The sequence below is a fragment of the Alexandromys fortis genome, unplaced genomic scaffold (genome assembly GCF_014885135.2).
Source record: "Alexandromys fortis isolate MF-2015 unplaced genomic scaffold, M_Fortis_MF-2015_v1.1 scaffold_10, whole genome shotgun sequence".
NCBI lineage: Eukaryota > Metazoa > Chordata > Mammalia > Rodentia > Cricetidae > Alexandromys > Alexandromys fortis.
The window spans coordinates 14,065,222-14,209,400 of record NW_026067895.1 but is presented as its reverse complement, the minus strand read 5'-3'; the positions used below and the strand labels follow the sequence as shown (position 1 = coordinate 14,209,400).

The 144,179-nt window shown below is 40.0% G+C and overlaps 3 protein-coding genes across 11 annotated transcripts; 2 read left to right on the top strand and 1 right to left on the bottom strand.

Moving 5' to 3' along the window:
• Positions 1-35,190: 35,190 nt before the first annotated feature.
• On the top strand, positions 35,191-40,047 carry Ranbp6 (RAN binding protein 6). The gene has a single exon (XM_050157401.1). The coding sequence runs from the start codon at positions 35,548-35,550 to the stop codon at positions 38,863-38,865; it is 3,318 nt and encodes a 1,105-aa protein (XP_050013358.1). The 5' UTR covers positions 35,191-35,547; the 3' UTR covers positions 38,866-40,047.
• Positions 35,557-115,679, top strand: Brd10 (bromodomain containing 10). Of its 9 annotated transcripts, none has more exons than XM_050157389.1 (10): positions 43,067-43,180; positions 59,613-59,709; positions 64,265-64,465; positions 70,630-70,653; positions 76,453-77,870; positions 87,139-87,218; positions 95,472-95,561; positions 106,177-106,292; positions 109,104-109,291; positions 110,496-115,679. In XM_050157389.1, exons 2-10 carry the CDS (start codon positions 59,681-59,683, stop codon positions 114,116-114,118), a joined length of 5,769 nt encoding a protein of 1,922 aa, XP_050013346.1. In that variant the 5' UTR covers positions 43,067-43,180; positions 59,613-59,680; the 3' UTR covers positions 114,119-115,679. The 9 variants fall into 9 exon arrangements, with proteins under 9 accessions (XP_050013353.1, XP_050013331.1, XP_050013316.1 ...); XM_050157383.1 differs by having other exon boundaries at positions 59,579-59,709; XM_050157396.1 differs by lacking the exons at positions 43,067-43,180; positions 59,613-59,709 and adding an exon at positions 35,557-35,689.
• A 1,670-nt stretch (positions 115,680-117,349) lies between these two features.
• Positions 117,350-129,175, bottom strand: Mlana (melan-A). Its single transcript, XM_050160065.1, has 5 exons — positions 129,074-129,175; positions 127,018-127,108; positions 122,349-122,445; positions 119,468-119,575; positions 117,350-117,743 (listed from the first exon to the last, which is right to left on the bottom strand). The coding sequence occupies exons 2-5, from the start codon at positions 127,086-127,088 to the stop codon at positions 117,675-117,677; spliced, it is 345 nt and encodes a 114-aa protein (XP_050016022.1). The 5' UTR covers positions 127,089-127,108; positions 129,074-129,175; the 3' UTR covers positions 117,350-117,674.
• Positions 129,176-144,179: the final 15,004 nt, after the last annotated feature.

Here is a 144,179-nt window from a genome sequence, read left to right as displayed (position 1 = left end):
CTTAATCACTCACTGAGTAAGAGAAGTGAATTTTAGTGGCCGTGGTTTTGTGTGTGGCGTTTGGTTAACTTTTTGGTGTCACTGGTCCCTTCCTGCTCTTCCTAACTTCTTATTTCTTTATGGTCTCTTGTAACTGTAACTACCTCCAAGAAAAATTTTCCAATTTTCCATCTAGTTATTTGATTTTCTAACATCAAGCCAGACACTGAACTGTAAGCACCATGACTTCAGGTCCCCCCACTGATTCGTTCACCATGTTCTCCAAAACCAGCACAGAAAAGGTGTTGTGTGATATGAGTTGAACAAGTAAAGAATTAAGGGCGTGATTTCACTTTGCCAGGAGGTAGTGGGCATATTGCAACACGAGTCAACATCGTGTCTCCTCGAGCCATGGTTCTGCCATGCTGGCTGTGATACTTGAGTGAACTCTTTGGGCCTCTGTCTCTTCATCCACAAAGGAGAAAAGCAAAGGCTGTCTCATAGACGTGGCTCCAAAAATGAATGACTGCATCAATAATGGAGACTTTATAATTCATTTCCATATCAAGGCAGACATTCATTGCTCTTGTGTTTGTGTCTGCCACAGATTCCCCTCTCTGTCTGTCTCCTGAGTTGTGTTTCCCTCCACCAAGAACATCAACATTATGAACCAGGATAAAATATCACATCGTCTCTGTTGAGCCTGTTGTTAGGGAGGGGGCAGATAGGCATAGAAGTTCACCTTCTGGATGCAGGGCTTAGCCCCGGATGAGCACCCGTGGATGACGGCCCCTGAAGCAGACAGAGCTGGTGGACGAGAGCGTTTGCATCTCTCCATCTTCAGCAGTCTCAGCGGGACTTCCCCATTTTCAGCAGTCACAGTGGCGAGATGATACTGAGCTCCAGCAGTCTGGGAGGTATTTTCAGTCTATCAGGGGTATTGTTCTGGAAGAAGTGTGAGAGGGGATTTTAGACACTTAAAGAAAGGATTGTTTGCAAAGAATGTGAATAATGGAAGGTGTGCAAGAAAGGGAAACAGTACTTCAAGCCAAAAGGGATTTGTTCATTTTAACATTACAACTCAAATAATACAAGGGCAGGAAAGAACATGTATTTGAGTTCTCCTGGAAAGTTGCGTAACTTTGATCTTGAACATTAGCTTTGGCTAGGAATGCAGGATCAAAGACAATTAGAGTAGGCTGGGAACCCGTGGGGGGGGGGGCGAGGTATGTGGAACAGATTCCAGAGAAGATACGAGTGGCCAGACAGCCCCTCGAGATGTTTTTATCAGAACGTCTGGCTTCTGTGCTTTGCTTGGCTACCTGACGTGTGTGTCACCTGGGGTACACATCTTCACCAATGCTCACTTTCCTGAATGGATAATGGAGATAAAAATGGTACTCACCCGAAAGACCCACTAAATAGTGCCCATAGTTCTCATCATGACCACACTTCATAGGAAGCTTTCAACAAGTACTAGTCAGTAGTTAGATTAAACTGTAAAGCCCATGCAAATGAAAGAATATCAAATCCTTACTTTTGTCCTTCAATATTTGTATTTCAACTGGGAATTTTTACAAAAAGTGAAATAATTAAATTAAGAGATATTCATTGCTGAGCTTCTTTTCTTGCTGAGTTTGAGAGATGATAATCTTCTCCTTCTTGGGCTACAGAGAGTTTGTTTAGCATGTGCAAGGCTTTGGGTTCAACTTCCAGCACTACAAAAAGAAAACCAGAAAGATATTTTTGATGAAATCTTGGAGGTTACTTAATAGCATCACGAGAGAAAGTAAAAAGCAATTCCAAGCCAGCCAGCACAGCTCCAGACAGTTTATCTCTGTGTGAAATGCATATGTCTTGAAGCCACGGTTGTCTTCTTGGAGCCACTGGCATCTTGGCAAGGTGGGGAGAAAACACTGAGCCACGTTTCTCAGTTACTTATTGCACTGGGGGAATTTTTGCTAGTCTTGAATGAGGAGTTGGGAAACTAAGGGAAAGAAAACTATCAACCCTTCAACACATCTCGTCTTTTGAGCGTAGAATCGTTTTCATCGAAGGAGTTTTGTGTTGAATTCTTGTATCTCAGTCTTCTTCTTTGTGAGTTATGCAGTGCTGGTCCTGGGACTGCCCAAACGCCAGCTACACCTGCCAGGCTGGAGGAGGAAGAAAGATGTGAGTTGACCTGTGCCTCTGAGCAGGCTTCTGTCAGATCTCCACGTGAGTTCCTTCCACACTAGCAGCGGATTCCAATCGGCAGTCTTTCCAGAATTTACACAGCCAGTTTCATCATGCTTCTAACCTCAGGCATAATAAAGAGCCAGGATCTCTTCTTACGGGCTTTGGGCTCTGGCCCACAGGACTCCTTATTCCAACCCAGAGGCAACAGCTCAAGCTAAACCACAACCCTATAGCTCCTCTCTTTCCCAGGACTGGAGACTGAAGCTTGTACCTGCACATTCTAGATATGTGCTCTAGCACTGAGCCGTATTCCCTGCCCAGTTGACACATCCCTGTTGTGAAGCCTTGAGTTCGACCTCTCCCAAGCCCCTTCTTTAGTTGTCTAAGTCCTAATTTTTCAGCCGCTTCCTTCCACAGTGGTAGGTCTTCTGGCAGTAAATACCCACATGATAGCTCTGTGTTCTTTTGTTTTTTCATCCTCCAGCTTCCTAGTTATTGGCCTTGCATAAAAATCTTTGTTAAGTAATTGGTGCTTAGTCTGCAGTCACCCAGCCCTAGTAGAGGTAAGACTTCTCTAGTGGTTTGGCTGCTTTGCTTTTCTGCTTTTCAGGTTGAATGCCCCCGCCAGCCCCAATCCCCCCCCCCCCAAAAAAAAATCTTGTCATGGAAGATGCAATGTGACCCAACAGGTCATGCTGTATCCCCCTGGTCCGTACATCTCAGCTTGCAAGTGTTCATTGCAAAGAGTCATTGGTCGGCTTCGAGGCCCCTGGTCTCCACTACACGCTCGATGCTGGGCCCCTACTAGGACTCTTCCTTGATTTCCCACTGATGCTCTGTGTTGTGGAGATCCTGCAGCTTCGGGTCTGTGGGTTCCTTCATGTGCTCCAGCAGACCATAGATGGGGTGGATGTTGGGGCAGGAGGCCACAACCCTGGGCCTGGGTCTGGGCAGCTGTAGAGTTGGTCCAGCAGATGGGAAAGGGGGACGTTCTCCCATGACTGCTATTTCAGGACAGGCTAACACACACCTGTGCTACCTGTATTGGCTCTAATGTGCTGCCTTGGTGAGGTGCAGGACCTGCTCTCCAGAGTGTTGCAGCTTGTAGGGGTCAGGGGTGGCTTTCCCACTCTTGTGACCACTGGGCCGTTTTTCCTACCTGCCTCCAGCATTAATGAGTGGAAGAAGGGACACTTCTCCCTTGCCCCTGTCGCCACAAGGCAGATGGGTAACGGGGACAGCTGTCCCACGCTCATGATTTTGGAGCTGGCTCACCCGCACCTGCCCTGACAGGGTTGACTCTAGTGTGCCCTTCTGGCGACTTGCAGAACCCACTCTCCTGAGTATTACAGATGGGGGGGGGGGTCAGGGATAACACTCCCACTCTTCTGACCATTGGCCAGTTCTGCCTCAGGCATTGATGGACAGGAGGAGGGGGCAACTCTCCACTGCTCATACTGTCATAAGGCAGATGGGTGATGGGGACAGCTCTGGGAAGTGTATTTTAAGTTGAACAACATGACCATCGGTTTGGTGGGGTTTAGAGGGGTATGCATGCACTTGAGGGTCAGTTGACTCCAGAAAATTTTCTCTGACCCCACATTTTCACTCCACTGTCCACATCACAGGACATTTCTCTGCTACTTCAATGGAGCAGAGAACTCCACACCAATCATGATCATAGAGGGAATCAGTAGGCAAGGGCTGGGGTCAGGAACCAATTTCTGTGAAGTATTTCTCCATCCCTGGTCCTGTCTCTTGTACACCTCCCAACAGCCCGGTGTTGCTGTTATCCATATGTCTGTTTCACAGGTGAGTACCACCAGGGCTCAATCTTTTCTGAGAGTATCCTCAAAGTCGGATTCCAGTTCAGCTCCCTGGGATTCAAATCCCCTCCTTCCTTTAGAAAGCGCTAGGGGGAACTTGGCAGGGTAAACGTGTTTGCTATTTAAGCCTAACAACCTGAGTTTCAACCAGGGAACCAATGTGAACCATCAGATGTGGTGGTGGTGGCATCTGTCACATGGACTCGGATAGCAAGACCAGTGATAGAATAAAGTCACTCAGATGCTCTGGAGCCAGCTAGCCTGGAGTAAACCGTATGGCAGAAATAAGGGACACCCTGCCCAACAAGAGGAAAGGCAAGGATTGAGGATTGGTTCCCGAAAGGGAGCCTCTGACTTCACATGTATGTGATGGCATGCACATGTGTGCAGACAGACAGACAGACAGACAGACAGACACACACACACACACACACACAAAACCTCTCAATTCTAGGAACAAAATGTAGTAATACTGCTGTAAACAGGTATTACTTGTTGACCATGTCAATAGCAATCCAATTGTTTTATCCATTCACCTAGTCCTGCTTTCCTCGTGCCCTTTATAAAAAGTTCACTGCCTTCTATCAGGAGGCAGCTTTCAGAGCATACATCTCTGGGAACTTCAGAGCAACCAAATACCTACATGGCACAACTTTCTAATATTTCTCCAGTGATGTTTGGCATACAAGGAACCTTCAGCAAAGACACTCTGCCCAGAAAAATTAATATGGATCCAGACATAAATACTGATGGAGATAAAGATGTTGCAGACATTGTGAAGAAAAATGTGGAAGAATCTGAGAAGAAGCCAACACTGGAACTATGGTGATGTAAACAGAGAGAGATGGAAATAGCCGGGAGAGGTGAGCAAGCCCCTGTCAGTCTCCGCCCCCACAGCGCTGCCTGGTAGAAGAAAAAATACCATTTCTTAATCTTTGCTCCATTTCTCATCTGGATCGTGCCTGTGTCAGAGATTTTTCAGTAAGTGTGTTTTTTCTGAATAATTCTGCATGACTGTGGGTGGGACAGATTTGAGAGAAAGGGGAATCAATGAATGCAACGCTCGATAATTCCTAGGACAGTTCCCAGAAGCGATTACTTGTTGCCAATGTTATTCCTTTCAAACGTTATTTCTCTTTGGGGGAACTAGCCTGAAACAATCCTTTTGCATATGTGTGTTTGTGACATATACATGTGTGAGCATGTGTGTGCAAGTCTGCTTGCCTGCAAGGGTGCAGATGAAGACCAGAGGTGAACATCAGAGTCTTCTTCAGTCGCTTGTTCACCTTGTGTTTTTGAAATGAGGTTTCTCATTGAACCTGAAGATCATTGTCTCAGCTAGCCTGGCTGGCCAGCGGTCTCCAAGGACCATCCATTTTCACCCTCCAGCCCAAAACATGGCCAAAACATGGCTGTTACAGAGGCAGGTGACCACAAACAGCTTTTGTGCCAGTGGTGGCGATCCAAAGTCAGCTCCTCGTGTGATGTGGAATTCCCCTCTGTATACTGTGATTATCATTAATGAATAAAGAAAACTGTCTTGAGACCGTGATAGGGAAGAACTTAGGTAGACGGGGAAAGCTAAACTGAATGCTGAGAGAAATAAGGGCAGAATAAGAGAGAAGCCATGTAGCCCCGCTGGAGATAGACACAGGAACTTTTCCCAGTAAGCCACAGCCTCATGGCAATACACAAATTAATAGAAATGTGTTAGGTTAATATGTAAGAGTTAGCCAATAATAAGCTAGAGCTAATGGGCCAAGCAATGGTTTAATTAATACAGTTTCTGTGTGATTATTTTGGGGCTGGGAAGCCAGGGACCAACAAGCAGCCTTCCTTACATCAGAAAACTAAACTGAATGCTTGGAGAAGGAAAGCAGAGTGAGGGGAAGCCTTGGAGCCACAGCCAGAAACAGACATACTGAAATCTTGCTGGTAGGCCACAAGCCTCATGATAAAATATAAAATAATGGAGATGGGTTAATTCTAGATGTAAGAGCTATCTAGCAATACACTTAAGTAATTGGCCAAGCAGTTTCTGTGTGGTTAATTCCAGAGGCTGGGAGGCTGGGAAACGAACAAGTGGAGGGCCGCCAGGAGCACACTAGCGGCTTCCTATTACACTCATGCAGCAAGTGTGTTAACCACCAGGCGATCTCCACAGCCTAAGATTTTTTAAATCAGCTAGATTTGCCTCTAACACTGTTTCTTACCATTGCTCTGCTTCCTTTCCAGGGAGCCCTTGCTATGTGCAACCATCACCCACACTACCCCACCCTACTTCTATCTCCTACTATGTTGACTTGGACTTTGCCTTCTGCCCTTACTCAGGCTTTTGCCCTACTAAGTAACAGACTAAGCATATAATGTGCCCATGATGTCATCAAGAAGGTGCTGAGATATGGGGTTGGCTAAAAGCTCACCACCAAGTTATGAGAACTTACAATGTTTTCTGCTCCTTTTTTGTCACATTCATCACTTTGATGGGTGATGAACAGCAGTAGTATTATGACATAAGTGACTTTAAGTGCCTGAAGAAATGTCTGCATCCCCAGAGATTCAAAATTCATCCCAAAGGGAAAATCCCACCAATAGGTGGGTACTTCAGTAAACAGCAGGGAGAGAGAGAAAGAGAGAGATTGAAAACTACACACAAGGATATAAAATGGAAATTAATGTACCCTCAAATTGTTGTATTGAAGAACTTCAGAGACCTCACAACCAAACTGCAGTATCTGTGGGTTTGGAGTCAACCTAATGATTTTAAAAAGATACTTACACTATATTTAGAAAGCACTGAGCATTAGGATCAAATATTTGAAAATAAGGAAATAAGTTAGGCTCAGAGATAAATATTCTTGATCTCATTTATATGTGGAATCTTAAAAAGTTGTTCCTGTTGGAGTAGAGAATAGGATGGTGGCTATCAAAGATCAGTGGAGGGTGGGGCTAAGAAGAGGACATACTGGCCAGTGGGTACAATAACACAGTCAGAAAGAATCAATGCTGGTGTTCCAGAGCAAAACACAAATATTACATTTTTATATGTACTGTATTTCAGTTATTTTTTTAACAAGAGTCTTATGTCAAATGGTTGTCTTGTCTAATAGGGCACATATCAACATTTGAAAATCTTAAGGACTTTCCTTCTTTTTTCACATTTCAAACACTCAAAAGACGCAGACAGCTAGTGGTTCTACCAGAGAACGGATCTATAGAAAACTTCCATTTTTGCAAAGTTCTATTAGACAATGCAAGGATTCACACAGAAGTAGCCGCTGGTGATTTTGTAGGTTGAGATTTGCTTGAAAATAGACCAATGGAGATAGAAGTAGAGGAGGTAAGGATTTAGATAAAAAACAAGGTTGATCCTGAAGGGCTAATCTTTGAACCTCAGTACTGAGAAAGAAAGGATTATATAATCCTTTCTACTAACCATATACTTACATTTTTCCAGAAGAGAAAATTAAAGCATCTTTAAAACTCCTTGCCCCAATCATCCAAGGTGTGGGGTATACCTTCCTATGAACTGTTTTCTTTGCAATCCTTACAAAAACAATAAAATGGTCCACATGTGTTTGCGACAACATTTCACATATTATCGATACTTTAGCATGTATGGTATTTGGTACTTTGTGGTTGTTAAATAAAATATCTCAGAAAACTTTTATCGAGCATATGCATTCATTCTTTCTAAAGGCTACTCAGTTTTTACATGGCTTAATGCAGTCATATGCGGGTCAACGTAGAGAATGGATTGGGGAGGATCCTGAAATGTAAGAGGAAAAGATCTGAAGTTACCTCCCTGAAAGGAAATGATTCTGACAGAGTAATTCAGTGCTATTGAGAAGAGCGTGCACCCACAAGCCTGTGGTTGATTACGTTTTGACAAAGCGATCAAGAACACACAATGAGAAAAGGATAATCTTTTCAATAGGCGGTGTTTGGGAAATAGAATATTCACATGCAGAAGAATGAAAACAGACCCTTCTCTCACTTTTTATGCAGGAATCGGCTAAAAAATAAAAGCTTAAATATAAGACCCCCAAATTAAGACTACCAGAAGAAAATGTATGGGAAAGACTCTGTGAAGTATGGAAGAGATTTATTAACACTGTAAGCAACTATAGGCTAAGAGGATTGCATAAAATGAAAAGGTTTCTGATGACAAGGAAAGAATTAATGAACATACAGATTTGGAGAGGATATTTATAAATATGCATACCTGAAATACGCAAAGAACTCAACAGCAAGACAAAGGTCCTAAATGAACATTTTGTAAGGCAAGACATACCAATGGATGACAGATAAATGAAAAACACTTAACTTCTCTAAACACCATGAGCATGCAAATTTAAACCGCAATGACTATCATTGTATACCTGTTATACCGGTTGTGATCTTTAAAAAAAGATTAAAGATAATGTGGGAAAGGATGTAGAAAGGAGAATCCATACACTGTTGCTGATTACATAAGGCCATACCTTCCTTTTGGGAAATGTGAGATCTCCTAAAAACACTAGATGTGGAATCAGTACATGATTGAGCTATCTTGCTGTTTGGTGAACCCCCAAAGTAAGTGGAGAAGAAAAAGTCTCCAGACTCGGATAGTCACGGCAAGATTATTCAAAACTCCAGACTCAAAAATTCATAGCACAATTATGCAGAGTAGCTATGATACGGAAGGACCCCAAATACTCATTGATGGATGAATGGATGTTTTAAAAAGACATGCCTTCAATGTGGAATGGAATGCTATCATCTTTAAGCAAATAAAAAAAATAAATAGGACATTCTGTCATTTGTGGCAATGTGGGCAAACCTAGATGATGTTCTATTGAACTAAGTTAGGCACACAGAGAAATACTACATGATCTCGTTTATATGAGAAATCTTAAAAAGGTGCACTCATGTGTTTAGTAGAGCATAGGATGGGGGTTACCAATGGCCAGAGGAGGGAGGAACTGGATAAAGAACACATTGACAGTGGGTACAAAGTTGCCTAGACAGGAAAAATTAATGCTGGTCACAGAGCAAAGCATTGTGACTACAGTTAATAATGTAATATTTTAAAATAACTAAAAAGTATATTTAAGTGTTTTCACAGGGAAATAATAAATGTTTGTGGTGATGGACTGGCCAGTTAGCCTGACTTGGCCATTCTATAATGTGCACATATAACAAAATATTGCATTTTAATCTCATAAATATATACAACTATGTCAATTAAAAATAAGTTCAACAAATTAAACGTGTGTGGTGTGGGGGATGAATGCGAGAGGCTGACTTTCTGGAGTTGGTTCTCTTCTGGTACATTCACATAGACTCCAGGGTTGAACTCTGGTCATCAGACTTACAGATCAAGCATTTTTACCCACTGAACCATCTTACTGGCCTAGAAGACAACTTTGGAGTTAAAAAAAACAAAACAAAACAAAACAAAACAAAAAGCAGGATTACATTACCAGCTACAGTGCATGAACTCTGCTGACTCTGCTCCTTCAGTATAAAGAATTAGAGGCAACAGGAGGAGCACCTGTGTCTTTTCAGTTTGGATAAATTGCAACGCGGGTCATAATGTGGCTAGAGGAAATAAACAGTTGGTTACATGCATCTAAAGAGAGGCAGGGACTCTGAAGCGGAGACACTGGCGATACATTTTGTGATGGAAACAAAAAGAATGAATTAAGTGACCTCTGGCTCTTCCGTACCTCGTTCCCACCTCCATCTCTGCGTCTATATAGAGTGGCGCTGTTCCCACGCCAAGTCCATGATGTACTGCTGTGTGGCACGCCCAGGGCTTACACAAGCATCCTTTGTGAACACAGAGAGCGGCGTGATTTGTGCACCAGAAAGACTGCGTGGTGGAAGAGGGAAAGTCGGGTTCTAATTGTTATTCTAATCAGCTCCATCAAAAATAATGAAGGCCTAACCTAATTGGTGCAATGGGCATAAAAATGAGAGAACAGACTTAGGCAATGCTTATGCTAATTAATTACTCTTCCAAGATTCGCGGCATGTAGGCCCTCTCAGATTATCCCAAGTGACAGATTGTAAAGAGGAATGAGGAAATTAAAAAAAAATGAAACAATATTTACAGTAGAGAAATGGTTCATTGTCAGGATGTTACACATACATCCTGTTATTTCAATTTACTCATGTTTCTGGCTACACTTGGCTTCAATCCCCCATGACTTTTACTTTTAAATCGCTCCCCTCTCCCATTTCTGTTTTCTTTAGCATTTGGATGCCTCTCAATCTGTCTTACATTTTAACTCCCTAAGAGGAAATACACGGGGTTGAATAAGCCATTAGCAAATATAGGATGGCCTTGTTAAAGAGGAAGCTTTTCTACTCCTTTGTAGTTTTCTTCTGAATCAGATTCCAATCCTTCTTTATCTTAGTTTGTGTAGTATGAGCAAAAATATCATCTGTTAAAGTTCAAAATAAAATTGAGTTTGCTTCCACTGTTGCCAGGGGAAACTGGTAGGTGTCTATCTCCTGGAAAGTTTCCAAAATGATGGATTTCTCACAATTTCTTCCTTGGTCTTGAAGTCTAAAAAAAACGAGCTTTTAAAAACTTGCCATGATTGAATATATCACTCAAGATGAACCACAAATAAAGATCCACAGAGTCTAATATAGGAATCAGAGTGCCATTTATCAATTTGCAATGAGGAACTTTAAGTTATAAGGACATAAATAATTGGTTTGCAACTTCCACATTCTCTCCACTAGAAAGACTCATCTGCTACAAGAAGAAATATGCAGTCAACAATCCAAAAATTGAACTAAAAAAAGTAGAAGGCTCATGGTACCAAGGAATCCATTGCAAGAGAAAAGTAAAAATGACCAAGATTGACAGTGAAGGGCAATTCCAGGATGAGAGTGCACAAAGCCTACAGAGAACCAGGTACATACAGCGTGTGAAACATGAGTTACCCATGCATGCAGCAGATGAGTGTGTTCACTCCAGCCCGAGGTATGTAGCTCTGGTAGAACTTGTCACTAATTAATGAACGAATGGAACAGACTATCTAGCAATGAAAACATAGTTGAGTAGAGCTACAAGAGAAAGAACTTTTAAGACATTAAATGTGATTAAGGCATTATGGAAATGTATGGTGCATACTTTTAAAATATCATTGAGTCTCCTACAAAACTAACAACTGGTTGCCAGGTGGTGGTAGTTCGCACCTTTAATCCCAGCACTTGGGAGGCAGAGGCTGGTGTATCTCTGTGAGTTAGAAGCCAGCTTGGTCTGTAGAACTAGTTTTGGGACAGCCAAGGCTACATGAAGAAACCTTATCTCAAAAAAAAAAACAAAAAACAAACAAACAACAACAAAACAAGCAAACAACTAGGCCTGGAAAGACAGCTCAAGTCTGGCAACCTGAGTTCAATCCTTGGGTCCCACACAGTGGAAGGAGAAAACGGACTCCTAAAAGTTGTCTTGAACATACACATACAACATGGCATGCACATGCCTTCTCTCTCACACACACACAACTGCAGCTATATAGTACATCAAAAGACATCATTTACAGCACAATTCTAAAACACAAGTAGTTACGAAACTCCCAGAAGAAAATGCAGGAGAAAAATTCTGCAGTCTTTAGCGTACACAAAGATTTTTTTAGGATATAAAAATCATGAATCACAAAAGAAAAGTTGATGATTTGAATATCACCAAAATTAAAATAATCACACTTCAAAAGACATTACTATTGTTCTGAAGAGACAAGACTGGCACAGTGGCAGACACCTATAATCCCAACACTCCAGAAGCTAAGGCAGGAAGGTCGAAAGCTTGAAAACAGTCTCAGTACACGGTGAGACCTTGTTTCAAAAATGAATAAATAAACAAGCAACCTAAAACTGGGTAGTATATTCATGGATTTTATATAACTAAAAAGGGACTTATATATTAAATAAAGAACACTTAAAATTCAGTAAAAAGAGAAAAACTTGATTTTAATTTTTTTTTAAAGATTTATTTGTTTAATATGTGTACAGTGTTCTGCCTGCAAGTATGCCTGCAGGCCAGAAGAAGGCACCAGATCGGCTAAGAGTCAGATAAGAGTAAGTAGATCTACAGAGTTTATCTAGGTTTTCCCTCAGTAATAAGAATGCCAAGCGTTGGTGAAAGCATAGGTCAGCTGCTTTCTTATGCTCTGGCCAACAGGGAAGAGAAAAATTATTATGGTACACAATCGATTAAAGCAATCTATTAAGGGTTTACCATATACCTACCTTAGGACTCATCTGCTCCACCCCTAGATATTAACCCAAGAGAAATGTAAACATGTGTTTGCACAATGACTTATGCAGAAAAAATTCAAAATGGTTTTCTTTAATAGCCATCCCAAACTTAAAATGATATAAATGTCCACCAAAAATGAAATATACCGATTCAAAAAAGTTTACTGAGCAAATAAAAAGGAGCAAACTGCTAAGCCAGGCTTAGCCACGTGTTTTAGCTTTCAAAGAACAGCGTTACAATGTTGTAAGGAGAGCGGGCTGCTTGTTGTCCTATTGCCCAGCTATCTTCTGTATTTGTGTTGCTTTCATTGGTTAATAAAGAAACAGCCTTGGCCTAGTTGATAGGATGGAACTCAGATAGGCGGGGAAGACAGAACAGAATTCTGGGAGGAAGAAAGCAGAGACAGGCAGACGCCATGGCTCTCCTGCCCGAGACGGACGCGGGTTAGACTCAAGCCGCAGTAAGCCACAGTCAAGTGGTGGTACACATTAATGGAGATGGATTCATCAGGATGTGAAAGTTAGCCAATAGGAGGTTAGAGCTAATGGCCAGGCAGTGATTTAATTAATACAATTTCTGTGTGATTATTTCGGGGGTTAAGCTAGCCGGGCAGCAGGATGCAGCCCGCTCCTCCACAACATTACAATCCTTCTCTATGCCTTCCCTTGTAGGGGAGGTTAAACTAGAAAAGAGTAAAATTTCTAATTATTTTTTTCCTTTAGGTAAAGGGTCACATGATTATTAAGCTGAGAGAGGCAAGAAACTCTTCCTGTTGTGAATCTAAGACATATAGTTGTGTGGGTAAAGACTGAGTTGGGTTTGTGTGCACTGCTTTTAGAGCAGATGTGGAAACTATTGAAATGTCTGCTAGGCTGTTGGGTTTTTATCTATAGATGAAGGGAGAATTTGGCCAGTGCAGAGAAGTCGGACCAAGATGGTAACCCTAGAGTATTACCATTCAAGAGGAAGGGAAGATGAGAAAAATAATCACAAAGATCTATGGGAAGCTAGAAGGATGGCTAATGTAAGTCAACAAAGCCAAGAGTTCCAACCCAGAGGCTGTCAAGACAGAGTGTACATGCTGGGAACCACGATGAAGGAAGCACTCTGGGACGGAAAGAATCCATTGGATTTGGCAGTTAGGTGGGTTCGAAAGACTTGATTGCTGTGCCGGAGCCTGCAGATCCAGATGTGTGAAGACATCAATTCCTACAGGGAAGTAAGGAGTCCTACTCAACGATCCCATTTCCTTATTGCCTAGTCTAGTGACATTTTTGGGACAGGAATGCTTTGCTTGGGACTAAATTGCTACCCATACTTGACTTCTAGAAGCTCAGCTATCAATCCGCTCTTCCTGGTGTTCCTCATGATGAAGGATGAAGAAAGTCTATGCTTCCCTGTTCAGAATAGCACACAGGTGAGATGATGCTGGGATATCAGCTTAGGGACCACACTCATCCTTAACTCCTAACTGACGGCACAACACAAGAACTAAAAGTCGAAATGAAGAAACCTTGCTGTTAACCCAACACACCCCCAAACTAGTGTGAGCCTACATGTTTTTTTTTCTTTTTTAGGAATAGTGTATCTTTTAAAAAATTTTCACATTTGTTTGTTTGTTTACTTATTGATTCTATGTGCATACATCAGAGAACAACTTGTACAGGTTGGTTCTCTCTATGCACTGTGCATGCACCAGAATCAACTCAGGTTGTTAAAATTGGCAGCAGGTGCTGACATCCTCTGAGCCATTTCACTAGCCCTAAATATTCTTCCAATTAACAACCACCAATTCCTGAGGCAACATTTCCTGGGACATCTTTTGAAAAGTGTCTCTAGACAGTTCTCAGCATCCACATGGCAGTTCACACTTGCCTCTAACTCCAGTTCCAGGGGCTCTGATGCCCTTGCCCTCCTCCGGCCTCCTCAGGCATTGCATGCATGTGTTGTACATACATACACGCAAGCAAAAAACACTCATAACATAGGAAATAAATTTCTTTAAAATTCTGCACCTCATTGAGGGATGAGGAGTATGTTAGTATCGGGACTGAGTAATGAGTATCTGAGCTGAATTCAAAATCAGACCGAGTAGACTGGGGGAAGGAGAAAGAAATAATGAAGAAAGGAGAAGAGGAAGCTGTGGAGTTGAAGCCAGAGCAATTCTGTATAATGGAGATCTTAGATGGGAAGTCCTGAAGAATGTTTCTGGGAAGAAGAAAGAAATGGTCAAATGGCACATGACTTTGTGTAAGTTGAAGCGTCGCATGGGGGCGGGGTCAAAGGAACTATTGTGTCTGTGGGGTTAATTAGGTCGAGTCAGTTCATGGAGTGATTTTGTGACAATGAGGCATTCTGGCTTGAAAAATGCTTCATCCTTTCTCAAATTCATGTTGAAATTTGGTCCTCGGTGTAACAATGCAGAGAGAATATCGTGGCATGGAGCCTCTGCCCTCTGGAATGAATGGACACAGCTATTGCAGGAAGAGATTATCTGCTCTAAGGATGAGTAATTCGAAATGAAGGTATGCTGGTTAGTTAGTCTTTGTCAACGTGACATGAGCCAGGATCATCTGAGAAGAGAGAACGTCAATGGAGAAAATGCTTCCATCAGATTGGCCTGTTGGTAAGACTGTGATTCATTTTCTTGATTGATAGATGTGGGATGGCCCAGTCCACTGTGGGTGGTGGCATCCTTGGTCAAGTGGTTCTTGATTTTATATGTATTATATATTTTATATAAATTATATATATTATTATCTATATTTATATACTATATAAATATAAATTCAAATATATGTTATATATTTATATAATATACAAGTATTTACATGATTTTATATATATGAAATTACTTAATATATAGATATTGAGCAAGCCAGTAATCAGTGTTCCTCCATGGTCTCTGCTTGAGTTCCTGCCTCCAGGCTCCTGCTTTGAGTTCCTACCCTGACTTCCCAGAGTGATGGAGTGACCTGGAAGTTGTTAAATGAAGCAAATACTTTCCTGCCCTTTGTTGTTTTGGGCCACAGCATTTATCACAGTAATAGAAGGCAAAGCAGGACACAAGGTCACCTCCTGTCCTGTGCATATTGTTTCTCACACCCAATTGCCCTTCTAATTTCCTCCGCTGCAGCTCTGGATCAAAAAATTCATAAATTAAGTGAACATATTCTCACTATACATTATGCAGTCTCCATTAACCCAGTATAGCAAAGAAAGCCGAGGTAGACCTAAGAAACCATCATTCTGATTATTATGGGATTGTTGCAGAGGGGAAGTTATAATGGCAAGAGTCAACCTACTAAGAATAAAACTCCAATATCGAAATGTGTCTGGAGATAGTTAAATAAGCAATGGAAAGCATGAGGGAGGGCCGGAGATGCCAGCGTGGGTAAAAGTACTTGCAGCACAAGCCTGACAGCCTGAGTTTGAATCCCTGGAACCCATGTGAAAACTGACATATTTCCTCTGACCTCTACATGTATGTTACAGCATGTGTTCATCCTCATTCAGCAACAGGTACAAACACATACACAAAAATAAGTGAGTATTCAAGAAAGGTAAGAGGAGGGAGAGGAGGAGAGGGAAGAGAATGAGAGAGGGAGGGAGAGAGAGAGAGAGAGAGAGAGAGAGAGAGAGAGAACAAACTGAGCCGCCTTTGGTGTTCTATTCGGGAACTCCTGACCATATTTGTTCCAGTGGGTCATTAATATCACTGACATTTGTTTGATACCTACTGGACAAGATGACCCTTCAGAGATATAAAGGAAATGACCACTTCCTGATGAAGTCCTGAGTGAGCTGGTAGGACCTTAACAATAGACACAATGATTATAGGCCTGGGTCTATTTTAATAAATTGGGAGAATACTCAAGATAGTATGAAAGCAATATGCGCAAGTCAAAGACACACCATTGCTAGGAAAAATCTTAAAGAGTGAAATCCAGCATCTTTCCAAAGTCTGCAGCTGAGTTAATGGCCACAGTAATAAGAAAGCAGGAAGCAGAAGACACAAGGAACAGACAGCAGGGTGGTTTAGGGCTGAATCTCTGAATGCCATGTTAAGTTGGTGCTATGTGTGATCCCATTTCTATGCTCAGCATGGTTCCTGGGGCTTGGGACGAGCCTGGTGGAATTGTTCCAGCCAGCAGAAGAAAAGGAGGGCAAAGGTGAAAGGATGGAGACTTGGGCTTGGGCGTTTCTCTAAGGACCTTGTACCAAAGAGTCTGTCACCTCAAAAGGATGGAAGAAACAAAGGCACAACTAAGTCGTCCATTAGATTAGCACATCCTAGTGATCTAAGAAGAATACATTTCCTTATGTTAGTCAGTGTCATACTGAAAATTTCTTTTAGGAATGTCTTGACTCTGTCATGTAGGAACAGAAGAAACAACTGGTGCTGTGCTCCAGGGTTAAGCCACAGGCAAAAAGTAAATGAGTCTCTGCATAGAATCAAGTCCATTTTAGACTTTGTTTTGGCTTTTTAAAACTGCACCATTTTTTTAAAATTGTTTTTTACTGAAGCAAAAGCAAACTTTCACTTGAAAATAAAAAAGTCAGTTGAGAAACGAACTGTGGTTCTAACCAATTCTAGAGAAAGTCTTTGTGGAGGCATCAGGTGTCTTAGAAGACCACGTGTGGCTTCTTAGTCCCTACGAACTCAGAGTCCAAACCGCCAGTGAGCTGTAATAAAGTTACCCGTTCAAACTTGGATCCTATCATCCAAATTTGAATGTTTATCATCATCTCTGCTGGCAAGACCCTGTTGCCATGCGCTTTGAGTCTTCTAGCTTTCCTACCTAAGTGTCTGCCAAAAGAATATCTCTAAAGGCAGAATGACGACTATCCTGCCCATAAAAACTGAGCGTGTGCCAAAAGACTTTAACGTTTTGCCAAGGGACTAATAACTTTTTTTATATCCTTTTCTGAGGAGAACTCGGAGATACATATGTGTACCTGGAGAGACAATGGGAATGCTGGGAATAATTGAAAACTGCAGCAAAACTGGATGAGAGTAGGTACACAGATCGTCCCCCAACGAGATGGAACTCACTTGCCCAGTTTCAATTAGACTCACGAGTTGCTATTCGTTCTCTAAGTTTATAGACCATTAGAGGCGCAAGCCTCATAGAATCCGATAACCTGGAAGGGGTTGTGCTAAGACTACTAGATCCTACAGTCTTTCCCAAGTTTTCCCTCCCTGACCCACCGTTGTGTGCTACTCTATTCTAAGGCCATATCTTTGACATTGTTTTCCCAGAATAGAGCCTTCTAGGAATTAACCCTTCCATGAGCAAGGCTGCCCCAGTTTGCCAGATTTTCTGCAAGATTGCCATTCTATTGATTTTTGTTTTCCGTTCTCCTCTCTTTGTGTGTGTTATGACATGGTTTCCTCAGGCAGCACCAGTTAGTCTTGAACTCTCTATGTACTTCCTCCCTCAGCCTCCAGACTACTAGGGTTGCAAATGCTTACCACCATAGCCAGCATGATTTTTTTTTTCTAAAGTATTCTCCCCTGATCTTTCTAGTTACAATATGAATGACTGCAATAGTCCATGGCCTTGTAGTGCAGCATTTTCTGGATGGGAGGTCTGTTAAAGAGGAAACTGTAGTAGGCCGTGGAATTGCATTGACAACCAGTCTATTAGAAATAAGTAGCCATGCAGTTCAGGAAGAGAGGAAGAACTGGGTCTGGGTGGAGTAAGTGGGGATTAGAGGCTATTAAATAGGGCTAGCTACTTAAGAAATAAAGACGTGGTCGAGCGAGGAATAATGCTCTGGGAAAATGGGTATCGTATGACAGAGTAGCCTGACCCACTATGAAAAGATGAAGGACTGCCGAGGGCTCTGGAGAGGATGCAGCCGTCCTTAGTCATGGCATTCTGTGTTCTTTCCTTTGTCCAGAGTCCAAACTAAACACAGAAGGTATGCGCTGTGACACTCAGAGCTGCTATAGAACAAAAAGTCTTTATAATGCATTTCATGGCCTGTCGGCTTCAGGAATTCAGAAAAGAAATAGGACTGGTATCAAATTCTAGCCTTGTTTCCTTTAATGCCTTCAGCTTTCAGTTAAAGTATCTGCCCCAGAATGGATTTCCTCCTCACTGTTCTTACTACAGATAAACATATACATATTCTCAGGAACCTTGGGGCCAGTGCAGAGGCCCAAGGCCCACCTATATCTTGCCTCCAGGGTCTGGAGGACCACAGAAGACCTGCAGTCAAGTCAAAACACCAAGCAACAGGACTTGTTGTTATCCAGTCAAAAGTCACCATTTGGCTCTCAGGTTATAAACAGAGGGAAAGACACTCATTTTAAAATAAAGCTTTTCTCCCAAGTATATTACCTAGAAGAAATTAAGTTCACTGGAGAGAAAATATAGAGTAGAAAGGAGGGAAAAAAACATCTAAAGTCCTACCAATCATAAAGTTTGGTACTTGTGACAAGTAGTTCTTGGCTGGGGAGATCATGCAAGTGTGTGAAAATACTTCCCAAACAAGCATGATGACCCGAGTTTAAATTCCCAGAACCTCCCTATGCCAAAAAAAAAAAACAAAAAAAACTAGACATAGACATATAGCCTGAGTGTTTGCATCACAGTGCTCCTGCAGGGAGATGGAAGGCAGAAACTGGAGAGAACACACACACGACACACATACATACACATACACATATATACACACATACATACACACACATACACAAATACATACACCCATATACACACATACCCATGAATACACACATGCACCCAATGGTTCTGATCTGACTATGTGAGTGTGTGTGTGTGTGTGTGTGTGTGTGTGCTGGTTTTCATTAAGCATTTTATTAAAACTCACAAAGCTGAGACTGCAATGTGTTCAGTTGGTAGAGTACTTTCAAACAATGAACAAAGTCCCCAGTTCCCTTCCAAGCAATACACAAATAGGCCTTGGTCACACATGCCTGTGTAATCCCAGAACTTGGGAGCTGGAGACAGGAGGATCAAAAGGTAAAAATCATAAATAAATAAAGGTAAAAGCCATCTTCTCTCAGATATAGAGGAGAGAGAGAGAGAGAGAGAGAGAGAGAGAGAGAGAGAGAGAGAAACTTTTTACTTAAAAATTTTCCTAAAACTGGTATTTACATGAATAAGTATTAGTCTGGACCCATACATAACTCATACAACACTCACAAAATTCTTTCTTTGTGGATCATAGTTATAATAAAAGCTATGAAGCCATACCATGAAATCCAAATGCATAAGCTTAAACTATGAAGAAAGTAGAAAAATATTTTTACAGTCGAAGCAAAGTATTTTTAAAACAAAACAAAAAAAAGCCACTACCCATAAAGAAAAACAGATTAGACCCAGTAAGCCTTAGATATCCTGTTCTCTGAGAAAAGCTCTTTTTAAAACTGAAAGAAAGAAAAGCGAGTGGGAGACATAACATTTTCCCACAGTGAAGTATCATGGGTACCCACATTTCTCGAGCTGTGTGGCAGTTTTGAAGCTGGTCCTGCTACGGTAATGAGCTGGTGCTGGGGGAAAAGGAAAACACACTTCTCTGTATAAACACCGCGTCCCAAGTGGAAAATGCAACGTCTAAAAGAAAACTATTTAAAATTAGCGCCCCCAAAATAAAGAGAGAACTAGCAGAATTGGAAGAAAATACTTACAATTCAAAAATCAAAGGACTTGTGTATGAAATGTGTGGGTGATTCCCTAAAATAGTGGTCCTCAACCGTCCTTATGCGGAGACCCTTTAATGCAGCTCCTCATGTTGTAATGACCCCCCCAACCATAAAATTATTCTACTGCTACTTCTTGACTGTAATTTGCTACTGTTATGAATCATAATGTACATATCTGATATGCAACCCCAAAGGGGTCATGACCCACAGGTTGAGCACCACTGCCCTATGAGCTGTAATGTGAAAAGGATAATCTAGTTTCATTACTTGAATTCATTTCAAGGCATGGTCAGGTAATTGCAGAGCAGGGGGGATAGAGGCCGGGCAAATGAGCTACTACTTATCACTCTCCAAGGCACAGGGACATTAAAAGTATTTTAAGTCTTAAAAAATATTTTTCTGTCCTGTGTGTAACCCTTGGCTGTGGAAAGGGAAGCCTGTTACTCTTTGGGGGGGGGTGGATTATGAAGTTACTTCATATTTTGTAGTTAGCCCTGGCCAGTCAGGGAATCTTATCCCTTGGTGTCTGAACAAAGGTGATAAAACTGAGGTTAGGAATTCGTGCAAAGAGTTAATTACTGTTTCTGGCACCGTGATTACTTTGTATTATTTACCTTGGCTCAACAGATCACACTGCTGGGTACGCATCCTTGTAAATAAGATAGTATTTTTCTGGTAAGAGTTTATCTTAAAATCCATTAGCAGGACACCTAGTCTGATCTAAGGTTATTTCAAAATTTTGTATCGCCAGTTTATAGGATAGGGCTATCTTAGCAGTTGGGGAAATAACAGCTGTTTTCTTAAGCTGTGCTCCAAGACAGTTCTTGATGGAAATTTATGACTCCCAACTCGGGCAGGATCTCTGTGTATTTATCTTATTCATCAAAACTCTGCATAGGCTAACATTATTAATAACAATTGGACAATACAGCCAAGGAAAGCCATCTTATTGACACTCCATGGATAAAAATGCCCAGTAGATAGGGAATTAATTCATAAAAAACACACACAAAATATACAAGCTAAGGGGAAATTCCCCACAGCCACCAGGAAAAGAATTCAATCCGGCACATGTGTATAGCTACAGGCAGAAGCAACAGATATGCAGAGTCCACATATCTCGTAGGCTTTACAAAACTAGGTCCTTTCTCTATCAGAAATTATTGTCTGGTGGGTTGACACCTTGAGTATCAATTGTTATGTCATAGTTTTATGTCAATATGGCTTCCAGTAGGCTAAGAGATCTCCACAGGGAGACCCTGTCTCAAAACAAAACAAAATGTGGGAAAACCACAAGACAAACACGATCTGCTTTCAGAGTAGTGGTTTCTGGCTGGAGGGGACAGCGTCTCTCACAGGAGGACACTGATGATATCATACAGCACCTAGGGCTGTCACAGTGCAAGTAATGAGAAATGATTCTGACATGTTAGAAACCAGGGGTGCTGCCGAAAACAAACATCCTGACGTGCTCAGGGATAACCCCCACCACACACAGCTGTCCCCCAAAAGGCACTCTGTCTAATATCAGCTCGCTGACATTGAGAAACCCTGATTTAGAGGGATAATTGACAAATTAGGCAATGATAGAGGGAAAGGTATTGAATTCGGGCCATTTATTGAATCCTAACAGAGCTTAATTCTCTTATTAGGATTTTTCACTGAAAGTTTTCATAAAGAGTTATCACCTATAATTATGAAAAAGTGAAAGTTCTAAGCCTATAAGAGCAAAACTTACAATGATGAACCTACCCTTGCAATTACCTTTTAAAACTCTAGCTTCTGGTTTATTTTCCCATGCCCTGTGTATTGGTTAGTCTTGCCAACAGAATCTAGAATCATCTGGAGAAGGATCTCTGGGCATGCCTGCGCTGAATTACTTTAATTATGTGAGTGGGGGTGAGAAGATCCACTAATGTGGATGGGATTTTAGACTGTGTGACAGGGAAAGTGAGCTGAGTATAGGCATCCATCACTCTCCGCTTCCTAGTCCTGAGCAGATGTGATGAGGCCCAGGCTCCCCTACCTTGATGGATCACACTTTGGTACTGTGAACTAGAATGGCTCCTTCTTCCTCTATGTGGGTTTTGTCAGACTTATTTTATCACAGACAAAGGAAGAGGAAGTAGACAGACCAAGACGTGAGCTGTTGCTGTGATAAATCTGACTATGTGGTTCTGAGGCCATTGGCACTGTTTCGTAGCTGAAACGTGGAAGAGTTTGAGATCTGGGCTGAGAAAATACAGAATGTGGGAAGTCTTCACCATTCTCAGTTTGTTGGCTGCAGACACAATAGGACCAACTTAGAGCTGCTGGTGCCTTAATTTCCTTGCCTTTGTGAAGCTGTGAGCTAAAGCAAATCCTTTCTTCCTTAAGTCCCTTCCTTCGGGGTATTTCATTACAGCCAGAGGAAAAGAAACCTAGGCAGAAATAGAGATGGCATTGGGACGGTTGGTGTTAACTGCCAGCTTGACAGAATCTAGAATTGCCTGGGAACATCTGAGGGTGATTATCTTGATTATGTAGAGGTGGAAAGACTTACCGCTGAGGATTCTGAGCTGTGTGAGACGGAGAAAGCAAGGTGAGCACCAACCTTCATCACTGTTTCCTCACCACGGACTCGGGACCTCGACCTCCGGAGGTCATGACTTCCCCATCGCAAACTGTGAACCCAAATATTCCTTCCTCGGGTTGTTTTTGGTCGGAGTTTTATTTATTTATTTATTGGTTTAGTTTTGTTTTTTTTTTTTTTTTTCTTTTTCAATTCCTTGGGTTGTTTTTGGTTGGAGTATTTTTTGGTTTAGTTTTGTTTTTTTTTTTTTTTTTCCAAGACAGAATTTCTTGGTGTAATAGCTGTCCTGGAACTCACTTTGTAGACCAAGCTTGCCTTGAACAGAGGTTCCCCTGCCTCTACCTCCCAAGCGCTGGGACTGGATTACAGGCATGCACCACCACTGGCTGGCTGGGCCAGAGTTCCTTATCACAGCAACAGGAAGAGAAAAGAAGACATCCTGGCTCCACACACTTCTCAAAAGTGATTAGAGTGTTGGTCTTGGATGCTTACAAGTGCTGTAGTTTCTTGAGCATGTAAATCTCTGTTCACAAACACGTCACTGGCAAATGTGCACGATGTCCTTTCTGAAGCAGTTCGGGAAAGGGAGAATTCAGAAAAATATTTCCAGGAGGTCAAATCCTGGCAGTATTGCCTATTTTAAAAATCAGTCTCTGTTGACGCCAGTCCCTCTGGACTGGACGTCTGGCAGGAGATGGTCGTTGTTACTGTAAAAGTTAAAAACATTTCCAGAAGTTGCTGGTGGAGGGAGGTTGGGTCAGATCCCTGATATCTGGACTTGACCATAAATGACAATTCTAAGGGTCCAGACTTTATGTTAGGAGCATCAGTAAAACTTTTAATCTTATACACACCTGCCTTTAAATGTTACTTTAGACATTTCTGTCTTAAAAACCAAACATCACAAACTAGGGAACAAAAAAGGAAAACTATCATAGTATCACTGAACTTGGTTGTAAAGTTAAGGTATAGTCTATGGGTGCCCTGAAATGTCACTTTGCTGTGATGTGATTGGATGATGGCATTCAGTTACAACTCCATTTTCCCCTCATTAAAGAAAAACTTAGTGTAAAACATTATGGTCAAATTTAAAGGTATAGCTTTAAAGCAGAAATCAGAGTGTTAGCCAGTGGAAATTCCAGAGTATATTAATACATATATGTAAGGATTTGGCTGATAGGAACCTTGAATGATAGCATTCGCCTTTCAGGACCATATTGTTAGGGAACTTAGCAACCAACAACAGAATTGACAACGGTTTAAGGAAGGGAAAGAGGAGGAGGACAAAGGGGAGGAGGAGGTAGTAAGGGGATGCATTAAAGGCCACCTAGTTGGTCACAGACTCTCTTGGCGGACTAGAAAGCAAAGGAATGCACAGGCTCACTGTGGGTGGAAGCTAGCTTTCCTGGGTTCATCCCTGCCACTACCCTAAGTGCCAGAGGTATTCAGGCACCTATGATGCTTAGGACACAGGGCCAGAAGCGTATTTTCTTCCTGAGTCACGCCATCCCTGCTGGCTCTAGCCCCTCTTCACTCTGCACTGGAAGAAATTGAAATCTGCTGGGAATCCATGTAGACTGGCAACCACCAACAATAATTTCTTAAATGAAATAGAAACGTGTTCCTGCTCGATCAAAGTCCACATCAGAGATGCGGAGGCAGCATGATACCCAGTGGAATGGAAGCAAGGAGAATCTTTTGACCTTGCTCAATTCTGCAGCTTTCACCTACAGGACAAATAGATGGCATGCTTATGTTCTCTCTGAAATTGTCCCATGAGACAAGGGAGTCCACAAGGGAAATCTCAGGCTCCCTGTGTAACTTCAAGCATTTGCTGAGCCTGAAATGGTTTGAGCCATCTTGGCCCCATGATAGTCCAGTGATAACCAGCCTTTTCCTGACCTTCTCTTTGAACTTGTGCTTAGAAGGATAGCATCCCTAGCTATCCACTCATTCTCCTCTAGCCAAATACCACTTTCCCACACTTGCTCCCTGTCCCAGCTTTGTGCTGGTACTTAAACTCCTCATAGTCTTTCAGGGATATGCCATAATTTTCAATCTTTGGTACCTAACAGTCAAGGTCATCTCAGGAGGGATGAGCAGACTCTTACTGTGCAGAGGGCTGCCCCCAGTTGATGTGAGAGCGCCTTCTAGAGCCCAAATGGGGTATGAGGCAAAGCCCTCTCTAGTCACTGCCCCTCAGTCTTTCTTCATTGCAATCCTTAGTGGCCAGGACAGGACACTCACGCTTCTGGCTTCCTGCAAATTGTGTCATCTTCATCCTAAACTCTTTATGTCTTTGCAGAGCCTTAATGTTAAACAGAATGTGGAAGAGAAAATATTCAGTTTTCCAGTAAGATAACTGACTACATTACTAATAGGATTATGAATAATTTTGGGTTTAAAAGAATTACAAACTGTTTTTTTGTTTGTTTGTTTGTTTTTCGAGATGGGTTTCTCTGTAGCTTTGGAGCCTATCCTGGAACTTGCTTTGTAGACCAGGCTGGCCTTGAATTCACATAGATCCTCCTGTCTCTGCCTCCCAAGAGCGGAAATAAAGGTGTGTGCTACCACCGCCTGGCTACATTTTTTCTTCTAATTAAGAGACTAAAGTGCTGTGCTTGTGTAGTAGATTAAATTGTGATTGGTACTTGACCTTGTAAAATTAAAAATAGAAATTCCTCACTTATCTTATTCGGAAAAATCTTTTAAAATGGGGATTTTTTAGGAGCACTGGCTGCTCTTTCGGGGGACCCAAGTTTGATAGTTGCTCACAGCTCTCTATAACTCCAGTTCGAGGGGATCTAATAACACTACAGATGCTTCAAGCACATGGTGTACACCAATACCTATAAATTTTTTTAATTAAAAAAGGGAAAACAAAGATTTTCTGAATGCTAAGGAAGATCAGTTGAAAGGTTTTTTTTTTTTACCCCCTTGTAGCGAGAGCATGAGTGGAAACATTCATATATTTTAAAGTAATTTTATTAGTGCTTCAAAAATATTAAATTCCATGGATATATATCTAAAACAATCTGGGAAAATCTCTTCTCAGCAGACATAAAACAGATTCCTTAAAGCAAGTGTCTTTAAGCGAACCATCGTTAGTAAGAATGAACTAGCTAGGTCTTCTCTGTCCCCCACTCCTTCGTGTCTAAAGAAGCTATAATTCTTTGTCTTCCCCAACTCCAGATCCTCTACTGACGCTGTGACTCATCTCCTTACCCCAGACTAAAGGACAGGACAACTGAAAGGTCACTAAAACGCTGCCTTTCCAGGGTTGAAAAATTGGTTTTCTCAATGAAAAAAAAAAGTTAATCAACTGAGGCTTGAGCGGCATGACTCAGTAGTACACATCCATTCAGGTTATTCATTTCCTGTGACCCACAGCTTCCTCTGTGTCGAACTCACCCTTTCCTTCCTACTAATTCTGCGGTTTGGTGTGTGTTCTCACCCAATCCGCTTTGAAAGTCACAAGTTCAGAAGTTCAGCCCTTTGACGCTGTAATCTTAAATATACATTGATTTTATTCCGAATGAAAATTTCATACATATACACGAACCTTCTATTTATTTATCACCCTGATTTGGCAAGAGTCACTCAGAATTCTTCCTTCATCTGTCCACTTCCCTACCACCACCTATTCCCCAATTTTTTTTTTTTTTTGAGGAAAAAAATGTTATTTGCAATCGGGCGTTGCTTTTGTCACTATAACCGGCTGTGTTGTGCGGGTTCCTCTGTTTTATATACAAGACTATAACATCTTGGTTAGTGAACTTGCATTTTATTTGCTAGAAATTTATAGCTTTCAATTACGATTTAGGAATATTGTACCTTTCTGGGGCCGATTTTCTTGGATTGTTCCTTAAAGGACTATGAAGCCCGGCCCCCTTGCCATTGGCTCCCTCTTCCTGACTCTTGAAGCAAGGGTGCCACCTACTGGCAAGATTTAAAATGCTGTCCCACAGTCATGGTGATTTGAGAAAGGCGCCCATAGACTCGGATGTTTAAATGATTCAAAAGGCCAGGCCATTTCCAGTCAGCTCTTTCTGCCACCTACTTGTGGATCAAAGCACAAACTCTTGGCTATTGATCCAGCCTGTAAGCTGCAATCTCATGGACTCATCCTCTGAAACTGTAAATCTCCAATAAGCTCTTTCTTCTCTAAGTTGCTTCGCTCCGGGTGGTTTGTTATAACGATAGAAAGGTAACTAAGACGTTGATTGAACTTAAAATTCGTTACCGTATTGTTCCAGGTTGCTTTCTGTTATTGTGACAAATACCATGAAAAAGTGACTTGGAGAAGAAAGCGTTTATCTCATCTTACAGTTTTACCTAGGGACGCTAAGGCAGAGGGACTCCGGGCAGGAACCTGGAAGCAGGAACTGAAGCAAAGACCACAATCCAAAGCGGCTTACAAGCTTGCTTCGCCTGATGTGCTCAAGCTTCCTTCTTATACCACCCAGGCCCCCTGCCCAGGGATGTTACACTCATAGCGGGGGTGGTCCCTCCTCCACCAATTAGCAAATGAGAAGATGTCACGCAGATGAGCCCACAGACCAATCCAATAGAAGCATCTCCTCAGTTGTGACTCCCTCTTCTCACGCGTGTCAGCCTGGTTCCTGATACTGACTATGACATGTGCCAAGAAACTGCGGCACACTGGATTTTTTGACTCTTTCTCAGATTAGTTTTAACGTGTGTGTGTGTGTGTGTGTGTGTGTGTGTGTGTGTGTGTGTGTAGAGGGGGGAGTGAGGGAGGTCGGTCACAAAGGAAACAAATTGTACGAGAACACTGTTGCAGCCAAGAGTCTATTGTTTCCAGTTAAGACGCCACGACAAACTGAAAAGCTGTGATTATGGTTCCTGTAGAAACAACTCCTCTCTCTTATTGTGTGATTCAAGAATCATTATTCCAGAAAGGCTTCAGGAATTACATTGTACCTTGTCCTCATCGTCGTAAACATTTATATGTTGTAAAGATTTTAAAAAGGGTTATTGAACACATAAAGGAAGTTTCTAGGCAATAAAAACTATTTACTTGGGCCCAGCAAGACAGTTCAGTAGGTAAAGGTATTTGTTGCCAAAACTCATAACCTGAGTTCCATCCCCAGGACCTACGTGGTAAGCGGAGAGAACTGATATCCTTCAGTTGTTTCTACACACACACACACACACACACACACTAATGAATATAATTTAAAATTTTTAAATTGGTTCTTTGGAGGAAAATATTGGGCTGTGTGTCTAAGTTCTATAAATTTTAGAAATTTTGATGCTTTTGTCTAGGAGAAAAAGTAGGCTTCAGCTGAGAAGGCTGCTCTGTAGTGTTCCCGCTTCCTCTGAATGGTTTTTGCGAGGCCTACAAAGCAGGGTAGAGTACAAATAAACGCTATTCTTCAACTCCTCTCAGTAGATCTGCTACTGAGCTTTCTGATTTGTGCTTCTTATCCCACTAGAGGGCACTGTGAGCCCTGGTCAGACTGTGGGGCAGGACAGCCCGCCCTCTGGAATGAGACCCAAGATAGAGGCCTTGAGCCCCTTCTCATAAATAACCTTCAAGGAAAGGGTGCACAAAAGACCTCAGGAAGTGGAGAAGAGAAAACCGGAGGCGGCAACGTTGTACAATGTTTTCTATATTCTTATCCTCTCTCATTTAGATGCCACAAGTCCTAAGGAAGTAGGTTTTATTATTCCTCATTTGAAATAAACATACATTTTATTGTTCCTTGTTTAAAATAACAAAGAGGCATCTACTTTACAGATCTTCCTGAGCTCCCTGAAGACCAGCAGTTGTCAAGGTAGTTAATCTGCCAGCCTGAGACCCTGAGAAATTAAAAGGGGCAATGTCTGCCTGCTGACCCATGGTGACCGTGTGACATCTGAGATAATTGGAGATGAGGCTTTATTACCCGTCACTCCAACATAATACATCTCATCTGCAGAGCTGTTTAAAGTTACTGAGAGCCAGGTGGGGTCATGAGCAGGGAACTCTTGTCTGGTCTGAGGTATTTTCCCACAATCCATCGCTTGTCCATTTTAGTGTTCCACAAACACTTCTCAGAACACCTCACATGCACCAAGTACTCAGTGTGCTTTTTTTTTTTTGCTTTTTTGTTTTGTTTTGTTTTTTTGTTTTGATTTTTTGGAGACAGGGTCTTGCTGTAGCTTTGGAGCCTGTCCTGGAAATTAGCTCTTGTAGACCAGGCTGACCTCGAACTCACAGAGATCCTTCTGTCTCTGCCTCCAGAGTGCTGGGATTAAAGGTGTGCACCGCCACCACCAGGCTGCTCAATGGGCTTTTAACTTTTTAAGAAATTAAATATTTGTACACACATTCCATAAAATGCACTTTTCTCCCAATCAAAAGACTATATGATGCTACATACCAGAGTTACAAACAGACAAAATTCCCTAACTTTGTGAAGCTTGTAGTCTAGAGAAGAAAAATAATGAATGTGATATTAATGTGTTATATATTATTATATTATATAATATATAATATATATTATATATTAATATGTTAATATATATGCACATTACACTAAAAGGTACATGCTACATGCTAAGGACCTCCACAAGTCAGAGACAGCAGGCAAGCCACTCCTTGCATGAGGTATACACATACATATTAAGGTTTGAGAAGTTCTGATAATAACAGAACAATGATCCATGTAATTATGTGGTGTGGAATAAAGAACAGAAGGAACTGTCAAAAGCAAACCAGCTTTTTGGTAAGCAGGGGAAGATTCCACATCAGTTTCCGTGGTGGCCGGAAAAGCCTGACACTAACAGGTACAGAATCACAGACCATCCTAAGCTTTGCGGCTTTTGTTTTGTCTTGTTTGTTTTTATTTTTTGAGACAGGGTTTCTCTGTAGAGCCCCAGCTGTCCAGGAACTCACTCTGTAGACCAGGCTGACCTTGAACTCACAGAGGTTCACTAGTCTCTGCCTCCCACGTACTGGGATTAAAGGTGTGTGCCATTACCCAGCAGCATCCTAAATTTTTTTTGAAGGTTGTTCCTTGGTTTATATTTTAAGGCAGAGTTCTCACTAAGTCAGCAATGCTGGCTGGCCTGGAACTTGTGGAGCCCAGGCTGGCCCGGAACTCACAAAGATCTCTTGTATCTGACTTCTAGGTACTATGCTTAAAGGCATGTAGCTCCATACTTAGCCCCAAGATTTTTAGCCTTATACTTTAGATATGAGTATGTATTTGTTTGTATGTGAATGCTTACAGGTATTAGTGTATCACTAGAAGAAACCTTGTTTTTTTTTCCAAAATGCTTATAATACTGCCTATTTTGTTGCTATAGCAAAAATAAGCCCTAGACCACAAAGGATATATCAGAAAGATTACATTCACATTTAACCAAATTAAGCCTGCTTCTATTCCAAAAGTTTGTGGATTACTTTTTAAAACAGAATAAAATGTAAAGCTCCCTGTGCCTCATATTCCTCAGTCACTATTAAGCTCTGCTTCCTGCACCAAACACCTGGGCCCTTACTTCATTTCTTCTAAGCCTTGGCTCTGGTTCCAGCCATGGCTACAGACATTAAAGGTCCCTTCGAGGGTCACTCTCTTAGAAACTGGTGCCTCATCTCAGGCATACGTCTGAGGTTCAGATACCTCCCATTCAACTAAGCTTTTTGTGTTGTTTTGTTTCAAAGTCCCAGGGGCCTTATCAAGTAAAAAAGCAAGTCGAGAACTCTCTCTGGGCTTTGGCCACAAGAGCCACGGCTACAAAAACCACCACTAAGATACTCATTACTCAGGATCAAGAGGCCCCTTTGGAAGCAGGTGGTTGTCACACGGCCTCATTTTGTACATACTGATAATTGCCAGGGCTAGGAGCTTTGCAATTAGCAACCAGTCTCCCCTTTCCAGCATGAGTCCTGTGAGAGAACCCAGCTCCGAAAAGTTCCCATCCTTACAGAGCCTCCCTCATCTCCGCGAACCTGGCAGAAATAGCCGCTCTGTCATCTGTTTCTTAACTCTTTCCCTGAAAGGGTAGCCAGCATCCTCCCTGTTCCTTCTTCTCTACACCACGACACAGTCTCCTTGACGAGCTAAAGCGTCTACAAAGCAGAGAAAACTATCTTCAGCAAAGGGCAGTTTTTAAGGTAGAAAAAAAGGCTGTTCTAGGAAGTCTCTGACCACATACCATTGCAATATATGAAGTTACCTAGAGTTCTGAGATTAATAGTACAACGTTCAGCCCACTGAGACTGTGGCCAGACAGTGTTAGATTGCTGGATTTAATGATGCCCACTGAGGAGACACATAAGAGGAGCAAGAGTCCTTGTGCCCTTGGATTTCCTCCTGGACATGTGACCAGTGTCACAACCAAAGTAAAGATGGGTGGCCTAGAGCAGAGACTTTCGCACTTTGTGGTAACCCACCTTCTTGATGGTTTTATTGATTTACTTGAAAAATGCCTTTATTTCTGACTTTCTTTGTTCTGCTACTATGAAACTATTGCAGTATTAGATCATGGAATTTGGAGTAACCTAAATCTGTATTCCCAAGTTATGTTCACTCACACTGGGTTGCTAAATAAAAAACTATCCCTTCTTTCCTCAGATATGATCTCTCTCTCTCTCTCTCTCTCTCTCTCTCTCTCTCTCTCTGTGTGTGTGTGTGTGTGTGTGTGAGTGCATGAGCGCGGGCGCACACACACTCGTGTGCACTTAGCACTACAAGAGGCTGCAGCCTCCAGAAAGAAGGGCCATTGCTGAGGCAACCCAGAGAAAAACAGAGAGAACAAGACGGAAACAATCCCTTTCCTGACCCTGCCTCTTTTTAAATCATCCAGTCTCTCGAATCCAACAAAGACCCAGCTCTGAATGGAGACACTTGTTTCCGAAGCCTTAGCATCAGAGAACTGATTATATAAGTGTAGATGGAGAGCTTAAGTCAACTGGCAAATGGCATTTCCGGTTTAAACAATGATTTCCAGTGGCTTCAGCCTAAACTGTCCACTTTAGAATTCCCAGGGTACATCTGTCTCGTCTACTGGTTTAGCACCTGTTGGTTACCGCTCTTTTGATGCACTGCTTTGGTCAGTGCTGTGGCAGAGCAATTCTCTGACTGAGACATCCTTCTTGCAGTTATTAGGTGGAGTCTGTACAGAGAAACATTCCCTGCCAACTATTTGGTTGATTTGAATTACAGTTCATGCAGGAAAAGACGGGAGAAACTTGGTTATTGCTCTTAGCCAACTTCCAGAGTTGCCGACTTAGGAATAAAAGATGATCAATGTCTTAGTAACTATTGGTACTAGAAATCTGTAACATTTGTTCATATTTTTGATCTGATGTAGGCCATTATTCTCTTTTTATATTAAGGTTGGCTCATTTTAGGCTATTTAAGTGTCATGGCATTTTCAAGGCATTTTGTTTTGGTTTATTTTCTATAATTTTTTTTAGCTGTTCTGGATTTTTCTTGAAAAAAATATCATGCATGATCAACTTAATTCTGTCCCTTTCATTTGACTCTAAATCTCTCAGTTCTTCGGTGAAATTAGCAACTTATCTTGAACTTTCCCTGACTTGGGAAGATGCTAATAAACATCCTAATTGTCTGGTGTTGGGCTACTCTGGAAAAATGATCTTGAGATGCCCTCTCCATCGCTACAACAAAGCTACAGTTAATTAAAGAACTTAAAATTGTTTGATTCTAACCAAATTGGAGTTTATGTGCACTTCTTATATGGGGGAAAGGGAGAGACAATAGCAATAAAAAGTAACTATAGGATAATTATTTATTTTAAAATGCAAGCTAAGATTTTAATCATCTTGCATTGATTACCTTAAAATGGGTTTAATTTTGCTCCTACTGTTGAAATTACAGCAGTCATGTTAGCATGTGGAGAGCAATAAGAGAGAAAAATGTGGACCCCAAGATTCACTTTCCAGGGAAAGGAATTTTTCCTCCCAAATAGTTAGAACTGCTTTGATTTACATAAACACTGCTTTTTATTCTTTTAGAAATAGATAAACTGGCAGATAACAGCACCTCAAACCAAATGACCAGGGCAACTCTTGGGATGATGTTTTAGTCTCCTCCTCGGATACTGTGTGCTATTAATACCTCTCCAGTCCTTGCCTTCTTTCCGGCCATCAAAATTCAGCTACTGAAAAAATTTAGACTTTCTGGTTAACTGAACTGGGTGATTGATCAACATAATGTTTCTATTCTTTATGCATCCTCTTTCCTGTTCTTGCCAAAGAAATCATTCTAAAATTTGATTTATAGCACTTGATTAAAATCTTGCCACCATCATGGAAAGAACCCACATTTCTTAGCATGGTATATGATACCCGTCATCATCTGGCCTCAACTTATCTCCCATCTTCTTCCTCCTTACTGTCCCAGGCCCCTCAGGCCCCACACCTAATGCCCTGACTCTGGAACATTGGCAGAGAGCTCTCACGGTTTGCTTCACGGCCTCTGCGTTTCAGCAAGCTGCTCTCTCTCTCTCTCTCTCTCTCTCTCTCTCTCTCTCTCTCTCTCTCTCTCTCTTCAAATGGTTAGGGCCCACTCATTCTTCAAAAGCCAGTTCAGAGATCACCTCCATCTGAGATTCCCGTCACCCACTCTGGAAACTGACTAAGAGAAATAATCAAGTTTTCTCCAGCCTTTCCCTGCACAAATTTGTGATTCACATTGACCAAACAATTGTTGTTCTGGACAGACAGACTCGCAGTTGATCTTCTCTATACCCCAGTGTGTTAGGTGGCTTCTTAATGCCACGGGCAGAATTGTTATCACACTAATTCCTTGAGTGTGTGACATTTACTATCTCCCATAAGCATCTTCACGAAGTTGATCTTTGTGTGCGTGGTGTATGTGTGTGCTCATGTAGGTTTGTGCACATTTGTGCAAGTGGAGGTCAGAGGCCAACTTCTGGCGTCTTCCTAAATGTCCTGATCTTATTGAGAAAGGGCCTCTGACTGAACTTTGAGCTCATCAACTTGTCCAGGCTGACCACTGAGCTCTAGAGATTCTGTCTGTCTCTTCCCGCTTCCACCCAGGGCTGGGTTATATATGCGCAGGGGGTACCCAGCTTTCCCATGAGCACTGGGATCCAAACCCAGGTACTCATCATGTTTATATAGCAGGAACGTTATCGACCGAGCCACGTCCCTAGCTCCTCTCGTATTTATAGCTCCAGTGAATAGTTTCTGGTGGAATAAATGCATGACTGAACAGCAGTTCATCCATCCTCTCCAGTTGTACTACGCTATATACACTCCCAGCGTAACATAACCGAGCTCCCTGATGCTCCGCGTCCGCACCAGCCTTGGCATTGTCAGCCCTTTACATTCCGAGCACAGAGGTGGCTCTGTCATTGTAGCTTGCTGTAGCTTTAAAAAAGCCCTTAGTATGCTAATGGCTGGAGCTGTAAGGAAAACGTTTCTTCCTCATTCATTAACATTTCCTAAAACTGCAGATGCAGAGGTTTTTGCAGCCAAGCTTTTCCAGGTGCAGTAAGAAAACCAGGAGATGTGGCACAAGATGATGAACTATAGGTAAGACCTTAGAATCAGAACAAAAACCGATCTGATCCATAATTCTCAAATTTGGGGATTTATGTGAAAACTCACTGTGCATATTCAAATTACACATGCTGGGATTACGCTAGGGTAGCTGTTTGGAAGCTGGTCCTAATATCTGCATTTTAAAATAAACATCCTAAGTGATCTTGACATGGTCCACAGAATGAGAAATACTATTCAGAGAATAGTTTCATATTACAAATTAATTTAGGAGACCACCTATTTGGTCTGTCATCTGGTTAATGTGAAAACTCTCTCTTCTCCAACCTGTGGGCATAGGCAGCAGAATTTCACAAAACTGAAATTCAGACTGCTTGGCCAAGGTTAAGACAAAAAACAATGAATGAAGGTCTCTGATGGTGCTGCAAAAGCAAGTTCAATTAAGGAGAAGTTCCGTAGTGAAAAAGAACAGGCAGACTTTAGACTCGGCCGTTATCTTAGGCTAGGTCCTTCCTCTCCCCAGCTCTCAGCTTCTCACCTAAAAGCAGTACTATCTGGCCCTATCAGCCTTACAGAATCACACAAGGCTTACAGTGAGTGCGACAACGGCGGACAGGACGATCTGACCACAGACAGTTACACTTTATAATTATGGTTTCAAACGATACATCTGTCTAAATTAAAGATATATAGCCTCGGGAATTTGTTCTTAGGATAACCTCTGCAGCGTCCTATTCAAGAGTAATTAGGATTCTAATCACAGAACGCGGTCATAGTACAGCTTAGAAACACGTGTAAGGAGCATCTTGAGTAACAAAGATACAAAATTAATTTAGATAGAAGACCGGAATTGAAGAAGCTTATTATTACTCCAGATAATTTTCCCCGAACTTATTTAGTAGCTTTTCCTAATCTCTATTTATAATCCACAGGCCAAGGGATTCTGGTGTACACCCGAATTTGAGAACCACCGGTCTTTTTCGTTGGATGTGATAGTGGGAAGGAAATCGTTATTCTTTAATTGAGCTTATTGTGCAAACAACTCTATTATGGTATTATTTATATACCCTAGTCACCAATTCAAATTGTAGAACTCAGTAGTTCTTAATATAACAGTATGGCACTGGGGAAGCATCATCACTATCAATTACAGAGCATTTTCATCAACCCGCAAAAAGAAATCCCCGGACAGCGGAGAGCAGTTATACTCCATAGCAAGCGCTAATTAAAGTCCGTATAGACGAGCTTATTTGAGATTTTTTATAAAAGGGCATCATACAGTGTGTAGACTTTCGGGGCGAATTTCTCTCCTTCTATCTCCTTCCCGCCTCTGCAGGCGAACAGAGATCGGGAAACACAAGGACGAAACCCCCAACACGAAGGCTGCTCCCACAGAACTGTAAATCCCCATCCCTGCCTTCCAGGGTTACCCCTGCGTCCGCCTGGGGAGCTCGCCCCGCCCATCCCCGCCGTCGCCTCATTGACGTCACCGCTCCAGCCGCAGACTGCCTGCCTCCTTCCCCGTCGCGGTAGCTTTGACAGGGCGCGATGGCGGCGGCCGGGGCTGCAGGGTTGCCGGCGACCGTGTCGGAAAAGCAGGAGTTTTACCAGCTTCTGAAGAACCTGATCAACCCCAGCTGTATGGTGCGGAGGCAAGCCGAGGAAGTCTATGAGAATATCCCAGGTCTGGGTAAGACTACATTCCTCTTAGACGCCGTCCGTAATAGAAGAGCAGGTTATGAGGTGAGACAAATGGCTGCCGCACTGCTACGACGGCTTTTGTCCTCTGGGTTTGAGGAGGTCTATCCAAATCTGCCTTCTGAAGTGCAGAGGGATGTCAAGATTGAGCTGATACTGGCCGTTAAGTTAGAAACACATGCTAGCATGAGGAAAAAGCTTTGTGATATTTTTGCGGTGCTGGCCAGGAATTTGATAGATGAGGATGGCACTAACCATTGGCCAGAAGGTCTGAAATTCCTCATTGATTCGATTCACTCTAAAAATGTGGTTCTGTGGGAAGTTGCGCTTCACGTTTTCTGGCACTTTCCCGGGATTTTTGGGAACCAGGATCGTCACGATTTGGATATCATCAAGAGGTTGCTGGACCAGTGTATTCAAGATCAAGAGCATCCAGCAATCAGGACATTATCTGCTAGAGCTGCTGCTGCCTTTGTCCTTGCCAATGAAAACAATATTGCGCTTTTCAAAGACTTCGCAGACCTGCTTCCTGGCATCTTACAGGCTGTGAATGATTCCTGCTACCAGGATGATGACTCGGTGCTAGAGTCCCTTGTTGAGATTGCGGACACAGTGCCTAAGTATTTGGGTCCCTATTTAGAAGATACTCTGCAGTTGAGCCTGAAGTTATGCGGAGACTCTAGGCTTAGTAACCTGCAACGCCAGCTGGCTCTGGAAGTAATAGTGACCTTATCCGAGACGGCAACGCCGATGTTGAAAAAGCATACGAATATTATTGGACAGGCTGTGCCTCATATATTAGCGATGATGGTTGATCTGCAAGACGATGAGGACTGGGTAAATGCTGATGAGATGGAAGAAGATGATTTTGACAGCAATGCCGTTGCTGCCGAGAGTGCACTAGACAGACTGGCTTGTGGACTTGGTGGAAAAGTTGTTTTGCCCATGACCAAGGAGCATATCATGCAGATGCTTCAGAGCCCTGACTGGAAATGTCGCCATGCTGGATTAATGGCCTTATCGGCCATCGGAGAAGGTTGCCATCAGCAAATGGAACCAATTCTAGATGAAACCGTTAACTCCGTTTTGCTTTTTCTTCAGGATCCTCATCCAAGGGTGAGGGCTGCTGCCTGCACCACACTTGGACAGATGGCCACCGATTTTGCACCTAGCTTCCAAAAGAAATTCCATGAACTAGTGATTCCAGCTTTGCTGCGAACCATGGAAAATCAAGGTAATCAGCGCGTGCAGTCTCATGCAGCTTCTGCTCTTGTTATTTTTATTGAAGACTGCCCCAAGTCATTGCTAGTTCTGTATTTGGAAAATATGGTAAAAAGTCTCCATTCCATCTTGGTAATTAAACTGCAAGAGCTGATTCGGAACGGAACTAAGTTGGCCTTAGAACAGCTTGTGACAACCATTGCCTCAGTTGCAGATGCAATAGAAGAAAGCTTCGTGCCGTATTATGATTTATTTATGCCCTCCCTCACACACGTTGTTGAGCTCGCGGTTCAGAAGGAACTCAAGCTTCTCCGAGGAAAAACTATTGAGTGCATCAGCCATGTGGGTCTTGCCGTGGGGAAGGAAAAATTCCTGCAGGACGCATCGGATGTGATGCAGTTACTGCTGAAGACACAGTCAGACTTAAATGCTACGGAAGACGACGACCCTCAGACCTCCTACATGGTGTCAGCCTGGGCTCGAATGTGTAAAATTCTTGGGAAAGACTTTGAGCAGTATCTTCCCCTGGTGATCGAGCCCCTTATTAAGACTGCCTCGGCTAAACCTGATGTCGCTCTCCTGGATACCCAAGATGTGGAGAACATGAGTGATGATGACGGCTGGCAGTTTGTAAATCTTGGGGACCAGCAAAGCTTCGGAATTAAGACCTCAGGACTCGAGGCAAAAGCAACTGCTTGCCAGATGTTGGTTTACTATGCTAAGGAGTTAAGAGAAGGGTTTGTGGAATATACGGAACAGGTTGTGAAGCTGATGGTTCCTTTGCTGAAGTTTTATTTTCATGACAATGTTCGGGTGGCGGCAGCAGAAGCCATGCCCTTCCTCCTGGAATGTGCAAGGATCCGGGGCTCGGAGTACCTTTCTCAGATGTGGCAGTTGATTTGTGACCCCTTAATCAAGGCCATTGGAACTGAACCTGACACAGATGTACTCTCAGAAATAATGAACTCTTTTGCAAAGTCCATCGAGGTGATGGGAGACGGTTGTCTTAATGATGAACACTTGGAGGAGCTGGGAGGCATTTTGAAGGCAAAGCTCGAGGGGCACTTTAAGAACCAGGAGTTGCGGCAGGTGAAAAGGCAGGAAGAGAATTACGACCAGCAGGTCGAGATGTCGCTTCAGGATGAGGACGAGTGTGACGTGTATATCCTGACCAAAGTGTCGGATATCCTGCACTCACTTTTTAGCACTTACAGGGAGAAGATTCTGCCGTGGTTTGAGCAGCTCCTTCCGTTGATTGTGAATCTCATTTGTTCAAGTCGGCCGTGGCCAGACAGACAGTGGGGACTGTGCATATTCGATGACATCATCGAGCACTGCAGCCCAACCTCGTTCAAATACGTGGAGTATTTTCGGTGGCCAATGCTGCTCAATATGCGAGATACCAACCCCGAAGTCAGGCAAGCTGCCGCCTATGGATTGGGTGTGATGGCACAGTTCGGTGGAGACGATTATCGTTCTTTATGTTCAGAAGCTGTTCCGCTGTTGGTAAAGGTCATTAAGTGTGCAAATTCCAAAACCAAAAAAAATGTCATTGCCACCGAGAACTGTATCTCGGCAATAGGGAAGATTATGAAGTTCAAGCCCAACTGTGTAAACGTAGACGAGGTTCTCCCACACTGGCTGTCATGGCTTCCGCTGCATGAAGATAAAGAGGAAGCTATTCAGACTTTGAATTTTCTTTGTGACCTGATTGAAAGTAACCACCCGGTTGTGGTTGGTCCCAATAATTCCAATCTTCCCAAAATCATCAGTATAATTGCAGAAGGGAAAATTAATGAGACTATTAGCCATGAAGACCCCTGTGCCAAACGCCTAGCTAACGTTGTTCGGCAGATACAGACTTGTGAAGAATTATGGCTGCAATGTATATCCCATCTCGATGAAGACCAGCAGGAAGCTTTACAAGAACTGCTCAATTCTGCTTGAAGCACTTTACTGTCACTTGAGTATCAGCTATCATACAAGTAACTACAAAGTGTTGTGAGTGAGCCGTGACACGAGAGATACCACTTCTCTCTGCTAAGCAGTTCATACTTCCGTGTCTCCCCAGGATAGTGTTAAGGTCTTCTGTTTATTTTGCATGTGGCATCTCTTAAAGGAACTGTGCTTGTAACTCGTGCTTCCGGTTGTCTTAAACTTATTTGTCAGGTCCCCTGTTTAGTGTGAAATGTATAACTCATTGCCGTTTGTCTGAACTGTTGCTGCTGGGTAAATGGTATACGCGGTGCCAAGATGTCTGTGACATCTTGTAAAGTGCTCACGAAGGAAGGGAAACTTCCGGGGTGAGCATCTGTGGAGTTGAGGGTAGGGTACGTTGGCAGACTCACTCTTCCTTGGTAATACTTCTGTTCGTTATGGTAATGGAAGGTTGCTAGAACGGGAAGAGTTTCAAGGTACTGCAGTGGATGTAGGAGTTTTTTTTTCTATAATATAAATGAACTTTTCATATAGAGCTCTTATAAAGTGGTTGGAGCATGACTAAATTCCAGTTCGCAAGGTGTTCAGCTGAGAGTTACAAGAACCAAATTGGTTTTAAAAATTTGTCAACTGAAACATCCATGGGTGTGGAGGAGGTGCTGGTGCAGTTCATCCTGGAAGCATGTGACAGGCCATGACAGAGCTTAATCAACAACCAATAGTCAGTGTTTGTGGGTGTCAGTTATTGTTACATGTTTAGCAGAGTATTGCTTTGTGTTTGTATGTATTATCCCCCTACCCTCACACCAAACAAGGAACCCTTCCTGTCAGGATGGGGCTTAAATAGATTTCTGTTTTGAAGCAGTTCCTGACAGATTCTACAGAAACAGTGAAACAAACTTAATTTTATCTTTAAACATTAAAAAGAAAAGAGCTTTAAGATTAGTCATGTATCAGTATATTGCTCTATAAAACAACTCTATGAATTTGGTTATATGAATTGAAATGTCTTATTGCTGAAGGTGTTTTGTAGAGTAGAAAAAAAGTTTCTACTTAGCAAAACTTCATTCAAAACTTACAAGCAAGAATGTCTATTGTGACTTCCCTGAGCCTGTTGTGAGTGCTGTGTGTGTAACAGAGCAAATATGTCAGACCTAGTAAGTGTTCAATAAATTGTCAGTGTTACTACCATTGGTTGTTTTTCTGCTGTGTTCTTTATACTTCAGAATTTGCTTTACACAAAATCTCTCCCCTACTAGGTCTACCTAGACTACTGTGGACAGGAATATAAAGCATATATATATATGTATATATATATTTAAGATTTTTAGATAGTTCAGAATTTGATATTTGATATGGTTACAAGTGTATTTAAAATAAGAAAAAAAACTACGTTGATGTTGAATAGTTTTCTCTGGGTGGTGGGATTAAATGGCAACTTCTCCTCTTGTCTATTATTTACCTACAAACAATGCGTTTTCATCAACTGTTTTGTAGCCTTCAAGGACCTGGTTTACTATCATCTTTACCCCTTCATGAACTGGAGTTAAGGTTCCTTCTCCTCATCTATAACCCTTTCTCATCAATGTGTGGTTTGCAGTTCATACAGTCTTGTGAAACTCTGGCAAATGATTTGTAATTGGGTACTTGCAGTTTTGAAGTAAGGGAGTTTTTAAATTTGAATCTTGACAAACTATTTCCCCAAGTGTTTGTTTCCCCATCTGCAAGATAAGAATAATGCGTAGCTTATGTGATTGTTGTAAGAATCAAAGGCGATAATGAATTTAAGTGCTGAGCTACGCAGGGGTCAATAAATAGAAGCTGTTGTGTGAAAATTTTCAGATAGATCTCGTGGCTAAAAGGGAGTGGGCCTTTGCTTGAGTTTGGTAGGCTTTAGATTCTTCAGTTTTGTCAAAGGAAGCCCAACCAGACATATCTGCCAGTTCATGAGCTGTGGCTGACAGATATGAAATCACAAATACCAGATGGGTGCATGCATGTGTGTAAGTCTGTGCATGTGTCTGTACTCCAAGAATTCATGTTCCTTTTTCACTATTTTTACCTACAACTATTATTTAACTTGTTGAGTCCCCCGCCCACACAAAAAAGGTTTTAAGGCATTGCATCTTACCAGTCCTTTTGTTTATACAGAAGTAAACAATCTTGAAGGTGAGACTGTCTCAGTTACAAATTTCATGTTCAAACTGCATTTCTGTAATTTTGGTTTGATATATCATTTCAAGTTTCAAGCAAGTAAGTGAATATTATGTGCTTTAGAAAACAGTGATATCTGTTTTATATCTAATATCTCAGTTCCCCCTTACTTTATGCAGTATGTTAACTCTTGTGAATGAGTCCACTTTTTAGTCATTTATGAATAAGAATATGTAGCGAGTTGTTAAAGCTACACCAATGACAAGCTGTACAGCTTAGTTTGAGTAGAAATATTTGGAGACATTTGAGCGAGATTGCATTCCCATAATTGTTAGCTAAACTTAAGAATCCAGGTGTTTTCCGTTTTTGAAATTTCAACAGAAATTTCAAACAGGATTTGGTTTACAAATATGTTTTTAAAAGTGTTAACTGGGAGCTGGAGTTTCGAGAACTAAAGTTCTACAATCCTCCACTCTTCTTTTGCGCAGTGCTTAAACTTTCCTTTCTGATTTTTCCTAACTGCTAGTTTTATGTAGAGACCTGCAAGTCACAGGGAGGAGGGGTGCAAAGATAGACTTTTACAACGGAGAGGATTTACTTTTGTGCGTTCTCGTTATTCATTTGTCCTTAATAAAGGTCAACTAGTTAACTGTTTTGAAAAAACTTATATTAAAACTTTTAGGACCAGAAAGGGTCTCACGAAAGTAATTTCTAGGCTTTTGGTCACTTTCCTAAGAGCGTGCGCCCGCGCAGGCGCTCTGCTTCACCCTCCGCCCCACCCCTCGCCCAAGTCCGCATATTGATGACATCATCGGCCCGCCTCCACACTCGGCCTCCGGGCCGACGGAGGAGCCAAGACCTGGCTTCGGCGTCGCAGAAAGGGGGCGGGGCCACCTCGTGCCACTACGCGTGCGCGCCGGGAATGGCGACGGCGCTTCTTTCTTTGCCGCTCTCCCCAGCTTTCCCCGGCCGGGGGGGCTGAGTGCCCTCCCCCTTTCCTCTCCGCCCCTCCCCTCGCCCCCCCACCCGCCCAGCGGGGCTTCTAACTGACAGTTGTCGCCGGCCCGGTCAGTGCGCCGCCTCCTCCTGCCCAGGTCCCCCGCAGGTAGACAGGGTCGGGAGGGGGTGTGAGGGAGAAGGAGGAGCCGGAGCCGCGGCGGCCCGGTGCTGCGGCCCGCTCGGGAAGGAGTAGCGCCCTCTTCCTCCTCGCCCCCTCCCAGCGCCCCGTCGGCCCGGGAGGGGGTGGGGCGCCGAGGCCCCGGCGGCCCGGCCGGTGAGCGGGCGGGCGGAGGGTGAAGCCGGCGCGGGCCTCGCGCCGCCGCCGCGGGGAGGGGAGAGGAGGGCACCTAGGCTCTCCTCTCCCCCCCTCCCCCGCGCGCCATGTAACCCCGCCCCGCGGGCGCGAGCCTGAGACCCCCGCGCGCGCGGGTCCCGGCCGGCGACTGGAAAGCAAGGCCCGATGCGGCAGGGGCTGCGCGGCGGCGCCTCGGCTCCCTGAGGAGGCGGCCGGCGCTCACGCGTCTCCCGGCGCCTCGAGCGGTCGTTCCTCACCGCCCAGCCTGGGCCTGCCGGGCGATATGAGCGAACAGGGGACGCCGGGGGAGATGGAGCGGGACGCGGAGGAGGAGCGGCCGCCACCGACGACCCGGGAAGGGAACGAGAAGGAGGAGGTGGTGGTGGCAGCGGCGGCCCGGTCCTCGGAGCTGGTCCGCAGGAGGAGTGCCTCCTCGTTGGACGACGACGACGACGAGGAGGAGGAGGTGGCGGTGGTCGCGGGCGGTGGCTGCAGGGAACAGGACCTGACCTACGAGCTGCAGCAGGGCTACCGCATCCTGGGCGAGTTCCTGCAGGAGAAGCACCGCGGCCTCACCGCCCCTTTCCTGCAGCCCTTGGGGGGCGTTGCCGCCGGGGAAGAAGAGGTGGCCGAAGGGCGGCGCGCCGGGGGCCGGGGCGGTCGCGTCGTCCCGCCGCAGCCGGGCCAGGGCATGTGTCTGTTGAAGATGGAGGAGAAGTTCTCCAGCGGCCAGTACAGGGGCATCACCGAGTTTGTGGCGGACTTCAGGTTGATGCTGGAGACGTGCTACCGTCTGCACGGAGTCGACCACTGGATCTCCAAACAGGGCCAGAAGCTGGAGATGTTGCTGGAGCAGAAGTTGGCCCTTCTCTCTCGGTAAGCGAGCCGGGTCCCCAGTGGGACTGACAGACAGACACAAACACACCCGCACACGTGTCCGAGGAGGGGCTGGGCCAGGGCCTGGGGGGCGGCGCTGATAGGTGCTGAGTTGGTGCTGGCACCTCGGGAGGAGGAGCAGCGCTGGGCGCGGAACCGGAGGGGTATGAGGGGCATGGCTCGAAGGGCGAGTGCTTCCACGGAGAAGCCCAGAACTCCCGAGGACATTAGAGAGGTTCCAGAAGTTAAGAGTCGCACGAGTAGGCAGAAGGGAAAGCCTTTTGTAGGATGGAAGTTGAACCCGCAACTTGTAGACATTTTTAGCATGGCGTCTAAAACAGCATGTAGGGCGAAAAACCTTTAGAAAGCAATCTTGGCTCGTGTAGAAAGATGATCGCTTAAAATTTTTATCTTCTACCAGTTTCAGCCATTGGAAATTTAGTGTTATTAGGTGTGTGTTTCATCTGAGGAAGTTAAATTTTTGCAGTGACACGACATGAATGCATCAACACAACATCTTTCATAGGTGTAGACTTGTACCGTGTGTGTGTGTCTGTCTGTCTTTTCTTCCAGTGCTAGATACAACAAAGGGTTTCAAACATACCAGACAAGCAATCTACCACGGAATTAAGTATAGAGCCTTAGAAATTTTTTATTCTACTAGGAATTATAGGTAGTTCAAATTGTACCGTCGTTTTGATATACATCACCTATATCCTCTTCTTCCCCCTTTTAGGAAGATAAAATAAGTTAACATAGGACACTAAAATTGAACAATCTCTATATACTGGACGTGAGCTCTGTTAATTAAAAATTTTCAGTAATAGAAACGTCTTTAAATATTAGTATTAATAAAGGTGGAATAATATATTGCCAAGATTTTTTACTTTCTGTGTGTGAGAGAGTGTGTATATGCGCTTGCGTGTGTGGGAGCATGATCAGGAAGTGGAAGCTAGGAGCAAATGTCTGGTGTGTGCTGCTACTCTCCACCTTTTTCCCGTGTGGCGTGGCTCCTCCCTAAATGTGAGACTTGCATTTTCTTAGGGATTGGAAGCCAGCAATACCCAGCTAGCCTCCTGTCTTCATCTCCTGTGGAGCTGGGCTTATGGGCTTGTTCTGTGGTAATGGGATCTGAATGAATCGAATGGATCGTCTTGATTGGGTGTCAAGGGTTGGTTAACTACTGAACCATCTATCTCTCTAGTCCTCAGAATAGGAGTTTGGCTATTTATTAGCTGAATGAACTTGACTGATTTGACTTTTTTGGCCTATTTCCTTGCCTGTAAAATGGGAACAGTATCATCTCATCTACTTCAAAAAATTGCTATGAGAACTAAATGGTTCTTTTAAAAACAAAGTCAATACCGTTGGATATGTAACTCAATGTATTGATCACAGTGGTGCAGTAAAATGAATATTATCTCAAATCTGGACCTGGGCATTGCATATATGTAAAATAATCTGTTCTTCATTTGTCTTTGGCTGCTCATATACTAATTTCAAATCTGTTGCTGACTAATTTCATTAAAAGAGTAATATAGTGAGTGCTTAAGTCACTAGAAGGCAAATTCCCTTTAAACAAACTAAAGATGTTTTTGCATTCTTCAATAAAATAGAATTATTTGGTACTAGGTTAACTATTTGCAAATAGCTATAGATTATTTTTAATATGTTTATTTGGTGATGGATATTTCTTACTGTGTTTGTAGCTTACCTTTACAGGGCATTGTGGTGTGGCGGAGATGGTACATACAAAAAGCCAGTTGTTCACATGTCATCATTTTATAAAGAAAGCTTTTTAAAAGATTTTATTTTTAAGTGTGTATGTGTGGGTGTGTATGCGCGCGTGTGCCCACATGTAGTGGGGTGCTAATGTGCATGTGAATGCAGCTGCCCTTAGAGACCAGAAGAGTTTGTCAGACCCTCTGGAGCTCAAGTTACAGGTGTTTTGAGAGCCGAGTCATTGGAAGTGAGTGCTAGGAATCCAACTCTGATCCTCTGGGAGAGCAGTGAATTCTCTTAACCATCTGAGCCATCTCCCTGGTCCCACATGTCATTATTTTTAAATAGCTAAATATACTCAAAACTGATGTCACAGGATTTTAAACACAGAAGGAACCTTAGCATTCTTGCTGTCCATCTAGTTTACAGATGGAGAAACAGTCATGTAGAATGAGATAAAATAGCTACATAGAAGTTCTAGAAAGTAACATAGATATAACTAGACTGTAGATATTTTCAAAGTTACTGTGCATAAGAAATCTTTTCCTTTAAAAGGACAAGTTACTTTCTTTTTCATAAAAATTTACAAATATCATTATGCCTAGTGACTTATGCTCAGAAACAATCCCATGTGATCAATAGTGTCTACACTTAGAAGTTAAACTTACAATGTTGTAAAGTTAATAAAAATATGTAGCTCTAGGCCGGGCGGTGGTGGCGCATGCCTTTAATCCCAGCACTCGGGAGGCAGAGGCAGACGGATCTCTGGGAGTTTGAGACCAGACTGGTCTACAAGAGCTAGTTCCAGGACAGGCTCCAAAATCACAGAGAAACCCTGTCTCAAAAAAAAAAAAAATGTAGCTCTGATTTTTTAGGCCAAAAGAAATAAAAGTTGCATTTTAGTAGTAAAAGTAATTTGATAGTCTCAAGTAGATAGTTTTGAGTCTCTCATGTTTTTGTACCAGTATACATATATTTAATGTATGCAAACATTTTGAAAGTGGTAGACTATATTTGTTGATACAAAAAAATTCTTATATATTAGCTTAAAATATGAGTCATAACTGAGTAAGTGTTTTGAGTGGGCAGAACTTGATGAAAGCTACAGCTGCTGGAATATAAGTTAGATAAATAGATGTACTGGGGCAGTGTTCTACAGACTTCTTGTGTGTTTCAGGAAATAGATGACTTTGTAACTGTCTTAAAGTGATGTGTGCTATGTTTGTAATTAAGCCAGCGTCACAGATTGTTTTCATTTGTCTTCTGATGTGTATTTCTTAGACACCTAGTTAACTATTGTTTTTAAATGGTAAAGATTACTTTAAAGGTGCTGCATATATGAAGCTGACAAGAAGGCTCAGTGGGTAAAGGCAGCTGCTGCCAAGCCTGAGAACATGAATTTAATCCCCGGAACTCGTGGTAGAGGGAGAGAATAGATTCCTGAAAGTTGTCCTCTTTCACTTGTGGGGACACACACACACCCTCCAAAAATAAATGTAAAAAAATAGAAACCTTGTTTTTTTTTTTTTTTGAGCTGCTACACATACTGTTGAGCTTTCCATTAAGCATTCGATGAGGTATAATAGGTAAAGAGGATGCCACATTATCATTAGAGGACAGCTTAGTGGTACTGGTGCTAGGAACATGTATAACAAAACTCAGTTTCTTCATCCATACAGCAAAAATGTTCGACTAGCTTAGTTGGTACAAATACTTCTTTTTTTTTTTTAAAGATTTATTTATTTATTTATTATGTATTCAACATTCTGTCTCCATGTATGCCTTCATGCCAGAAGAGGGCGCCAGATCTCATTACAGATGGCTGTGCGCCACCCATGTGGTTGCTGGGAATTGAACTCAGGACCTCTGGAAGAGTAGTCAGTGCTCTTAACCACTGAGCCATCTCTCCAGCCCCTACAAATATTTCTTTAGTGGAGTTAGGCATTGTCCTTGAAATGAAAACATCAAAGCAGAGAGTGGCTTTGCTCACTTTTAACCCAGCACCAAGAGGCAGACAGGTGGATCTCTGTGAGTTTGAAGCCAGACTAGTCTACAAAGCAAGTTCCATAACAGTCAGGGCTACACTGAAAAATCTTGTATTAAAAAAACCAACCGGGGGGGGGGGGGAGAAATGAAAATATTAGTTCTTTGCCTCCAAGTGGTATGGAAACATTTAAAATAATACTTGTATAATGGATATACAGAACAGAAATCTAAAGGAAATTGACTTAAAGCTAAGGGAGAGTAGGATGGCAAGTGAGGAGGGAAAGAGGAGAGGAGAGAGTAGTTTAAAGCTGCTAGAATCACTTGAACTGATTCTTAAAGGAGCTGAATTGTGCTCTTGGATTTTTCAGGAGTTATATGGGGACATTCCAGTACACTACAGTGAATGCAAGGCGTGAAACAAATTTCTAGAAAGCACAAATTATTCTGTATGCTTTAGTAGGGGTCTAAATCATATCTATGCTGCAGGAAGCTATGTAGAATCTAGGATGGGAAGAAAATATTAGAACCTAAGTAGACTCTTGTTTTGGCTTGTATCTTTGTGGCATTTATAGTAGTGCTAAATATAGAAACCTATAAACAACATTTGTATATGTTATTGAATTGTTTCTTTCAGAACTAGGATTGAGGCTTAGGTCTTGTTCTTTCAATTTCCAAAACCTAACTAAATGCTTGCATACATTCTGAATTGAGCTACAGATGTGTATATTTTTCCCCTAAAGTGACACCATATTTTTGAAAGACACAACATAATTTTTTAAGTAATTAATTTTAAAACTGTAATTTATACCACTTGTCTTCGTTCCTGTTGCTGTGTTAAAACATCGTGACCAATAGCAACTTGGGGAGAAAAGGTTTTATTTCATCTTACAGTTCCATAGTACACTCTGTCACTGAGGGAAGTCAGGACAGGGACTCAAACAAGGCAGGAACTGAAGGAGAAGGCAGAGAGGAGTGCTGCATACCGACTTGCTCTCCATACCTTGCTCAGCCAGCCTTTTTATACCTTTTTATACCTTCTGCTCAGGTGTCACTGCCCACAGTGAGCTGGTTTCTCTCACATCAATCATCAGGCCAGGTTAGTGGGGGAATTTTCTAAACTCATGTTCCCATTTCTGAAATGATACTAGCTTATGTCAAGTTGACAGTTAGGCAGGATTCTTTCTAGCCCTTTGGACTTTCTTCTCTTTAGACAATGTGTGTATTTAGAAGGAATATCATTTATCATTTAAGGCAACCGAGAAACACTAGTTAGCATTACAAATAGGGATTAAGCTCAGTGTGGTAATGCACACCTTCAATCCCAGAATTCAAGAGTTAGAGGATGGCCTGCTTTTATATATGTCTGTCTGTCTATTTATATTGAGATCTATCGACCGATCTGTCTATCTATCTATCTATCTGCCTGCCTGCCTGCCTGCCTGCCTGCCTATCTACCTATCTACCTACCTACCTACCTACCTACCTACCTACCTACCTACCTACCTACCTACCTACCTACCTATCTATCTATCTATCTATCTATCTATCTATCTATCTATCTATCTATATTGAGATCCCTGTAGGCCAACTGGAGCTACATAGTGAGACCTTGTCTTACAAAAATAAAAACCAGAAATGGAGTAAAGTTATGTAAGTGGAAAGGAATAGAATAGATTGTAATAGGAAATTATGTATACAAGATTTAGGAAAATAGACTGAGAGCTGCTTCAGCACTTAAGAGCACTTGCTGATCTTCCAGAGGGCCTTATTTCACATCCCAGCATGTATGTCAAGAGACTCATAGGTGATCTAGACAGGTACACACAACCACACGCACTCTCACACACAAAATCTTTTAAAAGAAAGATTTAGAAAAATGACAAATTTTAAGATTCTCTCAAAATTGATCAATGGAGGTATTTTTGAAGCTTTTAAGAATATTTGCATGGGCCTGAAAAGATGGTTCAGTGGTTAAGAGGACTGACTGTTCTTCCAGAGGACCCAGGTTCAATTCCTAGCACCCACATGGCAGCTTAAAAGTGTCTGTAATTCCAGTTCCATGGCGTCAACATGCTCACACAGACAAAACACCAGTGTACATAAAGTTAAAAATAAGTAAATCACTTTTTAAAAGAAGAAAAGAAAAGCCGGGCTGTGGTGGCGCGCCTTTAATCTCAGGAGGCAGAGGCAGGCTGATCTTTGTGAGTTCAAGGCCAGCCTGGGCTACAAGAGCTAGTTCCAGGACAGGCTCCAAAGCTACAGAGAAACCCTGTCTCAAAAAACAAAACAAAAAAAAAAAAAAAAAAGAAGAAGAAGAAGAAGAAGAAAATAAAAAGAATATTTTCACATATAGTCCAAGAATAGCTTTTTCTAGTTTTAAAAGGTTGATGTTTTAAAATATCCATCATTGATAACACTAATGAAGGTGAATTAAGATTTTTTTGCATTTGGACATTTCAGATATTTTGATGAAAATAATCAAATGATTATTAAAATGATACATATATGCGTTAAAATATCTCTTAAAACTGGTTCTCAACCTTCCTAATGCTTTAGTTCAGTTTTAATTTTGTGGTGACTCCCAACTATAAAATTATTTTTACGGGTACTTCATAACAGTAATTTCTCTACTGTTATGAATCCTAATGTTATTATTATATGTGTTTTCCAGTGGTCTGTGAAAGGGTCATTCGACATCCCCCAAGGGGTCGAGACCCACAGGTAGAGAAATGCTGTCTTAAAATAGAGCTGAAGGTTGGTTTAGAAATTTCTTTTTAATTGGCAAAAGTTTTCCTTGGAAACAGAAATATAAAAGAATCATTATAGTGGACAAAAGCCTCAAAATTTTAAAAATCAAGATGTCTAAGTGCAAGTAGTAATTTAATCAAAGTGAATTCTGTAGACTGATTTTAATACTGTCCTAAGTCAAATTTGAGGTTTGGTTGTTTTGACTAAGGTTGAAATTTAGAAATTGGTTGAAAATTTCGACGAGGCTTGTTTTGAGTAGTCCCATCAAGTTCTGTCATTCTCTTTTATGAAAAAGTAAAAGGTTTATAGGAGCTCAAGAGAACCCAAAGTATAGAACTCCTTTTTATATATATTTAAACATTGGAGACTTTTGCCTTTTAGTGATAGAATCTGGACTTTCCTCTTGTTCAGAACTATAGAATAGTAAGAGTTTGATATTGCATGTAATTCTATTATAATTGCCATTTGTTTTAGAACAGTTTTATTCAGAAAAGGCCCCGAAAATGTTTAAATGTGGGATGAAAATAGAATTCAGTAAGACATTTATTGATCACTTCTTTTGTTCTAGGATTTGATATCACTCCCTCTTTTCAAAAGATTTAAAAACACATGCCCAGGTGTGGTAAAAGGTAAAGCCTACTCTGTGATTATAAAATATCATTGACAGAACACTTAGATGGCAATAATGCTATATGCACAGCCCTCATGCAGTTGGCACGTCGCTCACTTTGTTTTTTTTCTCAAGGGTCCAAAAGGCTTAAGACAATTACAGGAGGACTCCCCTCCTGGAAGAGAGTCTGTCTAAACCTTCTCTACTTCAACTTGAGAAAAGCAATTTCTTGATGGAGGTTGATTGGTAAATCTTGGCCTTAGTTTGTAAATAAAGTACTCTCTATGTTGTGTTCCACGGGTGCATACTTTAGGATTACTGTGGTCAGCTATGTTCTAGAGTGTTAGAGGTATGTAGAGGTAGTATAACTGGTATGGGGCAGGGGTGAAGTTTAAAATATCTTTCTATATTTTATTCAAGACATTGTAGTTTTGAGCTAGATGAAATTTATTTCATTTAAGTATTTGAACAGTACTAGATGATGCATAAAATCCTCTAGATATATTGTTGAGCTTTGTCTTGTTCCTTCAAGGAGATACGTGAAGAAATCACGTAGATCTGGAGATAGGAAAGTACAGTATTGGACAAGGATACCAAACCAAAGCTTCATATGAGAATTGATTTTCTTTATCAGTCTTTTGGGAGAGAAAAAATTGTGGAAGATTGTGATTTAAATGAATATACCATATATTAAAAACTGGACAGCTTGATAGGAGGCTGCTAGTGAGTCTAGAAAGAGTATATTATAGTACCAATAAAAGGTGGTATTTTCAGTACTGTAAACTTTATTGTCTAGAGTTTCTGTTTCACTTGAAAATATTATAGATCTCATAGATCTCATATAATAACATTGCCTTGGTAGAGCAATGTTTCTTTACTTTCTAGCCTATTAGTATGTTTGTTTAAATTCTTTTTTTGTTTAAAATTCTTATTAAATTACCTAATGTTTGTTTGTTTTGCTTTAGTTGGGAAAGACTAATAAATGTCAGTGGTAGGTAATATTATCTACCCAAACCTTTGGTTGTATCATCTTTCACCTAAGAATTGTAAAAGTTCTAGAATTATTCATGCTTAGGTCTCAGGATATTGGGTATTATTACTTTGAAACAAGAAAAATCAGCAAAATAATAATTGTGGTTATTGCCAAGTAAGAAAGTTACTAGATTTATCTACCCACCCTCTTTCTTTTTCTTTCCATAGTCTCCTAAATGTCCTAAACTGACCTTGAATTCATTGTGTAGTCTCACAACACACCCAGTTTATGTAGTGCTGGGGTTTGTGTATGTTAGGCAGGCACTATGCCAACTGAACTACATACTTAGCTCCTCTTAAAAACTTAAAAACATGTATTTATAATTTTAACTCAACTATATAGGTAAAACGTAGTGTTGAATGTGAATAATCAGGGCAGTGATATATGTATGTATTTATGACTACATAGTAGAACTGTGGATATTTAATCTGTCTTTTTTCTCTTAATTTTTCTGCAAAGGCAAGTATTACAGTTTTTTTTAATTTTACTCAAAATAAAGTTTTCTAGATGTTTTAAAATTTTAGAATAGCTAGTAGGGCTAGAAAGAGGGCTCATCTGTTAAAGGCTAGGCTCATAACCAAAAATAGAATAGCTAGTACTAAGGTAGAATCCGTATTTTACTGTCTAAAGCTTTTGGGCCCAGACATCCAAAAGCATTTTCATATAGAATGTCTGCTGGATACTATGGGCCTGTAGGCCAAAGATGGATGCCCCAATGGTACAGAGGAACTTTGGGTGACTGTACAGACAGCGAGATGTCTCTGTCATTTCTAGAGTTTTGGATTTCTTGTTTACATAGGTAATATTATATCCTTCTGGAATCTTTGATAAACTTAAAGAATGGTTAGTCATAGTTATAGTTTTCCTTGGTTATGATAAAAGATAAAGTAGATATAAATATTGTAACTGTAATTCTTACTTGATAACTGTTTTGTTATATGTAATCTTACTATGTTAAAGCCTTTTTTGTTTAAACAGAAAAAGGGGAAATGATGTGGGAGTGATTTCTTATTAATAAAGAAACTGCCTAGGCCCATTTGGCATGACTCAGACTCTGCTTTTGCAGAGGATTCCAGTTCAGTTCCCAGCATCCACATCAGGTGACTCAAAACCGTCTGGAACTCTAGTTCTGGGGGATCCAGTACCACTGTCTGGCATCTTAGAGCACTGACACACATATGGTACACATGAATACATGCAGGCACTTACACACATAAAACAAAATCTTGAAAAAAGATAGTTATTGATTTCATGAGCTATTTTACAATTGGAAAAATTGGGGCACTAAAAGATTAGTTTGCCCAAACTAATTAGTGGCAGAACCTGGATATGACTGCAGGTGGTTTGGATTAAAAGCCAGCATTTAACCACTGGTCTGTATTGCCAAAAAATGTAGGGATTGAGAAAAAAAAGTCTTTTCTACTGAGACAGACTGGGAAGGAAAAGATTATAAGGAATGTCAAGGAACATAGGCCAGTTAGAGACCTAGGGCTGTAGGATTGGCAGTAGTTGCGATATTACTTAAAAAATAACATAGGCAAGGTGTGGTGGCACATGCTTTTAATGCTAGCACTTCAGAGGCCAAGGGAAAGATCTCTGAGTTCGAGAGTAGCCTTCTGCTCTCTACATAGTGAGTTTTGGGCTAGCTAGAGTTACACAGTGAGACCATGTTTCAAAAAGCCAAGCCAACAGCTAAACATATAAAATAACTATTAAGGAAATCTAAAGAAAGTGATTGAAATATGTCTAATGTGTGTTGAATAATTGGCAATCCAGTGATTAATGTTTGCGTTATTGTTTATTAATTTAAGAAGTAGCATGTGTATCTGCTAGCAAAAGCTAAATGGTATAAGAAGAAAGTAAAGTTTTTCTATGACGTCTCCCTGACTAGGGAGTTAAGTGCTTATTGTATAAGCTAAGAACGTCAGCACCCACATAAAAACTGGGTGTGACAATGTATTCCTGTAATCCTAGTATTGGGAAGCAGATATGGGAGGGTGCTGGGGAGCTCAACAGACCAACCAGTCTAGCCAGTTAGTGAGCTCCAGGTTCAGTGAGAGATCCTGTTTTAGAAAATAAAGAGGAGACAATTGTGAAATAGACCAGATGTCAGCTTCTGCCCTCCACAGCCCTAGACATAGGCATGGCACTTGCACAGATATGTGTAGTGCCCACACATGCACTCTTAAATAAGTAAATAAATAGTATCTTCCTTTACCAGTTATAGGGTCTCTTCCTGATTTGAGACCACAATTGTTTCCTGTATCTGATTGATATCTAATAACTGTTTCAGACATGTTCAAACCTGTATTTGTGGCTTGTTTTGTTATAGTAGTGGTTATAGTTTTACTGTTGATAAACTTGTGTAGCTGTGGCCAAAAAACCTTTGTTTTTCAAGTTTCTTTCCAGTTCATTTCTCTTATTAAAAAATACCAATTCTGAGTTTGTGTATTTCTAATGTTGCCACTTAAGTTTAGGCCATTACCATTTTTTACCTGTAGTTTTCTAATTTCAGCTTTTTCCTTTGAGATCATTTTCTGCCATCAGCCATTTAAAAATATACATTAAGAGAAATCAATAAGAACTTTTACAGATAAATGCTTCATTGGCATTTTGAGTATATTAAAGAATTTACTCTGTTCTTCCTACATAGCTGCCAGACCGCCAACACACTAACCCTCTCCACTTTCCATTATTCATTTGGTGTTTGGGGGAGTGTGCTCTGGTTCTAGAGTAGCGGTCAGGTGACAAGCTGGGTTCTTTCTCTCCTTCCATCACATGAGCTCTGGGGATCAAACTTGGTCATTAGGCTTGACAGCAAGCACTTTACATGCTGAGCACCTCATCATCCCTAAACCATGACCTTTGTACTTAGTCTTTATTTTGAACACATACTCCTAAGTTGTTTTTTTTTTTACTATTTTGATTTGTTTTTTTTATTTTTAAGTTTTTTTTTTTTAAGTTTTTTATTCTTCTCTCATACAGTTACATCCCAACTACAATTCTTACTTCCTTCACTCCTTTGGCTGTGGTCTCTTGGAGGTCCAACTGTTTCTTTATATCCAAGAGCTTTTCTTTCTTTTTTTTTTTCTTTTTTAAATTTATTTATTTATTAAAGATTTCTGCCTCCTCCCCACCACTGCCTCCCATTTCCCTCCCCCCTATCAAGTCCCCCTCCCCCGATCAAGTCCCCCTCCTCATCAGCCCAAAGATCAATCAGGGTTCCCTGACCTGTGGGAAGTCTGAGGACTACCCACCTCAATCCAGGTCTAGTAAGGTGAGCATCCAAACTGCCTAGGCTCCCACAAAGCCAGTACGTGCAATAGGATCAAAACCCATTGCCATTGTTCTTGAGTTCTCAGTAGTCCTCATTGTCCGCCATGTTCAGCAAGTCCGGTTTTATCCCATGCTTTTTCAGACCCGGGCCAGCTGGCCTTGGTGAGTTCCCGATAGAACATCCCATTGTCTCAGTGTGTGGGTGCACCCCTCGGGTCCTGAGTTCCTTGCTCGTGCTCTCTCTCCTCCTGATTTGGACCTTGAGATTTCAGTCTGGTGCTCCAATGTGGGTCTCTGTCTCTGTCTCCTTTCATCGCCTGATGAAGGTTAATATTCAGGAGAAATATTCAGGATTTTCTTTGGGTTCACCTTCTTATTTAGCTTCTCTAGGATTGTAAATTATAGGCTCAATGTCCTTTATTTATGGCTAGAAACCAAATATGAGTGAGTACATCCCATGTTCCTCTTTTTGGGTCTGGCTTACCTCACTCAGGATAGTGTTTTCTATTTCCATCCATTTGTATGCAAACTTCAAGAAGTCCTTGTTATTTTACTGCTGAGTAGTACTCTAATATATATATATTCCATACTTTCTTCATCCATTCTTCCATTGAAGGGCATCTAGGTTGTTTCCAGGTTCTGGCTATTACAAATAATGCTGCTATGAACATAGTTGATCATATTCTTTTGTTTTTTGATTTGGCCTCTCTTGGGTATATTCCCAAGAGTGGTATTGCTGGGTCCAGGGGTAGGTTGATCCCGAATTTCCTGAGAAACCGCCACCCTGCTTTCCAGAGTGGTTGCACAAGTTTGCATTCCCACCAGCAATGGATGAGTGTACCCCTTTCTCCACAACCTCTCCAGCGAAGGCTATCCTTGGTGTTTTTGATTTTCGCCATTCTGACAGGTGTAAGATGGTATCTTAAAGTTGTCTTGATTTGCATTTCCCTGATCGCTAAGGAAGTTAAGCATGACCTTAAGTGTCTTTTGGCCATTTGAACTTCTTCTGTTCAGCTCAGTGCCCCATTTTTTAATTGTGTTGATTAGCCTTTTACGGTCTAGTTTCTTGAGTTCTTTATATATTTTGGAGATCAGACCTTGATTTGTTTTTTTTTGCATGTTTGGCTCCCCTGTTGCTTCCTCAGAGAAATTATTCTTGACTGAACCAAGAGTATATAACTTAGAAATTGTGTATATGTTTGCTTACTTTGATTTTATATATCTTTGCTATAGTAGTTGTACCAGTACTTAGCCACACTACCTATAAGCATTTTACTAATGTTGAATAAAAGCATAAATAAAATGAAATAAATTAATGAATATGTCTAGGATTTATTAGTCAAGAAATGAAGTTGAATTCCAGCAGTTTTGTTATTCTCGTGTGTAGCCAGTTGTTGCAACATTACTTTTCTTCACTAATTTGAAATATTATCTTTATGATAACATCTGTAGTGTATTTTTAACTCTCCGCTCTGTTGCTGATCTTTATTTGTTGATATATTTATTTTTTGTGACTTTAAATTTATTTGTGTGTGTGTGTGTGAAAGAGAGAGAGAGAGAGAGAGAGAATATACATACATGTGTACATGTGCACTCTGCTCTGCTCACATGTGTATGGAGGCCAGAGAACAACTTGAGTGTCATCCTGGAACACTGCCCACCTCTTTTGAGACAGGCTTAGACTAGCTGACTAACAAGCCCCAGGGGATCCTCCTGTCTTCACAGTATTGGGATTACAGGTATATATTGTCCCACCCAGATTTTCTTACCTGGGTTTTCATGATTGAACTTAGGCCCTCCTGTTTGTAAAGCAAGTGCTTTTTACTAATTGAGCCACTTCTTCAGTCCCTAAATCCTTTACTTTCTTGTAAAATGGGTCTTCTGCCAACACAAGTTGATTGGTTTTTTTTCTCCCTGAAGTTGCTTTTGTTCTGTTTTTCCATAGCAAGTGTATCTTTTTAGTAACTCAATGGATTCAGCTTTGTAAAACCTCCTGTTTTGGTTCATTGGCATAAGATACATATGAGAAAACTGTACAGATTACTGGTTTGTACAGAATAGAAATGATACTGTTCACACTTGTGAAATGAAAGAGGAAACGAACAGTTGAGGTGTTGGGTATTTTCTGTAGATATCACAATATTCAGTTGTCAGATCCTCTTAATTTCAATTTTGTTTTTAACTTGGCTAGGTTCCTTTCTTTGTTAGGACTTGTTACTTTGTTACATGTTGTCAAAGGCAAAACTTGGTAGGTTTTCCTCTGTGTCTTTGTGTAATTATCTAAATCTGAAAGTTTCCCAAATTTGTAGTGTTTCTAAGCCATGTTGCTGCTTGGTATATATAGAGAAGAGCCAGGGCCAGGATGATAAGGTATCTATCTACTTGCCTCAAGTATCTTTGAGATAGCACCAACATATTTGGGCAATGAGTTACTAACTCACTCAGTAATGAGCTTATTTATGTTCTGCCTACACTGAGATCTCCTGAATTTTTCTGTGTGGCAAGAAATAGCCCTAAGTAGTAGTAATATGTTTGGGAGAGCAGCCCTAGCTAACTAAAAACCAACTTGTCAAGGTTGGTAAGGCATTTTTCAAACACATTTTTTTTTATAAAAGTAGAGAACTTCTTTTTAACCAACAAATCTTAAATTGAAGTAAAGAAAATCAAGACATAGATTTAATCTAAGAAAAATGTGTGGTTTGAAAAACTTACAGTAGTCCATCTTCAGTTTAGAATAGTATGTTTATTTATCTGCTGCTGTTTCAGAAAATGTCTTAAGACTTAGAAATGTTTAGCTTCAAGGGTCTTTGCATTTAGTTCCTACTCAGGTTGTCTTGACTTTTACTAATGATTGATGCCTTCTTTCTCAATCTTTGGCTTTTACTTTGTTCTGTCTCAGTCCTATTTGGAAAATTAAGAGTTTAGATTATTTAACAGTTAAACTTTTGGTCTCTTTTTTGCATTTTAAAATTATTCCTTAACCCCTCTTTGCAGTGTTCTTTTGCTATTTTTTTCTTGTATTTGTAGGTAATTCTTGTTGTTATGCCTTTAGAGTTTATATTTCTGTGTTTAGTCCTCTAGATACATTATTTATTTTCCATGGCATTCCTTACCATAAGATTCTTAGATCAGTATTTTAAGACCTCCTTCCCGCCGGGCAGTGGTGGCGCATGCCTTTAATCCCAGCACTCGGAGGCAGAGGCAGGCGGATCTCTGGGAGTTCTAGGCCAGCCTGGTCTACAAGAGCTAGTGCCAGGACAGGCTCCAAAACCACAGAGAAACCCTGTCTTGAAAAACTAAAAAAAAAAAAAAAAAAAAAAAAAAAAAAAAAAAAAAACTTCCTTCCCTTTTAAAAAAATAGTTTATTTCTGTTTACAGAACTTTTCTAGTTAGTTATACAACTGCTACCTCAAAACTGTTAACTATTTCTCATCCAAATCTCATTGTTTTCCTTTTGAACTTTCATATTTTTTTTAGGTTTTTGTTGGTGTTGTCACCATTGTTTCAACCTGAATATAATTATCATCTTTGACATTTATGCCTTTAATTCCATATATATAAATTGTCAATATGTTCATTGTTAAATCTTTATTGTTTAGTAGACATCTGAATGCATTTGAATTGTATGGATGGATAGTCCCTCTACTTTTCTATCCCCAAAGGTGTTAATTGTGTTAAGTTACAGTTAATGGTCTTGAGAAAAGAGCACCTAGATGATGGAGAGCTTGAATAAGGTAAACACTGAAAACTAGTCCTTGAGTTTCATAGCAAGAACATTGGGAAGAATGGTTCAGTGGAGTATGCAGGTAGTTGCCATGTTATAATAGAGTGAGGTGTGAACACAAGGACTTTTTGTGTTTAGGTTTGGATATTTTCAAGGGGACTGGCTGTTTTTAATCAGACTTGGACATGATTTTATGCTAAAGGAGCACACAGAAGAATTCATGAAATACAGATACTAAAAACCTGTGCAGCAATTGGTTTTGGATCAGAGATATTTTCACTGAAACATTAAGACATGCCTAACTTCAGATAGCCTTGGTTTTTCAAAAGCAGAAAATAATGAATATCTTACTTAAGAACTACCTTACTAAGTTGTAGTGGGCAATAGGATGGGTCTTTTACATATGATAGTGTTCAAAGTGTATTTTATGGAGAACAACAGAGATGATCTTAGTACAGATTGAACTCAGCTGTTAGTAGCTGGAAGAAAAGCTGTAAGGTTTTATCAGCAGTAGTGCTTTAGTAGTAGAAGTATGAGCAGAGGGACTTTAAGCTAAGAGTTAAGAGAAGCTAGAATGCAAGGACAATAAGAAAAGTTGTTAATACATTTTGAGTTCCACCTTCTTTTCATGACTAGTGAAAAGAAGCTGAATTATGTTTGAGCAAATGAAAGTCAAGACAAGATACTACTCTGGTGAGCTGAGAATTTTTCAAGGGGAGTAGGAATAATGATTGAGGCAACAGAAGGGAAAGAACAAATAAGTAATAGTTTGTGATTAGTGCTTTCTTTTTTTTTTCCTTTCTTTTTTTCTGAAAAAAAAAAAAAACCTTGGATATTAAGTAGCTTAAAGATGAAAGCAGTAGTCCCTAAACTTGGGTGTTTTATTTTTTAATTTTTAGGGAAAAAAATAAGTGTGTATACTATAGTATGTTTATACTTATTTATAAATTGCATTTAAGAATTTCTAAACAATAATAATACAAAAATTTTACGAGAGCATTCTGATTTGTTTGTCAAGGTTGGTTTAATATTTGACTGTTGAGATATTTGAAAAACTTCTTTGCTAGGTTTATTTGGATACTGGATTTTGATGATTGGTGCAGCTAAGAACTCATAAAGATACTCATATTTAGAGTACACTGCCAGCCACAATGACTACATTGTTTATCTCTCAAATGTGCCTAAGTTTTTGTTGAAGTCCTAGTAAATTCTGTCTTTTCTAATTTCATTCAGTTGTTCTTGAAACTAATACTCAGGTTGTGCTGTGCTGTTAGTCATCGTATGCTTTTCCAAATGCAGTCTCCACCCTTGTGTACTCTGCTCTGTGCCCCAGGAGGCTGATTTCTAAGGACTGCATCAGCTGGTCTGCCTTGTCCCCTGACTTCTGATTGGGTTCAGCCAATGGAAGGCACTGACAGGAGGACCAAGAGGTAGGAGTATTTACTTTAACATCTTCCTCTTTCCTGACCCTCAGGTTGTCAGTAACTATGCTCAGTCATTGTGTGATTCTCTTCTTTAGTTATAGCTCTCTTGGTCTGGTAACTATTCCCCATTCCCTTCACTTCCTCTTTTAGGCTTACAGTTGGAATAACTCCTTGTGGTTGATCCAAGAACACGTCATCATTTCTTCCTATCTTCTCTTAGCCTTGCCTGCCATTTGTAAATAGTCCCTGCATCGATTATCACTCAGTCTTTTACATGGCCTTTCTTGCTAGGACCTTGGGGCTTATAGGGTTGTAGTTGAATTTTAATGTTTTTTTTTTAATGAACTGAGTTAACAAAGTGAAAGTTTTCACTTAGAATATTAAATAAATTAGGTAATTTTATTTCTAGATTATAACTGTAGATTTTGTGTGTGTGTGTGTGTGTGTGTATGTATGTGTGTGTTGAGGATTGAACCCATGGCTTTGTGCATGCTAAATATGTTATCTACTTTTGAGCTCTACTTCCATACAAATAGTTGTACTATTAATGACATTCACATTGCTTTTAATAGTAACAACCCAAAAACCCTGACATGATAATGGAAACATTCCTAAATACCTATTTTTAGTAGGCGGCAGTATCTGTTTGTATTGATTTTAAGTAAATATCAAGTATATTTTAGATTAGTTTTAACTATTGATTATTTAACATTAAATTGCTTCTTGTTGATACTTGTTTCAGTAATTGTAAGTAGAATTTAGCCTCTGAACACTGAAATTCAGGATGTATTAGCATAGAAATTTTATGCCTTAAAGGAAAAAAAAATAGTAGAAATGATAACACAAACTCACCTATAATTATTGCTAAGGTTTTGTGTATAGTTGGCCTATATTATCTTCAAACTACTGACATTGATTTCATCAATAATTTTCCTCATAGGAAGAAAAGAACTTGGTTTCTTGTTGGTTTTATTTGTTTGTTTTTTAAGGGAAGGCTTACTTTAGTGTGTTTATATAGTCCTTGATTGTGTGACAATTCCTGTTTGAAAATGAGGTGAGATTTTATATTACTTTATGGTATTTTATTCTCTTATGAATAAAAACCAAATAACACGTTTAATCAGGATTCTTACTATAGACAAATACATCGATTGGAGTTTTAAATATATTTGTAATTGAAAAATGTGAAACAACTTGGCTAATAGCCTTTCGAAGATATTTAAACATGTATTCACACAAATATATACACCTATTTACTATAGTTTACGGTCAGAAAGTACAGTTAATAAGGGTTGGCCTATCAAATGGGCCTAGGCAGTTTCTTTATTAGTAAGAAATCACTCCCACATCACTTATATTTCTGGCTCTTTCCTTCTGGTTGGGAAATAGATAATTATTTTTTTAAATTGAAAAATTTTTCATACAATATATTTTGATCATATTCATCCCCTTCCAGATATTCCCCACCTCCTACAAACCCAATTTTATGTTCTTTTTCCTCCCTTCCTCTTTAAAAAACAAAATCAAGAAACAGGTATATACATACATAAAACACATATAAAAATAGAAACCAAATTATTCAAGCAAAAGACCATAATACAAAAAAGTGCCCAAACAAAGCAAAATGAGACAAAAAGTCTTCAGAAAAAAATACTGTTGAATCTGTTTTGTGTTGTCCAGCCTACCTTGAAGTGCTAGCAGATATCAATTGCAGATAGCTTCTTGATTGGGGATCGGAGCCCATTTTTCTCTCAGTGCTGGGACCCTGTCTGAATTGAGCCCATATGGGCTTTGTGTGTGCTTCCATAGTCTCTGAGTTTTTGTACTTTTCAGTCTTGTTGTGTCTGGAAGACACTGTTTCCTTGGAGTTATCCATCACCTCTGGCTCTTACAGTCTTTTCACCTCCATTTTGCATAGACCCTGAGCTTTTTTGGGAGATCGGGTGGGGGGAGGGTAGACAATTATGAAATAAATGCTAATTAGCACAGTGTGGTGATAAGTAAAATAAAGACAAAGAAATCAATATAAGGGCATAGAGTGCTAGGGAAGTTGTTATTAAACATTACAACCAGAGAAAACCCTCTCAGACTTGGTGCCTTTGAAACTTGGTTCAAATGATAGACCTACATGTGAATATCTGTAGAATAGTATGTTTATGGAAGAAGAATGGTGCACAAAGACTCTAGGGAAATAGATGTGTTGGTATGGCTCCAGAATAGATGGAAAACTGACTAGAATGCAAAGAGATGCCTTAAGGAGGTAAAGACCATATCACACCAGGTCTTAGAGGTTAAAAGAATATCAGATGTCTTCTAAGTATGACTGAAAGATTTTAGAGGAGACAGCAAGGTAATGGCATACTCCAACTAGCTTTTGAAAGTATTGCACAGATTTGTGTATTGATAGAGCAGAATGAAAGGAAAAAACGTTGTCATGAAGAATTTGTAGTAATCTAGGTTAAGAGTTTGGACTCATGTATACACAAGCACACATACTTCTAGCTGCCGTTTATATTTGTGATGTTTGTAGGTTAAGTATTTTATTTAAAAACTTTTTTGCACAACATATAATGATGTCTTTTTTATTGAGTGCATATACACGTACCTGGTCTTTTTAGATGAATGGTACATTAACTAATGTAATCTGGCCCTTGGGGATGGCTCAGCAGGTAAAGGTACTTGCTACCAAGGTTAATAACCAGAGTTCCTTCTTTGGAACTCCCCTGGTGGAAGGAAGGAACCAATTTTCTGAAGTTGTCCTCTGACCTCTACATATACCTGCCTGTGTACACAGACAATAAATAAATAAATGTAAAATTTTGTTTAGAGGCAGAAAGAATATACTGACACTTGAAAGCAGTCTCCTAATCACTACAGACATAGTGACATGTTGCCCCCCCCAGTACACAATAAAAGTAAAATTTTAATTAAAAAATTAATTTTTACAAAAGGGTAACAGTAGCCTAAAATAGCACAGCAAATGATGAACCAAATTCCTCACTGTTACAAAACTAATGTTCTTAACCTATGAGGAGCTAAATCAGTTAGTGCCATCTCTTTGTAACAGAGCAGAACAGTAGTTTAGTAGGCTCTAATCATGGGACCCAGATGCCAGTGAAGGTAAGAGTGGTAAGTTACCCTCATTTATAATGGTAAACTGCTGTGGACACAATGCAAGAAGGGAGGGAATGGTGTATCTTACAGTGTTTTAAAGGTTGTATTTCAGTTAACTTTTTGACTCTTTTTAGGAAAATGGAAATATAGCCATAGCCAATATTTAATTTATATAAATTCTTTTTTTTGTGTGTGTGTGTAGTTTGTTTAAACAGAGGGAATGTAGATTTATTAAGAAAAAGTAAGAAAAGAACATTTCAAGAGTGGGAGGGGCTCCAAGGGAGAAAAATCTTCATATAAATTATTATGTAGTATTTTGAGTGATTACCTTTAGAACTGACTTAAATTCGCCATTGTAGAAATAACATATGAAATTTTCAGAGGATTTGGCATATTTTACAAAGGTCAAAATATGTTTTCTCTGATTTTTTTTTTTACAATTACCGTTTATATAATAGATACAGACCTAGAAATCAGTAGTTAAGACTACTATTAAAACTTTGTAAGGTCAGTGTAATGTTTCCTTTTCTACTTTAAATACGTTTTTATTGACTTTTTTGCAGTACTGTAGGTCACTAATTATGTCTTATGCTTGCTACCTCTGAGCTACATCCCTAAGTCTGTTATAATAGATGTTTTTAATCATTTCAAATTCATTAAAGTGATTAGTGCACAATTAAGTGAACCTGCTGGGATACTGTTTTTAAGTATTAGACCAGGATCTCAGTGAATTAATAAAAATATCATGAAGGACACATACACTGAGAATGAAGAGGAATTCTAGAATAATAAATTCTGAATCTGTTCAGTCAGAAGGCAGATTACATTGTTTATTCTCTTTGTATTAATATTTTCTCTTTCATTAATATTGATAAGTAATTAATGTTACAGAGTTAGATCACTTGGTAAAAACACATTTAAGCAAACCTTTACTTTATCTGTTCAGAGTTTGTTATTACGAGGCGGCTGTTTTCCTTGGGCCTTATAATTTCTTTCTCTTGGGGCTCAATGTAATATAATTGCCAAATATTGTAATGCTGTCCTTGTTTATAATTTCCCCAAAGTATTTATGTATCAAAATCTTCTTTCCCAAAATGTTTTCATATCATTGTACATTTTCTCATACATCAATAAACAGTGTACCTATTGCAAACAAAAACTTTCTATTGATTTTTTTAATAGAATTAGTGTTGTTAGTCCTTAACTTGAATGCTTCATGCTTATGGGTTTTTTTTTTTTTTTAATGTAGAGGAGAGATTCTCAATGAATTTTATATGAAAGAAGTTAGACTCTTATGTGGAACAGATAAAACTCTGGAACATGGCAAAGAAAGTTTTAACTAAGTGTTTTGTAGTAGTCAACAAAAGAAATTCTACTTAAGGTACTGGTGAAAGGGTGTTGATTATCCAGAAGATTTGACATGTGAATTGACTTATTCTTCTCCAAGGCACTTGAGAGAAAAGACAACGATAGCAGTTACATCTAGAGGCTATTATGGATTGGAGGAGGAGAAGGGAACTGCATGTACTTCAACAAGGCGCCGGTCAACACCTCGAAGTTTGGCAGGTTTGACAAGTGGAGTTTTTGAGTCTATAATGGTTCAAGTTTTGAGACAGGAAGAACAGCTGAGAGCAAAAGAAGAAAAAAGGTAAATGTTAAAATGTTAAATGTAGAGATTTCCAAGAATAGCTGCATTTATATGCCAGTATCACATTTTTGGTCCCATTCTAGTAGTAGTCCATATTTAGTAGATTTAGTAGTAATGCACTATCAACAAAGTATGGATTGTTAATGGATCACAGTGAAATTTTTTTAAGTGTAGCTTTAAATTTTAAAACAAATTTTTTTGACAATATACAAAAATAATTTTTATAAAAGATTTTCAAGTTTTCTAGAAATAGTCTCAGGGAACTTCAGATTATAGTAATTTCTTTATGCACTTGTATTTTTAGAATAGAATCACATGCCATTAAATTATTACCAACTGCAGAAATAGTGATGTTCAAGATGATATAGGGGCTGGAAGCACTTGCTGCTTCCACAGAAGATCCAGGTTCAATTCCCAGTACCCACATGGTGGCTTACAACTGTCTAACTCTAGTTCCGGGGAATTCAATGCCTTCTTCTGGCCAGGCATGCACATGGTAAACAGACAGACACACCTGGGGTCAAAAAAACCCACACACATAAAATAAAAATTAAATTTAGATAAAAAAAAATGACATAAATACACCTCTGCCATTTCTTTCAGTAATATTATTACCTTCTTGGATAACTGTTTGATTTATATTCTTCAGAAAAGAGTCTTGTACTCAATTTATGGTACCTTTTTGTGCCAATGAACATAGAGTGATGGCCTTATATAACATTTTATATGTAACAAAAGGAAAGTAGAACCCCCAAGAGGTAAGTGAAACTCAAGTTTCTGTAATTTGCTAGTGATTTTACACCAAATCAAATCTCAGACTATGCAAGGAACGTTTGCTGATATAATTAAGATTTCCTAATGCTAGTTGAAGGCAACTTAAAACATCTTGTTGCTCTTATATTAATAAATGTAACTTGCTTTGATAATTGTAGGGCTAAAACTCAGTCATGATGCTTTCAGCAATCATACTTTTTATAGCTTTTATAGCAGTGATTAATTTGGGAAACAACTATGAAACACATTTTTCCCCTTGTTCAGTGCCTCAGTTTTTCTGCTGTAGGAAATGGGAATTTTGGAAAGAATTAAAATTAAACTGATAATAGTACATAATTTATTAGAATGGGAGGAACCAAAAAATTGAAAGGCTGATGGAAGAAAATGCCTCCATTACTGCATCTCCATTACTAGTTATCACAAATAGAGAGATTGTTCAGGGAAGAGCTAGCAGAACTTATCCCTTGCTTGATAAAAGTAGAGCAAGGAAAGAATAAAAAAATGGAGCTCAGCTGGGTGAGTTGGCCCTTACCTTTAATTCCAGTACTCAGGAGGTGAGGCGGGTGGCCCTCTGTGAGTTTGAAGCCCATTGCAGGCAGTAGTAATGACACTGTTAGGATAAGGAAGAGAACTTTGGGTGTAGTGTTTATTTATTGAGGCTGAATTAGCTCTCAACATGTGAAGTCAGCTTTGTATCATGAGTCACAGAGGAAGTAGTTTGCCCAAAGTCACCCCATGCTACTAGGCAGTACACCACCCTGTGATGTTTAAAATGGCTGAAATAGTAAAGAAAGTGTAAGCTTGAAAATTTGAGCTAAAAGGGAAGGAACAGTAGTGAACTTGTCTAAAAATAAAGGGATTGAAATGATGATAAATGTTGAAGCATCCAAGTGTGATTGTATAGTGGGAAACTAGAATAGTCCCAAATCATCTTCTTTTTTCAGGCTTACATGTATTGATGTTACCCTAAATGGCCCAGGCACCACCACACCCAACTCCTATATATTTTCTTACTTAATTGCAAGAATTCTTTATATATTCAAGATATAAGTCCTTTACCAGGTAAATATGACTTGCAGATGCTTCTTCCAAAATGTGTCCTGCTGGACAGCAGTAGCACACAGATTTAATCCTGGCACTCAGGAGACAGAGGAGGTTGGAACTCTTGAGTTTGAGGCCAGCCTAGTCTACAAAGTGAGTTCCAGAACTATTACACAAAAACGTTGTCTTGAAAAACAGAACAACAAAAACCTGTGTCCTGCCTTTCTGTTTTCAGTGTCTTTCAAGAAGAAATTTTTACCTTTGACATTCAGTCGATTGGTTGTTTCTTTTGGGTTTTTTTGTTTGGTTGTTTTTTTTGTTGTTGTTGTTTTTTTTTTGTTTGTTTGTTTTTTTTATGATTTTCGAGACAGGGTTTCTCCGTAGCTTTTGGTTCCTGTCCTGGAACTAGCTCTTGTAGACCAGGCTGGCCTCAAACTCACAGAGATCCGCCTGCCTCTGCCTCCTGAGTGCTGGGATTAAAGGCATGTACCACTGCTGCCCAGCTTTTTGCATGTAATTTTAGAATGCTGTAAATTTCTTTACAAAAAAAAAAAATAGGTCCAGGGGACTTTTTATTAATATTGCATGGATATTACTGATTAATTTCTTGGTAATTGTTTTACACAGAATTAATTTCTCTTAGAAATATTTTGTATTATGAATCATTTTAACTTGTAATTATGTAGTTTGTCAGATTGCACTTCATCTATTGCAAAATGTTACTACATACTTGTAAGTTTGGGGGATTTTTGTTTGCTGGTTTTTTTCTGAGACCGGGTTTCATTTTGTAACCTTCACTGCCCTAGAACTAACTCTGTAGAACAGACTGGCCTGGAACTCACTCTGCCTGCCTCTGCCTCTTGAGTTCTGGGATTGAAGGCATGCGCCATCACTGCCCAGCTTACTTCTAATTTTTTTAATTATACAGTCAACTCGTTATTTTAAAAATTAGCTGGGCATGGTGCTGCACACCTTTAATCTCAACAATTGGAAGATCAGGAGTTGGCTACATAGGGAATTTGAGGGTCAAATAATGATCTTTATCAGATTCTGTCTCATAATTTGGGCTAGAGAGAAGACTTAGTGGTTAAAGTGCTTGCTGGGCAAGCATGTGGACCTGTGTTTGATCTCTAGCACCTACACAAACAGATGTGTGTGGTCCCACACATCCAGTGCTGGAAGGCAGAGATAGGGATCACATCCAAGACTGTGCCACCCATCCAGTCTAACCAGTTGGTGAGCTCCAAGCTCAATGGGAAACTCTGCTTCAAAAGTAAGTTGGAAAACTGTAGAGAAAAACACAAGGCGTCAACCTGTAGCCTCGCCATGTCCACCTTACACACACACTTATGCACACACACATGCACAGACATTTTTTAATTAAAAAAATAAAGGAAAATTGTAACATACCAGCAAACTGTATGGACTTAAGTAATAGTGTACATTGTCAGCTGATTGGGTTGATAACAGAAAAAACACAAGATAAATCATGTGTTTAGGTAGAATATTGGTTCCTCACTAGCATTTCATGTTTTTACTCAGTAGAAGACTCTTTTTCCACAAAGTAAGATAAAGTGCCTGGTGGGATGGCACGTGCCGTTGGTTTCAGCACTTAGAAAGATCTTAGTGAGTCCCAGCCCACTCTAGTCCACAGAGAGAGTTAAGGACAGGAGGGCTGCATATGGTACTCTAGATCAGACACCAAGCAACCAAACCAAAACAAGGAGGAGCACTGTAGAAGAAAACAGTCAGCATTGGCTTCTTGCCTCCACAATGCCACAGGCATATCCCATATACACACCTAAGATAAAAGTACGTTGTACATATTAACTGTTCAGTTTGGATTTTGAGTATTTTATTGAACACTCTTGCATAAATGTTCATCAAGAATCTTGCCCTGTAGTTTTCTTTTTGTTGTGCTTTTATTAGTTTTGGTATCAGAGTAGGACTAGCGTTGTAAAAATGAATTTGGAAGCATTTCTTCCCTGCTGTTTTATAGAATAGTTTTAGAGAGTAGTTACTGATACTCAGGAGGGAGTTAGGAAAAGATTGTTTTGAAAGTATGACATCTCTTATTGAAGAGTTTAACTCAAGCTAAGGAGAGAACCAGAAGAATAAAATCAATTCTTTCTGATCAATTCCCAGAGGTCTCCATGAGGAGTAAAGTTTCCTGTTGATAATCTGTACTGCAAAGGGTGGGGTAAATGCAGAGGGAAACAAGATATTTGGTGTAGGAGGAGAAGCCACTTGTTCATCCCAGCTACCCAGAACCAAAATAACCACACAGAAACTGTAATATTTAAAACACTGCTTGGCCCATTAGCTCTAGCTTCTTATAGGCTAACTCATATTACTTTAACCCATTTCTATTAATCTGTATATTGCCACGTGGCAGTGGCTTATCGGCAAAGTTTTGGCATGTCTGGCTCTGGCGGCTCCATGGCGGCTTTCTCACTGCCTTCCTTCTCCCATCATTCAGTTCCGTCTTCTCCACCTACCTAAGTTCTGCCCTATCAACAGGCCAAGGTAGTTTTCTTTATTCATTAATGGTAATCACAGCACACAGAGGGATTCCTATATCAATTTGGTATAGTATCTTTAAATTGTTTGTATTTAGAATGAATTATGAATGTATGGGCTTACTTCTTAAGACTTGACATTACTGCAGGGCCCCCTTTTGGTGAGTGATGTTATCTTCTATGCACTTGTTCAGGTGAGAAATCTGAGGATCATCCTGGAAATGTTCCTATTTCTTACATACATGTCAAATACTCCCTCAGATTTCAACAGTTTATTTCCCAAATATCTTTTACATCTATATGTGTCTCTTGTTTCTGATTTCATCTAGTTCTTTTATCTCTCATTTAGACTAATGAGATTGTTTCTTAATTGCTCTAACAGTATCTATGCTCTACTCATTCTAGTGTGTTTTGCACATTAAAATTATATTGCCGGCTGCAGATCAGATGAGCTATCTTTAAGTAAATGCTGACAGGACGGTGGGAAGTTTGAGCTAACTGGTACAGAGAGGGCCTTTTGGTTTAGGAAACATCAACGCTATTAGTCAGAGACTTAGAAAATTGAATTAGATCTAGTTAATTTATAATTGCTAAAACAATCTTGGCACTATTGCTACCACTTCATTTTATTTCTGTTGGTGACTTTAAACCATTTAAGGAAGGAATATATTTTGTAGACCTATTTATTAAGCAAAGAAAGTATGTAACACTTTCAAAAAAATAAAATTTATTAAAAGGACATTGTTTGAATTTTTATTATGTTTGTGTGCTCATTCACTTTAGTTTCTTTGTCTTAGGGGATAAGTGTTGAGATCTCAGGCATGCACCATTTTACTCAACATAGAATATGACATCAGATAGCAGTTTTTGATACCTTAACTGTATTAAAAATATCCTCACAGTTGCTTTTTATAAGTAGTTTCTATGTTTTTGTAAAATAGAAATCCTGACTTTATAATCCATTTCAAATTCTTTAACAAATAGCAGTGTAATTATAGTCACTCTGCATTTTTAATAGCTTTCCAGACTTTCATTAATTTCCAATGCAAATCTATCTATCTATCTATCTATCTATCTATCTATCTATCTATCTATCTAATTTATTATGTATACAATATTCTGTCTGTATGCCTGAAGGCCAGAAGAGGGCGCTAGACCTCTTTTCAGATGGTTGTGAGCCACCATGTGGTTGCTGGGAATTAAACTCAGGACCTTTGTAAGAGCAGGCAATGCTCTTAACCACTAAGCCATCTCTCCAGCCCCTCCAATGCAAATCTTGACATTCCAGGACAAATGTTCAAAATTTCATATTCTCATACCCACTCATATCCAAGGTGAGAGCATGTGATCAGATACATATTCTTACATGAAAATGTATAGACACAACATGAAACAGCAGTATGAGGTAGGAGACTTTATATCTTGGCAAAAGTGGTAGTAGAGAGTTTCTGATTATTGTAGGTTTTTATTTTCAGAAGTGTAAAATACTACTGAAGTCTTAATTCTCCTGGAAAAGTACATAGATATAGTTTAGGTTACTTTATGGCTTTTAAATTTGTGTCTCAGACCCTACACAGGGCTTCTATAAATTCCCTGCTAACCTTTAAATTCCTTTTTGGTTTTAACTGTGAGACTCTGTTGTTAACAGATAAATTTAAAACCTCTCTAATAAGTTTGATATGAGTGGTTAATATTCCTAAAATATAATCTATATTACTCATTTTAAAATGCAAATGCTTTAGCTTTCCTTTGTCATGCCATTAGTTTGCTTACATTGTAGTGTTTTTTTAAAAGGATAATTTTTAATTGAAGCTTCTTTGTTTTTTCTAGATTGCAAACTCTTGATAAGAAGAGGTCTGTATTTTTTTTCTTCATTTATAATAAGCATTCACTAAAAGTTTATAAAACTAGTAGGGGTGTTTTCAGATGTGATTTTTTTTTGTAAAATCATTCATTAGCAATGCTTTTTCTAAGTTATATATGATAGATAAAATAACACTAATTAGAATTTCTGTTCATATTTCATACAGTAGCAGATAAATATTCTCCAGGCCTATAATGAACAACAACAAAAGAAGCTTATCTAGAAAAAAGAAATAAGGGCCAGTTTTTTGTTCATTTGATTTTTAATGAGTGATTGTAGGTTTTATGATTAGTCTTTTACTGTTTCTCCAAACAGAAGGTTTAGTATCTTGAGTTAACATTTTAAAACTATAAAATGCTTTCTTTTATTTATTTTTATTTATAAGTGCTCCGCCTGCATGTATGCCTGCATGCCAGAAGAGGGTATAAGATCTCATTCCAGATGGTTATGAGTTACCATGTGGTTGCTGGGAATTGAATTGAATAACTTTGGGAAAACAACCAGCACACTTAACCACTAAGTCCTTCTTTCTTTTACTTTACTACTGTGCCTTTAAACAAATTTTTGGAGAGCTGGTTTAAAAGTCTGTCTTTATCAGCAAAATGTGGTTAGGTTCAACCTGCTTGTCTTGTTTTGTTTTATTTTCCTTTGAGACAGATCTCACTATGTACCTTTGACTGGCCTGTTAACTTACTATGTAGATCATGCTGGTCTTTACCTCACAGAATACACCTGAAGAGATGGTTCCAGTGGTGTCTTGTAGACAACCAAGGTTCAATTTTCAGCACCTACTGTCTTCTGCATGCATTAGGCACACATGTGGTGCATATACATACATGCAGACAAAAGACTCATACATACAAGATAAATTTTAATTTTGTAAATTGCATACATTATCTTTAGAGCTCTGGATACTAAGCCCATCCCATTCCCTATTCACCACGTTGTTGAGAATCAGTTGAAAGACTCTACATTCTTGTTTCCACAGGATTAGAGTAAGCCTGGGTAGTGAGTGGTATTCACCTGTCATTCTTTAATCTAGTGTTTAATGTTTCTTCATAGGAGTTGAGCATATTGGATTTAAATTTAAAAGTTTTAATGTTCCAGAATCTGATGCTTTTAAGCGCTGATAACACCACAAATGGAAAATTCCATACCTGATGAAATTTACACTCAAATTTATAAAGTTTATATGGGTTGCACTCAGTGCACAGGTTCATTAAAATGCTGCATATCCATAAAACCACCTTCAGTCAGTATGTATATGATATATATGGAACATAAATTAGGTTTTCTTTGGGGGGGAGGGAGTTTCCAGACAGGGTTTCTCTGTAGCTTTGGTTCCTGTCCTGGAACTAGCTCTTGTAGACCAAGCTGGCCTCGAACTCCCAGAGATCCGCCTGCCTCTGCCTCCCGAGTGCTGGGATTAAAGGCATGCGCCACCACCGCCCGGCAGAACATAAATTAGTTTTATGTTTAAATTTGGATTCATCTTTAAGATGCTTCATTTTATATGTGTGTATGTAGAAACTATGTAATCCAGAACATTTTCTTCCCAGCATATCAGATAGAGGTACTCAGCCTGTGAATTCATTCTCTGAGAAAAAAAAAAAGTATTACATATTTTGATTTTTTTTTTTTTTTTTGGATTTTTCGAGACAGGGTTTCTCCGTAGTTTTTGGTTCCTGTCCTGGAACTAGCTCTTGTAGACCAGGCTGGCCTCGAACTCCCAGAGATCCGCCTGCCTCTGCTTCCTAAGTGCTGGGATTAAAGGCGTGCGCCACCACCGCCCGGCATATTTTGATTTTTTTAAATTATGTTTTTCATTTATATTTTATGTGTATGAATTTTTGCTTGCATGTATGTATGTACACCATATATGTGCCAGGTGTCTGTGGAGGCCAGAAGAGGGTGTCTGACTCCTTGGAACTGCAGTTAAAGACAGTTATGAATTGCCCTAAGGGTTCTGGGAACTGAACCTGGGTTATCTGCAAGATCAGCAAATGCTCTTAATTGCCAAGCCATTTCTCCAGCCAAAATGTGTTTGAAATGTGTGTGGGAGTGGGGTGGGGGGACATGCATTCCCCAATATGTATGTGTAAGTCGGAGAACAACTTTACATACTGAGCCATGTCCTAGGCTCTTACATTTTGATTTTAAAAATAGAAATCTTTCATAGACTTAATTAAATTTAGTTTGTATATACATTTACATAAAGATGATCTGTAGGCTTAGTATCAGTGATTTTTCTAATTACTAAGTGATTTTACAGTAAGTTCATAGTTAAAGGTTATAATGAAAAAGTTGATCAAAAACAGGGACATAATGAGTAAACCACCTTTTTTGATGTTTAATATTCTAACAGATACAGGATCTTGCAACAGAATTTTAAGTTCTTATTTAAATTTTATGGAAAATGACTCATAACCTTTTATATAGTTAGTAGAACTTTGAAGAAGAAATTCTTATCTTAGTTTATAAGTCTATAGGGACTCCATTTATTGGTAAAATAAATAGAATCTATAATTCAAATTAGATAAACAGGATCTTCAAACAATCTGATTCATCTTTAGTTTTTAAAATTTTGATTTAAGATTTTTTTTGTTTGCTTTGTTTCTTTGTTTGTTTTTCAAGACAGGGTTTCTCTGTGTATTCCTGGCTACCCTGAAACTCATTCTGTAGATTAGACTGGCCTCAAACTCACAGAGATCTCTTGCCTCTGCTCCCAAATGCTGGGTACAAAGGACCATGTACTGCCCAGCTAAGATTTTTTTTTCAGTTTGTAGACTATATGGTTTACAAGCCTATATAGTACTGTTAATGCTTGTAATAAAAGAGAACATTCTCATTACACTTCATCTTCAAGTCCCAGATTCAGAATCACCCACTTTATTGCTTAGCTATTTCTTATAATTATTTTCACATTTCCAATGGTTATATCACTGTTGACTTTTACAGTGTATAGCATTATATATTGTTAGCCTGTGTGGAAAAGATTTAGTTATATTGAAACTATTTCCACAGGTAGAAAAGTTATGTGTTCTACTTCTGTCTTGGTTTTGACTTCTGCTTCATATTTTGTTTTGTTTGGGGGTTTTTGTTTTGTTTTTGTATTTTTTTGAGATAGGGTCTCACTGTGCAACCCTGACTGTTCTGGGACTCAGTAGGTAGATCAGACTGACCTTGAACTCAGAGAGATTCACCTGACTTTGCCTCCTTTGTGCCATCAGTTTTAGATTGTTTTGACTGATTTTTAAAAATATATTTATTAATTTTTTGAGAATTTCATGTAATGTAATTTGATTATATTTAACCCCCATTCTTCTCTCTCTAACTGCTCAGTTTTAACCTCTATTACCTTCTCCCTCATGTATGTATAGTTGGCCTTTTTATGACTGTGCAGTCCATTGCCACATATTTGCTCCATTTTGACTAGTTTTGAGTTCCTGTGTTTACCATCATCCACTGTATATCTCTAATGAGATCTGATAGCTGTACTAATCTGTGTGCAGAGAGAGATGGGTTTATATAGTCTCCATTTAGCAAAATAATTGTAGGTTCATTCCTGGGGTCTGTGAGCTTCCTAACCATGGGTCCTTGACCAAATTGGCATTACCAGGTATGGTAGGTAGGGTTTCTCTTACTGTGAAAAGACACCATGATCATGACAACTCCTATAAAGGAAAACATTTCCTTGGGGTTGGCTTGCAGTTTCAGAGGTTTATACCTTCATGACAGGACATGGCAGCATGTAGGCAGCCATGGTGCTAGAGAAGGAGCTGAGAGTTCTACATCTTGATCTGCAGGAAGCAGAAGCAACTGTGTTTCACACTGAGTATAGTTTGAACAAAGGAGACCTCAAAGCCCATCTCCACAGTGACATACTTCCTCCTGTAAGGCCAATCCTAATAGTGTCACTACCTTTATGGGCTGTTTTCTTTCAACCCACCACACCAGGCATTCATTTTCTCCTGTGAAGCAGACTTTAAAAAACCCAACCGGAAAGTGGTTAGTTATCCCCATAACATTTGTACCACTTACTGCACCTGTAAGCATAGCTTACCATAATGGTTATTATTATAGCTCTCAGGGTTCTCAGCTGGCTGAGACTGTTGACTTTTTTACCCAGGAGCCAAGCAGTCAACATAATACCTTCCAGTACTATGAAAGCCAGCAGGGAAGACGCTTGCTTTATTTTTTTTTTTCAGATGCATTAATTATGTATAGTGTTATTTCTGCAGGCCTGAAGAGGGCACCAGATCTCATTACAGATGGTTGTGAGTCACCATGTTGTTGTTGGAAATAGAACTCAGGTCCTCTGGAAGAACAACGGGCAGTGCTTTTAACCCCTGTGCCATCTCTCCAGCCTGGGAAGAAGCTTTCTCTTCTTTCACCATGTCCTGTGACCTATATATGTGGTGTCTTCAGCAATAGGGTCTTTCCATTATATCCTAAATTTATTACTCTTACATATGGTTTCCAGTTCTGCTCATATTGATAATAACAAAAATTATTTTCTTTAATGGATGAGTAATATGCCATTGTTTATATGTTTCTGCATTTTCCTTATCCATTTATCTGTAGTGGGTATCTTGGCTCATTTTATATATTGGCTAGTAATATAATTTCTTTTTTGTGTTTGTGGTGTGTGTACATGTGTCTGAGGCATGTGTTCATGTATGTGCAGTTGCATATGAGTGTAGAGACCTGAGCTCAGCATCAGATGTCTTCCTCTATCACTATTTTTTTCAGACAGGGTCTCTCTCTAAACCTGTAGCTCACTACTTGCCACAACAGTCTAATCAGTGAGCTTCTGGGGTCCACCTGTCTTTATCACTTTATTACCCCACACACACACACACACAAGTACTGGGCTCCCACTTGCGCACCACTGTGCCCAGCTTTTCATGGGTGCTGGGATTTGAACTCATAACCTCATGTTTATGCATTAGGTACTTTACCAGTGGAGCTATCTGTCCCCTATGATTTCTTTATAGTTCTGGTTTTTTTTTTATCTAATAAATCTCCTTGTAACACTGACAAGAACATAATGTTTTGCTTAAATTATTATTATTATTAATTATTATTTACTATTGTAATCTATTCTTTTTTTCTGAGTCAGTGTTTCTCATATTCCAGATTGGTCTCATAGTCTTATTATAGCTAAGAATGGCCCTGAGCACTTAGTTTTTATGAAGTAATTGGGATCAAACCCAGAGCTTCTTACATGTTAGACAGTTTATTCCATCTTTCTTTTTTTAAAGATTTTTTTAAATTTATTATGTATCCAATACAGTGTGCTGCCTCCATGTATGACTGCATGCCAGAAGAGGGCACCAAATATCATTGTAGATGGTTGTTAGTCACCATGTGGTTGCTGGGAATTGAACTCAGGACCTCTGGAAGAACAGTCAGTGTCCTTAACCTCTGAGCCATCTCTCCAGCCCCCATGTTAGACATTTTATAGTTTTTAAATGAAGTCAACATGTAGAAATAACTATAGTCAAAATTCACTGTGTTTTATTACCTAAAGTAGATATACATAAGTTAAAGTGTTTCACCCTGGAGATGGTGTTAGTGAAAAGTCTCCATCCGTAAAACTGAGGATACAGAGGAATATGTATTTCCTTATGGGGATTGAGTTACAACTTACTTTTAATGGGGCACTTAGTAGTGATGTGAAAAATGAAAGCAGTTGTCTCATTACAGAAGATAAATTATCACTTTAAATTTCAGTGTTTTAAGCTACTGTCTTTAAGTAATAGTAGTATAATTTAAATTTTGTTTAGGCTTCGGGAGCAAGAAAAAAAAGAAGCAGAAGAAGCTTGCCAAAAGGAAATAGAAGAATGGGAAAGAAAACTCCTTGCTCAAGCAGCTCCAGCCTGTATGGAGAACATGTGGGAAATTCCAGCCATTGGGCATTTCCTTTGTTTAGCCCAACAGATTCTAAACTTGCCAGAAATTGTCTTTTATGAACTGGAACGCTGTCTTCTGATGCCTCAGTGTAATGCATTTCTGTCCAAAATAATGACTTCTTTACTAAGTCCTCCCCACCGCAGACCGACCTTACATCGAAGACCTACTTTGCCTTACAGGACTTGGGAAGCAGTGCTGAGGCAGAAAGTACAGCAGTGGTATACTGCTGTAGGACAGACTGAAAATCCTGATAACTGCGCTGAAAAACTTGGCCTTTGTCCTCAGTTTTTTAAAGTTCTTGGAGAAGTAAATCCATTGGAAGAAAAACCTTTTCACGAGCTACCTTTCTACCAGAAAGTGTGGTTACTTAAAGGACTCTGTGACTTTGTGTATGAGACACAGAAGGAAGTTCAGGATGCAGTGCTTGGGCAGCCCATTCATGAGTGTAGGGAGGTCATCCTTGGCTACGACTATCTGGAGAATGCTTATGTGCACTTTCCACAGTTCTGTGGTGCAGATGTACGGATTTATAAACAAAGACCCTTTCAGGCCCCAGAATTTCCAGTTCCACCCATTAAAGTAAAAAGAGTACCTCGAATTAAACTGGAGAAATTGAAGTGTGACTACATTAGTACAAGGAATGGAGAACATAGATGTAATAGAGAAAGTCTGCCCTCGGCCTTCAAGAAAGAGCAGGAAATTGATTTTGATCCAGCCTGTCGTCCTACTAAAATGAACTTTGATAATTATGACGTTTCTGTTGAGATGGAAGTAAAACCCAACTGTGACGTTAAAGTCCACAAGCCCTGTGAAATTGAAAAAACTGATAGTTGTAAAGAAAATTTGGAGAAGCCCGGAAGTCCAGGAGAAGTTACTGGCTTTGGAGAGCCACTCAGTCCAGGTGAAATAAGGTTTATAGAAAATCAGGGAAAATATGGTGAAGCTTCCAGAATAAAGACAGAACCCAGTCCCTTAAAAGAAAATGCTCTGAAATCTTGCCAAATTCATATAAATGGAAGTCACATTGATCATCAGGACGTAAACTGCCACAAAGTTGTAAGAGATATATTGTTAGAGCAATCATTGGAGAGCCACAAAAAACTCAAACTAACTAAAATGAGGGCAAAAAAGAAGAAAAAGAAAAAAAAGAAATTGAAAGATGTTTTGAATGAAAATTTGCAAAGAAAGCGTGAAGGTCTTCATTCTCTTGCCTTCAAGTCTTACAAACCTGAGATCCAAAATAAGTTATTGATCATTAAAAAGAAAGGCAAACACAAGAAGCACAAGTCTGGTAAGCTGACCTAATGGGCAAGACTTACATTTAAGTGTCTTTACATTTTTCTTTTTGATTTATGTATCATGAACTCTGATTGATAGAATGAAATGCATGTGTGTATGTAGGGGTCAAGTTTTATTTCACATGATTTAAAAAAACCCAGGGCAGAAAAGATTTATACATACTGACAAAAAATAACTAGTATAATACATTTGAATGAATTTTCAATTACATATTTGAATATTATATTCTTATATTTTCCCCTGTAATGATGTGTCTCATCACTTATCTTAAGTGATTTTTTTTTCTTCCAAGCTAAGGACAGCACAGGTATAGCAGCTCATCTCTTTATCTAGAGAAGTAGGTGTTTAGTCCGAACTCACTCTCCATGGTACATGTTTTTAGTACTTGTTTTCAGTATGTATTTTCATATCTAAAAAACTGAACCTAGCAATTATGTCAACTAATAAAACACCAGATATAAAGCATATACTTATAAAAGGGTTTGTAAGTAGGCAGTGGTGACTCACACCTTTAATCCTAGCACTATGGAGGTAGAGGCAGGCAGGTCCCTGTGATTCTCAGAGCTGTTAGGCAGAGAAACTCAAAAAGAATTTTTAAGTGTGTTTTTTGCCCAATTTAAATACCCTATATGCTTGTCAGCAGCCTATTTGAACAACAAAAGTTCTGTGCTGGTTCATTGCCCCCCCCCTTTTTTTTTCCTTTTTCCTTTTCTTTTTCATTTTTCTTTCTTTCTTTTTTTTTTTTTTTTTTTTTTTTTTTTTTTTTTTTTTTTTTTTTTTTTCTTATTTTTTTTCTCATTTACCACAGAATAGGTGAGACAAAAAACATGGTCAGTTTCATTAGCCTTTATAAAAAATTGCTTGATAGAACTAAAAAATAAGAATTGCTTACTAAAATGAGTTGTGGTTCCAGTCATCACTGTGGGTTCCATTTTTATGTCTTCCAACAGCAGCATAATTAATGAAATTGGCAGAAATTTGCTACTGAGTTGTCAAATGAGGGAGTGAGTTTTTAGTTGCTTAAATCATTAAGTAGGGCCAGAGAGATGATTGAGCAGGTAAAAGCTCTTGCCACCAAGCCTGATGACCTGAGTTCTAGCTAGTACACACATGTACACATGGTGTGTGTGGGGGGCGGGGGTTAGATAACACACAATGAATATGTTTTTAAAGTAGAAGTGTAATGTTTCCTACCAAAACCAGGCCTAGCTTCTTTGACTAAAGCTTCCAAAGTGATCCATATTGACCTAATGTTTTTTTTTAAATATTTTTAAAGTTTCTTTAATTTATTTAACTTTATGTGCATTGGTACAAAGGTGTTGGACCCCCTGGAGCTGGAGTTACAGACAGTTGTGAAGTGCCATGTGGGTGCTGGGAATTGAACCTGGGTCTTCTGGGAGAGTGGCCAGAGCTCTTAACCTCTAAGCTGTCTCTCCAGCCCCTTGACCTAACTTTTTAAAGTAACTTTCAGAAATAAAATCATTAAGTAGGGCCAGAGAGATGATTGAGCAGGCCCTACTTATGAATGAAAATTGACAAAGACCGTGTGATGGTCTTCATTCTCTTGCTTTCAGGTATCACAAACCTTAGATGTAATGATATTGCATCAGATGCTATAAGGTAAAATCTTGGTTTCAGGCCACTTGTTCTATAAATTTTTATTAGGTGTTGAGCGAGCAGGATCTTTTAAAAGTTGAGTTTCCATCATGTTTGAGTCCACTACTTCCTTTTTATATTTTTTAGAAATTGAGCTCTGTAGTCATAGTTTGACAAGGTTTCCTCTTACTACGTCTTAGTATAAGTTCATGGAGCATTCTGGGAAACTCTTACCACATTTGTCTTGAAATTTGGGGAAATCTTCAGATATTAAAGGAATATTATGATATATCTAGTACTTACTAAATAGCATTGCTAGTAAAGCTTGTGGGTGGCTATATATAACAGTTCAGTGCTGAATTTGTTAAGCATATAAATTTTTTTTAAATTTTTAGTTTTCAGAGCCTTTTCAACTTAAAATTTTAGATAAATGATTTGGGGCCCATGTATTAAGAATTCTGGAAGACTTCAAAAAAACTTTGTTTTGATTAATATAGTATTCTCTTTAAGTTTACTTTAAAACAACTTTTCAAGCAATGGTTAGCTCATGTGCTTAATAGAGCATACTCTGGGATAAGTGATGTCATCCATGACTGATTTATGAACTTACACTAGAGTGGACTAAATTCCTCATGTAGTTATCTAGTCCACAATGTGTACAGACTTTAAATTTTTAGGTATTTCTGAATTTTAGTTAATAGTGATGGGAGATGATATTTTTAAATAGAAGGTACAAAGGTAAATCAATTTGAATGATTTGATAATTGTAGTGCACTGTGATCTAATTTTGTAACTTTTAAGCATTTTGTTTGCCTTTTAGACTTGGGTTTTATTTCTGTTTTATAGATTGTAGTTTCATTTTTTTAGTCATTTATGCCTTTTACCTTGTCATTTAAGGTGAGCTAGTGAGATTAACCAAGAATAGACTAAAAATAATTTTTTATTTGCATTTTTTTAATTTGTTGATTTTTTTTAATTTTATTTTACATTCCAATCACAGTTTTCCTTCTCCCCCCCCCCCCCGCAATCCCCCCTCTAGCTCATCTCCCATCTACTCCTCCCAATGGATAAGGACTCACATAGGAAGTCAACAAAGTCTGGCACATTAAGTTGGAGCAAGACCGGGTCCCTCCCCCACTGCATTAAGGCTGAGCATGGTATCCCACCATAGGGAATGGGCTCCATTGAGCCAGCTCATGCACCAGGGATAGATCCTGGTCCTACTGCCAGGGGCCCTTCAGATAGTCCAAGCTTCACCACTGTCTCCCACATACTGAGGGCCTAGTTCGGTCCCATGGAGGCTCCACAGCTGTCAGTCTAGAGTTCATGATTTTCTCTGAGCTTAATTTAGCTATCTGTAGATTTCTCCATCATGAGCGTCACCTCCCTTGCTCATATATTTCTTCCTCCTGCTCTTTGACTGGACACCTGGAGCTCTTGATCTTTGCATCTCATTCCATCAGTCATTGGATGAAGGCTTTGTTATGATAGTTGGGGTATTCATCAATCTGATTACAGGGGAAAGCCAGTTTGGGTATTTTATTATTTTCTGAGAATTTAAATTTAATACATGATTATGTATGAAATGTGTACATCATTTCCACTCTACACTTTCTCAGCTACAGCTCTTCACTAATCCCTAAGAAACTATGGTCATCAAGATGGCCCAGTTGAGTAAAGAAAGGTTCTTGCTGCCAGGCTTGATGTTCTGAGGTCATTCCTGGGACCCCTAGGGTAGAAAGAAAGAAGCAATGTTGTCCTTTGACCTAACACACACACACACACACACACACACACACTCTCTCTCTCTCTCTCTCTCTCTCTCAACAAAAAAAAAGTGTGTGTGTGTAATTTTTTTTGTGTGTGTGTGTGTGTGTGTGTGTGTGTGTGTGTNTTTTTTTTTTTTTTTTTTTTTTTTTTTTGCTTTAGAGACAGGGTCTTACTGTGTAGCTCTGGCTAGCCTGGAACTCTATATAAGACCAGGCAAGCCTTGAGCTCAAAGGAATCCAGACCTACCTCTGCCTTACGAGAACTAGAATTAAAGGCATGCCTGACTAATTAAAAAAGAAAGGGAAAATTAAGTTCAAAACTGATAAGTATATGAGTTTGTGGAGGTGGCTCAGCTATTGAGAGTGTTTGCTGCTCTTTCAGAGGACCTGAGTTCAGTCCCTAGCTCTCACAAGGCGGCTCACAGCCATCTGTAACTCTTCTTCCAGGGGATCTGACACTCTTCTGGCCTCTGCTGGCTATAGGCATACATGTGGTACACATACATACATGCAGCTAAACACTTATAAAAATATATAAATCTTAAAAAGAAAGCTTGATAAATAGCCTTCTCAATTTAATAAGACCACACAACAAAAAGAGGAAGCAAACGGAAAACTCAGTGTATGCCATGGGAAGATTTCATAAAGAATGAAGAACTTTGAAGAATAATTAGGCTTGAATATGTAAACAGTGATTAATATCATAAGTAAAGCATACTTATAATTAAGTGATTTTTTAAAAAAGCATAATAAAAATCTTTGAAGTAAAAGTTGAGGTGTTTGAATCTATTCAAGAGTATGCCATTTGGGAGAGACCTTTTTCTAGGAATATGATGCCAGCTTAAATAATTGGATCATGATCCCAGGAGCAAATGAACGAGCTGTATATGAGATGTGTCCAATATATGAAAAGCAGTTAGTTTATATAAAATAACAGAAATAACATAATTCGTAATATTTGGTTACTCATAAGGCTATATTTGTGAAAAGTTTGTAAAATTCTATATTGATAGCACCTAGAACCTAACTTTATGTGTCTTCGTGGAAAATATTTTTAGAGTACTAACTAGAGACTGCAAGATTATTTGAGAGTGAAAGAATTCCCTGTACATCTTGTCAGTTTATTTTTATTTTTAGTACTTTGCAGTGCTAGAAAAGAAATCCAGGTCTTCGTGCATGCCAGCATGTGTTCAACCACTAAGTTACATCCTCTCCCTTTTGTTCTTTTCCTCAGGAGAATTAATACTCATCTAACACTAAATGTTAGCCTTTGTACATATTATTTTGTTTAATTATAAAACTCTAAAAATGGATAACTACTGTTAGTCTTATACTTACTTATTTGTTTATTTATTATATGTTTTTGAGGATTTATTTTTATTTTATGTATGTAAGTGTTTTTGCCTTCATTTGTATATGTACATCACTTGGGTGCCTGTGCTGGATGAGACCAGAAGAAGTATTGGATCCACTTGAAATGGAGTTGGAGGTGGTTGTGAGCTAATATGTGGGTACTGGGAACTGAACCCTGGTCTTCCACAAGAATAGCAACTGCTTTTAACTCCTGAATCATCTCTCCAGGACCGAGATTTTATAGATATTCTTTAAAATGAGAAACAAGATCTATTTACTTATCCAATGTTACATAGCTAATAAATGGTGGGATTCGAAGAAAAAAATCTTAAAAGATAATTTGGGTACCCTAAATAGCCATGAAAAGAAGCTGATAGAGTTTAAATGAAAAGCTGGAAGATGACTGTGAGGAGGAAATTAAACACAAATATGCATGCCATGTAACTTTTCTGTTACACAATCTTAGGTCTGGATTATGGTTGGTTTTACGGGGCCAGGTGATTTGGGGCTCTAGGAATAAAAGCCTTGAGTATGCTGAAGCCGTGAGAATGCCCTACTGATGGCAGTTGGTATATGTCTTGTCCTGAAACAAAAGCAAATTACCAAATAACTGGAATATGAAGGTGATCTGGCTGTGGCTTCTTTAATTCCATTAGTCAGCCAGAGCTGATCTGCCTTTACCTGGCCAGCCAGCCCAGTGCCCTCTCCTCGCAGCTGTTCATGGGTCCCTTGCCAAGCTACCTGCTCAGTGAGTGAGGACAGCTTTTCCCTGAAAGAAAAGAACCCTTCTCAGTTGTAGCTCTAGGTGTCCGTACTTCACTGCTAGCTTCTCCAAATAAACCCAAATAACATCTGTGTGGTTTTGTACTAACCTATGCTTCTTTTAAAAAAGTGTTTAATTTTAAAGGCCTGAAATTTAGCAAACAAGGAGAAAACAAATATCCAGACTATGTTTTAAGGTTGCACAAGGTGCTAAGTAAGAGTGAATGTGCAAATCTTTTAATCCTGATTTAAAAAATGATTACACTGAAGTCAATCGTAAGCATATTTCATCCCTATGTAAATCTGAAAGGAAACAACACAGAATTGAAGTGAGGAAAATGTAGCTGATAATATCTGCTCCAGTACATAGCAGCTATAAAGCCTCCTTTGATTTCTGTTTATAGTCTGTTCATTAGTATAAATGAGCTAATATAGACTCTAGTTTGCTAATTTCTAGCAAGATAAATTAGAGTAGCAAATCCATAAAACCTATCATGCTCATCACTTGCTTCGTAGAAAGAATCAACAAATGGTAACTGATTTTTGTGAAATAGAATTATGTAATGGAGGAACTTGGACTTTGAAGTTAGAATCCCTGGGTGTGGTGCTTACTTACTGGCACTTGAGTAAGTTAACTGATCCTTTTGATCTTTAGTTATCTCTAGCATCTCGAGTAAAATATTGGTTTCAACAGTTTTGAAAAATAAAATAATTTATATAAAATCATTTTAGTATATGCCATATGTTATATGGTAATATCCCAATAAATATTAGTCCTCTTATTACCACTATAAACATTAGTCCTTTTATGTCTGTGGTAAATAGTATAAATTAAATCAGGAATGATCATGCCCGCCTATAATCCCAGGTGCTACAGAGGCTGAGGCCAGAGGATCTCAAGTTCAAGGACAACCTGTACAACTTACCAAGACCCTATCTCAAAAAAAAAAAAAAAAAGTTGGACATATAACCCAGTGATAGAGTATTGTTCAAGAAAGCATGGTGCTCTTAGGTTCAATTCCCAGTACTGAAAAAAAGTACTAATTACTTAAAATCATTTCAGTGTGGTCTTCAGTACAAAATGGACTGAAATAGATGCACATAATAGTTAAGATGTGACTTGCCTCTTTTTCCCTACCACTACACTATCAAAATTTCTGGTGAAAAGTGGGATTCTAGTATTTGAGGATCACTTCTTGGAAGCTGTGCATTGTGTATTGTAAGTTAATATATTTTCTGTCATCAGTGGGGAAAACATTTGGTATAATGCCCTGATGGGTGTCACATCAGTGGACTTACTGTAAAAAAAAAAATAATAATAACATCAAGAAACATGGATATAAAAACAAAAGCGATTCTGTTACACAGAGAAACCCTGTCTCGAAAAGCCAAAGAGAGAGAGAGAAACAAGCTATGAAGAAGAAACAATGGAGGGGAGGGTTGGGGGTAGTAGGGCCTAGTGAGATGGCACATCATATCAATTAAAGATACTTGCTCCCAAGCCTGATGGCCTGAGTTCAGTCCCCAGAACCTATACTGTGGACGGAGAGAACCAATTTTCACAAGCTATGTAGCACACGGATAAAAACTCAGAGACAGAAATTGGGGTTCAAACCAAAACAGAAAAGCACAGCAGCCAAGCCCCTAGAAAAGTCTTACCTCTACCAAGACTGGGTGACCGTAAACTAAAACAGACTAAGCCTCTCTCTCTACTCCCATTTTATATTCCCTCTAGTGCTGGGATTAAAGGTGTGAGCCACCACCACCTGGATTTGTTTCTGCATTGACCTTGTGTAGCCAAGGGTGGCCTTGAACTCACAGAGATCCACCTGCCTCTGTCTTCCAAATCCTGGGATCTGTCACATTACCTGACCTCTAATGACTTTGGCTTTGCCTCTGGTCTTCAGGCAAGATTTATTTATCAAAATACAAATAACATGCCACGAGAAAGTCATTTCTGCTTGAATATTGCTCATTTAACAGCTCACTCACCTCTCTAGTTCCCTAGATTCAGTGCTGTCTTAGGTGACAGTATAGCACAGAAGCAAGTAATGGTAATGAGAAAGATGGATGTTGGGCAATTATTTACCATTTAATTAAAGAGTTAAGATACAGCAGATTGATGCTTATTTAAACCAAACACTGAAATCTGTATGAATATAAGTACCTCAAAATTCACAATTATTCATAGTATACATACATTTTGAGTCAAATGTTAGAAATTGTCTAATTATAATTTTGTGATTTCATGGAAAGGGAATACAGAAAAATAACAATTTTATTATAATTAGAAATTATTTTAGTTGGACTTAGTAAAATGTTGCAACAAAATTAACATCTTTCATGTGAAATCTTATCAGTTTAAAAAATTGTTTAGAGAAGGATATTAGAATTATGTAATTTTATTTTCTCTTCTGAAAAAGTTAATGTTAAGTTGAGTTTAGCCTAGAAATAATTGTGAATCAAAATTAACAGAGGATTGCAGATGTAGCTCTGAGGTAGAGCACTTGCCTAACTTGCCCAAGGCTTTGGATTTCATCTCCAGCATATACCGAAAATTTAACAGAAACATTTTCATGCTCTTAGAAGTTGTGAGCTTCTAAGAAGAAACGATCTCCATTTAATAATTCCTTGTTGTCCTCATAAACTAGTGCACTATATATATATATCATTTGTTGAAAATTAAGTAAATATGTTTATTTTTCATTTTTTATTCCATATATGCATGTTTTGCTTTTATATGTGTCTGTACACCATGCGTGTGCAGAGCCTGTGAAGGCCAGAAGAAAATGATCTCATGGAACTAGAGTTGTAAGCCACCATCTGTGGTTGCTAGAAATGGAACCTAAGTCCTCTGGAAGAGCAGCCAGTACTTTTAGAACCCTGGAGCTATTTCTCCAGCCTGCAATTAAATAAATTTATTATTTGATAATTCCACATGAGAGCAAAATGTGATAGTTCACACATGTAATACTAGTTCTTGGGGGCCTGTGGGAAGAGAATTTCTGTGAGGTTGAGCCCAGGCAGCCTTGGTTACTGTGTGAGATCCTCAACATTAAAACAAAATAAGGAAAAATTTTAGCATATTCCTTGCCAAAAGTACATTTATGTATGTTTTACTTTGTGACATTAAATGCAAAGAAGTAGAATATCAGGTGTATTCTAGAAGTTTGATTCCTTAAGACTGTGGTTTAATTTCTCTCATGATTTCTGAGTGCCCAAAGTACTAATTGAACATTAAAGGGATATGTTAATTACACTTTCTAAAAACCTGGCTATCAAATACTACCCAAAGCAACTCCCTAAAAACAGAGCTAAAGGAACGCAGGCATCCTTATGTTACTAAGGGGTTTCCGCTTTTGAAAGAAGTCCATAATCTTTAGATAAAATGCTTACCCAGATTCCTGACTGCAGAAGTCATTGTTTAGGTAAGGCTCTTTTCAGTCTCTTGTAAGTTGTGAATGCAGATTTTAATTGAGCATTAGTTTTGTTTGTGGCTTTCATGCCTACTCCTCTTAATAAACTCTAATGTTTTTATATCACCTTGAACAGTGTAGTAGTTCTGGTTCTTACATAAAGAGGCAGGGTTATGTGTCTGTTACGGTGGTTACAGTTTAATATTTGCTTTCACTGAGGCTTGTTTGATTCATTATTTTCGTTTGACTTACTAGCAACCATCTGTTAGTTACTGTTTAACTTTCAAGGCTCTATGTAATTTGGTTTCTGTTAATGAGGTGCTTTAAACAGCATTATGAAGTCTTTCTCTTTTAATCTTGAAAGGAAAAAAATCCATATCTAAAAAGGCAATCACAAAGAAGAGGAAAACTGTCACAAAGTCACCTGCTGTGCCGGAATTTCAGGTAATGTTTCAACATTGTCACAAGTTCTTCTGTTTGGTTTTTCTTCAGTGTCATTCCTTGAGAGAATGGCCAAATTTCCAGAAACTACAAGGTGTATACTTTTAATGACTTTTTCACAGTGTGCTCTGCTTTAAAGTACAGATGTAGGCAAAAGTGTAATTTTTTTTTTATCTCTTTGTCTTACAAACCTTGGTATTTTTAGTTTCCAACCTATACTAACTTTTGTAGATGTGGTTTAATGGAGATGTGTGTATACATTTCTTTCTTCTTTATGTCTATGCATATTCCTCAGTATGTGTAAACAAATATATAAATGAAAGTCTTCTAAGGAAAAAAATCATGGTTTATACACAGTAATGTTATTCTGCCAAGCCATTCTTACGTATTTAACCAATATGGAAGTGGTGAACTGATTTACATGAATATAGGTATTTTACTCTTAGCTATAAATAAGCTTCAGAGAGAATATTCAGTAAAGGCTAAATATAAGTCTTTAAACATTTTTGCAAAATAAAATTTGCTGCCATATGTGAAGTGCTAATATTGAAAATAAGCAATGTCATCGTGAGGGAGAATGCTTTTATTTTCTATTTATCCGGTAAGTGTTTTTTTCAGCAAATGACACTTTCTTTACAAGTTTTTCTTTGTAGTATTGTGGCCATTTCCAAAATTGTAAACTCATAAAATAAAAGTGATATATTTGAATTTGTAGTCTCAAGTAGGTATGAAAATAAAGGGACAAGAAAAATACTGTGTGACAGTATCATACATCTATTTTCAGTAAAAATTCTATTGGGGAAAGTTGAAAATTGATAAAAATCAGATCCTTTAAATAGTAAAAGAAAAAATATATATAATAGACTACTTTAATGACATTGTTATGATAAATTATATTCTTTAGAATTTTTTTTACATAACCTTTATGTTATTCAGTAAAATATAATTTACTGTTTGGTTGGAGGCCATCCTGCCCAATTCATTACTTGTAGCATGTAATGGTATGATATTATATTTTTATGCTTCCGCTAGTAGTCATGCTAGCTTTTGTTATTTCTCTCATTCATTTTTTTCCTCAAATTTTTTACTATAAAATTCTATATAGCTTAGAAGAGAATGGTCCATTTTTAGTATTTTCCTTGTTTCTATATTAATGAATAGACTTTTGTATGTAATAGTAACACAGACCACATAAGTATTGTGCTTTGTACAGGTGTGGGTGGTGTTAGTGATTTATGAAATCAGCGTAGTGGATTGCATGACCAGTGTTTCTTTTTAAGTTATCAATATTAAAAAAATGGTATCACATATATTCAGTGTGTTACATACAATACCATGAATATGTATAGTTGAATATATATATTGTTTTATTAAACTTTGGTTTTAGTTTCCTCTGTGTGTATGCGTGTTGACATGCATGCTAAAATGTATTTTTGACTCTGGCTCATGGAAAAAAGTTGGAAAACATTGTTGTGAGTGTTAGTTATTGACCATTTGCTTATCACTCAGAAGTTTAAGGTCAAAAGTACATGTTTTGTTAGATTGGATGGTTCAAAATAAATAAAGTCCCTATCCTGGTTCTTAAGGCATGGGGGTAGAGGAGAGCGCGCTCTCTCTCTCTCTCTCTCTCTCTCTCTCTCTCTCTCTCTCTCTCTCTGTGTGTGTGTGTGTGTGTGTGTGTGGCTATCTTTTTGGTGAGTTTGTAAGGTAGCTCTCATTTCTAGTTTGCAGTGTGAATGCTGTGTTGTGATTCATGAAGAGAAACTGAACTGTCTTCTAAATAGAGATGGAAGGCAGTAGCTTAGCTATGAGGAGCTTCTGCTATACCTGAAGAGGAACCAGCTTTGGTTCCTAGCATCTTCATGGTGGCTCACAACTATATGTACCTCTAGTTCCTGGGGACCCAACATCCTCTTCTAGCCTCCAAGGACAGTAGGCATATGTGTGGTGTACATACATACATGTAGGCAAACACTCATATGCATAAAATAAAAATGGGTTAATTTTAAAATACCAACTATTATCTAATAAAGAAGTGAATTTTTTTCTTCCCAATGTACTGGCAGTATATTTAGCACCTTGTTTATTTTTTTTTGTTTATGTATTGAACATAAAAATACTTTGTAAAAATAAATAAGATTTTAATAGTAGCCATTCTAAACTAAAATATCCATTCTTATTACTGAAAACAAAACTTTGATGCATATATATATAATCACTTTTATAAAACCTGGCATATTTACTAAAAGGCTGATCTTTGCTAAAAAACATGCTTAGAGAGAAACAATTTAAAGAATTAAATTTTTTAAGTCTTAATGAGCTAAAAAAAAGTGAAGCCTGTTTTGACTTCAATTTCTTTGACAGTGTTTTTGTTGACTTGTTAAGTGCTAGAAGTTAAATTTGCCTCCCTTAGTTGCTTCATGAGAATTCATGTTTATATGTATACTATAAAACTCCATGTCAGAAAATATCTTGCCATTCGGATTTAGAGTATGCACTAGGGACACTGAAGTGATGGCTTTGGTTTCATTTTGTGTGTGTATTGTAAAGAAACTAAGTATCTATGTTACTATACCCTTGGTTCTTTAAGTTTATAAAGTATTAAAATAATCTGATGCCTTTATTAAAAGTGAAGATTCTTCATCCTCTCCACAGACATTAAGTGAGTAGTGGGTATCAATGATACCCACTGTGATACAGTAGTTAAAACATGTGGATCTTAACTACTTGAATTTGAATACCAAACCTACCACCTGACTATTCTGTGACCTTAGGTAAGTTAGTCAGCCTCTGAATCAAGTTCTTCTTTGCAGAGGAGTGATAACATTCTTAGAGTCGTTGTTGGGATTAATTTCATTGTTTACTTTTCTAGCTGTTCTTTTTATTTTTCAAATAGGCATAGATTTCTGTTGGAAAATGCTGTATTTTAATTATGACAATTAAGTTAGGGATTTACTTAATTGCATCTGTTGTACTAGGTGATAAATGACTTTAGCACTTTTCTCACTATTTATGACATTGAAATAAGCCTTGAGTTTGCTCTCATTAAAATAGTGCTTGACGGAAACTAATAAGAATTTTAAAGTGAAAAACCAAATAACAACATCTGACCGCAGAACAAAAACTCAGACTTGCTTACTCTTGTGTCCCGATTAGTACACAGTGACATGGCAGCAGAATTAAAAAAGAAGAAAAAATAGTGTTTTTTTTTATTTCAGCTGGTTATAACTTTGATGGTTTTATATCAGATTTAACAGTTATGCTTTTATAAATTAATTTTTTCTTTATTTTGTAACATAAAGACTCTTAGACTCAAAAGTAAATGTCAGTTTTCCTGTTAAAGTTGATTCTTGCCCCCTCTGAGAACATTTTTTTTTCAGTATTTTAGAGCTGTAATTGTATATCAGTTCTCTTTTTTGTGCTTAATTAAGTTAGAAAGTATTTTTAAACTTGATGTGTCTAGTTCCATTAAGCCACATTTGTAAAAGGAGAGGCTGGAAAGACAGTTCATTAGCTAAGAATACTCAGTGCTCTTCCAGGGATTCGAGTTCAGTTCCCAGCACACATATCAGGCAGCTCACAGACTGACTGCCAGTATCGTTAGCTCTAGAGGATCCAGTGCCTCTGACTTCTGCAGTCACCTGTGCTTGGCGTGCACAGACACAGACAGATACACTCATACACACAGTTAAAAATAATTTCTTAAAGTGCTAGTAAGTAGGGGTTGGAGAAAGGCTCAGTAATTAAGAGCACTTGCTGTTCTCCCAGCCGATACAGGTTCTGTTCCCAGCACCATGTGATTTGCTCACAAGAGCTTGTAACTCTTTCTACAAGGGATCTCGTGCCATCCTCTGGCCTTCAGCCACTCACATGCTTGGTATTCACTTAAACAAACATACATAAATAATAACAAATAAAATCTAAAAGTGTAAGAATAATTAAGTGACCTTAATTATCGCCATGTTTCTGTTTTTCACTGGTAATCTCCTATACACACAAACACAAAAGTACTTTTTTGATGAGTGTGTACTTGGCATCTGTTCTATATATGTTATTCATTCTTCAGGTTAATTTGGAAAGTACAGTCCATATGCTAAGACTTACACAATTTTGTTTACAAACATAAAACTTTTAACTAATATCCCAGGAAAAAAAAAGAATTGTATTTCTCCACCTAGCCAATTTAAGAATAAGAAACCAAGTATTAATTATCTTAATAAAACAAGTTGGGACTAAAATTAAAATCAGAATTTTTAACTTTACTATGTTATAAGGACCTATAGGTTAAATCATATTTTAATTGCTACCATTTAAAATACATATTTTCAACTTTACTTCTTTAAAACTATTCAGTTTTCTTTAAAGCATTGAAAATATTTTTAATTGCATGGTATTTTAAAATATTTTGTTAATTTGTTTGTCAAAATTATTTTGTTTTTATGTCAAATTAATATTTTTTATAATTTACTGTCCTTGCTGTTGTGGCATAGTGATCTTAAGAAATAAGTAATTTTCCTATCTGCATAATTCTAATAACTATTAACATAATTTTTTGTTTAAATACTGTATGGATTTTTAATTTGGATCATATGTTTAGTATTTTAGTTATAATTTTTAAAATAAATCATAAGATTTTTTTATTAGAATAGTAGTGAAAATAATCCATTTTGTTGAAACTTGCCTATTTTTACTTTTCACTTTTTTAATATAACTTACATTTTTTATTTTGTATGATATTTTATTTGAAAATGTCTTTCAAACCTAGTGAGCCTCTACCAGAATGCCATGATTTTGGTGATTGATGTTTATGTAAGGAAATTTTTATTATGTAATTTTTCTGAAATATGGCCATGAAATTCTTTTAACTATATAGTACTTCTCTTACCCTAATACATCCATTCATTCCTAATTTTGTAGTTACTGTCACGCAGTATAAATAACAAGTTGTGAATTGTATCCTAAAACTATGTCTTCAGTTTTTACTAGTTTTAAGTTTTTTTTATTTTGTTTAAAAAGACCCCTTGTAGATTGTGATATAGTAGATGGAGCTTAGAGTTGTGTTGTTTCCTCTCCCAGGTCTTCATCTTAGGTCACTTTACATCTGTTGCTTTTACTTGTGTATCAATTGAAGAGACTAGCCGACTCTAAGCCTTGAACCAAGTTATATGACTTTAATCCATTTCATCTGTAAATTGGTTGCTTGAGTCAAGTGAAAGACTCACTTTAACATGAGTGTGCTAGTCTCAATGTTCTCCCTGCAGGGAAGCCTCTCAGAGTGATAATCCCAGCTGCTCAGGAGGAATCGTTTTCACCCAGGAGGCCCTGTTTCAGAAGCACTTTATAAACTAATACTAATGAGAAAGGGATTTAATGTTCTTACTAAATGCATCTGTCCTCTTACTACAGTGAATTTTTACTGTGTTGATACTAGTTTTTATAGGATCACCATCTGAAATTTTTTAAAAAGTAGGAATTGATTGTGTCATAAAGTTGGCATAAATCAGACTGTTTCTATTCCAGAATTCTCTATTTGCTTAGCATGATTTAACATATTGGATATTAGCTATACATTAGGTATATAGAAATATAAAGCAGGTTGTGATAGCACATATCTATGACCCCAGCACTTGGAACACTGAGACTAGCCTAGGCTACATAATAAGTTTGAAGGCATCTTGTTCTACGTAGTGAGATCTTATCTCCACAGCAACAAAGCTTGTAAATTATTATGTAGATATTAAGTTATTTTAATGTACCTTCAAGATAAATATCGTTAAAAATATTTTGACCCTTAAATGTAGAAAAATTACATTTAGAACTTAGGGTAATTTAAGAACATTATCCTAAAAATACCTCATCCCCTTCAATTCAGAAATTATTTTGAATTTGCATTTTCATTAGCTACATAGCACCAGAATGTTTTAATGTCCCAGTAGCTGTGCTGGTTTATAATTCACAGTCATTAAGAACATAACTACTCAAAAGTGCAATCCACTGACTATTTCAATAAACTTGTCAGATATGAGACATACTAAATACGAAACTATAAAGGTTTCGTGTAGTTCTTAGGCTTACTGAAATTTGATAAGCATTGATTTAACACAGCTTATTAACTCGGTCAGCCACTAAGAAGTGTTACTTCGTATAGCTTTTAACACTTTGGCCTCAACTGTGTTCCAGTAGATGAAATATAATTATTTATTACCATGACTGCCGGATATTTAAAGTTTTTAGGATGTGTTTAGTTTGTTGGGTATATGCCTTCATTGTGCCTGTAAATTTCTATATGCTACACATAAAGCATGCTCATCCATTTTACATGTGATCCTAAAATAGAAGGAAACTTTCTCTGAGCCTTGTCGTGTAGGTAAGTGAAAATCTATGCTGTGATATTAACCAGTACATGAAGTTCAGTGACAAAGAACAGATCTGATGTAGTAGTAATAACAACAGTGAGTCCCGCTAAACCTACTGGAAAGCTGTGCTTTATGACTTCATAGATACAGTAGAAGCTGACTGTGTTACCTAGTTGTACAAGTGCTTACATAGCTGTCAGTCTCCTGCTTGACCATCGTCGTTTCTTTCATAACCAGATTTAGCACATTGGAATGTGTGATTTCTAATAATTATCAATTACATTCTCCCACTACAATACTGTGTAATGCTTTCTACTCTGAAATTGCTTTTGTTTTTGCATTTTGCAAGTACTCTACCACTGAGCATATCCCCAGTCCTCAAATTGTTTAATTTGGATCACTTAAGTATATACTTCCCTGCTTTATCAATACATTTGGAGCTTTATAGATATTTCTGATAAGTAATTATTAGTACTTATTATGGTATAGTATCTGTAATAATTTTTTAATTTCTTAGTTTTAACCAAATTTAAATCATTTCCTGTCTCCTCTTTTTTTTTTAATTTTTTATTGAGAAAAGGAAAAAAAAAGAAAAAAGTTGCCGCCTCCTCCCAGCCTCCCATTTCCTTCCCCCTCCTCCCACCCTCCCCTCACTCCTCTCCCCCTCCCTCTCCACTCAGTAACAATTAGCATGTATCTTGTATGACCCACTTTTACTTGTTACTTTTGTCTGATCTTAATAATAAAAGAAAGTATATGTTTTAAGAAAACAGTGACTACACTAATGAATGTAGTGATGATAAATGTTGGTGATAATTTATAAATATATAGTGTATTTTAAGTTATATGGTATAAACATCAAAATTTTCTTGACTCTGAAACTTTTTTTCTATATAGATGGCGTTTTGTTTTCTGAATTTTCTGTTCCTTTAGATGCTCTTGTTTAAATTATTGTAGGAAAAGGATTAAATATATTAAACTCATTGGAAATTTAATATAATTTTACAGGAACCAAATGGAGTAACTATTATTTTTTTGTTAGTATTTCTGATGCTTTAGTTTATAAAACTGCAATTAAACCAAGATAGGTCAATTAATAACTAAGAATTCATTATTTTGGTCATTTGCCAGAGTTAACCAACTAAAATAAAATGAATCACACAATTACAGAAGGAAATAGATACTGCTTGTAAAGATGGTTTTACTAAAACCTTTTAAGGTCAGTTGGGCTGAGTGGCACATGTCTGAAATCTAGCACCTGGTGGCTGAGCAGGACATTATAAGTTTGAGGCCAGCCAGGGATACATAGTAAGACCCTTTCTCAAAAAAAGAACAAAAACAGCAACAGTAAAGTCTATTAAACTCCTGACAAGAATGTGTACTTGATTTTGTTCATGTCTTTGAATATATTACACATAGTGTGGGTCTTCCTCTAGTACTCCTGCCAGCAGCAGTAACTCAGTTTGTTAAATTATATAGTTAGCAAGCCAAAGCAAAGGAAAGCAGCCACTCTCACAGGGCTGCAGTTCACCTTCTCGGAGACTGCCTGGTGCAATTATTTCTTACAGGTGATTGATTCAGTCACCTGTGAAATCTAATGAGTTTCCAGATCTTTGTCATTCTGGGCTTAAGGCTAATAACACTAAGAAAGTAATGGATTATAATGCAAACTTTTAGAGATATGGGATGAGACTACCAGTGTTGTAATTTTAGCTTATTTTATATGAAACCTGAAGTTCATACATCATAACAAATAAATATCTCAGTAACTGTAGAGCTTTCCTTTTATTATTGCAGAGAAGTATTCTTAATTTCAGTGTATGTTAAACAATTTCTGTTACCACATTTTTGGTGTTTTATATTATGTGTTATCAAGCTGTGTTTTTGTGTTTTATTTTAGCTTATTTGCACTAATCTTGATGAACTCAGGGAATTAATCACAAAAATCGAGAATGAACTCAAAGATCTGGAAAACAGTAGAAAAAAATCGGTAGGTGTTTATCCAAAAGTTCTATCTGTTATTGTCAGCATTAAAATTTATTCCTGCTTTTTTCCAAAGTTTTTAAAAATCTTGTTCTCCTAATTACATGAAAATTTACAATTAAAGATAGAAGCATTGTTTCTTCCATTTCTCCCATGTGATCTAATTTTTATTTTTAATACAAAAAGATGGTATCGGGGCAAGAAGATTCATTTTCTTTGCCTGGTTTATAACAAGTAGTCTTAGATATTACTCAGTATACTGAATGTTTTCTAACTGGTAGCTTTCTAGTTACTGCATATTCTTAATTACATATCTTTAATGAAAGCCTATTACATAGTAACAAACTTTTAATTATGTATAGTATAAAACATATACCAGACCATAAATTCTTTTTATTCTTACCAGGATAACTCCTACAAAAAGCTGTTATCAGACTGTAGGTTTTTAAGATTAATTTTTACTGTATTTCCTAACAATAGTTGATCAACTAATTTCCTGAAGTTTTCCTTAAGTCACTACATGGACTCACTTGGTAAAGTGCTCCATGTTGTTCTTTATCAAGTAGATAACACCTACTTAACTGGCATTTATAACTGGATTATGTCATAGTGGAAACATAATTATATACCAATAGATAAACAGGGAAAGTGTCAAATCATACAAGAACCCTTTTATCATGAAACTGCTCGCTTTCTACTTAAAACCTGTTAATATAAATATGTATAATAATGATGACTGATTCAACAGATTTACAGTGGCCATTTTACATGCTGTTAGGAATGACATGTGGAAGTACTTTGAAGGGAGCAAACGAAGTATCAGAAAACTTCAGCATTCTAGAGTTATTTAGCACAAAAATGAAAGAACCTTAAATATTTCAGAAGTCTTAGATGACTGTGATCTAAGAGGTGAAATAAATATTCAGAATAGTCATCAGCCAGACGTGGTGGCACAACCTTTAATACCAGCATTTAGGAGAGGCAGTGCCTGAAGGATCTCTGTGAGAGTACAAAGCAAGCCTCATCTGCGTCGTGAGTTTCAGGCCAACCAACACTGCTGAATGAGACCCTGTCTCAAAGAGAAACAAAAACAAAATTAGCCGTCATCACTTAACAAGAAAAACCTTATGGTCGATATACCATCAGAGAGTAGAGGAAACATTTTAGAAATACTTCCATTTAAAAATAGTAAACACCTGTATGTTTTCATATGTACTTTAGGTATCTGGGAAGTCTCTTGATGTGGAAGACTTTTATTAAAATTTACTGCAGTAGTATTTTCTACCAAAAAAATAATTCATGTGAGAATATTTTCAGCCAGAATTATTATCATATTTAATATTTTATGTTTATAAAAGAATGATTATTTAGTAGGAAAGGATAATATTTTTTTTAAAAAAATCAGAGCATAACATAGTTTTGCAGAAGCTATTGCTTTTAGTTATTGCCTCAGAAGCTGTTGTTTTCATATTTCACAACTGAACATAATTTTGTAAATTGCTAAACCTTTATATACTTAACCATAACTTTATTCTGTGTATATAAAAAGTTTTTTTCCTACTGTGTAGTTTAAGCATAGCTGATTGAAGTACTTACAGCACATACAGGATTTTCCACAAAGTCATCCTCCTCCCTTAGTGGAGTGGACCGTAGTGTTAGCATATTGCCTTCCTTCACAGGATCACGTAGAAGAAAAAGTAAACAAACTAAAGGTACCTGACAGTATAGTCTGTGGGAAAGTTTATTAAAAGTTTCAGGTTTTATATAGAGTTTGATGGATTCCCTTTTGTGTCTCCAAACTACATTCTTTTGTATTCACAGGTTGCTTTTAATATTTCTTGAAGAAATGGGGTTCTTGGAATTGTACTTTATAGAGATAATTTTAGTGACATACCAGCGTAGAGTGTAAACTATTTCCCCCTGACTGAAACTGCCTAGAGGATTATTACATAGACAGTTGTCTCAGCCAGCGAAAATGACCACATAGCATAAAATAAATAAGCTTTCATTTTAGAATTCTCTCTTCCCCCGAACACACCTTTTTCATTTACAAAATCTATTAATGAATATCTGTAAGTTGCAAAAATTACCTTATTGGGTATTTGTTACTATTTAATAATGGCTTGTATTTGGTATCATTTAAGAGTAATATGCTCTCCTTAACAGAATTTTTACATAAACTAAAACTTAAACATTAGTAAACATAAATAATGTCAAAATTCCTTATATTAATCATTTAATGAAGAGCTTTCTTGCCTCCTACTATCTGGATACAATGTAAGCCTTTGTAATTGATTCCAGGGTCACTGTTGTGAAATCTGTTGCTATCACTTGTTCTTATTAAAAATTCATTCCTATATTTTGAAGGATTATTTTGGTATGTTTGCTTCTCGTCTTTTTTTTTTTTTTTTTCCATTGCTAGGCTGTCAGTTATCCCCTCTTGTGTCAGTTTATTTGCCCTAGTTGGAATGCTGTGGACTAAAACACAGGTAACCATACTTGCTAGGATTGGGCTTACAGTGAAGACCATAATAGAATGTATGAACTTCACCATAGAGATAGCTGCCTTGACTTACTCCTTATCTTGTAATAGATGAAGGATTGATATTTATCCCCTGAGGATTAATGTCAAGACTAAAATGATATTTAGAATCAAACATTTCTTTAATTTAATAATGATTTTAATTTTTCAATAACAGTGAATAACAGAAGATGTTAATGTTTAGTTCCCCATAAGCGTCACTACTGAATTTAGAAATTGCACATGGGATATTGATGTAATACAGATTCATATACTAAGCACTTAGCTGTTTCAGAGAGTTCTCTCTGGGGTCTATCCAGATACTGTTTCCTACCAAATAACAAGATAAACCAGGCATTCTGTACATCGCTGTAATCCTAGCAGTAGGGTACAGGGAAGGGCAGATTAGAAGTTCCAGGTTATCCTCATCCACATAGTGAGCTTGAAGCCAACCTGGACTACCTGTGACCTTGTCCTGGGGGTAGAAAACAGTCCATTTTCTTATCTAGTTAAGAGTGCATTTAAAAAGGTTATTTTTGTTTTCTTATTTAACAGACTTTATATTCTAGAGCACTTGATAGTTAAAAGGCTTTAAATATATCAGGCTTTGCCATTGAGCTGCTTATTAAATGAAAGGTTATAATTTCTTAAATCAAGGTTGTTTCCTTTCGATTCTGTAATGCTGTACTTAATCATCCGCCGAGCTTTGTCTGGAGCGAGGCCTCTGGTTAAGACGGAGAGAAACATAGTTTGACAAAAACCTTTTAACTTTTCTCATCATAATTTAGGTTGCATGAGTTTTTAGTGTTCTCAAAGACGAATCCCATTTTTACTGCGTGTGTTCTTATGACTTTAGTTGACATAAAAATTTCCATTGTACTGAATTATTTGGAAAACATTCTTTCTAGTCTGATTTTTTTAAGTTTTTCTGAAATAGCATTAATGTTTTAATAAATACTCAGTCTTACTGTGTTTAGAACTTGTTGGACATACCACATTCTAGGTAGTAAAAACATGAGAGACTTGCTACTTTTTAAGAACTTTTCATATGAGCCTGTTTTATCATCATATTTACTCAATTTGTGCTTTATCATAGTTTATCCAAAGAGGCATCTGCCTTGAAGCAAACATTTGCACAGAGATTGAGCATAAGAAAAAAGTGTATGTCTTTTTTTTTTCTCTAGTGAAAAGTAAACTGCCTCACTAGGAGTGTGATCTCTGTGTTTCTCTGTACAAAGCAGTGGTGCTATCACAGCGGTCATTGTGTGCCTTTGTACTTGGTTTTAATGCTAATTTAGATGTATAATGAAATGTCATATATACTTTTAGATATGAGACTTACTCTTAAGTGAAAATTGGTAAGAGCATCAAGAGAAAATTTTACTCTGGCATTGTTAAAATATTGTTTTAACTTTTTCCATAGTAATATGCGGTCATTTCACTGTATTATAAAATGATCACGTTTCAAAAGGTGCTATGTAACAGTGTGGTTAGGGTGATCTCTGTCTTCTGAACTGAATGTGCAGAAGGTCGTTTTTCTAGGTCAGAAATTGCAAAAGCAGAAAATACTTAGTGATGTAGTACTCAATTTTCACTTAATATTACTTAGACTACAAAAATGTCAAGTAACTTAGTTTATTAAAATAGTTTGTGGTTTTTGGGGGGTTTTGTTATTGTTGTTGTTGTTGTTGTTGTTGTTGTTTTTCATGACAAGGTCTCTCTGTGTAACCCTGCTTGACTTGGAACTCAGAGATCTACCTGTCCCTGCCTCCTCAGTGCTGGGATCAAAGGAGTCTGCCACTACCTCTGGCTAAAACAGTTAAATTTTATTTGTGCTGTTTTCTTTCATATGAGTTTACATTCTTTACAAGTCACCTTTGGATTGTATTTGGTTTTAAATGAACCATCATTGGTCATTAGGGATCCACTGACACTTGACAGTTTATTTTCATTTTTCTTGAAAATTATAATGCAGTTATATTAATAGACAATCCTTTTCTGCCATAGGATGTTTGTTCATTGTAAGAATTAAGCCTATAATACAAGTACTTTGCCTTGTGATGGTTGCTTTTCTTTTTTTATGCACTGGCATTTGTAAGCAAAGCATTTTAGAAAGTAGCATGTAAAAAGAATTGTGTGCATTTATACATGACCTAACTTCCTTAATATATGGCTCCTCATAACCTTTTTTGATTATATACAACATTACAAGAAAATCTACATAAGAAATTGGATGGTTGGTAAAAGTGGGTTTACCGTTTATTAATATATAAACATATCCATAATGATGAGATACTTAATACATCTAGAATTTGTTTTCCTATTTTTTTCTCTTAGGTTTCCAGTGTCTTCAGCATTAGTAGATTGCCAGCTCCCTCTTTACGGTAAGCACCCTAGCAAGTGTTAAACTGGCATTGTCAAATCCACCCTGATTACTGCAGCAGGATGAGTTGTTCTCTAGTCATTAGGTAAGTTCCCCCGTGCTCATTTCACGGCAATATGTTTGTTCAGGCAAAACACACATATTGAGATGCAGTTTTTCATTTTACAGTATTGTGTAGTTTTGTAAGTTTTTTCCGTCATGTAATTCCTTAGGTTATACACAAAAGACTTAGGAAACTGCATAATATAATAAAGATCTTACCTTATGACCATAGATCAGCTTCTTTAAATAATATTTCTTGAGGGTCATTTAAAAACTCCATGGTTTGGTAGTTGAGCATCTAATACAGAGGGAGCTGGCAAACTATAAATGCTGTGGACATTGGATGAGAAGGAATGAAAGGTAAGCTGCAAATTTAGACTATTGGCTGTTGTTGTTGTTCTGCTGTATGTTCACATTAAAGTTTATAATCTGTTAATTTAATATATATAAGTATATATTACTCTTTGGGCTGGAAAAATGGCTCAGTGGTTAAGAGCAGTTATACTTGCAGAGGACCAGATTCAGTTCCCAGCACCCAAACGGTGTTTCACAACCACCATAACTTAGTTCTGTGGGATCCAATGCCCTCTTCTGACTTCCTTGGGTATGAAGTACACACATGGTGCACATATATACATGCAGGCAAAACACACATAAAATAAAATGAATAAATCTTTTTTAAAAACTACCCTGTTTTGCTTCCTTTTTTATTGATTTATTGAGCTATACATTTTTCTCTGCTGTCTTCCCTTCCTCTTCCCTCCAACCCTCTCCCATGGTCCCCACACTCCCAATTTACTCAGGAGAGCTTGCCTTTTTATACTTCCCATGTAGATTAGACCCATGTGTGTCTCTCTTAGGGCCCTCGTTGTCTAGATTCTCTGGGGTTGTGATTTGTAGGCTGGTTTTCTTTGCCTTTTGTTAAAAACCACTTATTATCTTATGTACTCACTCATAAGTGATTTTTATATATAAAACAAAGAATAACCTATTTTCTTAAAGTGACCTTTAGTGTTCATAATGCTAAATGTATATAATACGTTTGAATTTTACCTTAAAAAAATTTTAAGCCCTGAAAATGATCATAATTTTGATAAAAATGTTAAAAATTGTGCCTGTGTTCACTTATTTATTAATGTACTAATCAGATTATATGCATAATTTATGTTAAATATTATACTAAGTACATTTTTACTGATGTTTTAGCACTGGGGCACCTGACTAGTTGTCCCAACTACCTGTCCTGACTGTTGATTCATCTGTCTACCAGTTTGATTGTTAGTTCTGTAATCAGTACACATGAAGATTTTGTCTTTCTTGAAATCAGTGAATTTTACATTAATAAAGGTAAGGGAGCACACTATTTTCACTCTTATTTTTCTTGAACACACTCTGTAGCCCAGGCTGACCTCAGACTTGCAGCAATCCTCCTGCCTCCAACTCCAGAGTGCTGGAAGTGGTTACTTGTGCCACCATGCCAGTTGTTTTCCTTTGCTTTGATTTAGTTTTAAAATATGTCACTCTTTTAATTACTTAATAATTAATAATAATAATAAATAAAATAATTACTTTTAATTAACACAATCTTTAGAGATTGTAACTTTTAAGATTGCAAGGGTATCTGTACAATATAACGTCATGTTATAATAATATCAGTACTTATGAATTAGTAGTTGCACAATATAATCTATTAGTACTTATTTAGGAATTGGCTCTGTGGGCACCAGGAGAGACACAGCATGGTGATTTAGAAAGAGAGTAGATTTTAACATTTGTGAGATACAGAATTTTAGTCTGAAGTCAATTCTATTTTACAAGTATTTTCTGGAGTGATTTTAAGACAGCTTTCTTCTAGAAAATTATGCCCTTTTAAGTTTTAATAGATCCATCTTGGAAGGAATATCAAAATTGTTTTTTCTCGTATCTATATATGATCTATAAAGTTGGTCAGTCAGAAGAGCTATTTCTGGCTTGTGGTTACTTAGTTTAAACAACAATAAATATTTGTTTATTTGAAGTAGATTTTTATATTGAACCAAAGGTAAAGAACATTTTTATTAACTCTGGTTGCTTATTAAAAATAGGTAACTTTTAAGGCAGGCGATGGTGGCACATGTCTTTAATCCCAGCACTCGGGAGACAACAGGAGGATCTCTGTGAATTCGAGGCCAGCCTGGTCTACAAGAGCTAGTTCCAGGGCAGGCTCCAATGCTACAGAGAAACCCTGTCTTGAGAAACAAAAAACAAAAACAAAAAAACTTTTAATGCTTTTTGTAATAGTTCCATTGTGCACTATAAAAATGAGGTCCCAACTCAGTAGGAAGCAACAGTGTTAGGACTAAGGAGTTAGTTTGGTGGTACAGTGCAAGGCTCAGGATTCAGTCCTTAGCACAGTGGTGTGGGGCAAAAATGCTGTTACTTTAATTGCATTTGGATTGTAAGCATCATATTTTATCCCAGTAACACTTGAAGCTGATTTCCCCCTCCATTTGAGTTGTTGAATGAAAACCCTGTTTAAACACCAGTATAAGCAGTGATTCTGCCCATTTAATCACCTCAAGAGTATGGATTCACATTCCCATGGCAGTGTATAGGTTCCTTTCACAGGAGTCATATTTTTTATAGTTTTATACATTTTATTAATCTTCTATGATAGAACACCATAGATATTTCAAAACAGGTTAATGGGTAAGGCACTTGTATGAAAATTATAAATCTGTTCTCTGATTAAATATTTAAGTTCCCTTCCTTGTATAGAATCTTTTTGTCGGTCATATATTTTGTAGACATTAATTAATTTTAAAAATCAGAATTAAATGTAAAATCTTCTTAATCATTTTTAAAATCTTATAAAGCAAAAATTAATTTAGTAATTTAACAGAGACACCACTAAGGGCAATGTCTTGATATAAAGATGTACAGATACACCGTCTACCCTTCCTGTTCCTCATCTTCCTAGTCCTAACTGATGTCATCTGAATTCCCTATCCTGTCACCACTGTACTTATCCAGACAGTAACTGTACAAGCCAGGTTAGTTCTGCAGGCGTCACTTTTCTCCTTTGGTCCCCACTAGTTTTCTCAAAGACTTTAATCCTTTTTCTAATGAATTCTACCACACACAGGATATTCTTTCTGCTTTCTTCCTTAACATTCTTCCTTCTCTCAAGTTTGAGGAAAATTGAATTCTATTCTCTCACCATTTCATTTCCCATCAAGTAGTTGCTGAGTATGATTGGCACCGGTAATCCCAACACTTGAGAGGCTGTAGCAGGAAGCTCGAAAGTTCCAGACTAGCCCGAGCTACATAGCAAGTTAAAGGGTTGCATAGTGAGATCCTGTCTAAAACCAAAAGAGTGAATACTAGCTCCTGTTCCATTTAATAGTTTTGATTCATGGATTAGAATGAGCACTTCCTACTATCTCACCAATTCTTTTAGAAAAGTTTTCACTTCTAAGGTATAACTCACTGCTTACTTGGGTCTGACTTATGCTTTTCTTAGAATATATTTGAAAAGGAATGACTATTTAATATGCTATAGCAGTTTCTCAATCTGTGGGTCATGACACCTTTAGAGGTTGAACAGCCCTTTCACAAGGGTTGCCTAAGACCATCTGCATATCATGCATTCACATTGTGGTTCATAATAGCAAAATTACAGTTATGAAGTAGCAACAAAAATAATTTTATAGTTGGGGTGACCACAATATTAGAAACTAACTATATGAAAAGGTTATGGCATTAGGAAGCTTGAGAGCCACTGTGTGGTAGGAAATAAAAATTTTCTTAAACTGGGTGGTGGTGGCACACGCCTTTAATCCCACTGCTCAAGAGGCAGAGGCAGGTAGATGTTTGAGTTCAAAGCCAACCTAGTCTACAGAGAAAGTTCCAGGACAACCAGTGCTATGTGGAGAGACCCTGTCTGGGAGGGGAGGGATTTTTCTTAAAATTTTTCTTTTCTTTTTTTTTTTCATGTAAACACTGCCTGGCCCATTAGCTCTAGGCTCTTACTGGCTAACTCTCACATCTTGATTAACCCATTTCTATTAATGTGTGTAGCACCACGAGGTCGTGGCTTACTAGGAAGATTCTAACCTATGTCCATCTTGGGCCGGAGCTTCATCGTGTCTGCCTCACTACCTTGATCCGACATCCTATTAAGATGTAAATTAGGGGTGGAGAGATGACTACAGTTGTTAATACGTGCTGCTCTTGCAGAAGACCAGCACACACACAGAGATGTGCAAGTACCTGTACACAGTTCCAGAAGATTCAACTCCCTCTTTGAGCTTTATATGCATTATACACATATGCATGCAGGCAAAACAGTTGTGCACATAAAATAAAATAATCTTTTTTAAGACATAAATTAGCATAGGGTTCATATTTGGTGTGTCCACAGCATAAAATCCTACATCTTCTTACTCTTCTAATAAACAGTTACCCTTCTAAGATTCAAAACCTCAGAAGAAATGTAGCTCTTTGAATATGTAAATAGATATCCTGTTGCTTTAAAGTTCTGAAACCTTTGGGGTTATAAAGTTAAAGACTTGTCATTTAAAATAGCAAAGATATTATGTGTGTGCATGTGTATGTATGTGTATATAAAAAGTTGGCAACCTCTAGAATATACTTTTGCTATAGATAGTGATCTTATTATTCTTGATATGGGCAGATAGACTTGATAGGATGAAGTGATTTTATGCATGTTAAATGTGATCTGTAATATATGATTGTGACTTCCATTGGAAATAATACATATGGATTATGTGATGCAAGATATTTCTTCCTTTTGTAAACTCATTTTGCTTTTCTATGCTAGATACTGCTAAAATAATTATAGCAATTTCTTAGGGAGTTTATTAAAACGTCTCTCTTTTTTTCCCCTCTCTTAGAAGTTACAAAAACTTTGCTTCATGGCTTAATTTACTTATTTGGTGAATTTATTTAAATATTTGTGCCTTTAAATGGTTTTGATCATTTGTTGGTGGGCCCCTCCCCTTTGGCACTAGAGCTCAAACCCAAGACTACATACATTTGGTAAATGATTTATTAAGATATTTATAACTGACATAATTGGACTTTTTTTAAGTATGCATTTCCTACTTAGATGATAAACATTTGGAATTTATTCTGGAGAACTGAAGATCACTAGATGTAGTGATGTTTCATTTGTATTTTAATAAATAAAGCTCGCCTGAAGATCAGAGAGTAAAAGAGCTGCAGTGACCAGCCATACAGACTAGGTAGTGGTGGCACACACCTTTAATCCTGGTAGCCACACTAGTTTGCTATAGAGGCTGGGCAGTGGTGGTTATACGCCTTTAATCTCAGCACGAGAGAAGAATATAAAAAGGAAGGAGAAAGATTTCTGTCTCAGTGTCGCATTTTTTGGACTGAGGCAGGATCATCATTTTTTGGACTGAGGTAGAGATAAGAGCCAGTGGCTGACTGCCTTGCTTTTCTGGTCTTCAGGTTGAACTCCAGTATCTGCCTCTGGGTTTTTATTAATCATACTACAACTAAACATATTAAGATTTCTTAAAAGATATTTCTTCTTTTTGTATAGTTTTGATGAGTTATTGACATTTTGTTACTTTGTTAGAGGATAAAATTTGATTGATATTGATTTTCAAGTAAGTCTAAGAAATTTACTTTTTAAACTTACGTTTCTAGGGCAAATGGTACCATCGGAGGCAAGCTGTAAAAGAGTTGCATAGTACACTGATACGCCTTTTAAATGAATTGCTGCCATGGGAACCAAAGTTAATGAAGGCATTTCAAAGAAACAGGTAACAAACTGTACAATTTATTTAACTTATCCTAAGGCCCTTATTTTAAGATTTGGGGTTTTTCCATTCATTTGCATTTCATCCAATACAAAAACATGTGTTCTGTGATTTGCTTTCTAATGGAAGAAACATACGGACTCAAAAGGTGATGAATATTAGTGGGGAGGATCAGGATGGAGGGGATGTTTGAGCCTGAGACTGGGAAGGCTACTCGTAAAGGAAGTGAGGGGCACATTAGAGGGAAAGTGTGCACCTTTTTCCTCTGCGGGCGCGCTCTATAAGGATAGAAGTGGATTTGGCATTTGGAGGAAGTACGAAGAGTCAGTTATAACCAAAGAAAAATGATTGATGAAGATTGGCATAGGACATAGAAGTCAGAGGTCAAGTAGCCAGGTCAGGTAGGACTTAATCTCTTAAGAGTTTACTTGGCCCAATATGAAAAGCTTTTGAAAGCGTGTTACAGAGACAGGATGTTCCTCCTGTGTTTCTGTTGCTTGCTTGCCTGCTTGCTTTCAGTGCTAAGACTTGAACCCAGAACTTTGCACCTGGCCAGCTACATACCACTAAGCTATATCTCTCACCTTAAGGTTGGTTTGTTTTTTTTTTTTTTTCACATTGATTGGTTGATTGTTTCTGTGTGTGTGGAGGGTGGGGACGGGAATTACACTTGTGTTTACCGTGGTCATAATTGGAGGTTAGAGAACAGTCTGCAGGGAGTTGGTTCTTTTTTTCCGCTTATGTGTGTGTTGGTGGAAGGCACTTTTATTCATTTGAACCATCACTGAGGCTATCTGGCCTTAAGTTTTAAAGTGCTCACTCTAGCTGCCATGTTGAAATTGTTGTAAAGGTGAAAGCAGATGAAATAGTTACACTATAATAGTTACCCCGAAAAAAGTGGGAGTAACTGGTAGCATTGCACATGACAGGAAGTGGTTGGGTTTTAGATATAGCTTCAAAGTAGGGTTGGTAAAATTTGCCTAAAGAGTGTGCTTCAGAGTGTGTGGTAGGTTATTCTTATCGTCAACTTGATAGTCTTCCAAAATAATATGGAAACAAACTTCAGGCATGTCTGTATGGGATTTCCTAGATTAGATTAATTGAGGTGGTTCAACCTCACCTGGGGCCCTAGACTGAACAAAAAAGAGAAGAGGAGCTGAGCTGCAGCATTCATCTGTTTTCTGATGGGCCCAAGGGACAGCCACTCAACATTCCTGTTGCTATAACTTCTCTGCCATAATAGACCCTCAGACTGAAATAATTATGCCCCTTCCTTCCATAAGTTACCTCTGTCAAGTATTTTAAACCAGCAGTTAATGAAGTAGCTAATATAAATGTGATAGAAATTGATGAGTAAAAATTAAATTTGGTCTAAACGATTATCATCATGGATTTGCCATTAGCTGAGACAGGAATGACTAAAGGAGAATCAGGTTTGAAGAATAACAGGGATGGAATAGTTGGATTTAAACATGTTAAGTTTGTTATACTTTCTAGACACCTAATTGGTGGTGTTGAATAGGCATTGTCTGAGTTATATAAGTAATTCAAGACTTTATTAGACTTGAGGTACAAATTTGGGAGTTATCAAGATTGATTATATTTAAAGTCATGACATTAGTGGAAATTATGTAGACATTGAACATTGCAATATTTAGAAGTAAGGTAAGCACTTGGAAGGCAGAAGTAGGCACACACTACACACACAAACACACACTAATAACAAAAATAAAATGCAAGCTGGGTGGTGGTGGCAGACACCTTTAATCCCAGCACTCTTGGGAGGCAGAGGTAGGCTGATCTCTGTGAGTTCAAGGCCAGCCTGGTATACAAGAGCTAGTTTTTAGGACAGGCTCCAAAGCTACAGAGAAACCCTGTCTTGGGGGGGGGGGGGGACGACGGACACTAAATAAATAAATAAAATGCAAAACTATTATCACTTCAATTATTTTTTAATGATTTTTCTAGACTGAAATAGTGGTATACACTTGTAATCCCAGCAACTAGGAGTCTAAATTGTAAATCTGAGATAAGCCTAGACTGCTACATAGTAAGACCTTGTTTTTAAAACCAAGGGAAAAAAATCTAAACTATACTGTAATGACTAATTTAGGGCTGTGTTGGGCTGGAGTAGTAGTTCAATTGGTAGAATACTTGTCTTGTAATAAAGTGATTGCCTTGCAAGCACAAGGACCAGAATTTCAATCCCCAGAACTTATGTTTAATGCCAGTTATTGTGGTTCATGCCTTTAATCCCAACACCTAGGAGGTAGAGGCAGGCATCTCTATGAGTTCAAGACAAACTTGTTCATCATAGCAAGTTCCAGAATGGCCAGAGCTATATAGTGCTGTTCTCTTTTAAAAACAAAGAAACAAACAAAAGGGGGGGGGGGGAATCACTTTTTTTTTTTTTTTAAAGTCAAGCATTCACAGGGCATGCAGATCTCTAGGGCTTGCTGGCCAGTGTACCTGCTGAGTCCCGGGCCAGTGACTCAGGGCTCATTTTTCAATTCAGATATAAAATTTTAGTTATTTATTGCTTTTCTTAATAATTCTAACTACAACCCTCAGAAAGACAAACAGATGGTGTATTCAAATTTTATTCAGAAAATTTAAGATATAACCTATGATTTCTTAAGCATATATCATAAGTTTTGTCTTCTTAGGTAATTAATAATTGGCAAGACTGAACTAATAGGCATTTTAGATACACTTCAAACATAATTTTAAGATAATTGAAAATATTTCAAGATTTAATTTAAAATGCTAATTAATTTAGCTTCCAAAATTCCATGTTACATTGATTTATTTCAGGAGCCGCCTGAAGAAAGACTATGATGATTTCCGAAGACAACCTGATCATGGTCAGTTCACTAGGGAACTATGGACTACTGAAGAATGTGAAGGGAACCCTGAGAGAGAGCCCCCTACAGCAGAAATCAGTAAGTCTGTAGATGCAGCAGAACCTCTAGACAACCTGGAGAAAGAGCACGTGGATTCTGGTAGGCATTCAAACTTTTTAAATATAAGCACAAAGAGAACTTTGTTTGTTATGAAGGCAAAAAGGTAATCGGGTCAGTGAATGTTGATGAGGAAATCTAATAATTTACAAAATGCTATTCATATTCTTGTAAGCAATTTCTTGGCAATCATTATTAAATTTTTCAGAGTTTCTGAAGCCAGTGCCTAACTTTAAGTTATATATGTGTCATTGCCTGTTGCAGTTCATATACTGCTAAACTGTTACCTGTTTGGAATTTATTTTTTTTTTATTGTTACTACTCTTAAAGCTCTGTTGGTAAAGTTTGCCATAAATGAATTTGAGAAATCCTTAAGATTGTGAATATTTTTTTAAATATTTATTTATTTATTATGTATACAATATTCTGTCTGTGTGTATGCCTGAAGGCCAGAAGAAGGCACCAGACCTCTTTACAGATGGTTGTGAGCCACCATGTGGTTGCTGGGAATTGAACTCAGGACCTTTGGAAGAGCAGGCAATGCTCTTAACCACTGAGCCATCTCTCCAGCCCTGTGAATATTTTTTTAAAATGAGGTGCAGCCAAAGTTGTTGGCTGACTGGGACTAAAGTAAACACATATAAGTGTGGGTAGCTAGACCAATTTACATGTGATTCATTTCAGCTCATCAATGGCATTATTTAGTTTAATAAGAAGTTAATATGAAAAACTTGTAGTTAGTAATATGTTAACATATTTCATATCTTGTGTGAATTGTAAGAGTGAACTTCTTTTGATCAGAAATGAACACAATTTTTTAAGGATAAAGAACAAGAAAGGCTAAACATTTGTTTTCATTTTTTGTCTCTAAAGACTAAAGTACAGAATTGTAACCATTCCTCTATGGTATAAAGGTTTCCCTATCTAGAGAAAGAAAACTAGCCAGATTAAACTGAGTATTTTTTTTAAAAGCTGTGAGTTTTTCCTTAATGCTTATGCATTGGCAGCAGTATTAGTCCAAAATTAATCTCAGTCATAGGTTGCTCTTAACCTATTGTAATTGGGATATAGGAAGTCAGCATGTTTAAGGTCACTGTTAACTTCTTTGGTAGTGCTGAAGTTTTGGAATGACTGAACCATAGACTCTTTAAATTGCCTGCTCAAAAATTGACTATAATTTTTTTCAATTGGTGTCACTCAATCACTTGTTTTCTATAAACAAAATGCTTGTTTTTATAATTTTCAGATGATATGAAATTATCAGAAATAGGCTTTCCTTTGGCCAGAAGCAAGTTGTTGAAAAAAGAATTGTCATCTAAAGATGTAGTGAAGACACTGCCTAAAACACTTAAACGACAGTCTAAACAAAGTAATTATCTGGACGATAGCACAAAAGAGCTTTCCCCAAGGAAGAGAGCAAAGCTAAGCACAAATGAGGCATCACTTGAGAACTTAGAAGTTGATATGCAGATTGACTGTTTGAATGAGTCAAAACAAACAGAACTGCCATTTTCAGAGTCATTTGCCTCAAAGGAATCAGTACCAATGTCTGCTCTCCAGAAAGGGACCAAACCTATTCAGGCCTTGCTTGCAAAGAATATTGGGAACAAAGTGACCTTAACAAATCAACTGCCCCCTTCCACAGGTGGAAGTGTTCCTGCTGTGGAAAAGCCAGCTCTATCTCCTGCAGAAACAAGCCCCCTAAAGCCAGCATTGACTTGCCTCGCCAGTACAAAAGGACCTTTACAGATGGTATACAAAATGCCCTGTGGTCAGTGGTTGCCAGTAGACCTTCACAATAGTTCTGTCAAGATTCACATGCAGCCTGTGCTGGATTCTAAAACAGGAGAAAAGATTTTGCAGCAAGTTCTTATTCTGCCTAAGAATTTTGTGATTCAGCACAAAGAAGGAAAAGCAATTGCAAAAGAGCTAGCAGCCCCTCAGCAGAAAGGTGCCGAGCACTGTTCATCTTGCCCACAGACGACAAATGTGACCTGTTCTTTAGTGTCTGTTCCTATCACCTCAGTAGGGACAATATCTACCCAACTGCCTAATACAGTTTTCAGTAAGACAATTACACCTTCATCAAATGTGAGTGCTAGATCACAGCCTTTGTCACCTGTAAGCTCTGTAAGTAATGCATTAGCATCACCAGTTCAGACTAGCCAAAGTGAAGCAGGAAAAGTCAAGAGTACAGTTTCATCAGCCCCATTCCCCCAGCCTCTTACTTCCCCCACCATTTCCTCAACAGTTCAGCCTCTCTTACCAGCAACAACACTAGATGAATCTACAGATTCTGGCAGTTCCCTCACCTGTTTTTCACAGCAAACTGTTGACTCTTCTGAAGCAAAACAAGAGCTAAAAACTGTATGTATAAGAGATTCACAGTCGATTCTTGTTAGGACTCGAGGTGGGAACACTGGAGTTGTAAAAGTACAAACTAATCCAGAACAAAATTCACCCAAGAGTTTATCTTCAAGTTCTGTTTTCTCCTTTGCACCTCAACTTCAGGCATTTCTGGTGCCAAAATCAACATCATCCCCTGCTTTTTCACAAGTAGCTGGAATGACTACTACATCTAACCTCCCATCTTTCAGCCAAACGCCTACTTCTGTTTCTGTTTCATGTGGCTTTCATCCATCTGTAGGGAAAAACCTCAAACCTATGTTAAACCAACCCTCCAACAGTGGCTATGTGGGCCCGGTGGTAGAAAAAACCTCATACGTGCCCTCTTCACCCTTGAAGCCCTCTGTTTCTTCCAGCTCGCCGCTACCATCAACAACAAATAATTCAGTTAGTGTAATTAGCATATCAACAGGAAATTTTGGACAAACCAATACAAATATTATTCATACATCAACTAAACCACAACAAGTAGATTATATCTCAAAAACCTACCCAGTTACAAGATCAGAAGCAGCCCCAATAAACGGAGATGTGCTCAGTGAGACTCCTGTTCAAAAACTTATGCTGGTATCAGCTCCACCTGTTCTTCCTTGTAGCAGTGGACCCTTAGTTAATATGGCACCAGCACCAACATCTACAAGTGTTTCTACCCAGAAAGTAGTTTTTATTAATGCTCCAGTTCCTAGTGGCCCTTCAACCTCAGCAGCTATTGTTGCAGAATCATTAAAACAGACACTTCCTCCTTCCTTGAATAAAACATATGTTAAGACTCCAGAACAACCCCAAATAGTACTGATTCCATCTACAGTGGGAGCACCAATAAAGATAAATCCTTCACCAACTGTGTCTCAGATTAAAGATGTAAAAATTGGACTAAACATAGGTCAAGCAATTATAAACCCTCCAGGAAATCTGCCAGCTATATCATCAGTTAATATATTGCAAAATGTAATGGCAAAAGGAGAAGACAAAAGTAGTAAGGGCTGTGTTTCGCCCTTGTCAGCAAGTGGTAACTCAGTCCCAGCAAGCTCAAATATTGTGAGTCAAAATCTTCCTCCTGTTAATGAGTCAGTGGTTTCTTCAGCAAGAGCTGCAAACATGTTTTCAGGAACAGGAGCAAATGTATCTTTGAACTCCCTTTCAGTGACCTCATCCTCTGCTTCTGCTGGAACACGACCTCCTGTTTTAGTCAGTGGGAACGATACCTCTTCAAGGATTATGCCTGTTTTGTCAAATAGACTTTGCACGTCAAATCTGGGAAACACTGTGGCTATATCAACTGTAAAAACAGGACACCTTGCATCATCTGTTCTCATTTCAACTACACAACCAACAGTGTCTTCTAAATGTTTGACATCAGCTTTGCAAATCCCTGTTACTGTTGCCCTGCCCACACCTGTGACTACATCTCCAAAAGTAATCAACACAGTTCCACATTCAGCAACAGTACCAGGAGCCACACGCCCTGTATCTCTTTCCAAAAGACAGTCTCAGACTTCTCTCCAGTTTCATTCACCAGGGACTTCAGCTACAGTGCCAACAAGTGCAAACACAAATAAACCTCAAGCTGAAATATCATCCCTCTCACCAAGTCCAGGTAAAATAACCAATACTTCCAATGTTACATCTATACCAAACCAGCATATCCCTTCGTTAGTAAAAACAACTCCTGGTAACAATTCTACTACAGGCGGCTCTGCCATTCACACTTGTACAGCACCATTAAATATAACTAGTCTGGCAGGTGTTCCATTCAATGAACCTTGTATTCATCAAAAAATAGTTATCAACACCAGTACACCTTTGGCACCAGGTACTCAAATCATGATGAATGGAGCCCGGTTTATTGTTCCACCGCAAGGTCTTGGAGCTGGTAGCCATGTCCTTCTTATCTCTACTAATCCAAAATATGGACCTCCCTTAGTTCTTAACAGTGCCCAAAGCATACCGGCTACACCTGTTGATAATCCTGTCCAGAAGATCATACAGACAACAAATAATTCTTTAAGTGGGCAGCCTTTAAAGCATTCTGTAAGAAACTCCACAAAGATTGTAAACTGTCTTGGAAGTCCAAGCTCTCTCTCTACAGTACATTCAACACCACAAATCATAAACACACCTGCTAAAGTTTATGTTCCACCTGTACCAACGGTGCCATTGACTTCAGTAATTAAGTCCCCTCCAGCTACTCTTTTGGGTAAGACATCTTTGATTTCTGCCATTCCCTCCAATAATCCTCCACTGCCAAGTAGCACATCGGTATTTCATTTGGATACCTCTGTCAAAAAGTTACTAGTTAGCCCAGAAGGAGCCATTTTAAATACCATAAATACTCCAGCATCTAAGGTATCTTCATTGTCTTCATCTCTTTCTCAAGTTGTATCTGTTGGTCAAAATCCTGCCTCTGTCTTCCCTGCTTTTCAGTCATCTGGTTCAGAGAAGCCTGACACAGCTGCATCTTGAATTTGGACTAAATGAGCCAGTTTTTACAAAACGGGGCATTGTTATAACTCCCATAGAAATTTTAACTGTTTATTATACTGTTGGAAACATACTGTTTATTATTGTGTGTATGTTACAAGTTGTGTGTGTGTGTGTGTTAATGTATCTTCATTAGCTTGCACAAGACTTTGTTTTCTTAGGGAGGGCAAAGCATACCATTTCACTTGTTGGTGTAAGGATGTTTTCTAAGGTTCTTTGTTCAAAATTTTCATCAAGATTTGCCTGTCTATATAACATAAATTGAACAAAGTTAAGTTTGACTAGTTTAAGTAAGCTAGCCTTTTCATAATTATATTGATGTTTATTAAATTTGGATGGTTGTGGTGTATCTACAGTATAGTATTCTGTGTCATTAGTGACATTTTTTTTGTTTCTGTAAAAAAATATATATATTTATGCATTAAGAAGATGCAGTCCATGCTGTAAAATTGTACATATTCCTTAAATCCCTAATAATCTGTACTAAATATATGTACAAAGAACAATACTGTCTTTATTTATGTTTTGTTTACATAATGTATAGTTTTTTAAGTATTTTAGTAATTTTGGACCAGTGAACTGTTAGCAACAATGCAGAAGAATCTGCATATAATAAACTGAGTTGCTGTATTTCTTTGTTTGAATGCCATTTTTAAAATGTGTTCTTGTCCATTGGGGAAAAAAATGATATTAATGAGAACAGTCCTTTAAAAAATGTGTTGAAATTGGGAAGTATATAGAAACAGTAGCACTCACACAGGCTTTACACTTAACAGAGCTTTTTTTCGTGTATCTCATTTGATTTGTGCAGTAATCTTGGGAGCCAAGTGGCATGTCCAGACTTCCTGGTTGATGGGGAGTAGAGCCAGGACATGGATCAGATGATTCATATTCTTTCACCATAGTTCTACTTTACTTTACTTTTGTTTCGAGGTTTTCATTCAAAATTTTATGGTTCCAAACATTAAAAATAAATAAATAAAAAGTTGGGCTACCACCAAATTCTATATCGGCCAAAACAAATATGTGATATTGTTGTTTTTCAGATAAGAATATTTGGTTTATGTCTATACATCCAAAACATGTTTCTTAAAACTTTTTTTTAAGGTTTCTTTATGCCCTAAACAGGCCTGGAACTTTCCATATAGCCCAGACTGGTCTTGCCTCAGCCCCCTGAGTATACCAGGATTATAGACATGTATGTACTGCCATGCCTGGCAAAACTTATTTTTTAATAACCTGGGTTCATAAGAGGTTGCAAAGTAATGCAGAGTGATAGTGTCACCCTTCACCATCCTTCTCCACATTTCTGTTTAAATTGACGTCTTAGTTCATTGTTACTTCCAAAATTATACTTAAGAATATGAATTTCTTTGTCATTTGAAATTAAAAGTGAGCAAGGAAAGTGCCCTTTTTTTACTCAGATTATAGAGCCGCTGCTTAAGGTCTAATATGAAGCAAATTTTCTCAGTTGATTTGACTCAGGGCTTGACTTTGTAGTGCTTGAGAATGTGCCTCATTGTAAATAAAAGGTAGCTTTGTATTTACTGGAGCTTTATTTTTTATTATCTTATTGAGATACACTTATATATACACATTCAACTTTAAACATTAAGTCTCATCACAGCGTTCTAGTCTAAAGTTTAGACTATTAGCAAGAGTAGGCTTAGACCTATGAGGCAGCTCAGTGGGTAAGGGTGCTTGCCACCAAACCAAAGGGCCTGAATTAAGTTCCTGTGTCCTACATGATCAAAGGAAAGAACGGGCTTGAGCAACTTGTTCACTGATCTCTACACATACACACAAAATAAATACTATTTAAGATATCTTTCATTATTAAAAAAGAGAAGAACTGGATGGTGTTTGAGAGCACTTGCTGCTCTTCCAGAGCACTTGGGTACCATTCTACTTCCCTTACCTGAATTCTCAACACCTGCCTGTAACTCTAGCTCCAGGGAACCCCATACCCTTCTCTGGCCTCCATAGGAACCCGCACAACATATACACCCACATATGTAAGAAAAGAAAATGAGGAGACCTGAAGGTTTCCATTCAAATTATATCAAAATGTTATTGAGGTGGAAAGGATAGCGAGTGTTCCTAAAATGTTGCTCAGATTTCTCAAACAATTGTTTTATACTGATGACTAACTCAATGGTAGAGTGTTTGCCTAATTTGTACAAGGTCCCATCCCTAGCATCCGGGAGGGGGGCAGAAAAAGAAATTATTAGGTGTGAAAGGGAAAATAGAATTGTCTTTGTCAGTGTAGGTTAGGCTAGCCCCAAACCATTGATCTTACTACCTCAGTGCATTGGTTGCAGACATACACCACTATTCTGTCTCGAAATGCATATTCATGCTCTAAGACTGCCTTTACTTTACCAGTGTGTCTCTGCTCTGCCTGATCACCTACTCCTCCCCTTCCCCCTTTTCCTATCAGTATTTAAAAAAAAAAATAAAAACTGGGTTTTCAAGAGATGTCATGTGGGTGCTGCTTAAAATGCATTGTGGGGGCTGGAGAGAGATGGCTCAGTGGTTAAGAGCACTTGAGGACCCAGGTTCAATTCCAGGCACCTACATGCCATCTCATAACTGCCTATCACTCCAGTTCCAGAACTCTGACACCCTCACACAGGCAAATCACCAATGCATAGAAAATAAAACTTTCTGCTTGTTTTTTTCTTTGTTTCTTTTTCAAGACAGTGTTTCCGTGTGTAACAGTCCTGGCTGTCCTGGAACTCACTCTGGACCAGGCTAGTCTCCACCTCACAGAGATCTGCCTACCTCTGCCTCCCGAGTGCTGGGATTAAAAGGCGTGCATCACTGCCTGGCAAAACTTCTTTTTAAATGTATCATATTACACATGGATAGTACTTATTCAATGAATGTGTTTATATACCCAATTTATAAAACAAAGTAACCTAAAACTTCACCTACTGTCTCAAAAGAATTCTCTAAACTCTCATGGAACCTAGTTTACTGATACCTCTGGCATAATTTCAGTCCCATGAAGCTCACTACTAAATCCCTGGAGTGAGAGGAGTCTCCTGCATGTGCCTGCAGCTTCCAGTGTGAGTTTTTTTTTCCTTTTTTTTTTCTCTTAAATTTTATTCTATTTTAGGAGGGGCAAGGTTGCAAGGGCAGAGGGAGGATACAAAGGGGTGGGAAATGAATGGTCAAGATGAATGATGTGAAAGACCCAAAGAATAAAAAGAAAGTTAGAAAAAGTATTTTCTTCACAATTCAGATGCTCACAGATTATCCATGGAGTTTACCCCTCAAAATGACGACGATGATTTAATAGCATTTCTTCTGGGACAGATGACATGCGTTAAAGTGTTTATTAAAACTTTTCCCAGGGTCCTATTTCTTGTCAATATCTCACTATCCTCTGGTTGCCCTAACAAGAACTTAGCACTGGCCTGTTAAAGTGTAGAGATGCTCATTACGTAGCCTTCTGAAAAACACGGGTGTCTGCCAGCCTTAAAGCAAAAGCGTGAGAGAAACCATTTCCACATTCCCAGCCCCTTGCTGGCGCTCAGGGTGAATATGGTGGTGGGCACTGGTCTGGAGAGAGCTTCTCATAGGCAGGTGGAGCGTTGGGAACCTGTGAGGATGAGGAAGGAAGAGCAGTGAGCTTGACAGCAGTGTACATGTTCTGGGAGGGGTGAGGCAACACAGCCTGCATCACATTGATACCTTTGCTCTGGACCAAAGCGTCTAGATGTTCATACATAGGTTTTTGTCCAATGGAGTAATGGTTATGTCTCACAAATGCATATGTTGAAACATTGGTGGGGGAAAAAACAAGAGGAGAGGCTTCCCAAAATCTAAATTATTTACTTTGTTTTGAGGGAAGCACCTGTGCCACAGCACACATGTGGATGTTAGGGAATAATTTTGGGAAATTGGTTCTCTCCCATTACCACCTGGGTCCCAGGGATCAAACCCAAAGCTGTCAAGTTTGGCAGCAGGTCCCCATTGAAGAAACTCACCTGCCTGTGAATTCTCGAATCGTGTGTGAGTCACTCAAATGCTGCATCTTCACCCACAGAGTTCCCTATTAAGTGTGTCTAAAGGCATATTTAGGGCTGGGGGCAGGGACAGCTCAGAGATAAACATCATCCAAAGACAACACCATGGAGGTTGGGGGAGACAGATTTATCTACCAGCTGAGCACAAATGTGTCAGTTATCCAGTTAATGCTCAGTCATAAGAGATGTTGTCAAGTGGAAATGAGGCATGGACAAGTCACTTGCCCTAGGTCACAAACAGTAAAGTCATGGAGCTAAGAATCAAACACAGTTACCTGACCCCAGAGTAAATGTCCATTACTTTGCTGTGCTTAGTGTACAGAAGTGCATGCAAGTCACATGTAGAACTTAAATTTCTAATAACCACCTTTATAAAGTAGGTAAATTAGATAAAATATCTAACTAAATACAGTCATTTCAACATCAAACCCACAGGTCAGTAGTGGCTCTATTCATGTATTCTGCCTCTGAAACATCATGAAACTACTTTTTTTTTTTTTTTTTTTTTTTTTTTCGAGACAGGGTTTCTCTGTAGCTTTGGTGCCGATCCCGGAACTAGCTCTTGTAGACCAGGCTGGCCTCGAACTCACAGAGATCCGCCTGCCTCTGCCTCCCAAGTGCTGGGATTAAAGGCGTGCGCCACCACCACCCGGCCATGAAACTACTTCTTTCAAACTACTATGTTTCAAGTGTTTAATACATGTGGTGGCCAGTTCTATAGGAAAAAAACCTCCTGTGGCTCTTATATGCAGGGACTGTAAAATCTAAATGTTAGAAAATAAAACTTAAAAAAAAAACTATTTCCCATTTTGTTTGTTTTTATTATAAAATATCCCAATAAAAATTACCATTTTGGCCAGGACAGGTTCCAAAGCTACAGAGAAACCCTGTCTCGAAAAACCAAAAAAAAATAAAATTACCATTTTGACCTTTATGGAGGTCAAAATGTGTGGATTAAATCTACGTCCTCATGCATGCAAGGCAAGAGCTCTACCATTGAGTTATGATCCCAGCCCTAATTTTGACCATTATTGGCCAGTTAAGAGTTTAGTGATATTAAGTTGCTTTTGTTTGTTTTTCAAGTCAGGGTTTCTCTGTGAGAACCTAGCTGTCCTGGAACTCACTCTGTAGACCAGGCTGGTCTTGAACCCACTGAGATCCACCTGCCTCTGCCTCCCAAATGCTGGGATTAAAGGTCACCACCTGACTCGCATTGCTTTTTCAATGGAAACCACTTTGTTCACTTGACCTGAAAGCAGCTAACATGAAAATGCCCAGATGCACAATCTCCACCTACCACAGGCTGCTGTTTTTCTTCTTGAAAAGACAGTCCGCTATCCTGATGACCATCACTAGGGCATCTTTCCTTCAGGGTACTTTGCATACCAGCATAAAGTCTTTTGTCCTGAAATACAAAGTCATAAAAATGAATGGTTTAAAAAATATAAGAACTGAGTCCATGAACGAAAAGATAAGCAGCATTTTAAAAATGGGCTTTAAACTAGCTGCTGCCACTCACTTGCTGCGGCTCCTCAGGCCACTCCCTTTACCTCTGTTGATTCCAGTTGTTATCTCTGTAGTTGCAGGACAGTACAACGCACTTCTCAGAGTTGTGTTGGAACTAACTAAAGACTGCCAAGGAAGTGCCCAGTCCCTCACTGGAGGCTTTGAAGAGAAGTCCCAAGAAGACTGCATTTACAAAATGAACAACTTGTAAAATTGTTCTTCAAAAAATAAGGACATAGGGCTAGAGAGATGACTCGGTGGTTAGGGGCATTTGCTTCTCTCACAAAGGACCCAGGTTCTGTTCCCAGCACTGGTGTGGTGGCTCACCACCATTTATCATACGAGTTCCAGGGGATTCTAAACCCCCTTCTGGCCTCTCTGGGTACTGCATGCATGTAGTGCTCTTTCATCCATGTAGGCAAACACTCATAAGAGAGAGAGAAATGGGGCTAGAGAGATGACTGCAGTTAGAAGTATTTGCTATTCTTGTAAAGGGCCCATGTTCAATTCTCTGCACCTATGTTTGGTAGCTCACAACTGCCTGTAGCTCTGAGCCCAGGGAGACCGGCTTCTGACCTCTATGAACACAGACATTCTCATACACATGCCCACATGTAGACACACGTGTATAATTGAAGATGAAAATAAAAGATGAAGATGTGTATGGTAAAAACCAGTAAGCATTTTTTCTGTCATGTTTTTGCCATGACAAGGTGTAGAGCAGAAGCCAGTGAGGTATGGAAGAGTTAGTATCTAAGGCCGCCAGCAAGTCAGTGGGGCACAATGAAGCCAAATCTTGATGCCCTGCATCCAAACAGTAAATAACCAACTGCAAGGTAATGTCATCACTAGAGGGCTCTGCTTGATGGTGTGTGGCTCCCGATGTGCTTTGCCTCTGGTTTACACTCTGGACCCTCACCTCAGCTAAAAGGCAGTTGGGAAAGAGAGACACAGATGCCACCCGGTTTCCAGGAAAAGGAACATTTCAGCTGGGAGGTTGAAGATAACAGGTGTTTAAAAAATGCAAGTATGGCTGGGCAGTGGTGGCACACACTTTTAATCCCAGCATGCAGGAGGCAGAGGCAGATGGATCTCTGTGAATTCGAGGCCAGCCTGGTGGTCTACAAAGTGAGTTCCAGGACAGCTGAGGCTGTTACATAGAGAAACCCTGTCTCAAGAGAAAGAAGGGAAGGAGGGAGGGAGGGAGGGAGGGAGGCAGGCAGGCAGGCAGGCAGGCAGGCAGGCAAGAATGATTTGAGTATGGGGACTGAGGGCATGCACATGCCAGGGAGGCAGCCTGGGCTATGGGCTAAACTCGGGGTTCATATGTCTTCTAGGGAGCCTGAGCTGTGCCTGGTACTGGTGGAGTTTTGTTAGGGTATCCCTTCTTCCAGAGAGGATAGAGCGAAGGTTTTGAAAAGCCAAGTGTAGGTCAGACTTGCAGAGGGTTCACACTTCTGAAAGTTTCTGTCCACTTTGCCATATTTCACTCACCTGAGTTCAGTGCTTTGTTTTTTGAGTATGCTTTTGCTGTTTCTGTGACAATATAGTTTGATGATTCTGTGACAATCTAACTTTGAAGTGATGTGTGTGAAAGTCTGATGGGGGATTGGGAGGGGTGCTTTATTGTTTTCAACAGCTTCTTCCTGGTAGCCTGTGATGGCCCGAACTCTGCCCTCCTGGCTTAGCCTTCCTAAGTGCTGAAAACTACATGTAGGCACTACCATCCCTAGCTAGTGGCTTTATTTTTTTATTTTATTATTTATTCATTTTATGAATATGGGTGTCTTGCCAGAATGTATGCCTGTGTACAACCATGAGCATTCCTGGTTCCTGCAGAGGCCAGAAGAGCTTAACAGATCCCCTGAGACTGCAGTTATAGAGGGGCTGTGAGCCAGCATGTGAGTGCTGGGAACCGAACCTGGGTCCTCTGGAAGAGCAGCCAGTGCACTCAGCCGCTGAGCCATCTCTCCCGCCCAGTGGCTTTCAGTGCTAAAATACTTGTTTTTACTATGTAGCCCTTGGTTTCCCTTTGAGATCACATTTAAATCTTCCTACCTTGCTGTGCCTTGCAGGTCTCAAAACACCCAGACTTTGGGAACTTACACAAATATTCAGGTTTTTAAGACCCCTTTCTTTTTTGTTCCTCCCTCCCTGTTTTTTTATATACATTTTTTATTAATCTTTATTGAGCTCTACATTTTTCTCTGCTCCCCTCCCTGCCTCTCTCCTTCCCTCTTCAACCTTCCCCCAAGGTCCCCATGCTCCCAGTTTACTCAGGAGCTCTTGTTAAGGCCCCTTTCTAACATTAGCATTATGACAAGTTTGCTCTTGATCTCTTCAGGACCAATGGACAGATAAATGGACAAAGGATGTTGCAGGGAGGTTGTTTTTCTCATGCTGGTGTGAGCAGCAGCAGCAAAACCTTGGGGACCATGGTATGACAGAGTTAGAAGAACTTGGCATTTGGCAGGGAGCAAAGAGTGATTGCTACCCAGACTGACTAGCTAGGTTTGCTCCCGAGCCCCACATGGCGGAAAGAGAAAACCAACTCCAGAAAGTTGTCTTCTGCCTCCACCCCATACCATGGCATGCGCAGCATGCACACACACGCGAGGGCATCCCCAGAGATTCAGAAGAAGACTGGGACCCGGCAGGGAACCCTGACTCACCGACAATATTCGGTATCCGCTTCGTCTCCTATAGTACCAACAGCCGATGAGCAGAGCAATGCCCAGGACCACAATCAGGATGCCAATCCCTGCGGCCCTGGACCAAGAGATAGACACATCCCACTCTGCTCAGAAACATTGGTCCAGACTGTAGTGAAGCAACCAACCTTCTCCCTTTCCGTGGTCCAGAAAAGCATCTTCTAGTCTCCAGATAGTTTGCTGTTTGCCACACAGGGCACCTGACCAGACCTCCAGCTCCAATATCTAAGGATAGGGCCTAGTTTAGGAACTCTGAAGCGTGGAGCACCCATGTCCAAACCATAAGGTGTGCCCTGGCACCTGGCAGCTGTATGGACAGAATATTTACTGAAGAAGAGCCTTTTCTTCTCAACACAGTTCTTTTAGGCATTTTCCCCAATTTGATCCAGAAAAAGGAAGTAGAAATGAGCACTGGCTATGAGCCAGTGTTGTAACTCTGCAGCAAGGAGCCAATCATTATTGCCACGTCACAGAGGAAGAAATGGATTCAGAGGATCAGTGGGCTGCCACCCAGAGCTATCACCAGGCAGAGTCAGGGTGTGAGCCTGAGGCTATCCCTGCCCTAAACTCTGATGTGACTCCTGTGACCCTGTGACCCAAGGAGAAGAGTCTGAGCTGGCCCTAGTGCAGAGTTCCGCTGTCTCTTATCTGTGCATCTGGTCCTGAGCATCAGGATGCTGTTGTGAGACTCTTAGCCAACTGCTGTGTCCGGAGTCCCCTGGGGAGCAGTACAGTTGCTGCAAAGGCCCAGCATGTGTGTTCCTGTATGACACTGCCAGTCAGCTGGTATCTGCATACTCAGCACGATCCGCACTGAGGACCGGACTGTGAGCTTGCTAAGAAATGTTCTGCCAGGCTGGGTGATGCTTACTGGGCCGAGTGGCTGCAGGGGTATGAGGGTGAATGAAGGAGGGAGTTTTTTTCATTACCACCTACCTTCATCTCAAGGCTGCCAGCTCTAGATGGGATGGGGGGACCTGGAAGAGGTCTGTGTGGACGAAAGCTCTGCCCTTGTTGTGTAGGTCAACCCACATGTAAACTTAGCAACTGCATGACCCAAACACCCAAGTCCCGGGCACTGAGACCTCCTCTGAACACCGTTTTGTACCAGGCACTGTGCTACTGCCCCTGCCCCCATGTTTTATCTTCACAGCAATCTCTCTGAGCTAGGGATAGTTCATTTTACAGCTGACGTTAGGCTGCCAAAATGCTCCAGGCTGTGCAGCCAGCACATGGTGGAATCAGTAAGTGGTACTAGACTAGACAGCCATCAAGAAAGCTCTAGGATTCAGGCCCGACCTAGGACCATTGTCCAGTGCTTTCCTGGAGAAAAAAAAAATCTAAGGTGATGCTGTCACAAGGGGTGTTCAACGGTTCTCGTGTCGGCAGGCAGCTGACACAATTTCCCAGCACGCGCATACTCTCACTTCACCCTCTGCTCTTTCTACGAGCGCCTTGACACAGACAGGGCTCTGTTCCGCACGTCACGTTGTCCTTAAACTATGCACACGAGTGACTGAAAGCATAAGACATCAAAGGAGCTGCTGTCCAGCCTAGCAGGCTCCTCAGTCACCTGAGGGGCAATTCAAGCACAGACCCCGGGGCACCACTCCTGGCCTAAAGTGACTCCTTTTGGAGGGGGCGCCTAGGAATCTGCATTTAGGCAAATGTTGAGGGTGTAAGAACCCCGTCTACTGAGGCTTCAGAGAGCGCTAACGGGCAGCAGTAGCCCTTTCTGACTCGCTGTGGTAGTTCATTGCGTATCATTCTTCCTCATTGTACCTCCAGCAGATTTCAGAGGAGGAGAAATATCCTCTGAGAATCACAGAGATATATCGCATCAATGCAAATGCCTCTGTTCCCTGTGTCCCCCTGTGTTCCCCTGTGTCCGACCCTCCCGTTTAAACAGGCAGCCAGATGAGTGAGGTCCTGATATCAGTGGTCTTGTGCGGCGATTTTTTTCGAGTTCTTCCCTGGTCTCTTTCACTACCCTGCATGAAATCGTGTTGCTTCAGGTACTCTATGGTCGTGTCCTTCAAGGACTGGGGTTCAAAGTGTCACTGCACTGTGCTGGGGCTTCTGGTGATGTCCATGGACATGACAGCATCCATATGTGCAGACTGAGCAGCTGTTTTGCTTCTGCGCTGGACCCGGGACCTTTCCGGGCTCTCGGAAAACACCATAGTGCTCTCCTGACCCTGCACAAACACTTTGGCCAGATGCGAGCCTTCAGTGAAGGTGACCTAACATGATGCTAATAAGCCACAGGGGCCCTGTGTAAACTGCTGTCCCCAACTCCAAACCCACCTTCTTATGTCCTGCTCTGGGATGCTGGCAGGGGACTCTGCAGACCCTAATTCTGTTTTGCCTGTGGCTCCTGCAGAGTGTCCCACAGAGCGTCCTAGTGACAGTTTGCTCCCTGCTTTGTTCGGCATCCCCCATAGCCGCTCTTCACAGTGCTGGTCAGTTCAGTTGCCCCCTCTCTCCCTGCCACTCCCAGAACCAGCCTCTCCGTGCCCCCACCAGCTGACCAGTGCCCCACTGGCCAGAGGCCTGAGCACACAGGAAGCAGCCAACAGAAATCCCCTTCAGTCTTGTAGGCCCCATTCTATGGGCTTGCTCCCCTCCGTTTTAGGTTCCAGTGACCCCTGCCTTCCCATTTGTTCCCTCAGCCCCAGGGATAGAAGCAACATCCTGCAGTATTTGCTGCCCCTTGTTACTTCTGTGCCTTTGTCTCCTCAAGGCTCCACCTGCTTCACCAGGTCCTCATACTGAAGGTGACTTAATGGTGTCCATCTTCCTTCCTCGACCTGGAGAGTGATTTTGCATTGGCTGTGGGTGTGACTCTTAGCTTCACCAGTTGGAACTGATGGTAAAGGACCATAAAGGACGACTCAGCTGTCAGCCCACTGAGCTGACAATGCCTGCCTCCACTTCTGGCTTGGCAGTGAGAGATGCTGATCTCTGGCCTCTCCTCTCTTTGAATAGGACTGTGCAAATACTTGCTTTTGTTAGCCCACCAGCTTAGTGTTTCATGGGCAAACAGAGCTGGGCTTAAATCCCAACATCACCACATCCTGTCGCGTACCTCCTGGTCTCCTGGTTTCTCTGCGCCTTTTCCCACATAAAACACAGCGGGCAGACATGGGTGTCGTGGTGTGGGGGGCACAGCAGGCAGACGTGGGTGTCGTGGTGTGGGGGATGGAGGCTGAGTACCAGTGGAACAGTGGCCCCAGCCCCCCAGCTCCCCAGGCCCCCAGCCTTCCTTTGGTTCCCGAGTTTCTGTTGGGGAAACCCTAAGCTGAGGTTTCACTTATTAGATAGGAGCAATGCCCAGGTGACAAGAAGGAAGGGAACTTATGGGCTAGGGTGCCTGGACTACCAAATGAGAGAAAATAAAATTCTAGCCTAAGAAGAATATAGTTTAAGTGGAGTTACCCTAAAGATGACAAAACGATACCATTTCCAATCTACCTCCCCACCTAAGCAGTATCTTTATCTTACTGAGGCAATTTTCTGGAATGTATCACTTCCCCTACCTCTGCACTGGCTATGCTGAGGTGTGGAAAACGCTCCCAGCTAGACTCCGTGGATGGAGTCTGTTCCTTGTTTGCTGTTTGACTCTGTGTGATTTATGTAAGCATTTCCAGAAACTCTTCCTACAAGGGGAACAGATCTGCTGGGGTTCTGAACAGATGGCTTAAAGATGGTCTAAATCAGTGGTTTCCTACGTGTGGGTCATCACCACCCCCCATTAAAAGACTCTTTCACGAGGATCGAATATCAGTATCCTGCAAATCAGATATTTATATTGTGATCCCTAACAGTAGCAAAACTAGTTATGAATTAGCAGCGAAATACTTCTATGGTTGGGGGTCACCACAACATGAGGAACTGTATTAAAGGGTCGCGGCGTTAGGAAGGGTGAGAATTGCTGGTCTCCTCAAAGCCTCTGGACTCCAGGCTCAGGTTCCCCTCCTGCCACACCCTTCGCATTCCTAGCACCTGCAGGGTGGGTCCTGGGTTCCCCTGAGAGCACTTACAGATGCTGCAGTTGCTTCCTGCCCAACTTTCCCAGTGGACTCTGGACCTTTTCAGAGATATAGAACAGTATCTCCGAACCACATACTGAGTTCTTAGAAGTCATAATCGCATAAATACTTATTATTAATTAACTCAGAAGTCCACACATCTTTCTGTCGGTCGGCACCATGGTGCAAAAGTCATGGCCACCATCTTCAGCCTGGACTCTGCATGCGGGCTGACACACGCACATGCCCCTACTGGCTGGTTCTTTAGCATCTTAATGCTATTCTGTCTGCCGAGTTCCCACCGGAGTCCTGAGAGGAGTTGACGGGATCGGCCTGAGGAAGGAAATGGCTGGGTCCTGGTCCTGGATAGATGTTTCCCAACTTTGGAACCAACAACCAAAGCCCAAGGATACAGACAAAAACAGCAATATTTAACTTTTCTCACTTCCGTCTCCCAACAATTTGAGGTGTGAGTGAGACCGTTATAGGGCCACCAGGTCTGCCCTGGTGGCAGTGGTTGGCATGTGTGGGTGGAAGTCAACAGGCTTTGCCTGCAAATGGCAAACTGGAAAGCCCAGAAGGTCTGCTTATTAACTTACTCTTCAGCAGTGACATAAGAGTGGCCATGCCCCTTCTTGGGGTAACTGAAGTGATCCTCTTCTCGTGGCATTGTGTGGACTCGGAGGACACCTAAAGGAAGGTCACATCGGCATTGTTTAGTGTATTCAAAACACCCTCATGCATCTCACAGATACTGTCCCCAGGATGGGTGTCAGCTAACACACCCTCCTGGTCCTGCCTGTCAGGATTCGTGCCTCCTCTCATCAATTCCAAGAGCTTTGGAAATAGCTTAGGTTTCTGACGCCTTTTAATTACAGGAGAATTAGGTTCTATCTAAGAAGACTGCAAATGAAACACAGCATGCGAACCCTAAGCTACCATGGGGGGAGTGTGTCTCCCCAGCCTTCAGTTTGAATCTGTGATAAAATCAGAAAGGTTTCTGTTCCTGCTTTCTCTGGCGTTGCTGGCCTAGGGCAGTAGTTGTTAGAACAAGCCGTGGGGCTGAAGGATGATTCAGTGTGCAAAGATGTTGGCTACACAGGTCTGGCAACCTGAGTGTGCTCCCCAAACTCCCAGGTGAAGGTGGAGGTGGCTCCATGGCATTGTCTTTTGATTCCCACACGTGCACTGTCACACACACACACACACACACACACACACATATGTGGGTGTAATCATAAGTTTTCAAAGAAATAAAAGAAGCTAGGCATTGGTTATCCTTCAATCCCAGCACTCAGGGAGCTGAGGCAGGCAGATGATCTCTGTGAGTTCAAGGACAGCCTGGTCTACAGAGCGAGTTCCAGGACAGCCAGGGCGGATACAAATAGAATCCCTGTCTCAAAAATCAAAAACAAAAGATGCATTGCTTTTCTCTGAAATTACCATTGACATCGATCTCTGGCCCAGCTAAAGCTTACAATGCCCAGGGAGGTGTTTACCAGCACAATGCAGCCTGAGGTTGGCCAGGGTGTGGGTAGTAGTGACATTTCATCTTCCAAACCCACTTTTCAACAAGGGAACCCACTCCTTTTGGCCAAGTACATATTACCCAAGACAAACATAGGAAGGCCAGGACTTCATTTCATCTAGTAATTTGTTTTTCCTCCCATTCAGCTCAATTTCTATTTCCATCTATCCGGGTCTCATGGCTAGGAATTTAAATTTATTATTATTTTTTTTTAGACAGAGTTTCACTGCACTGCCCTGGCTGTCTAAGAACTCAATAACTAGACTGGACCTTGAACTCATAAAGATCTGTGTGCCTCTGCTTTCCAAGTTCTGGAATTAATTAAAGGTGTATGTCACCACACCCAACCCAAACACACACGCGCGCGAGCACACACACACACACACACACACACACAAAATCCTAACCCTAAAATGTGTACAAATAAATACCAACAAAATTCTCATGGGCTACAGTGGCCATAATTAAGGTAAGCTCATTTAAAAAAGCAATAATGGAAGCTTCACCCCTTGCTATTATTGTGGGGTGGGTTTATGGTTTCTATACGTTTTAAAGGCCTATCCCCATGGAATTACATTAGTTAGCTCCGTTTTGAAGAAGAGCAAAATCGGAACGTTCATTTTTCACAGTGAGACTTTTTCCCATGGGGGCGAGGGGGCATTCTGTGTGTAATTGCCCTTCCCCGGGTAAAAAGAACTTACACTTGAGCTCGGGGGGGTCCTCTCAGGAGAGCAGTGGAGGGGTGAAGCCTGTGCTGACACACAGGAGACCGAATTAATTCTGCATCTATTGTTTTATGTATGTGCCTCCCTAAAGCTTAGAGCCTCGGCAAACAGTTACAGGACAAGTGTACCTCACCCCATCAAGCTAGCAGAAGTCCCTTTGGGTGACAGAATACATCTAGTGCAAAGGGGTTCCTGGCATCAGCAAACCTCCCCCCTCCCCCAAATCACCATTCTTGGCAACCTTGGAGGACTAAGAGAGAATCTAAGAGACTGTAACCTCCAGAAGCGAGACAATTACAAACAGGGAGGAGGGTAATTCTGCTGACCGGCGATTCAAGAAGGCCCAGAGCGGGGACAGAAGAGCCCCCCAAGGCCTGTTCTGAAAGAAGCCAGTGCTCTTACCTTCTTGTGGAGACAGCCCTCTGCGTGGTGACTGACTGGCTGTGTGTGTGTGAAGACGGCTTCTCTGACTAGTAATCTAAAAAAAAATAATAATTTTTTTTTCTCATTCTTGATCTTGAGTCTCATGATAGTCATGAGTCTGGCTTCCTAGCGGGTTGTCTGTGATTACTTATTTGGCATGAAAGAAGTTAACCTCATTCTATCCTTAGGAAACGCACACACTCACACAGCTCTTGGTGGCCTGTGTTCCCCAGTCCCAACATTTTACCCCAGGGAAGACATGCATTTTAAGTTGTCCAGTAGACTATGGGGTGTCCAGGTAAACTTGGATTTCAGATAAACAAGTATTTTTGTCACGTGTTCATGTAATTTTTTAACTATAGAAATGCCTCCGTCGTGAAGAGCTCAGTCCTAAGTGCGACTTGCATGTCACTCTCCTCCCTGTCAGACTCTGGGACCTTCGAAGAAGAGGAGGCAGAAAGATTGTACAAGTCGGAGGTAGTGGGTGACTTCGAGGAGACAGTGTGCTTCGAACACAACAGGGAAATTCCACGTAAGAACTCACAGCAATTCTGACAGCACGCGCAAGGCCTGCTGGAATCAGACAAAGCCCACACTAGCTGAGGTGTGTTTGGTAGCTGCGGGAGAGAGAGTGGGTTTTAGGTAATGGTGTTGACCCCTGATAGGTTGACCACACTCTAGGGTGGATTCCACTCCCAAAAGTAGTTGGGCAACACAAACTGTATTCCATAGGAGGAGGAGGAGGAGGAGGTGGAGGAAGAGGAGGAGGAGAAGGAGGAGGGGAGGAGGGGGGGGAGGAGGAGGAAGAGGAGGAGGAGGGGAGGAGGAGGAGGAAGAGGAGGAGGAGGAAGAGAACTCAATGTATGAAATTCTGAAATTTTTATAAAATGTTATTTAAAAACATGTATCAAAATTTTTAAATGTTTCATATATTATTGGGATAAAGTTACACTAAGAATTTTATTTTGTGAGCAGAACATGGTGGCTCATGCCTGCAATACTACTAGCATTTGGGACTTTGAGGCAAGATGATCAGATGTTCAAGGCCACCTTGGGCTATATAGTGAGACCTACCTATAAATATGTATAGTGTTTATCTGAAGCCCAAGTTTAACTGGGTGCCCTACTTCTAGCCCAAAGAACTGAAGAGTCTGTAGGCTGAGGCCTGGAAAGCAAGTCCCAAAAGCCATGTCCTCGTTTGTGGTGGCCCTGGGGTTAACAGTCCACTGAGGATTCTGAGCTTCCATGTGAAAGACCCTCGGAGAGGACTTCCCTTGAGAGGAGACTCCCTTGAAGCCAAGGAACAGGCCGAGACCACACGGATGCAAATGGCAAGAGGTTTACAGGTAAACACAGGTACAAAGGGCGACAAAGTCTTTCGGAGGACTTGTGTGCCTGCAGACTGGGGGAAGGTCTTTTTACAGGAAAGAGGGCGGCCAAAAAGCAAATTACAGAAGCAGATGCATGATTATAGGTCTGATTAGAATGGGGCAGGGGGCATAAGTGGTTTTTCCTTTTCCCACACAGATGTATCCTGCTTTGCAGTCAGAGACCCTGACCTCATAAATATCCTGCTTTGCAGCCAGAGATCCTGACCTCACTCTGTACTTACAATTGTTTGTCAAGAACCTTGTAAAATGATGTTACAGCAGTTAAGCTGGGGTCCTTTAGGGGGAATTGTTTCTTTTGTAAACTGCTGATATTTTAAGCATCCTATTTTCCTATGCGACCGGGATGTTCTCATGAGAGTGGCTAGCTGCAGGTCCTGAGAGGGTCCTGAGGGTCTCAAGCAAACAGGATGTTCTCATGAGAGCCGGCTAGCTGCAGGTTTTGGGGGGGGCGGGGGTCTGTAGGGTCTTTCACATGTACTTGCAACGCAAGAGACTTGAAATTTTCCTTTTCAAGGTGGACCTACTTGGACTCTTACCAGGGATAGTTCCGCTTACTGATAAGTATTTATGGATCCCTGGGAGTAGGTTTCTCTACCAACACAGTAAATCAGATAAAAACCGAATTATAAAGACCAGGTTTAATGAGCAAAGCACCCCAGGGTGACTCTCAGGTCCCCCGGAAGTGAAGCAAGGGAGGGGAGAGGAGAAATCACAGGCCAGGTCTAGGGACTGGAGCTCCGGGGGAGGAGCCACTGCTTGGTGGGCTCTCTGAGGAAGGCGGGGTTTGGAATAAGGGGGTGAGGCCAAGGGGAGCTTTCAACTGAACACTTACCATCAAAATCCAGTATGCAGCAATGGGACGCCGTCACCATTGCTAACTGGCCCTCCCTAACCATCACAGACAGACAGACTCATCCCAGATTAAGGAATGCAAAAGCCTTCATCAGCTAGGACTTGGGTGAACCGACCACAAAGACCTCTTCCCTTCATGTCAGAGGCCACATCCTCTCAGCGTCTAAGATTTTACTTTCCATGCTGGGCTATGAACAAGTGCTTGCTTTGGGTGAGGGCAATACGGGCCTTCAGGAGACTTGGTGGCCGTCACTATAATTAGCAAGGGACACACAAAACAGAGAAAGACGAGAATTGATCCTAGGGGAAGCGTTACTGCTGGGGAGCAATCCTTGTGCACTGTGAATATGCACTACTCTTATTGGTTAATAAGGAGCTGACTGGCCTATAGCTGGGCAGAAGAGATTGGCGGGAGAGCCAGACTAGGAGGATGCTGGGAAGAAAAAGGGTGGAGTCTGAGGAGCCGCCATGAGAGGCCTAGCAAGCTGGATGGGGAGTACGTAGATGAGGTAAGTGTGCCTCGGGGCAGCACATGGATGAATAGAAATGGGTTAATTTATAGCTAAAGACAAGCTTAAACTATTGGCTGAGCATTTATAATTAATATTAAGCCTCTGCATAATTATTTGGGAAGCAACTGGTAGAACAGAGAAGTCTGCCTACACCTTTCTACAAAGAATAGATGTTTTTAACTAAGAACCGGATGGCAGAAAAGGGCATTAGGGGCGTGGCTCTGTGGCAGAGCAATTGTGAGGCCCTAGGTTCAATCCCCCGCCATGTTACAAGAGAGAGAGAGAGAGAGAGAGAGAGAGAGAGAGAGAGAGAGAGAGGAAGGAAGAAAAGAGGAAGAAAAACATCTCAGAACAATAGTGCGAAGGCACTGAAACAGACCCAGAGCATGAATTGGGCCCCAGCACTGAGCCTAGATCAGTAGACTTGTAAAAACCTACAGTCTGTCCTGCCTGCAAGATATCCTAGGGCAAGCCGGGTGGTCGTGGCACATGCCTTTAATTCCAGCACTCAGAAGGCAGAGGCAGGGGAATTTCTGTGAATTCAAGGCCAGCCTGGTCTACAGAGTGAATTCCAGGACAGACTCCAAAGCTACACAAAGAAACTTTGTCTCAAAAAACATAAAACAAACAAAAAGATGTCCTAGGGTGACAATGGGACAAACTAGTGGGAGCAGCCAGGCCCACTCAGTGAGACAAAAACCTATATCCAACACTGCATGGGTGGTGAAGATCGAGAAACCAGTTAACTCAGAAACCTAGGGTAAAACAAAACACTACTGGTCTGAAAAAAGAAAAAGATCATTAAAATGAAACCTAATGATAGTCCGCTATTCTCATAGACCAGTGCTTTTATCCAGTCCTCCTCAGAGAGGCTTCCTCTTGCGGCAGATGGAGCAGAGGCAGAGACCCACAGCCAGACACTGCGTGGAAAAGAGTCTAAATAGGAGGACTCCATCAAATCCCTCCCCTCAAAGCTCAGGGAATCCCAAAGAAGAGGAAGCAAAAAGACTGTAAGAGCCAGAGGGGCTGGAGGACACCAGGAGAACAAGGCCGTCTGAATCAGCTAAGCAAGGACTGTTGGGAGCAGTGAGACCCCAGATCCTGAATTTCTTGTAATCCCCTGATCTGAGTGCCTACAGCTGCTCTGAGCACGAGACCTTCAGGAGTTCCTGATGACAGGAGAGTGGTTTCTGGTGTGTTTGGCTGGGGCGTGGCTATCTCTATATAATCTGCCCCTGAACACAATAAAGGGGGCATTCTTGGGGAATTGAAGGATGACCCGTGTCGCTGTCTCTCTGTCTGTGTGTCTGTGTATTTTAACCTCCAGCCCCCTTGCCCAAAGCTCGCCAACTGGGTGCCAGCGCACAGAGCGCAGACACGGGGGCGCGGTGCGCGGCAAAGGACCATATGAACTCACAGAGGATGAAGCGGCCATCTGAACACACACTACAGCTTCTAAGTTAGTATTTATGGGACTCCCGTGTGAGAACAAGTGGGTCTCTGGTTCTTGCGCCTGCTCTTAGGACTCTTTTTCTTCTGTTGGTTTGCCTTGTCCAACTTTGATAAGATGGTTTTTCCTTCATCTTTTTATTTTGTCAGGTTATCTCTTAGAAGCCTGTTCTTTTCTAATGAGAGACAGAAAGGGAGTGGGTCTGGAAGGGACGGGGAGGTGAGGAGGAACTGGGAGGAGTAGAGAGAGGGGAAATTGTAATTAGGGTGTACTGTTTGAAACAGTCATACATTTTCAGTAAAAAGGAAAAATGAGGAAAAGGGGATAGGAAGTTGGGAAAGGGAAGTGAGGGAACCTAAGAGTAGGAGATATAGGAAGTGAATATGATAGACATGCATTTTAAATTTTCAAAGGGTTCCAACATAATGTTATATTAAAATTAAAAATATATTAAATCTGAAAAAATAATTTATTTTAAAAATATTTTATGAGCGTAGGTGTATTTGTCTGGGTGAATGTGGGTAAGCCACAGGTGTGCCTGGTGCCCAAGAAGGCCAGAAGAGGGTGTCACATCCCCTGGAACTGGAGTTACCTATGGGTGTGAGCCAATATGTGGGTGCTGGGAATGGAATCCCTGTCCTCTGGTAGAGCACTCAGTGCTCCACATAGGCTGAGTTGACCTTGAATTCACCAAGTATAGAAAATAACGAACCCCTGATCCTTCTGCCTCTCCGCCAAGGGCTACAACTACAGGCGCGTGCACCCGGACCAGTTTGTGTCAGGAGATTTTGTGTATAGGTTGGGACGGATGCAAGCCTACGAATCTTCACTTTTGGAGGCAGCAACTTCAGACAGTCTAAACCTCAGGTTTATGTCTGGTGGTCCCACTAGGGGTGACTGAGGATCAATCACAAAGAGAGCTGCCGTTCTGAACAGGAGCCCAAAGGTCGCACCCAGGAGGGATCGACAAACAAGTCAGGTGACTGGATGATTAAGGCGAGACCACTGAGACTACAGAGGAACAAGGTGCTGTCTTGTCTCTCAGGGCAAAGTGAAGCTCCCAGGTCTCAGTCGCATCCTCCGCGGTGTGAGCCGATTCAGAGAATCTGAGTCCTGGCATTCTTCCGGGCTGGGGACATCTAGGAAACTGTCACCAACCCCTCCCACAGAGGGGCTCTATGGACAGATGCAGCGTGCTGCCGCCGCCACCACCTGCCAGGTATGTATCTTCCAGCTCATTTGTTTGTGAACCCCAAGGAAGCCACCATCACCAGATCCTCTACAGGCGTGTCGTTGGGGATTTTAGTGTTTTGCGGCGTCTGAGCCCAGCTTTTGAGCTACAGTACTCAAATGATTTGTGTGTGGTTGCTCCAGGAACCTCAGCTTGAAAAAAAAAAAAAAATCCTACCATATCCTGTTTTTTGGAGTCACACAACCTCCAGGAAGCCCTCCCTGATTAGGTCTTAGTCACTGTCCTTGGATTTGTCCTCCAGCATTCTGGAGCCAGCCCAAGCCGGGCAGTGTGGGTTCCTTAGCCTTGCCACTTCCAAGGGACCGCCTTTTCTTCTCCTCTTCTCTTCAGTCTGAACTCTGACCATCTCGGTTCACGTGAGGCTAAAGGCATCGCTGCACAGGTTGATCGCGAGCGTTAATGAGGTTGCGCGTTGGCCGGGGGCGGAGGGAGCTGTTCCCACGAAGCTGCCCACACCCACTCTGCCTTTGTCCCAGCTGAGACCTGCACCTGTCTGTCCTGGGCCGCTGATGGTTCTCGGCTGCCACCTACTGGACACTTCCTAGCTCCCCAGGCCCGTTTCATCAAGGGTCTGAGTACGTGTTTGATCCTCCTCTCTCGTGGGACCGGGCCGGGTGTGGAAAGATGCCCGCCTTCTCTAACACGAGTGGCCCTGAATCCCAGCCCTCACCCTTCATTACTTGCACTACCCCTCTGAGCTTCATGGCCCTTATCTGTAAAATGGGAAGAAAGAAAAAGAAATCACGGAATCGTTAGCTCAGAGCTTGGCCCCTTACTGAAGCTGGAGGTAGGCTGGTGCCTCTGAATTTCCTGTGGTTCCCCACAAGTACTTGAAGACGCCAGGCACGCCCGGGTTCGCGCGTCACAGCTAAATGCCAGTCTAAATTAAAGGTTCTGGTGATACCGGGGCAGTGTGAGGAGGGTAGACGGATGCAGGCTGTCTAGGAAGTACCTAATGGAAGGTCCTCCAATCCTGCTTTTCCTCCCTGACAAGCCCACGCAACAACCCATCGCAAGCCACAAGAAGGGTGCCATCATTCTGGCCCTAAAGCGTGCACTACAGCTCGCCCATCGGTGAGACACAGCTCTGCTCCAAAGGTGAGCAGGAGAGAACATGAAAACGTAAGATCCCGTGGTCACAGTGAGCAGTCACTGCCCGTGTTTGCTCTGACATCAGATTACAACCCCAGGGTCTTGTCTCGAGAGCCCTGGGAATATTGGTTCTATGTGGGGCAGGAGGGATGCAGAGGGCCAAGAGAAAATGGGCTTTTCTGGGGCCTGGAAAGGTAAAACAGGGTTTTGCCAGGCTCGGTAAGGGCATTCCAGGTTGAAAGTAAGCGTCACTCATGGGGGTGGGAGACTGATGGTGGGAGCAGACAGATATGGGGGGGGGTGGGGGCTGGTGGATGGGGAACTCTGTACCCAGAGTGCCAGGTATGAGAACGAGACAGAGAACCTTGAGGTCAGGTTTAGCTCTTCAGAGGGCCTGGGTGGCCACTGAGGCCTGTGGTAGTTTGGAAGAATATGGTCCCTCGTACTCTTGGGAGGTGTGGCTTTGTTGGGGTAGGTGTGGCTTTGTTGGAGGAAGTGTGTCACTATGGGGGTGGGCTTTGAGGTCTCTTTTGCTAAAGATTCCCTCAGTGTGACGCTGAGACCATTTCCTGTTTCCTGCAAGATGTAGACCCCTCAGCTCCTTCTCCAGCACCCTGTCTGCCCGCATGCTGCCATGCTCCCTGCCATGATGGTGATGGACTGGACCTTTGAGACTGCAAGCCAGCCCCCTCAAATGTTCTTATAAAAGTTGCCGTGGTCACGGTGTCTCTTCATAGCAATAGAAACCCTAACTAAGACAAGGCCGTTGGACTGACTTTTTTTTTTTTTAATGATTTTTGTTTTATGTGCATTGGTGTTTTTCTTTCATGTATATCTGGGTAAGGGTGTTGGGTCTCCTTGAGCTTGAGTTATAGACAGTAGTGAGTTGCTATGTGGGTGCTAGAAATTGAACCTGGATTCTCTGGAAGAGGAGCTAGTGCTCTTAGCCACTAAGACATCTCTCCAGCCCTGCCTGGACTGACTCCCTAGGCTATTTGGAGAAATGGTTCCAGGGGTGAGCAGCAGAGTCTACATTCTGTGTCACGAAGATACCCACCACTAGGGGGCGCGAGAGCGGCCTGTGTTACCGTGTGGGTAAAACAAATTCTATTATGGTAAGACGCTGGAAGCAGCGTGTCCTGGACAGGCTGAACGTGGGAATGGTGACATGAAGGGCAGACAGGAGACATCTGGGGCTTCGGATTCTGAGCCAAATGCGTGCTCCAGCCTTGACCGGTTCCGCATCTTTGGGTGTGGAAGGGGTTTCCTCTGCAGATTCCCCGGAAGGCAGCCTCTCAAGGAGACTGATAAATGGGGTCAGCTGACATCAAATAAACTCTTTGATCTGCTGGTTTTGAGCAGCAGAAACGTGAACCTGGTTACTGGGGGAAATGGAAGGCCGGTTGCCATAGAGCTGAAGATGCTTAGTAATTCAAACTTAGGAATGGCCAGGTGTAGTAGTGTACACCTGAGATCCCTGGCCTCGAGAGACAGAACCAAGGAGGCGGCCTTGAAGGCCAGCCTGGTCCACACAGTGAGACCATCAAGCTGTGACCATGCAGTGAAACCAGCTTTAAGGATCTTCATCTTCGTGTATAATATTCAAGTTCTGTGCGAGTCTTGGCTTGCTTGGGTCCCAGGGTCCATCCCAAGAAGTGACTTGGGGTGGGAGAGAAAGTTTCCCGCTGTCACGGCTGATGACAGGGAAGTGGGGGGATACTCTAGAGGATGCTTAGATTTCTGCTGCCAAAACAAGACGGAAAAGCGCCAGAGAGACAAAAGACTGCTTCTACATCCGACAGAGGCCCTCGGTTATACCGGGTTCCTCAAGCCAGGACTTGCCCCTGACCAACCTTTGCTAGTTCTTAAAAAGCCCGGTGGGAGGAGCTGGATTGTGTATCTGGGCATCCTGCAGGAGAGTAGGGAGGGCTGCCCGCAACTCACTGTCCATACAGCCTGCCCCTCACTGTCTGCTCACTATTACAGCCTGCCCTGCTTGCCCTCAGGGTGGGATTATAAATCTCTGTACCTCGGTGACCCAGCACTCTGTACTGTAGAGACTAGCGAACCAGAGTGTTACTCAGCCCTCCTCCCCACGGGCTTTTTACATAAACTGGACTAGCAAGGAAAATGGCACTGTCAGTCAACATTAAGGACAACAACTGTCTGCTTCTGTTTATTTTTTTTCTGGGTTCGATTTGAAAAGAAAACACCCCCTCCCCGCCTTTCTCTACCCAAGCATGGTCATTGATAATAGAGCATCTTTCTTGAGCACAAGCCTTCAACAACTCCGAGCATAGGATTGGGGGTGGGGGGGGTGCAGCTCCCAGGTGCAGCCACAGGGTGGGGTGGGGAGTGGGGTGGCCTTGCCCTGGAACCACTGGGGACAGATACGCTCTTCATGCCTCCCTCTTCACCTTGAGTAACAAAGAGAAAAAGGTTGGTAAAACATTTGCAAGAATCGAGCATTTGGGGCTGGAGAAATGGTTCAGAGATTAAGGGCACTGATTGCCCTTCCAGAGGTCCTGAGCTTAATTCCCAGCACCCACATTTGACCATGGTAGTTCATTTTTTTTGATGTGTTCTTGGATATGGTTTGCCAGTATTTTATTTAGTATGTTTGCATCAGTGTTCATGAAGGAAATTGGTCTGTAATTCTTTTTCTTTGTCGAGTCTTTGTATGGTTTGGGTATCAGGGTAACATGGCCTCATAAAAAGATTTTGGCATTGTTCCTTTTTTTGGAATGTGTCTATTTTGTGGAATAATTTGAGGAGTAATGGTATTAGCTCTTCTTTGAATGTCTGATAGAATTCTGTGCTGAAACCATCTGGCCCTGGCTTTTTTGGGAGGAGTGGGGTAGGAGATTTTAATGACTACTTCTGTTTCCTCTGGGATAATAGGTCTATTTAAATTGTTTATCTGATCTTGATTTAATTTTGTTATGTGGTACCTATCCAGAAAATTTTTCATTTCTTATATATTTTTCAGGTTTGTGAACTACAGGTTTTTGAAGTATCACCTAATGATTGTCTGGATTTCCTCAGTGTCTGTTGTTATGTCTCCTTTTTCATTTCTGATTTTGTTGGTTTGCATATTCTCTCTGCCTTTTGGTTAGTTTGGATAAGGGTTTGTCTACCTTGTTGATTTTTCTCAAAGAACCAACTCTTTGTTTCATTGATTCTTTGTACTGTTCTCTTTGTTTCTATTTTATTGATTTCAGCCCTGATTGATTATTTCCTGCCATCTGCTTGGCTTGGGTGTGTTTGCTTCTTTTTGTTTTAAAGCTTCCAGGTGTGCTGACAAGTTGCTAGTAAGAGATTTCTCCAAATTCTTTCTGCAGGCACCTAGTGCTATGAACTTTTCTCCTAACACTGCTTTTATTGTGTCCCATACATTGTGTATGTTGTGCATTCATTTTCATTGAAATCTAGAAAGTCTTTCATTTCTTTATTTCTTCCATGATCCAGTGGTAATTCAGTTGAGAATTGCTCAGTGTCCATGAGTTTGTAGACTTTCTGTAGTTTGTGTTGTTGTTGAATTCTAACTTTAATCCATGGTGATCTGATAAGATACAGGGGGGTTATTCCATTTTTTCTGTATCTGTTAAGACTTGATTGTGACCAAGTACATGGCCAATTTTGGAGAACATTCCATGAGGTGCTAAGAAGAAAGTATATTCTTTGTTGTTTGGGTGAAATGTTCTGTAGATATCTGTTAGGTCCATTTGAGTTGTAACTTCTATTAGTTCCATTATTTTCTATTTAATCTGTCTGGTTGATCTGTCTCTTGGTGAGAATGGGGTGTTGTTTTCCACTATTTACGTATAGAGTTCGATATGTAACTTAAGCGTTAGTAATGTTTCCTTTACAAATGTGGGTGCCTTTGTATTTGGATCATAAATGTTCAGAATGAGACCCCATTTTGGTCGATTTCTTTGATGAATACGAAATGTCCTTCTCCATTTCTTTTGATTAATTTTGGTTTGAAGACTATTTTGTTATATATTCGGATAGCTATACCAGCTTGCTTCTTAGGCTTGATTAGGAAATCTTTTTCCAACTCTTTACTCCGAGATAATGTCTGTCTTTGATGTTGAGGTGTATTTCATGTATGCAGCAGAAGGATAGATCCTGTTTTTGTTTCTGTTAGCCTGTGCCTTTTTATTGGTGCATTGGATCCATTGACATCAAGAGATATTATTGACCATTGATTGTTAATTCCTGTTATTTTTGTTGTTGGTGGTGATGGTGGTGGTATGTGTGCATGTCTCCTTTCTTTGGGTTTTGCTGGTGTAAGATTATCTATTGCCTGTGTTTTCGTGGATATAGCTAACTTCTTTGGGGTGGAGTTTTCTTTCTAGAACCTTCTTTCTGTAAGGCTGCATTTATGGGTAGATATTGACTAAATTTGACTTTGTATGAAATATCTTGTTTTTTCCACCTATGGTTACTGAAAGTTTTGCTGGATATAGTAGTCTGGGCTGGTATCCATGGTTTCTTAGCGTCTGTAAGAGGTCTGTCCAGCTTCTTCTGTCTTTTAGAGTGTCCATGAAGAAGACAGGTGTAATTCTGATAGGTCTGCCTATATATGTTACTTGGCCTTTTTCTCTTGAAGCCTTTATTATTATTTATGTTTAGCATTTTGATTATTATGTGGCAAGGGAACCCTTTTTTCTAGTCCAGTCTATTTGGTATTTTGTAAGCTTCTTGTACTTATAGGTATGTCCTTCTTCAAGATGGGAAATTTTTCTTCTACAATTTTGTTGAATATATTTTCTGGGCCTTTGAGCAGGAATTCTCCTTCTATTTTTATTATTGTTAGGTTTGGTTGTTGTGTGATATTTTGATTGTGTTCTGACAAATAAAGCTTGCTTGAAGTCAAAGGGCAGAACTAGTCACTAGCTAACCAAAATTAACTATAGAGGAGCCGGGCAGTGGTGGCGCACACCTTTAATCCCAGCACTCGAGAGGCAGAGGCAAGGCGGATCTCTGTGAGTTCGAGACCAGCCTGGTCTACAGAGCTAGTTCCAGGACAGGCTCCAAAACCACAGAGAAACCCTGTCTCAAAAAAAAAAAATTAACTATAGAGATCTGGAGGACTGAGGACAGATAGGAGACAGGAAGTAGTAAGGTGGGGCTAAGAGAGGATCTTGACCTTTTTGGAGGAAGGAACAGAAGAGGTCGGAGGTGACTGGTGGCTGCTCTCCTGCTTCTCTGATCTTTCAGTTTCTTACCCTAATATCTGACTCCCTATTTTATTGATTAATAATTAATATTGTAATAATAATTATGAATATTAGTACTAATAATTAGTTAAGGCTTCATCTGGCTCCAACGTGGGGCGCAAATTCACAAGATAGCTGCTTGCCCCTGGTTTTGCAGCTGCTACACCACTGGTAGGCTTTTCCTTTCTTTCTCCAAGCCCTCTGAGTGAGTCTGGAATTTTCCTGTTCTAGCCTCTTCACAACAGTCTCTGGCTGCCACCCAAACTCCAGAGGCACCTGGGCTCCAAATGCCACCAGATTTACCCACCCGCTACCAGCTAGCTCTGCCCTCTGAGACTTCCTAAATGTTTTGTGTTAGGGATTTTTTTTTTTTTTTTTTTTTTTGGTTTTTTCGAGACAGGGTTTCTCTGTGGTTTTGGTTTTGGAGCCTGTCCTGGAACTAGCTCTTGTAGACCAGGCTGGTCTCGAACTCCCAGAGATCCGCCTGCCTCTGCCTCCCAAGTGCTGGGATTAAAGGCGTGCGCCACCACCGCTAGGCCATGTTAGGGATTGTTTAGATTTATTTTTGAAGGGATTTTTTTTTCATTTCCTCTTTAAGGACCTCCATCATCTTCATAAAGTTTTTTTAAGGTCATTTTCTTGTGCTTCAGCTACATTGGAATGTTCAGGTCTTGCTGACATAGGGTAACTGGGTTCTGGTGGTGCTATATTGCCCTTTCTGTTATTGGTTGTCTTCCTACACTGGTGTTAAGGCATCTGGATTCTGGGTGGTTATAGGTCTAAGTGTTTATTCCTGTGTTTGTCTTTGTTGAATGGGTGTTTTGTTCCTTGGTTTCTCTTTTTCTCTCTGGTCTTCTGGCCTAAGTGGCAAAAGATTTTGGTGACTGGTGAGTTTTCAGGACCAGCAGGGTGTCTCTGCTAGTGCTTTAGGGGCCTTGAGTCCCTTTGATCTGGTCTGGCTTCCAGGAAAGCCAACGTCTCCTTGGGTCTCTAGATCTGGCCTGGCCTGAGTCGCCTTCTGAGGTGCCCAGGATCAACCTGGCCTGTGGTAAAGCTGCTGAGGCTGTTCTTTCAAGTGGTGTGGACTGATCATGGGCCTATGGCTTCTGTTCTTCCAGCTGGTGCAGACTGTGTCTGGGCCTATGAAATCTGCCGGAGTTCTGAGGAAGGTTGGCCGTAAGGAAGATGATGAGACAAGAGAGACTGGGTGCTGATGTAGGTCTTGGGTGAACAGAATCCAGGAGGTGGCAGCAGTTCAGCTGGCAAACAGGTCATTCACCAGTTCTGGCTCGTATGGCCCAGGCCTGCATAGTGGAAGCTTTCTGGGGTTAGGGGGAAGGCCTAGCAGAGGGGCCAGGGATGGGCTGGAAGGGTCCCAGGGAAAAGAATTCAGGGAGAGGTGAGCCAGAGCAGTGGGATTCCTACAGAGTTGGGGGCAGGGCCCTGCAATGGTGCTGGTGCTAAGAACTCTATGGCTAATCACAGCCAGCCAATCGCTGACCCCATTCTTTGATTTAGGGTGATTTTACTGGCACAATGGAATCGCTGTACAAACAATTCTCCCACAGCATTTCCCCTTTTCTGTCTAAAGAAAAAAAGAAAAGCTTTAACTCTGACATAGTAAAATGATATAGAGTAAGAACTTTCATGTGTATGTGTGCATACACACACACATGCACACACATTAAGCTTATAAATTTTGAGATAATATTTTTACCTTAGGAAAATTTCAAATAGTAAAAATAAAACCAAAGGATTATAAGATTAGTAGCAACAGAATCGTCCCTAGTTTTAGTATTTCTTCTGTCCTATACCAGGTGGCTCTTCTGATATGAGACAGATTTTGGGTTTTCCTTTAACAAACATGCTTGGGTTTAGAGAAGGAGAGAGCCATGCTCCAACTCCAAAGCCAGCTTTAATTTTAATTGAGTTGGGGACTACAAGTATACCATTTGTTTTATATGTCTGTAGAGAACAGTTAAGACAAATATTTGGAAACATTTATGAGACTTTTATCCTATTGGAGTTGTGCTATACCATTAGGCCAATCTGCTCTCCTTCTTGGGGTATTTTCTCTGGATGATTTGTCCTTCTTCAGATGTCTCATTTGTCCAGTGATCATCAGATTTCTTAGTTGGATGCTTTTATTTTCCTGGAAAGGAAAACAAAACCCTGCCCCAACCTTAACTTTGGGGAGTTTCTCTTCTTAGCAGGTTGAATGGCTACACTGTTTGATAAACTATTACTTCTCCTAATTAAGTGGTTTCTCCTGATCAAATCTAATCTTTATCAATTTTGATGGTATCCATAACTTTTATTTTCCTGTGGAAACAAAAGCAAACCTCTTCCCCTATAAACACATATCCTGGTTTCCATTCTGAAGGCCACACATCTTTGAAGTATAAAGGCTGATTTAATTCAGCAGGTTTTTTTTAATACTATCTAATGTCTCTTTGTGGTTGTCATTTTTAATAGCATTTTTAAAATTTAGAGTTAATAAAACAGAGGGCTCAGCACATCTAGTCATTTCTGAGTATCACTTCTATCTTGGAATTCTCACTGGTACTTTCTAAATATTTTGTTGTTGTCTGTATTGGATTCCCAGAACTAGCTCTTGTAGACCAGGCTGGCCTCAAACTCCCAGAGATCAGCCAGCCTCTGCCTCCTGAGTGCTGGGATTAAAGGCGTTCGCCACCACCGCCAGGCTTGGATTGTTTTCTTTAAGTTCAAATGGTTTATCTTCTCTTTGATCCATTTTATTGGTGAGACCCAAAAAAATTAAAAGCAAAATTCAGCAATCATGATTTTGAAAATCCAAGTATGTTCTTTTTTTTAAGAGCAGAAAGCATCCATATTATTTTCCTAAGTGTTGCTCTTTTAAATTTTTCATTTAAATCCAGCACAGCAAAAGTCAATAATGGCACCCTGACTATCTGATTAGGTGATAGAAACTGGCTAAGACCCCAAAAGTGAACCACCCCCCAATAAACACTGAAGATGTCCTGGTCCCCTTTGACAGCTCCATCCTTGGAGGCCAAAGATAGTGAACGTATTTAAGCCAAAATGCCTTTAGCTCTACCCTAGAGGCCAAGGATGCCAGAAAGGGGGTACGGTCTGGTTTCTTGTTTTTCTTCCTAAATGAAAAGGTAACCATATGTAAGAACGTGAGTAAAACTGAGAGGTACCCAGACACCTTGTAATATGTATGAATGTAGCTAGCCAGTTCATACTCCCTCTGCACCTCATCAAGCCTTACTAAGTCAGTCAGCAGCCCTCATTGGTACCCTGTTCTCAGGGATCTGCTCCTGTAG

Bases quoted from the DNA above. Each gene is read 5' to 3' on its own strand.
- Ranbp6 (XM_050157401.1), top strand. From the start codon at position 35,548: ATGGCGGCGGCCGGGGCTGCAGGGTTGCCGGCGACCGTGTCGGAAAAG.
- Brd10 (XM_050157341.1), top strand. From the start codon at position 42,588: ATGAGCGAACAGGGGACGCCGGGGGAGATGGAGCGGGACGCGGAGGAG. The intron at 64,466-70,629 runs GTAAATGTTAAA...TGTTTTTTCTAG, and splicing joins AGAGCAAAAGAAGAAAAAAG to ATTGCAAACTCTTGATAAGA. The intron at 106,293-109,103 runs GTAACAAACTGT...GATTTATTTCAG, and splicing joins AAGGCATTTCAAAGAAACAG to GAGCCGCCTGAAGAAAGACT.
- Mlana (XM_050160065.1), bottom strand. From the start codon at position 127,088: ATGCCACGAGAAGAGGATCACTTCAGTTACCCCAAGAAGGGGCATGGC. The intron at 119,576-122,348 runs GTGAGTCAGGGT...TTTGTATTTCAG, and splicing joins GCGGATACCGAATATTGTCG to GACAAAAGACTTTATGCTGG. The intron at 117,744-119,467 runs GTAGGTGGAGAT...TCATCCTCACAG, and splicing joins AAGAAAAACAGCAGCCTGTG to GTTCCCAACGCTCCACCTGC.